The 121896-nt window shown below is 66.7% G+C and overlaps 18 protein-coding genes across 35 annotated transcripts; 7 read left to right on the forward strand and 11 right to left on the reverse strand.

Moving 5' to 3' along the window:
- Nucleotides 1-8649: 8649 nt before the first annotated feature.
- On the reverse strand, nucleotides 8650-10929 carry TOR4A (torsin family 4 member A). The gene is made up of 2 exons (XM_080669046.1): nucleotides 10748-10929; nucleotides 8650-10019 (listed from the first exon to the last, which is right to left on the reverse strand). The coding sequence occupies exon 2, from the start codon at nucleotides 9980-9982 to the stop codon at nucleotides 8723-8725; it is 1260 nt and encodes a 419-aa protein (XP_080525172.1). The 5' UTR covers nucleotides 9983-10019; nucleotides 10748-10929; the 3' UTR covers nucleotides 8650-8722.
- Nucleotides 10930-12351: 1422 nt separating this feature from the next.
- Nucleotides 12352-21880, reverse strand: NELFB (negative elongation factor complex member B). The gene is made up of 13 exons (XM_080670823.1): nucleotides 21643-21880; nucleotides 21164-21327; nucleotides 20907-21006; nucleotides 19814-20044; nucleotides 18163-18348; nucleotides 17465-17577; nucleotides 16948-17050; nucleotides 16728-16823; nucleotides 16494-16636; nucleotides 16300-16406; nucleotides 13333-13474; nucleotides 13118-13226; nucleotides 12352-13045 (listed from the first exon to the last, which is right to left on the reverse strand). The coding sequence occupies exons 3-13, from the start codon at nucleotides 20955-20957 to the stop codon at nucleotides 12899-12901; spliced, it is 1428 nt and encodes a 475-aa protein (XP_080526949.1). The 5' UTR covers nucleotides 20958-21006; nucleotides 21164-21327; nucleotides 21643-21880; the 3' UTR covers nucleotides 12352-12898.
- Nucleotides 21881-26600: 4720 nt separating this feature from the next.
- On the reverse strand, nucleotides 26601-28154 carry STPG3 (sperm-tail PG-rich repeat containing 3; the record flags this gene model as incomplete). The annotated part of the gene is made up of 5 exons (XM_080668647.1): nucleotides 26601-26734; nucleotides 26844-27141; nucleotides 27623-27711; nucleotides 27811-27945; nucleotides 28052-28154. The coding sequence occupies 5 exons, from the start codon at nucleotides 28152-28154 to the stop codon at nucleotides 26601-26603; spliced, it is 759 nt and encodes a 252-aa protein (XP_080524773.1).
- Nucleotides 28155-30604: 2450 nt separating this feature from the next.
- Nucleotides 30605-33247, forward strand: CIMIP2A (ciliary microtubule inner protein 2A; the record flags this gene model as incomplete). The annotated part of the gene is made up of 7 exons (XM_080667501.1): nucleotides 30605-30660; nucleotides 31533-31747; nucleotides 31825-32084; nucleotides 32174-32300; nucleotides 32487-32581; nucleotides 32803-32920; nucleotides 33159-33247. The coding sequence occupies 7 exons, from the start codon at nucleotides 30605-30607 to the stop codon at nucleotides 33245-33247; spliced, it is 960 nt and encodes a 319-aa protein (XP_080523627.1).
- On the reverse strand, nucleotides 33240-35682 carry TUBB4B (tubulin beta 4B class IVb). The gene is made up of 4 exons (XM_080667500.1): nucleotides 35533-35682; nucleotides 35132-35240; nucleotides 34939-35049; nucleotides 33240-34439 (listed from the first exon to the last, which is right to left on the reverse strand). The coding sequence occupies exons 1-4, from the start codon at nucleotides 35587-35589 to the stop codon at nucleotides 33379-33381; spliced, it is 1338 nt and encodes a 445-aa protein (XP_080523626.1). The 5' UTR covers nucleotides 35590-35682; the 3' UTR covers nucleotides 33240-33378.
- A 5410-nt stretch (nucleotides 35683-41092) lies between these two features.
- Nucleotides 41093-46160, reverse strand: SLC34A3 (solute carrier family 34 member 3). 3 transcript variants are annotated; one of them, XM_080669479.1, is made up of 14 exons: nucleotides 46082-46160; nucleotides 45585-45673; nucleotides 45347-45470; nucleotides 45046-45135; nucleotides 44551-44679; nucleotides 44327-44470; nucleotides 44143-44254; nucleotides 43868-44063; nucleotides 43661-43750; nucleotides 43477-43564; nucleotides 43203-43370; nucleotides 42995-43111; nucleotides 42791-42915; nucleotides 41093-41686 (listed from the first exon to the last, which is right to left on the reverse strand). In XM_080669479.1, the coding sequence occupies exons 3-14, from the start codon at nucleotides 45429-45431 to the stop codon at nucleotides 41222-41224; spliced, it is 1809 nt and encodes a 602-aa protein (XP_080525605.1). In that variant the 5' UTR covers nucleotides 45432-45470; nucleotides 45585-45673; nucleotides 46082-46160; the 3' UTR covers nucleotides 41093-41221. The 3 variants fall into 3 exon arrangements, with proteins under 3 accessions (XP_080525605.1, XP_080525606.1, XP_080525607.1); XM_080669480.1 differs by lacking the exon at nucleotides 45585-45673 and having other exon boundaries at nucleotides 46082-46100; XM_080669481.1 differs by lacking the exons at nucleotides 44327-44470; nucleotides 45585-45673 and having other exon boundaries at nucleotides 46082-46106.
- Nucleotides 46161-47748: 1588 nt separating this feature from the next.
- RNF224 (ring finger protein 224) lies at nucleotides 47749-48222 on the reverse strand (the record flags this gene model as incomplete). The annotated part of the gene is made up of 1 exon (XM_080669346.1): nucleotides 47749-48222. One exon carries the CDS (start codon nucleotides 48220-48222, stop codon nucleotides 47749-47751), a length of 474 nt encoding a protein of 157 aa, XP_080525472.1.
- Nucleotides 48223-50209: 1987 nt separating this feature from the next.
- On the reverse strand, nucleotides 50210-51369 carry CYSRT1 (cysteine rich tail 1). The gene is made up of 2 exons (XM_080669388.1): nucleotides 51163-51369; nucleotides 50210-50907 (listed from the first exon to the last, which is right to left on the reverse strand). The coding sequence occupies exons 1-2, from the start codon at nucleotides 51257-51259 to the stop codon at nucleotides 50465-50467; spliced, it is 540 nt and encodes a 179-aa protein (XP_080525514.1). The 5' UTR covers nucleotides 51260-51369; the 3' UTR covers nucleotides 50210-50464.
- Nucleotides 51370-53756: 2387 nt separating this feature from the next.
- On the forward strand, nucleotides 53757-55916 carry RNF208 (ring finger protein 208). The gene is made up of 2 exons (XM_080669389.1): nucleotides 53757-54216; nucleotides 54424-55916. Exons 1-2 carry the CDS (start codon nucleotides 53810-53812, stop codon nucleotides 55751-55753), a joined length of 1737 nt encoding a protein of 578 aa, XP_080525515.1. The 5' UTR covers nucleotides 53757-53809; the 3' UTR covers nucleotides 55754-55916.
- A 539-nt stretch (nucleotides 55917-56455) lies between these two features.
- On the reverse strand, nucleotides 56456-58167 carry LOC308249694 (ring finger protein-like). The gene is made up of 2 exons (XM_080671426.1): nucleotides 58096-58167; nucleotides 56456-57593 (listed from the first exon to the last, which is right to left on the reverse strand). Exon 2 carries the CDS (start codon nucleotides 57582-57584, stop codon nucleotides 57219-57221), a length of 366 nt encoding a protein of 121 aa, XP_080527552.1. The 5' UTR covers nucleotides 57585-57593; nucleotides 58096-58167; the 3' UTR covers nucleotides 56456-57218.
- Nucleotides 58168-58708: 541 nt separating this feature from the next.
- Nucleotides 58709-67436, reverse strand: NDOR1 (NADPH dependent diflavin oxidoreductase 1; the record flags this gene model as incomplete). 2 transcript variants are annotated; one of them, XM_080671423.1, is made up of 14 exons in its annotated part: nucleotides 58709-59256; nucleotides 59484-59578; nucleotides 59655-59773; nucleotides 59856-60002; nucleotides 60088-60202; nucleotides 60440-60547; nucleotides 60632-60852; nucleotides 61001-61122; nucleotides 61315-61524; nucleotides 61631-61732; nucleotides 61806-61904; nucleotides 62707-62804; nucleotides 66604-66632; nucleotides 67157-67436. In XM_080671423.1, the coding sequence occupies 14 exons, from the start codon at nucleotides 67434-67436 to the stop codon at nucleotides 59112-59114; spliced, it is 1890 nt and encodes a 629-aa protein (XP_080527549.1). In that variant the 3' UTR covers nucleotides 58709-59111. The 2 variants fall into 2 exon arrangements, with proteins under 2 accessions (XP_080527549.1, XP_080527550.1); XM_080671424.1 differs by having other exon boundaries at nucleotides 66604-66681; nucleotides 67157-67361.
- A 217-nt stretch (nucleotides 67437-67653) lies between these two features.
- TMEM203 (transmembrane protein 203) lies at nucleotides 67654-69052 on the forward strand (the record flags this gene model as incomplete). The annotated part of the gene is made up of 1 exon (XM_080671425.1): nucleotides 67654-69052. The coding sequence occupies one exon, from the start codon at nucleotides 67654-67656 to the stop codon at nucleotides 68062-68064; it is 411 nt and encodes a 136-aa protein (XP_080527551.1). The 3' UTR covers nucleotides 68065-69052.
- A 2344-nt stretch (nucleotides 69053-71396) lies between these two features.
- TPRN (taperin) lies at nucleotides 71397-78744 on the forward strand. The gene is made up of 4 exons (XM_080671099.1): nucleotides 71397-73237; nucleotides 77771-78014; nucleotides 78108-78214; nucleotides 78305-78744. The coding sequence occupies exons 1-4, from the start codon at nucleotides 71444-71446 to the stop codon at nucleotides 78365-78367; spliced, it is 2208 nt and encodes a 735-aa protein (XP_080527225.1). The 5' UTR covers nucleotides 71397-71443; the 3' UTR covers nucleotides 78368-78744.
- A 1007-nt stretch (nucleotides 78745-79751) lies between these two features.
- Nucleotides 79752-81395, reverse strand: SSNA1 (SS nuclear autoantigen 1). The gene is made up of 3 exons (XM_080671032.1): nucleotides 81242-81395; nucleotides 80607-80806; nucleotides 79752-80250 (listed from the first exon to the last, which is right to left on the reverse strand). The coding sequence occupies exons 1-3, from the start codon at nucleotides 81291-81293 to the stop codon at nucleotides 80143-80145; spliced, it is 360 nt and encodes a 119-aa protein (XP_080527158.1). The 5' UTR covers nucleotides 81294-81395; the 3' UTR covers nucleotides 79752-80142.
- A 40-nt stretch (nucleotides 81396-81435) lies between these two features.
- Nucleotides 81436-89683, forward strand: ANAPC2 (anaphase promoting complex subunit 2). The gene is made up of 13 exons (XM_080671028.1): nucleotides 81436-81580; nucleotides 81867-82489; nucleotides 83442-83574; nucleotides 84455-84629; nucleotides 85017-85136; nucleotides 85386-85503; nucleotides 85953-86134; nucleotides 86354-86495; nucleotides 86648-86723; nucleotides 86800-87003; nucleotides 88751-88880; nucleotides 89004-89239; nucleotides 89309-89683. The coding sequence occupies exons 1-13, from the start codon at nucleotides 81476-81478 to the stop codon at nucleotides 89519-89521; spliced, it is 2457 nt and encodes an 818-aa protein (XP_080527154.1). The 5' UTR covers nucleotides 81436-81475; the 3' UTR covers nucleotides 89522-89683.
- TMEM210 (transmembrane protein 210) lies at nucleotides 89675-92666 on the forward strand. Of its 3 annotated transcripts, XM_080671029.1 has the most exons (5): nucleotides 89675-90811; nucleotides 91414-91487; nucleotides 91916-92051; nucleotides 92249-92278; nucleotides 92367-92666. In XM_080671029.1, the coding sequence occupies exons 1-5, from the start codon at nucleotides 90729-90731 to the stop codon at nucleotides 92527-92529; spliced, it is 486 nt and encodes a 161-aa protein (XP_080527155.1). In that variant the 5' UTR covers nucleotides 89675-90728; the 3' UTR covers nucleotides 92530-92666. The 3 variants fall into 3 exon arrangements, with proteins under 3 accessions (XP_080527155.1, XP_080527156.1, XP_080527157.1); XM_080671030.1 differs by lacking the exon at nucleotides 91414-91487 and having other exon boundaries at nucleotides 90664-90811; XM_080671031.1 differs by lacking the exons at nucleotides 89675-90811; nucleotides 91414-91487 and adding an exon at nucleotides 91533-91752.
- A 794-nt stretch (nucleotides 92667-93460) lies between these two features.
- On the forward strand, nucleotides 93461-94610 carry LRRC26 (leucine rich repeat containing 26; the record flags this gene model as incomplete). The annotated part of the gene is made up of 2 exons (XM_080668933.1): nucleotides 93461-94139; nucleotides 94222-94610. The coding sequence occupies 2 exons, from the start codon at nucleotides 93461-93463 to the stop codon at nucleotides 94533-94535; spliced, it is 993 nt and encodes a 330-aa protein (XP_080525059.1). The 3' UTR covers nucleotides 94536-94610.
- Nucleotides 94611-94619: 9 nt separating this feature from the next.
- GRIN1 (glutamate ionotropic receptor NMDA type subunit 1) lies at nucleotides 94620-121567 on the reverse strand. Of its 13 annotated transcripts, none has more exons than XM_080668907.1 (22): nucleotides 121174-121567; nucleotides 118376-118510; nucleotides 114889-115065; nucleotides 112911-112973; nucleotides 112047-112147; nucleotides 107479-107600; nucleotides 107221-107395; nucleotides 105628-105772; nucleotides 105447-105530; nucleotides 101955-102096; nucleotides 101747-101874; nucleotides 101099-101263; nucleotides 100907-101025; nucleotides 100683-100795; nucleotides 100431-100579; nucleotides 100176-100333; nucleotides 99535-99696; nucleotides 99297-99406; nucleotides 99044-99189; nucleotides 98754-98971; nucleotides 97748-97858; nucleotides 94620-95458 (listed from the first exon to the last, which is right to left on the reverse strand). In XM_080668907.1, the coding sequence occupies exons 1-22, from the start codon at nucleotides 121429-121431 to the stop codon at nucleotides 95359-95361; spliced, it is 3081 nt and encodes a 1026-aa protein (XP_080525033.1). In that variant the 5' UTR covers nucleotides 121432-121567; the 3' UTR covers nucleotides 94620-95358. The 13 variants fall into 13 exon arrangements, with proteins under 13 accessions (XP_080525033.1, XP_080525027.1, XP_080525032.1 ...); XM_080668901.1 differs by having other exon boundaries at nucleotides 94620-95820; XM_080668906.1 differs by lacking the exon at nucleotides 112911-112973 and having other exon boundaries at nucleotides 94620-95820.
- Nucleotides 121568-121896: the final 329 nt, after the last annotated feature.

Raw genomic sequence — 121896 nt, forward strand, 5'->3', positions numbered from 1 at the left:
GAGGGGATGTTACAGAGAGTCCATTAGAGGAGACGGGTCTGGGAATGCAGTGGCTTTTCATTGGCTGAGCTGTTGCCAGGCTAAGAGAAAATCTTCCTGGGGCAGGGGGAGGGGGGCTGGTAACTTAGAAAACGTCTGTTGGAGCCCTGGCCGGTGTGGCTCAGTGGATAGAGCGTCGGCCTGCGGACTGAAGGGTCCCAGGTTCGATTCCGGTCAAGGGCATGTACCTTGGTTGCGGGCACATCCCCAGTAGGTAGTGTGCAGGAGGCAGCTGATCGATGTTTCTCTCTCATCGATGTTTCTAGCTCTCTATCCCTCTCCCTTCCTCTCTGTAAAATAATCAATAAAATATTTTTTTAAAAAAAGAAAACGTCTGTTGGAGATGCAGGTGTCTGCTGTTTGGGGTGGTTGACCATCAGCGGTAAGTCCGGGACGCTCCCCCGGTAGGACCTTCCGACTACAATAAAAATGAGACCTCTGTTTATGACACTTCACTTACTTGGTCAACACTCTGCCAGCTTGAAATGGGCTCGCAGAAGGGCTGGCGGGGCGGGGGCGGGGGTGAGTCCGTGCCTGCCATATGGGAATAAAAACCAGGCTCTCCAGGCTGTGTGCTGGGCCCTCTCCTTCCCGCTGGCAATGCCCACAGCACTCCAGCAGCGGAGGTTTGTGTGAAGAACTTTCTAAGAACTGAAACGGTGCTGTTGTTGGGCAAGGACAAACACTAACCCTAACCCTAACCCCAAACCAATAACCAATAGCCCTGGATTTAATTCTAACCATAAGCCTAGCCCTAACCCATAACCCCTAACCCTAAACCTGACCCCTAGCCCTAGCCCTAACCCTAACCAAAACTCTATTCCAAACCCTAAACCTATCAGCGGTCGGCAAACCCATTAGTCAACAGAGCCAAATATCAACAGTACAACGATGGAAATTTGAGAGCCAAATTTTTTAAACTTAAACTTCTTCTAACGCCACTTCTTCAAAATAGACTCACCCAGGCCATGGTATTTTGTGGAAGAGCCACACTCAAGGGGCCAAAGAGCCGCATGTGGCTTGCGAGCCGCAGTTTGCCGACCACGGGCCTAACCCATCTTTATCCCTAACCACAACCCTAACCCTAAACCTATCACTAACCATAAAACAAACCAAAACCCTATCCTTACCAATAACGCTAACACTACCCTTATCCCTAACCCTAACCAAAACCCTAACCCTAACCAAAATCCTAACCCTATCCTTAACCCTAACACTAACCCTAAAACTATCCCTAACCCTAACCCTAACCCCAACGGTAACCCTAAAACTATCCTTATTCCTAACTCCAAACAACCCTTACCCTGAACCCTAACCCTATTCTTGTCCCTAGCCCTAGCCCTAGCCCTGACCTGACCCTAATAAGAATTGAAACTGCTCAGTATTTGCAAGGTCGTCTGTCCCCACCCCGCTCCGCCCAGCAGTGGAGCAGCCGAAGGAAAGACTGAGCCCTCCCGGCCGGCAGAGCGCCCGGCTCAGCTGGCGGGGCACACAGTGCAGTCCTGACCCCCGGGCACCGGGGCAGCCCCAGGGGGCCCCGAGGCGGGGTCTACCCCTAACACTACCCCTAACCTAACCCTGTGGCCCTGAGATTGTGCCAGGATGCACGATGGGCGCAGCTCGGCCCGCCCTGTGCCGCTCTGGGCTCCACGGCAAACACTGTCCCGACCGGGACCGGCCCCGTGCTCGTGCCCTTCCTGCCTAGCAGCCCCGGCAGTGCCCAGCCGGCGCCTGTGCCCGGCGTGCGGGCAGAGGGCATGCGAGAAGCTCCGCCCCCAGCGGCCCGCCTGGACCCTCCCCTGATCTCCGGGGGAGTAATAAGTAACCAGCACTTGGAATTCCCAAGGTCCCGGGGTCAATAAAACGCTCCTTGTCACGGCTCCTTTTTATTTTAACCGAGGCCGGGAGATCGTTGGCCTTATCGTGTGTATTTCTCAAAATCCGTTTATTGTGGGACCGTTTCCAGATAATAAAACGCTGGCAGCCTCTTAGGGTGTGGTCCGTGTTGACAGATGTTTACGCCCGGGTAACTAACGCCACCACCACAATACAGGACACCCCAGCCACCCCCCCACACCCCACCTGGCCCGGCCCCGAGTCTGATTTCCATTGGAGCAATGGCCCTGCACTAGAACCATCCAGAAAAGGATGCGTGTGGGGTGTGCTCTCCACCACAGAGCTTGTGGGGTTCACCCGTGCTGTTGCATGTTCAGGGGGAGGGGCGGGGAGGTCTTTCTTTTCTTCTTTCTGCTGTTTTCGTTAGAAAAATCCGGCCAAACACACAGGGTTGTCTTCATCGGTAGTTTCTCTGTCAACAGAATTACTGTCCTCAGTAAAAGTTCTTTTTTTAAAAAAAAATATTCGTATTGACTTAGGAGAGGAAGGGAGAGGGAGAGAGAGCGAAACATCAGTGATGGGAGAGAATCACGCCCCACACTGCGTGTGCCCTGACCAGGCATCGAACCGCCACCTCCTGGTTCAGAGGTCGACGCTCGGCCACGGAGTCACACATGGACCAGGCGGCCAGCCACGGCGAGGGAAGAGAGTGTGGAGCGCAGACAGAGGTCCAATTAGTGTCTACACCTGGAATTCATAGAATCGTATTAACCAACGTTACCTCAATTTAAAAATTAAAAAAAAAAAAAAAAAGGTTAACAAGTTCCTGGGATTATGGCTCATTAAAAGAAGAAGGGAGGAGGAGGAGGAGGAGGAGGGGGAGGCGGAGGAGGGGGAGGAGGAGGAGGAGGAGAAGATGGAGGAGGAGGAGGAGGAGGAGGAGGAGGAGGAGGAGGAGGAGGAGGAGGGGGAGGAGGAGGAGGAGGAGAAGATGGAGGAGGAGGAGGAGGAGGAGGAGGAGGAGGAGGAGGAGGGGGAGGAAGAGGAGGAGGGGGAAGAGGAGTTTCATCGGTAGTTTCTCTGTCAACAGAATTATTGTTCTCAGTAAAAGTTCTTTTTTTAAAAAAATATTCGTATTGACTTTGGAGAGGAAGAGAGAGGGAGAGAGAGCAAAACATCAATGATGAGAGAGAATCACTCCCCACACTGCGTGTGCCCTGACCAGGAATCGAACCGCCACCTCCTGGTTCAGAGGTCGACGCTCGGCCACGGAGTCACACTGGCCTGGCTGGGCGACAAGATGGTTGTTGTCTTTTTGTTTTGTTTTTAAATATATTTTATTGATTTTTCTCACAGAGAGGAAGGGAGAAGAATAGAGAGCCAGAAACATCAATGAGAGAGAAACACCGATCAGCTGCCTCCTGCACACCTCCCACTGGGGATGTGCCCGCAACCAAGGTACATGCCCTTGACCGGAATCGAACCCGGGACCTTTGAGTCCGCAGGCCGACGCTCTATCCACTGAGCCAAACCAGTTAGGGCGACAAGATGGTTTTAAATGTTCATTTGGAAAGACAAATGACAAAAAAAAAAAAAAAATGTCTTGAAAATAAAGCACGAAGTGAGAGGAATTCAAAGACTTCAAGACTTACCGCAGTAATCAAGACCAAAACTGACCAACGACGACGCTTGGCCGCGTGGATCCGCGAGAGACGCCAGACTGCGGACCAGCCTCCCTCCCGCACGCACGGCTGACCGACCTCAGCAAGTGCACGTGGCAAAGCAGCTCTCCCACAAACGGTCCGTCGCCAACATCCCCACGACGCATCCCTTCGCGAACTGAATTCAAGGTGGTCAGGGACCTGGACGTCAATGCGCAACGCCACTCACTCATGGGGACACAGAGAGCAGCTCGCGGCCCCGGGCAGCGTGCTTCTCACAGAAGATGCGATGCCCTTGACCGGAAGCAAACGGGTTTGTTCCAAAACCAGAAAGAATCGCAGCTCGGGGGTGCGGCCTCGTGCCGGACAGCGGCCGGCGTGGCTCGGTGGCTGAGCGGGGCGTGCAGGAGGCAGCCGGCCGATGATTCTCACATCATTGACGTTTCTCTCTCTCTCCCTCTCTCTCCCCCTTCCTCTCTGAGGTCAGTAAAAATATTTTAAAAGTAAAATAAAACCAGCCAAACAGCACAGACGTGTTGCAGGGCCTGCGCGGAAAGCTGGGTCCCGGGTCCGCGGGGCCTTGGCGAGAAGCCCCCGGCGGGATCACCTCCTCCGACAGATGGCCGGCTGTGTCGGGGCTGCAGCGGTCTGCAGGGGGACGTTCAGTCGGCAGGACGCGCCACAGACCGCGATGGGACGCTTCTACCCAGGAAACCCGCCACCCACCCGCCCAAGGTCGCGAGGCCGTCAGACACACCCAGGCCCCGGGGCTGCACTCAGCATGGTGGTGGACAGTGCGCTCCCAGCCCCGTCACCATCTCCCCCAACGGCCGGCCGACTCTGCCGTCTCCCGCGGGGCTCGAGGGCTCGGTGCCTGTCCGGTATCAGGAGCGGGGCCTCCGTCCGGCAGCAGGGTTACTAGGCTGAACCGGAGCTTCTTGAATCAAACCGGCCACTGCGGGGTCTCCCGTTTCCCTTCCCTGCCTCTCTGGATGGCGTTGCTAAGTTACCAGCGCGATCAACATCCCCTGGACCAGGGCAGGGCCGTGGCCGCGCTGGCCCCCGAGGGGCACTCCCTGGGGAAGGTGACGCTCCCCGCAGAGGGTGGCTATGGCACTGCTTTCCTTGGCACCGGGTCAAGCGTGGAAAGCGCTGGGACCTTTTTCCAATCCTCTCCCGAAGACACGCCTTTACTGATTCGAGAGAGAGACGGGGAGAGAGAGAGAGACGTCGATTGGCTGCTTCCCGTGGGCACCCGACCGGCCGCGCCGTCCGTCCGTCCTCCCAGCGGAACTGGGGCGGGACCGGCACCCTTTGGTAAACACGAGAGGTCGGGGAGCCAATGTCAGCAACAGCCGAGCGCCCCTAAAGCCTCTCCACGGACGCCAGCCTGGGCCCTGGCGATGCTCAGGATGCCGGGGGGGGCCCGTGGTCCAGGGCCAGCCTGGTTCTGACATCCGACGCCGAAATATGGAACCCAGGTTTGGGCAAGCTGCCCCTCTCCCGGGAACCCCAGGCCCCGCAGAGGCGAAGAGCTTTGCGAGTGGCCACCTCGCCCCGGGCGGAGGCAGCCAGGCCGACGTCTCCGTCTCCTCCGTCTCCGGGAGGCTCTGTGCTCCCGCTCCAGCCCAGGACGCGTGAGAATCGGAGGGCCCTCATGAAACCGCGGCCGTGTCCCGGTGACTCATTTCCTTCCCACGGGAAGGCACCGGCATCCGTGTCGCGGGCCGGGACCTGCAGAAGGCGCGTGAGTCAGTTCCAAGAAAGACTCCCGTCCAGCTGGGACGAGGCCAGGGGCGCGGGCCAGGAACAGGGTGTCCGGGAGGTGTTGCCGTGTCACCGGGGAAGCCGCGTTACCGGAACAGGTGCTGGGCCCCCCCGTGCCCGCGTCGGGTGACCTCGGCGGTGGGTGCGGACCCTGGCGGCCTCCGAGGAGACAGCACGTCTGGAAGGGGCTCCGAGTCCTGTTGGAATCTGAACAGGAGGTGGGAGGGTGCTGCCGAGTCCGCTGCAGACGGGAAAGTAAGAATTTTAGCTGCTTCTCTCTCTCTCTCTCTCTCTTTTTTTTTTTTAATATATTTTATTGATTTTTTACAGTGAGGAAGGGAGAGGGATACAGAGTTAGAAACATCGATGAGAGAGAAACATCCATCAGCTGCCTCCTGCACACCTCCCACTGGGGATGTGCCCGCAACCAAGGTACATGCCCTTGACCGGAATCGAACCTGGGACCCTTCCGTCCGCAGGCCGACGCTCTATCCACTGGGCCACACCGGTTAGGGCAAGCTGCTTCTCTTGAGAAACATCATCGTGAGAAACATGGGTGGTTGCCTCTGGTATGTGCCCCGACCAGGGATTGAACCCACCACCTCGCTGCGTGCCCTGACCAGGGTTTGAACACGCCACCCTCTTGGTGTACGGACGACGCTCCAGCCGAGAGGACCCGGCTTCCCACTCCGTCCTGGTCTTTTGAGAGAAAGGACCGGTCTGTCAGCCCCTTCACACACAGGCCCCCCACAGGGGGTCACAGCCAGCGTGCTCCTTACAGACCGGCGGAGGTGGCCCGGCCGTGCGGCTCAGGGGTTGAGCATCGACCTATGAACCAGGAGGTCAGGGTTCCATTCCCGGTCGGGGCACATGCCCGGGTTGTGGGCTTGATCCCCAGTGGGAGGCAGCCCATCGATGATTCTCATCACTCATGTTTCTCTCTCTCCCTCTCTGAAATCAATAATAATAATAATAATAATAATAATAATAATAAAAGTACATAGAAAAGAAAAAATTATTTAGAAGAAAATAAACCGTCTGAGGCCGATGATAAGAGCCTCGCACGGGCGCAGCGGCTCCGGCAGAAGTCAGAACTCAGCTCCATCAAAGAATAAACTCAGCCCTGGCTGGTGTGGCTCAGTGGATAGAGCGTCGGCCTGCAGACGGAAGGGTCCCGGGTTCGATTCCGGTCAAGGGCATGTACCTTGGTTGCGGGCACATCCCCGGTGGGAGGTGTGCAGGAGGCAGCTGATGGATGTTTCTCATCAATGGTTCTAACTCTCTCTCCCTCTCCCTTCCTCTCTGTAAAAAATCAATAAAATATATTTAAAAAGAAAAAAGAAATGAAACCAGAGTGGTTAGGGTTAGACAGCCGGGTGGTTAGAGTGCGAAGAAAACAAGGTCATTATCTTGAAAGTTGGGGAGCTGTTGGCTGGGGGTTGGGGGGGGGCCAGTGAGCAGAGGACGGAGGGGGGGACCGGGGGGAGGAGGGCGTCTTGTTTCTTAAGTGGAGGGTGCGCACGTGCGCTTGCTCTGCGGTAAAATCTGAACATAGTTTGCGTTGAACTCTTTGCTCTGCGTGTCAAACCTTCACCGTCGCCCTTCACACCAACCCAAACCCCATGGACCCGGGAATAACCGTCAAGGAGCGCGCAGGCTGGTCTGCAGGGAATGCCCCGGCTCCATCCATGCCATCGGCCTCAGCCAGATGGGTCCCCGGTCCATCTGTAGGCATGGCGGGTGCAGTGACCCCGAACACTTTCCCAAAGAGGGTGACAAACCCAGTTCCAAGGAAAACCCAGAGCCAAACGGCCCCCGAGAGACGCGGGGTCGTCTATGGACAAGGAGGCCCCAGGGTGCGTGACCTGCAGGGGAGGGCGGGCGGGGAGCTGCAGGAGCTCCGGGTGTAACTGCCCAGCCGCTAAGGAGCAAAGGGAAACACCGCTTTGGGGGGACCACCGCCCCGCAAAAAGCAAGAAATAAGAAAAAAAAGCACAGGAAAAGTAGGACTGAAAGGCCCAACATAAAGTCACGCGCGCATGCGCGAACCCCCCCAGCAACGCGACCCGGCGGCAGGGGCTGGACAGGTCGGCTCCGTGTCCGGGTTTGGCCTCAGAGGCTGGACTCTTCCCCCAGCGGCCCAGCCAGTGGGTTTGGGGTGGACAGAGCTGAGGCTGACACAGTCCTGGGGCTCCCAGACCTGGCCACTCCCCAGCCCCCCAGCCCTCGCCGGAGGGAGCAGCTCACCCCGTTCCTTCCCTGAGCTCGGGGGCTGCGTGCCCCTCGCCCCCGCCCCCGCCCGCGGCTCTCCTCTGCGCTGGGCGCCCGGACCTAATCCCCTCCCCTCCCCTCGGCCACACCTCGGCCCAGGTCCGCTGATGGGCGGAGAGGAGGGAGCCGGCCCGCGAGTGGCTGGAGGGACACCAAGGGTGGGGGTCGGGCTGAGGTCAGAGGTGACAGGGCGCACCACCTCTCTCCAGGCACCCTTGGCACCTGCTGGAGAACCGAGCACCTCCCGCTTCTCCTGGCGGCGCCCCCACCTCGACGGCTCCCTCCTTCCCCGCCCCCCCCCCAGCTGATGTCATGCGTGTCCTCTATGCACCTGTCTTCCCGGGAGGCCAGGGGTCCCTCTCCGGTGGGCGGTGCACGCCATCAGGGCGGCGGGGAGATGCGGGACCCGCCCCTGCAGCCCAGTGCGGCCACCAGGCGGCAGCAATGAGCCGCCCTGGGGCTGCGGGAAGCGCCCGCAGAGCAGCAAGGGGGGCGGGCGGGGGTGCTGCTGGGTGACTGGGGGGGGGGGTCCCCCTGCCCGCTGGGTGGGCTCCCCCGGGCCTGGGGCGGGGGACCAGGGCTCTGCGTACTCAGAGGCCTCCCCCAGTCAGGGCTCTGGAGCAGGTTGGTGGCGGACAGGGAACCCGGGGGTCAGGTCCCCCGCTTAGGCCACCTCCTGCCTGTCACCCTGAGAGCGCCCCCCTTCTCCAGCCTCCGGGCCATTCCACTGGAGCAGCTCACTGCGTGGACACGCACCCCAGGGGCCTGCCTCCTGGGCCGGGCTGACATCCAGGCTTCCCCCAGGATACCCGAGGCCAGAGAGGGCTCCAGACCAGGGGTCCCCGGAGTGGGCAGGCGTGTGCGTGGAGGGAGTGGCTGCCACAGCACCCGGGGCCAGGGTCACACACAGCTCTACAGGCAGCCAACCTGCTGTGTGAGGCCGGGAGCCGCTCACCCTGAGACCATCTGCCCCGGGTCATGGGGACACGGCGCCCATCTCCCGGTGCCTGTGACGTGGGCACATAGTGGGCGCAGAGGAATGTGGCCGAATCAAGAACCCGGAGGGGGGCAGACGGGAGGTCTGGGAAGTTGGATTTATTAGGGGCCTCGGGCGTTCCCGCCAGTGTCCGCTGCGTCGGGCGCCTGCGCTACAGGAGGTTCACCCGGGCCACCACCTGCTTGCAGCCGGTGACGGCAAACTCACGGCCGGCCACGCGGTAGTAGCTGAGCTGCGCGGCCAGGAGCTCGGCGCGGGCCTGCTCGGGGAAGAAGCCCTCCCCGGCCATCTCGTCCCGGAAACAGTTGACCACGTCCTGCTTGTCCAGCAGCAGGAAGGGCACCACGGCCGCTGCCTGCCACAGCGGATGCCCGCGCACCAGGAGCGCCTTCAGGCCGGCGCGCAGCTCCTCCTCGGCGCGGGCCCGATGCGCGCGGTCTGCGTGTGGGGCCGGCGTGCGGGACGCGTTCTGCAGCACGAAGCGCGTCACCTCCGCGCCGCCCGCGCTGCTGAGCAGCACGTAGACGGCGTTGTGGAAGCGGTGCGGGCGCTGCGGCTGCAGGAGGCCGTGCAGCTCGTCCAGCAGCGCCGGCGGCATCAGCTCCACCTCGTCCAGCACCAGGAGCGGCGTCTTCTCCTCCGCCTCGGCCCGCGCCACCACGTCGGCCACGTGGCGCGCCAGCTCCTCGCGGCAGTCCTGCGGGGCGCGCGCCGAGGGGCAGTGGTGCCGCACGTGGTACTGCACCACCAGCGCGCTGTCCTCCAGCACCGCGCGGAAGTGGCGCGCCAGCAGGCGGCCCACGTGGCTCTTGCCCACGCCGCTGGGCCCGTGCAGCGCCAGGAGCAGCGGGCGGCTGTGCACGTGCGTGGACAGGTAGTCCCGCAGCAGCGCCACGAGGCGCCCCACGGCCGCCGGCTGGCCGAACACAGCGCGCTGCAGCGCCTTCTCCAGCCCGTCCAGGTCGTAGCGCAGCGCGTTGTCGTCCAGGTTCTCGATGGCGTTGAGCACCTGGAAGCCCACGATGGCCACGAGCAGCAGCAGGCAGCTCTGCGCGCGGCTGTGGTGCTCGGCGCGCGGCCGGGACCTGCGCGCGTTGTCGGGGTAGAGCACCACGCGGCTGCGCCGTCGCTTCTTGCGCGGCGTCCTCGAGGCCAGCTCCGCGGGGCCGTCGAAGGTGAAGAACTGCGGCTGGTCCGCGTGCGCGCGAGGCGCCGGGGCCCCCGAGTCCAGCCCCGCGCCGGGCGTCAGCGGGCGCCGCTTGCGCAGGAGGCACACGCGGCGGCGCAGGCGGACCACGGCTCGCAGCGGCGCCATCACGCTCGGGCCGGGGGCGCGGGGAGCCGCGGCCACGGGCTCCGAGACCATGGGCTCCGAGACCACGGGCTCCGCGCTGGGCTGGCCGCGGTCCATGGTGCGGGGGCGGCGCTCCGCATGCAGGTCGCCCTCCCTGCAACGGGAAGACAGGAGGGTCTCCAGACTTCCGCCCGGAGACCCGGACCCTTTCCCCTAGAGAGCTCACCCCATGGGCGGCCCGGCTGCGGCCGGGGCTGCCCCACAGCCCGGGCCTGCTGGGCCGGAGGGTCGCCCCTTTGCACCAGGAAGCAGCTCCCCGCGGGGCCCCATTCAAATCCCTTGCGTCCTCCCGTAAACAGCCGCGGGCCCAGAGGAAGTGGCTGGGGGTGGGGGAGGGGACGCCACTACGGGCAGCTTATCCGGCAGCCCCCCGGCTTCCTGGAGGAGGAGTCCGGGCCGGCCAGGCGCCGCCGATTAGGGGTGAAGATGGGTCATGGCCCGACTCCGCCCCCACCCGCCGCTCCGACTGCCAGGCGCCGAGGGCCCTCTGAGTACGAAGAGGAGCCACTGGAAGCACTGGCCCAGCAGCCCCTGGAGCTGGGACGCCCCACACACTTGGGGGGAGGGTGGGTCTGGCCAGAACTTCTGCTTTCGGAGAATGGGCCCCAGCCCTGTTCCCAGGCTGAGCCCGGCCTCCCAGCCCCCCACCCTCCAACATCCTCCCAACACCCCTCCGTTGAACACTGATGGAGGAGCAGCCGGGAGCCCCCAGAGACGGTGGAGATGGACAGAAAGACAGGAGCAGGAGGAAAGGGAAGAGTCCCTGAGGAGGTAGCTGGAGAGATGCGGGTGCAAACGCCTGCCCCCCAAACCACCTCATACCTGCAGCTGCGTCAGGCTAGGCTCCTGCTGGACCCCAGCCCCCCAGGGCAGCCCCTGCCTGCGCCAGACACAGGCTGCGACTCAGGAAGCAGGAAGGGCCGGCTTCCCTGGAGTCGGGTCAGGGGCCTGGGGCCAGCTCAGGCCGGAGGGCAGTGGCACCTGCGGGTCCCCAGGGAGTGTCCAGCGCGGAGGAAGCCGGGGAAAGTTTCCGCTTCTACGCAAAGGAAGTGAGTCAGGGGTGTGTCCAGGGCGGGACTTGGGCTGGACGGAGGCGCCAGGCGGGGAGGCCTGGCTGGCTCGTCCTGGTCCCCTGACCAGTGGATCACAACTCCCCTTAGCCCTGAGGGCCCTGGGCATGGCCTCCACTGGGACCCCGTGGGCCCTTGCACCTCCATCTGCCTCCACAGACACGGAGCACCCCCAGGGACATCTCCTCTGGCATCTGACCCTCACCCGGCCCCCTGTGGGGGGAGGGGCATGCACACATCCCTCCCTATTCTCCCCCCACCCCTTCCTTCCCCTTCCCTGACCCCAATCTGGGGTCCCCAGAGTAGGGCTCATTTCCTTGTCTCCCTCCCTCTCTGCTCAGGTCACTGCCCTCTCCGCCTCTTAAGGTGCTGACCTGCTCAGCTGGCTGCTCCCTGCACTAGCACCCCAGTCCCACCATCCACCTCGGGGTCCCAGTGCCACCCACCCACCCATAGGATGGGGCCTTCCATTCCTTCATCTGGGCTGGAGGAGCCCAGCTTCATTGATGTTTGTCCATCCTGACCTTGAGCCTCAGGGCACCCAGGGGTCCAGTCTGCTCACCGACACCTCCCATAGCTGGGTTCCCTCCCTCCCTCTCCTGGGCCCACCTCCCCGTCCAGGTCCTGGCTCAGATTCCGATTCCCAGAGATGGAAGCAGCCGGAGGGAGCCTGAGAGCCTGCCCCTCCAGAGCTGCCTCCCCAGAGAGCTTCCGGCTCCCACAGGCCTGCCTGCGCCCCGGCCCCACCCGCTTGGCCACTCTGACATAGCTGGCCACTTCTCCCACTGGGTCCCTCCATCAGCGTACAAACATGTATTTAGTGTTTTTTTCATTGCAGAGAGGAAGGGAGAGGGAGCGAGAAACATGTGATGACAGTCACTGATCGGCTGGCTGCCTCCTGCTTGCCCCCTACTGAGGATCGAGCCCGCAACCCAGGCATGCGCCCTGACCAGGAATCGAACTGTGACCTCCTGGTTCATAGATTGATGCTCAACCACTGAGCCACACCGGCCGGGCTAAATATGTGTTTCTTCCATCTTAAGCCACACGTGGCAAGCTCCTCCTGACCCGCCCCATATGCCTTTGCCGCCCTTGGCCCTCAGGGGGTGCCCCCGTCCCCCCGCACCCGCAGAGCTGCACCCGTCAAGGCCACGGACTTCCATGGAGCAGGACCCTCAGCGTGTCACTGCTGGGGGGGGGGGGGAGTGTCCCATCTGGTGGCCTCTAGCAGCCTGGACAAGACAGCCACGCCCAGAGCTTCCCGGCGACAGTGGCCCAGAGACGGACACGCCGGGAAGGCCTGACCCCGCGTGGCAGCGACCCCCACCCCTCGGCACAGAAACACGCACCCGCTTTTACCAAAACGCTTTTATTGACACGGGAGTCACCGCGATGAGCTGACCCTCACCTGCTCAGAGTGCAGCCGAGCAGGGAGCACACCTCCCCCAGGGTAAACGGAGGCAGCAGGTGGGGCCTGGGCAGGGCCCCCGCTGCCTGGGGTCCCAGTGCAGTGCACTGTCCACTGTCAGACACACACGTCCTCAGAGGGCCAGGCTGACCAGCAACGCTGCCAACCTGTGCCCCACGCCAGCCGCCCGCTCCCGTGGCGAGCAGGGGGCTCTCCCCCATGCACCCGCAGGCCCCGCACTGCACACGTGAGGCGGAGCTCACGGCCGGAACGGTCCCGCGCCCACGCACACGCCTGTCAGGTCAGGGTGGGGCTGAGGCGTGGAGGAGGCAGCTGCCCAGGGGACCACCCTGGGTCTCAGCTCAGCCACCACCCACCCACGAGCGCCGCTCTGCCTCCAGGAGACACGGGTCCCGACAATCCCAGGTCAGGGGCTCCTGGCCGCCGGGCATGTGCTCCCAGGGCCCTGTCCACTCCCCAGCAAGGTGGGACGTGTCAGAGGCCGGCCGGGGCAGGCACGGCGGGGAGGGGCAGCTCCAGGGCCGGGGGCTCGGCGGCCGGGGCCGGGCTGGGCTTGCGATGGTCCATCTGCTCCAGCTTCTCGCTGAGCTGGGCGTAGAGCTCCTTCACCGCCTCCCCGCTCTGTGGAAGCGCAGGGTGTGGGCAGGCCCGGGCGGTCGGGGAGCCCCCGGGTGCGGGCAGGGCAGCACTCACCTGGCCGCTGGGCTCCAGCACCTTCTGCAGGGCCTGCAACCTGGTGGGCGCCACGCGGTGGTGCAGGTGGAGGAGGAGCCGCAGCACGTGCCGCTGCACGTTCTCCTTCCTGCGCGAGGCCAGGGCGTGGGCTGCAGGCTGCCCGCCCCGCCCCGTCCTGGCAGCCCTCACCCTGCCCGGCGGCGCCGCCCCCAGCCCGTACCCCCAGCCCGTACCTCGGGGAGGCGGTGAGCAGGAAGCCGTCGAAGAGGCTGCTGCAGAAGTCCTCCAGGGCAAACTCCTCGGCCAGCAGCGCCAGGTTCCCCGTGAGCAGGTGCAGGAAGATGTCGCCGAAGGCCAGGTCGCTGAAGGTCTCCACTGCGGGCAGAGCGGGGTCAGCCGGCTCTCGCCCACCTGGCTGGGCCGGCCCCCCCCCCCAGCAGCAACCCCTGGGGGGCAGCAGAGCAGCACGTCTGAGAGCGGGTGCCCCCTGGTCCTGGGAGCCAGACGGGGGCCTGGACAGGCTGGGGGGCGGGCCTCAGCAATGAGGCGTGTCTGCAGGGAGAGCCAGGAGGGGTGGAGGCCCCGGGCTTGGGAGTAAGTGGATCCTGGGAGTCAGAGAAGAAACAGAATGTGGGCGCTGAGGGAGCAGCACGAGGAAGCCACAGACATCAAAACCCGAGGGGACGCAGAAGCCGCGCCCGACTCCCAGCGACAACGGGCTCCAGTGCCTCGCTGGCATCCCGACGTGGCCCGGCCGGGGTGGCTCCGTGGTTGGGCATCGACCTCTGACCCAGGAGGTCACGGCTAGATTCCTGGTCAGGGCACATGCCAGGTTATGGGCTCGGTCCCCAGTAGGAGGCATGCAGGAGGCAGCTGATCCGTGATTCTCCCTCATCACTGACGTTTCTAACTCGCTCGCTCGCCCCCTCTCCTTTCCTCTCTGAAATCCATAAAAATACATTTGAAAAAAAAGAAAAAATCTGAACAAAATGTGTGACGATCAGAAACGCGGGCCCGGCCAGGCCGTGTGGTTTTTCATGCTTTTCTTTCCTCGGCACGACCCCACGCCGCCCACAGCTGGGCCCTGCACTGTGGGCCTCAGCGCTGACCTCCAAGGGGACGGGGCCACACGCAGACCCCCATGGAGGTGGGTGGTGGCCACGTATGTGGCTTCAATTCCCACGATAAAAAGAAACAGAGGGAGCTGGTAAAACGGACGTCCATCCTCCCCAGAACCACGGTGCCAGGAATAGCGTGTCCCTGCGGCCGTGACTGAGACCCACCCCCCAAGAGCAGCAGGACGTCCCGTCTCCAGCCAGGATCCAGCCAAACCAAAGCACAGGCGTGGCAGAGGACGAGCCGCGTGCAGCCCTGCTCCTGGGCGTCCAAATGGGCACAACAGCCTCCGGGGACACGTCCCGCGTCCCAGGAGCTCAGGGCCTGCACGTCCTGCGCGGCGCTCAGACGAGGGTCAACCCTGCACAACCAGGGGGGCCCAGCGCCGTCACAGGCTCCTGCTGAGGGGGAGGCAGTGCAGGAGGGCCCGAGTCAGAGACAGACAGGACGGGGGCACGGGGCACGGGGCGGACAGACGGCCGCGCCTCCCCTTTAGCCCCGGGACTCTGACCTCCCAACAGGAAGAGTGGGTTTGAGGTGCTGGGTTAGCCGGTGGCTGCGGGTACCTATCCCCACAGAGACCGCTTCCCCCACACAGAGTCGCCGGGAGACAACACGCTTCCTCCTCAGAAACGTCAGGACCTGCAAGCACCCTTGGCGAGAACGTGCAAACCTTCAGAGAAGCTCACGGCTGGCGAGGCCCTGAGCCAGTGAGGCCGTGGGTGAGGCCCTGAGCCAGTGAGGCTGTGGGTGAGGCCCTGAGCCAGTGAGGCCGTGGGTGAGGCCGTGGGCGAGGCCCTGAGCCAGTGAGGCCGTGGGCGAGGCTGTGGGCGAGGCCCTGAGCCAGTGAGGCCGTGGGTGAGGCCGTGGGCGAGGCCCTGAGCCAGTGAGGCCGTGGGTGAGGCCGTGGGTGAGGCCCTGAGCCAGTGAGGCCGTGGGTGAGGCTGTGGGCGAGGCCCTGAGCCAGTGAGGCCGTGGGCGAGGCCGTGGGCCAGTGAGGCCGTGGGTGAGGCCGTGGGCCACGCAGTGGGAAGGCTGATGCTCCCAGAAGCCCCTTCTCCCTGACTCATCCTGAACTTGCTCAGGGTCCACTGGAAGGGGTCCACTCAGACCGCGCGCTCTTCTTCCCGCTCGCACCCCACCCCCACCCATCCTCCCAGGGACGCGGCCTCCTCACCCTCAGGGGCTCCTGATGTCTGGGACCTGAGAGGCTGCACCCCCTTCCTGAGGGTTAAGGCGCCTCCCACCACCTGGGGAGGACTCTGACAACAGGCAACACGAGCAGAGGGTCTGAGAGCACAGAGCTGAGCTCCTCGCCTTCTACCCCGACTTCCAGGAGGTGGGGAGGGGGCGGTCACAACAGGAAGGGGAGAGGGGGAGGGGGCGGTCACGGGGGGGGGGGGGGCAAGGGGAGAGGGAGAGGGAGAGGGGGAGGTCACGGGGGGGGGGGGGCCGAGGGGAGGGGATGGTCACAGAGGGGAGGAGAGGGGTAGGGCAGGGAGGGAAGGGGGCGGTTACGGGGGGAGGGGGGTCAGTCACGGGGGGGGGGGCGAGGGGAGGCGATGGTCACAGCAGGGGGAGGGGAGGGGAGGGGATGGTCACGGGGGGAGGGTCACGGGGGGAGGGGGTCGGTCACAGGGGGAGGGGTTCAGTCATGGGGGGGGGCGAGGGGAGGGGATGGTCAGGGGGGGAGGGGGCGGTCACAGCAGGGAGGGGAGGGACGGGGAGGGGAGGGGAGGGACGGGGAGGGGAGGGATGGGGAGGGATGGGGAGGGGAGGGATGGGGAGGGATGGGGAGGGATAGGGAGGGATGGGGAGGGGAGGGATGGGGAGGGGAGGGATGGGGAGGGATGGGGAGGGGAGGGATGGGGAGGGGAGGGATGGGGAGGGATGGGGAGGGGAGGGATGGGGAGGGGAGGGATGGGGAGGGGAGGGCAGGGCAGGGCAGTGACAGCGGCGGGGGGGAGGGGGTGGTCACAGCAGGGAGGGGAGGGGAGGGACGGGGAGGGGAGGGGAGGGGAGGGATGGGGAGGGACGGGCAGGGCAGTGACAGTGACAGCGACAGCGGCGGCGGCCCCCCTCACCGAGCCCGGGCAGCAGGCGGAGGAGCGCGTTCTTGTTCCTCTGCTTGGTGATGTGCAGCACGTAGTACAGCCCCACCTCGCAGGCCATGCGCTGCTCCTGCAGGAACCTGCGGCGAGCGGCGCCCTGAGCAGCGCCCTACGCACAGCCCTGGCCCAGGGTGCCCCCCTCTCCCCCCCCCCCGGCCCCGCAGTACTTGGTGAAGCTCTCGGGCAGCGTGCTCGGGTAGGTGGCCGGGGCCCGCTCCTCGGCCGGGAGCTTCTGGTCCACGTTGAAGGCGTGGTCGTCCACCACGAAGGACATGAGCGTCGGCAGGAACCTGGTGATGAGCTCCACCTCCTGGGGGGGCCGGGAGCTCAGCCGGGCACAGCCCCGCCCCCGCCCCGCCCCCGCCCCGCCCCCGCAGGAAAGCGTGGCCAGGCCCCATTACCATCCTCGGCTCCTTGAAGACCTGGCTGTCGATCATGTCCCAGGCCCCCTGGCCCAGCGCCAGCAGCCTGAGCAGCAGCAGCAGATCAGGGCTGTCCTGCGGAGAACAGGCCTCAGCGCCCGCTCCCGGCGCCTCCCTCGTCGCTCAGTGGGGTGATGGCCACTCCCACATGCCCTGCCCTGGCACCGAAGGCCGCACGTGGCCAGCCAAGCGCACTCACCCTGGGCAGCGTCTCCTGGCCGACCAGCTCCTGCAGGTGCCTGACGGTGCTCAGGGACAGCGTGTTGATGGCGAAGGGGTCACACAGGATCATGGACAGGTCCCTGCAAAGCAGCGGCATTCACGCAGAAGCTGCGGCCCACGAGGGCGGCCACGCCGGGCTGCCTCCCCCTGACCCTGGAGACGGCCCTCCCCCCAGAGCGAGCCCACCCCCTCGGCACTCGTCCCCAAAGGCTCACAGTTTGAAACGTGCACCCAACTCAGTCAAAACACTGAGGAGTTAAAAAGCTCTCCAGGAAATTAAGGCACGTTTGGTTCTGGGGACCTGACCCCGACTCCACCTCTCAGCCGCGTCCCAGGGCGGAGCAGGCACGGCAGCAGGGCGGCCCTCACCACCCAGCACGCGGCCCACAGTTGTGCCTCACCGTGGGGCAGGGTGCCCGGCCCCCCTCGGACACCCTGGAATCCCCACCGCGGACAGGACCGGGGGACTGGGCTCCAGAAAAGCCAAGCCTCACCCCAGCACTTGCTCCTGACCCTTCTTCACTCCGTCGAGAAACCCCTGCAGCTCGCGCGCCCGCTTGCTGTCCACGAAGCGCTCCCGGATGCAGGCGTCCAGGCACCAGGTGAACTGCGGGAGCAAGTCAGGGCGTGAGGAGGCCCTGCTCGCCCTCGGCTCTCGCGGCCCAGGCCTTGGCGGGTCAGGGCCCCCGCGTCACCTCGCCAAGACCCAGCTCGGGGCCAGGACCTGTCCCAGGAGCAGGACGCACAGAGGCCAACAGGACTGGGTCCCCACCCATCTGCCGTGTGTGAGAGACCGTGTTTGAGTTTGTTCTAAAGAAGCCCCCTCTCTGGGGCCTCAAAGTGACACCATCTCGGCTGCACAGCATCCGAGGGGACGAGGGCAGTGCGGAGCCCAGGTCCCAGAGCAGCCGGCGGCTCGAGGGGAGGGCCAGGGCCCGGAAAACCCGGGGAGGGGCAGAGGCCTCCAGGAGGGGCGCCCGCAGCTCCGGAGGGAGTGACGGAACGGGCAGGTGAGGAGACGTGGCCGGGACGCCCCTCCCAGTGGATTCAGCGGCGGTGGCAGCAGGGCTGTGCAGACCTGGTGGTCAGGTGGGGGCAGCCGAGCCCAAGTGCCAGGACCTGGCAGCCACCAGGGAGGGGAGAGAGACGCCAGAGAGACCAGAGGGAAGGGGCTGGCGGGCAGGCGGGGCACCTTGTGGCACGGGTCCACCGAGCAGATGTCGCCCACGTCCAGGTCGTGCAGGGACATGAGCAGCTCGGCGCGCAGCGTGCAGTAGTGCACGTTCCGCGTGCGCAGGAAGAGGGTCCGCAGGAACTGCAGCACCATGTCGTACAGCTTCACGTTCTTCCCCACCATCTGCGTCAGCTTCTGCACCACCTGGCGGGCGAGACCCCGGGCCGCGGTGTCACACACGGCCGCGGTGTCACACACGGCCATGGCGGCACACAGGACCGCGGCATCACACAGGACACACGGCCGCAGCGGCACACAGGACATGGCAGCACACAGGACACACGGCGACATGAACGGCCATGGCCCTGCCCGCTCCCCTGCCACGCACCCTCCTTCTTTGGGCTGAAAGTCTCCTCTCACCGGACCCTGACCCGTGTTGGGTGGCGATGTTTCTGGTTCGAAGGAGGTGAGGCCCATGCCAGGCCCACAGGGTCCCTGAAAGGCCACCGGCCTGTGACCTCAGCTCCACCCAAGGCCCCAGGTCCGCCCCGCCCACCCAGCCAGGGACGCGGGGAGACTTGGGCCGTCGAGGACGCGGTCCTCGGTGGGCGGGCAGAGCTTTGCTGCTGTCCTCTCCGGTCCGGGGCCACGACCTGAGTCCCTGCACCACGTTCTGGGCCTCCGATGCCCCGGGCCAGCCCTGACCCTGGTTCCGCCCAGCCTCACCCTCGAAAAGGGGGCACAGCGTGTGCCACCACCAGGGCCGCGAGGCACACAACCAGGGCGCTCAGGGCTGAGCCCCACCCGGGGGCCCCGGGGCAGCAGTGGAGGCCGCAGGAGGGGACCTGCCGTGGAGGGGAGCGAGGAGGAGGGACAGGAGGCCACGGCAGACACAGCCTAAGGCCCAGCTTCCCCAGGACGGGCGGGAGGCAGAGGACGGCAGAGACCCTGCTCGGCTCGGCAGGAAGCAGTGTGCCCACCGGCCAGGCGTTTGGGAGGACCCTCAGGCCACACCCCAGCCCCCACCAAACACACAGACTCCAGGTGAACGCGGACGGGAGAGGGTGCCACAGAACGCCAAGCACCACTCCGCCAGCCTCCAACCCTCCCCCATCCCCCACATGCCCCGGGCTCTGGCCACACGGCCTCCGTCGCCCTCAGCAAGCCCAGCCTGCCCTCCGCCAGGCCCCTGCTCACACCTCCCCCCGCCTCCCATCGTCACAGCCCTCGCCCACCCGCCCAGCCCTCGGTGACCAACATGTGACATTTCCTGCATAGTGTCTGCTCCCCCATGAGACTTGGAGTGCCCCACGCAAGCGCCCCCAAACCCCAGGGCTGCTGAAGGGTCCAGGCACCTAGGGCAGGCCGGCGGCACTCAAGAAATGTCTGTCAAAGCAACTGATGAACCCGACATAAGAGCAGAGAAATCGCCCCAGAGCTGAAGGAAGACACGCTGAGCTTAAGCGACAGGACTGGCCAAGGTGCAGGGTCAAGTCCCTGACACCGAAAGGCCTGCCCTGGGCCCAGTGATGCCAGCCCCGTGGCCAGCCCCGTGTACAAGCCCACCCTTCCAGGAGCAAACACCCCACACGTTCGGGAGGGCTGGGGAGCGGCTGGCCAGGGCCCTCAGTCACCCCACCCCGCCCGGCCTGCCGCCCGCCCGCCTCACCTCGCCTTGGCGCCGCGTCCTGGGGGAAGGGCTGAAGAAGTTGTGCAGGACGGAGAGCTCCGTGCTGAAGAGCGCGCGCTCCTTCTCCAGGATGTACTGCTTCAGCAGAGGGGACACCTCATCCCCAAAGAGCGCCTGGTTGTCCTGCCAGATCTGCCGCTTCACCTCCACAGCGCAGGCCCGGTACAGCTCCTTGTCAGCCATGACCAGCTTCAGCTTCTTCTCAGGGACCTACACCACCACACCGGTGCCTGTGAGCAGCACCTGGGCCCCAGGGTCTGCTTCCAGACAGGGAATGGGGCCCGGCCGGCGTGGCTCAGTGGTTGAGCATCGACCCATGAACCAGGAGGTCACAGTTCGATTCCCAGTCGGGGCACATGCCAGGGTTGCAGGCTCGATCCCCAGGGAGGGGATGTGCAGGAGGCAGCGATCAATGATTCTCTCGCATCAGGGACGTTCCTATCTTTCTCTCCCTCTTCCTTCTACTCTGAAATCAATAAAAATACTCGAGGCCCGCTGCATGAAGGTTCATGTAAGAATAGGCCTTCCTTCCCCTCCCTGGCTGCTGGCACCCGGGACCCAGGCCTTCACTCCGGCCCGGAGCCGCCTTCCACCTTCGCGCACTGCCCAGAGGCCCGGAGCATCCCAGCCACTGCCATCTTTGTCATGTCAATTTGCATATTCCCTTCTTATTGGCTGTGGGTGCTGCCATCTTTGTTGCAATGTGATGGTCAATTTGCATATTCCTTATTAGATAGATTTTAAAAAAAAAAAAAAGAGCGCCTGGTTGTCCTGCCAGATCTGCCGCTTCACTTCCTTCACTGGGCCTCAGCACCACGCCCCTAGGCAGAGACACCTCAAACCCAGCCCCAACTGAAAACACCTGTGGCTACCCCGGCCCCGAAGGTGCAGGCAGCCATGCTAAACACACACAGCTCTTTCCCAGAAAGGGGCCCACACCCCCAGCTCTGGTCTCCGGTGGCTCGTAGGGAGAAGCCAGCCCGGAGGACACACTCCCAGTCACCCACCCACGGGGGCAGGCGGCTCAGGAACCCTCCCGGGCCACACTGCTGTGCTGACCTGCAGCTCTCACCTTGGGCAAGTGTTTCATGACGCACATCACCACCGGCTGCAGCGACGGCATCTTCACCAAGGAAAAGCTCTTCTCCAGCAGGTCCTCCAGCTTCTTGTACCTGGGAAGACGCGGGTGGCTGAGAAGTGGCACGGGACCAAGTCGGCTGAAGGGGCGAGGGTCCACAGGCGGGCCACTTGGGGGAGAGGCGTCACCAAGGGGACAGGAGGTCTGCGAAGCCAGTCCCCATCCTGAGAGGGGCCTGCACTGCCGCCTACCTCTCCTCAGCCTTCCCCTCCGAGGCGATGGCCGACACGCGCTCCAGCAGCTTTTCCCGCAGCTCGTCGAACACGGACTGGTGGAACTCCAGCCGCGGCGTCCCGTGCAGGTCCAAGAAGGGCAAGGCCGACTGCAGGGAGGGCAGCAGCACGCCATTCTCGGTCTGGGGAAGCAGAGGGCCAGGGGGGTCGATTCTGCTTACTCGGGGGCAACAGCAGCAAGCACAGTGGCAGCCACGTCTGGCTAGGCACCGCGGGAGCGCAGGGCAGAGAGGAGGCAGCTGCAAGGGTGTTCCCGGCGGCGCTGGTCTGAACTACAGAGCCACCCAGAGGTCCGTCCACGGGCACTAGCTCGGGACACCCGGTCCCTCCATCCGGGGAACAGATCAAAGGGAGCAAAATCCGCCCACTTTCCCACGCGCCCCAGCCCGCACGCCGTGGCCTCCCGCGCCCACGGCCCGGCCTCCATGCCCACCCACCTGGAACTGCTCGATCGCCTTGAGCGGTTCCGTGCAGTTGGTGAGCGTCTCCTTCAGGTCCTCGCCATTGGCCACGCCCAGGTCCTGCAGCCCCGCGAACAGGGCCGAGGCCCCGGTCCCAGGCCGGCTCGGCGCCCCATCCCCACCGCGCTCCGCCGGCGCCGCCGCGGCCGCCGCAGGCCCCCCGGCAGCCCGCTCGCTCGGGCCGCGGGGGCCGCCTGAGCTCCTCTCCCCGGCGCCCTCCAGCTCGGCCAGGTCCCTCCGCAGCGCGGCGCCGCTGGGACCAAAACCGCCCACTTCCGCCCCGCCCCGCGGGTCCCGGGCTAAGCAGCCCCGGCCGGAAACGCCAGCGCCGCGCGGAGGTTCCTAGCAGAGGAGCCGGCCGGACCCCGCCCTCCGCCGGTCCTCGGGCTCCGCTTCCCCCGCCCCGCCGCAGGGTCCGCCCAACGGGGTTGCCGCCCGCCCTCTGGCCTCGTCCTCCCGTCTGGGGCCCCGGGGGCAGGGGTGTGGAGGGCGCGGTGTGCGGGGCACCGCGGCGGGGGCGGGGGCGGGCACGGGAGGGGGGCCGTTTCTATGAACTGCAGAACTGACATTTTTTTGCCGAAAAGGTTTTTTATTATGAAAAACCTTGTGGCCGACCTCACAGCCAGCCTCGTGACGTTGAGAAATGATCATATTAAGGACAGCGACCTGGAATGGATCGGGAAGGCCTGTGGGAGGAGCTCTCGGGATGGCGTCATCGCGAGAGCCCTAGGGTGGCGTCAGCTCCGAGTGTCGCACCAGCCCTTCCCCAACTTCCGCTTCCGGTCGTACCTCGGCGGGGGCTCTGCTCGCTCTGGGCTCGGCCCTCTCCCGGGGCCCCGCTCCGCGTTGTGTTCCGGGGCTCCCAGGCTTCCCTCCGGAACTGTCCAGCGGTTTCTTTTCTTTTTCTTAATATATTTTATTGATATTTTACAGAGAGGAAGGGAGAGGGATAGAGAGCTAGAAACATCGATGAGAGAGAAACATCGATCAGCCGCCTCCTGCACACCTCCCACTGGGGATGTGCCCGCAACCAAGGTCCATGCCCTTGACCGGAATCGAACCCGGGACCCTTCAGTCCGCAGGCCGACGCTCTATCCACTGAGCCACACTGGTTTTGGCAGGTCCCGCGGTTTCTTATTAGAGCCCCTTGCTTGTCCATCTGCCTCTGATCTCTCGATTCCATGAGTCCTCCTGTTTCCTTGGGGATCAGGCTGTTTTGCGACGGGCTCGCCGCTGGCCCATGCTTTTTGGAATAGGGGGTGTCTGGACTGAAACCCGCAGCCTTGGTTCCGGCCCCGGACTGGACTGTCTCATTGAAAGCGTCCAGCGGTTGGCCGGCCCTCCGGACAACAGGCTGCCTCCTCCAGCGGGCTGCTTGCCTTGGGCCGGCCCCTCCTGTGACCAGGCGGCCTGGAATCTGACCTGCCGCTGCCGGAGAGATTGCCCCTGGCCCTTGCTCTAGAGAACTCTCTGAAAAGTGGGGTCTCCGTTATTTAAATATTTTAAGGCCGCCCCTCTAGGAACTCAGGTTTGAAAGATGAGGTCACGCTTCATGGGCGTATTTCACTAAATGGACAGATCTGACCAAAAGTGATTCAGAATGTCCGTGGCCACTGTGGGGAACCTTGGAGATTTCCAAACTTTTTTTTTTCTTAATTGATTCTACAAAGAGGAAGGGGTAGAGAGAGAGAGAGAGAGAGAAACATCAATTGGCTGCTTCGCCAACTGGGGATCAAACCCGCAACCTAGGTATGTGCCCTGACTGCGAATCGAACCTGTCACCTTTTTGGCATACAGGACAATGCTCCACATGGGCCAGAGCCAGACTTACTTTCTTAAAACCGAATAGGACAGTAACAGCGCTGAAACTGGCGAAGATGAACGGAATGCCTATTTCCAGTGGCATTTTGAGGCTTACAAACATCACCTAGAATCTTACGTTGCCTCTTTACAAAATAAAGTTTCAGCATTAACAGGGGCTGTTGAACTTTTCGGGGGGGGTGGGCATGGAAACAGACAATAGGCTGGTGAAGGCTTGAGGCAAGGGGTGAGGGGGAGATCTAGAAAGGGTCAATGGAGAAAAGAGGGGTTGTACGTAATACTTTCAACAATAAAGATTTTTTAAAATTGAAGTTACTGCCCTAGCTGGTGTGGCTCAGTGCATAGAGCGTTGGCCTGTGGACTGAAGGGTCCCAGGTTCCATTCCGATGTTGCAGACTCGATCCCCAGTAGGGGGCCCGCAGGAGGCGGCCATCAACGATTCTCTCATCATTGATATTTCTATCTCTCTCCCTTCCTCTCTGAAATCAATAAAATATATATATATATTTTAAACTCACTTAAGGAGGTTGGGGGGACAATAGGGGAATAAGGACACATATGTAATACCTTAATCAATAAAGAAATTAAAAACACACACACACTTAAGCCCTAGTCCAGTGGTTCTCAACCTTTCTAATGCCGCGACCCTTTAATACAGTTCCTCATGTGGTGGTGACCCCCAACCATAAAATTATTTTTTCTTTTTTTTTAATATATTTTATTGATTTTTTTTTTTTACAGAGAGGAAGGGAGAGGGATAGAGAGAAACATCAATCAGCTGCCTCCTGCACACCCCCCACCGGGGATGTGCCCGCAACCAAGGTACATGCCCTTGACCGGAATCGAACCTGGGACCCTTCAGTCCACAGGCCGACGCTCTATCCACTGAGCCAAACCTGTCAGGGCCATAAAATTATTTTCGTTGCTACTTCATAGCTGTAATTTTGCTACTGTTATGAATCGTCATGTACGTATCTGTGTTTTCCGATGGTCTTAGGCTCTGCAGCAGCGACCCACAGGTTGAGAACGGCTAGCAGGGTCGTCTCAACCCCCAGTAGGGGGCGTGCAGGAGGCAGCCGATCAATGATGCTCTCTCATCACTGATGTTGCTCTCTCTCCCTCTCCCTTCCTCTCTGACTCAATAAGAATATATTACAAAAACACAAACAAAAAGGACCAGGATGGAGTGGGAAACCATGTCCACCACAGATTTCTTTGCCAAGATGAGGCGCCTGAAGGGAAAAACCGTTAAAACTCCTCCTTCTCAGTCCAGCCAATGAAGGGCCCTATCCAAAACCCCAACCCCCGAGTTTCTACTGTGATTGCAAAGAGCCCAAACACTGGAAAAGGGACTTACAAACGTGCGCGCTTCGGGCACCCTCAGCCCCCCAGCCAACCTCCTCCTCCCCAATTCCTGGTGACGGGCCTCAAACACCACAGGCCTCTTCTCGCCCCGCCCCCTGCATCAGCTCAGAGAAACCACTCAGAGCCCCACACGAAGGAGCGTCACAACAGGGCGCACCCTGACTTCCCCGGCCCTCGACAGGGACGCCATCTCTCCCCCATTCCGCGTGCTCGCCACGCCCGCACTCACCCCAGTGCGCCCTTTCCCGTTCCTGAACAAACCCCGCTTGGTGACGGGACACCCCGTCGATTCTGCTTGTGGCCCACAGAACGCTGTCGCCTGAGGAAACGGAGGCTCCGGGTCCCGCCAGGTGCACGCCGTCCTCGCCTGCCTGCGCTCCCCGTGGGGGCGCCACAGACCTGGGCTGGCAGTGGGCGTGGGCACGGGAGGGCTGTCCGCTACCACCACGGGCATCGACCCCAGGGTGGCAGGCCCTGTGGCCGAGGCTGTGCTGTGAGTCCTGCGATGCCAGAAGCTCTCAGGGCCTGTGGGCACTGCCCGCTCTGCCCCCCTCGCTGGGTTCCCTGCTGCTAATAGGCCGGGCCCTGACCCAGCACCTGCAGCCCTTCCAACCCCTTCTGGTGAACCACCAGCCCCCCAGCCCCCCCAGCCCAGTCCCCAAGCTTCGCTCCGCTAGACACCCCTTCCTGCTGCCCAGCACACTCTCGCTCATTCCCCCCTTCCTCCCCAGGAAGCCCTCCGCAGCCCAGCCCGAGGGGCCAGCGACCCATCCTTCCTGCATCCCACTTCTGGCTTTGAGCCCCCGGGTTTGCTGGTGGGGCAGCTATGGGTGGGGCTCCCGGTCCCCCCAACCCTGGGCCAAGCTGGTCAGGCCCAGCAACAACCAACTGCAGGCCCACTGATTCCCCGGGGGCGCTGGGACTCAACTGGATCCCCAGCTGGTTCGCCCCTAAGCAGTCACAGGTGAATGCGGGAGGACCCCCTGGGCCTTGGCCTCCCTGCAGAAGCATTCATGGACCCCATAGCAATGCTGTTGCCGCCCGCCATGGGGCCACCCCTAGGTAGGAGGGCAGGCTGATAACCCAATGGCTAAGCTACTGCAACAGGACAGGCCCTAACCGGGGAGTCTGGTGGCTGTGGCTTGGCCTGCGGGGCCCTGGGCGAGCTGGCCGGGTCTGTGGGCAGGGGCTGGGGTCCGTGGGGCCAGGCCCTGCCGAGGTGGTTCTCTGGGCCCTCCCTAGTGGCTGTGCAGCTGACCTCACGCCAAGATGGCAGTTCAGGGAAGTCTGGTCCCCCGTCTGGCAGTTTCTCAGCTCAGCAAGCAGCCTGGCTCTTGGGTAGACGGGTAGTCTGCAGGGCCCCCTGAATGGGGGTGCCCTGCACTCCCCAGAGGGACCCCTCCCATACTGTCTCGGGCCAGGAAGTCTCAAGCTGCCACCCACGGCCCTAGAGGAGAGAGCAGGAAGCAGCAGGAGACCGCTGCCAGGGAAAGACCCCTCAGGACCGCTCCCCGCGAGGGACGGCCGCCAGCGCAGGACCAAGTCCGTAAGAACCAACAGCATGTCTATGTAGCTTGGTGGGCAGCGGGGGGCTTTGGCCCTCCTTGTCCACAGCACACAGGAGGGCTGGCCGGCCAGGAAGGTGGGTCAGAGGTGCCCAGAGGGTGAGAAGCCCAGGCTGGGGCCCCGGGTTTCAGAGGGAGGCGGGTCCATGTGGTAACTGGCCGGCCAGCTGTGTCCAGGGGGCGCTACAGCGTGCAGAAGGGGCCTGTGTCATGGCGCTTGGGCCTTCGCACGCCCTGGATGACCACGCCGGGCGCCGCGGGGAAGCGCGCGTTATAGCAATCCTCCACATGGTAAGCGGCGGGGCCGGGGCTGCGGGCTGCAGAGGGAGAAGGCAGGAGCCCCATGCGGCTGCGCGCCGGCCACTGCCCAGGCCCCACCGCCCCAGGCCTCCGCGCAGCCTGGCCCCCGCTCCGAGGTCTCCTTACAGGAGTTAACCCAGGAGGCGAACGCGCGCGAGCGGCTCATGGAGAAGGCGGGCGGGCGCAGGCTCTGCAGGCGGCACCCGGGAACGACGTCATAGGTGTTGGGGCTGGGGCGCTTCTCGCCCGGGGGCTGCAGAGGGTCCTGCCACGGGGGCCGGGCACTGCGACCTGCACCCCTGGCCCGCAGCAGCCCCAGAGGCGCGCGCGACTGGGCTGCCTTCGGGACAGGGCGGCGGCCCTCGAAGCTGATGGCTGGGAAGGCGTGACCGCTGAGCTGACAGTAGTCGGCAAGCGAAGGCAACTGTGGGCAAGGAGGCGGCTGAAGCCCCGCCCACCGACCCACAGGCCCCGCCCCCACAGGCCCCTCCTGCCCCGTCCCTCACAGCCCCGCCCCTTTCCCCCAAGGCCCCCCCCACTCCGGCCTCACAGGCCCCGCCCCTCCCACAGGCCCCTCCTGTCCCGTCCCTCACAGCCCCGCCCCTTTCCCAAGGCCCCTCCCACTCCGGCCTCACAGGCCCCGCCCCCACAGGCCCCTTCTGCCCCGCCCCTTTCCCCCAAGGCCCTCACAGGCCCCTCCCCTCCCACAGGCCCCTCCTGCCCCGTCCCTCACAGCCCCGCCCCTTTCCCCCAAGGCCCCCCCCACTCCGGCCTCACAGGCCCCGCCCCTCCCACAGGCCCCTCCTGTCCCGTCCCTCACAGCCCCGCCCCTTTCCCCCAAGGCCCCTCCCCCTCCGGCCGCACAGGCCCCGCCCCCCGCAGAACCTCCTGGGCCCGCGCCCCACCTTCTGCTCGCGCCTGAAGTCGGCCTTCTGCCTGAAGGGTCTCTCACTCTGGAACCACACTGTCTGCCACGCCCCGCGGCCAGCGGCCTCTGCAGGGGGGCAGTGTCACTGGGGAGGGCAGGCTGGGGGTGCGGGCCCACGTCCAGGACCCGAGCGGCGGTGGGGAGCGCGCAGGGAGGGGCACGCACCGCGGGCGGGGTGCTTGCGGCGGATGCTGAAGTGGGGGTGCGGGGAGGATTCGCGCACTGAAGCATCGGGCACCTGGTACGTGGTGGGGCCGGGGTAGTCCAGGTCGATCAGGATGGGGGGGCGTTGCTCCAGCCCTGGCAGGAAGCAAGCTCTGGGCCTGGGTCCTCCCAGCAGGCCCCTCCCGCCCCCGCCCCGTCCCCTAAGACCAGGCTGCCCTCCCCCCCGCCCCGCGGCACTCACACAGCTTCTTCCGGTTCCCGGGGCAGACCCGCCAGGGCTCCCGGAGGGGACCCAGGTTTATCCTGAGGCCCTCTGGGAACTCCTGCACCGCTGGGGGCCGCATCTTCCCGCAGGCCCAGGGGCAGGGCCCCCACCATACAGCCTTGGGCCTGCAACAGAGGGCAGCCTCCGTCCACCCAGACTGCCGGCCGCCCCATCCCCGCAGCTGCCCCCGCCCGCCCCGCTCCGCTCCGCCCCCCAGCCTTCGCCCTCGAAGTTACTGGATCGGCATTAAGGACTCCCGTCTCAGGGGGCCGTGGGTCCAGTGTTTGCCGCCATTGGTGTAAAAGTTTGCCAGGAATTTCACAGCCTTCTGGTCAAAATTCATTTGTCAGTGTCTCTGGCTGCCTTCCTTGGGGACACCACCAGGCTCTGTGACCTCAATGGCCTGTCATGCCCAGGCCCCCCCCCCACCCCCACCCCTGTTGCCGGGAATTCCAGGTCCAGCCCTGGAGGGGCTGTGGCCATAGGATCCCTCTACTGACCTGCCAGGGGGGTCACCCTGGGCCACCTTGGCGAGGAGGATCCCTGGCCTGCCTTAGTCCCCTCCCCCCGCCTTCCGCCCCCCCTTCCTTGTCCCAACCCTTCTCTTTTCTGGACTTTGGGGGTCCACTCTAGCGGAGGTTCTGGGAGGACTGACACCGGCAGTAGGCAGAAAAGGGTGTGGGTGCTATGCAATGCCCCGCTGTACAGGGCCAGCTGGAAGGAAGCATGAGGGTGGGATGGGAGGTCCAGGGAGCCCCCTCAGAAAGGCCGGGCAAGGCCCACGGGCCTGAGGGGACTGTGCTGACCCCGGAGGCAGTCCTGGCCCTGGTCACCTGGGGTCCCTGGCAGGGCTGAGGTGTGGGAGCCTGCATTCTGCCTGGGGCACGGAGGCCAGAAAGTGTTACAGACGATGGGGGCCGCCCAGGCCGAAGTGCCAACGAATGAGGACCCCGATGGAGCGGGAGCCCATCCGGGCACCACGGCCCTCCAAGTGCCCTCGGAAGTTGGCCCGCTTGCCAGCCCCAGCCCTGGCCTTGGCCTCACCCACCGGCAGGACCTGGCCAAGCACATCTCCTCCCCTGGGCCCGGCCTGGCCGTGGGAGGCATCCGGATGGAGACTCGCTGAGGAAAGGGGATTTATCGGGGCGAGGGCTCAGCCAGGGCTCTGGGCCTTGGGGTGTACAAAGTTCTCTGAGGGCAGAATTGGCAGAGACCACAGATGTGTTTGTGAGCAGAGCCCTATCATTGGACATTTGGGCTGGCTCCGATTTCTCTCCGACAGACACTGCCACGGTGGCGACTGTCCACGGTGGGTGACGTTGCGTGCGCGACTTCGGCTAACTGCCTCTCATTCCCTAGGAGCGGTTCCCAGGAGCGGAGGCAATGGGCCACGGTGTGTAACAGCGTGTGTGGAGCGAGCTGTGTTCCCGAACTGCTTTCCAGACGGCACCCACGCGAGGAGCGCCATTCCCGCTGTCACCCGCGGCAAGGAGCCCCAGAAACGGCTCTTGTCAGCACTGACCTGATTCACCTCAACCTTCTGTCTCTAGTCTAGACGGTTATGGACTGCTTTTCCCCGGAAGATGCTCGGGTTCTGTGTGCATTCTTCTGTTGGGGCGGTACTTCTCCATAGCCCTGTCACGTAAGGGCTTTTTATGCTGATAGCCTATCTGTTTGTAACACTTGTTACACGTTTCCCCCGGTTTGCAGCCGCCTCTTGACATGTACTTGAACCTGCTAATCTTTCCTGTTATGATATTGTGTTTGTATGGTTAGAAGGTCCTTCCTTACAAAAAGAAAGAAGTCGGGATTTGTTTAAAATGGAAAGTAGCGCCCTGACCGGCGTGGCTCAGTGGATAGAGCATCGGCCTGTGGACTCAAGGGTCCCAGGTTCGATTCCGGTCAAGGGCATGCACCTTGGTTGCGGGCACATCCCCAGTAGGGAGTGTGCAGGAGGCAGCTGATCGATGTTTCTCTCTCATCAATGTTTCTAACTCTCTATCCCTCTCCCTTCCTCTCTGTAAAAAAAAAAAAAAAAAAAAAAAAAATCAATAAAATATATTTTTAATAAAAAAATAAAAAATAAAATGGGAAGTAGCGCCAGCTCCAGGGAAGATGGCCCCCCTCGCTGCGGGGGCTTGTCACCATGCCCCTGGAGCTTCCGGGCCTCTGGTCTAAGAAGGGGACTTGGGGTGCACGGGGGTTCTCTTAGCCTCACCCTGGGGGCCGCGGGCCTCCTGAGGGTAACCCTGGCCCCAGGCTCCAGCAGGGCCAACTTGGGACCTGGCTGCAGCGATAGGCACCATTTCCTGGACCCTGAGGTCCTCGGCATCACACCTCCCACCGGCTGCTGTAGGCCTTGGTGTCCCACCTGTGAAATGGGCACTCGCAGGGCTAAGGACAGGCCTGGCCAGGGGGTGCCCAGCAATGGGGCTTCCTCACAATGGTTGTCAAGCAACAGGGACGCCTCCCAGGGGAAGCAGCCAGACAAGAGGAGGGACCACACAGCAAAGGTGCAGTTGAGGCAAGATGACAGCTACCCAGAAACACTACCTCTTCACACCGGAGCCGCACTATGTCCCGGGGTAAGCGCGGGGCTGCAGGGACGGGGAGCGGCTCAGGCCCGTGGAGAGGGAACCCCAGAGCTGGTCTTCAGGGACGGGCAGGGCCCAGGCCTCCCCTCCCTGCTGGTGGTGTGAGTGCCACAGCGGGAAGCCGGGGACAGCCAGCAGCTGGCGGGGAAATGCCCGACGCTCACACCACAGTGCCCCACACTCTCAAGACACCCGAGTAAAGTGACCAGCAGATGCCAGGCCGCCTCACTGGGCAGCGCCCTGTACACCCTGACCACGCCCTCCACGAGGGTGCACACCCACACACCACACCGCGCCTGTGAGCGAGGAAAAAGGCGGCCAGGAACCAGACCTCACTTCCCAGGAGTTCCGGGGGCCAAGGTGGGGCAGGGAGAGCCTGAGGAGGGAGGGCCCCCCCAGATGTGCCCACAGCACCTCCCACGTGGATGTGTCCCTCAGCTCCGCCCTCACGTCTTCCAGCAGCCCTCCCGCCTGCCTCCCAAATCCTGGTCCTGTTCACGGACTCCTGGCCTCCTGGGTGGCAGAGGTCTGAGCCAGCCCCCCCCCTTCCCACGGCGCCACCGTGCTGTGGACAGCAGGCCTCCAGGCGCCTGGGCCGGACCCCGTCGCCGTCCCTGTAAATGCTCCCAGGCGTTCCGTTCCGCCGCCTCTGCCACCTGGAAGCCCTTTGCTGCGGCCCACGTGGTGGTGACACGGCGGGGTCAGTGCTTGGCACGTGCTGCCCCTTCGGCCTCCACAGCCCCGGCAGCCCCGTCGCTGTGCCCTCCACCCTGAGGTCCAGGTGGAAGTCGGGGACCGGGCGGGCTGGCTCCTGCCCTCGCCCACTGGCGCTGCCTCCTCCTTCCTTCTCTCCCCACCCCCAGCTACGCCGGCTTCTACCCACAGCTGCGCTACCAGGTGGGCAACACCTACGGGCGGACCACGGCGCAGCTGCTCAGAGACCCCAGCGTGCAGAAGAGCCCCTGCTCTGTGCTGTCCCCCATCTCCAAGCCCAAGTTCATCGAGGACTTCAGCAAGTCCAAGCCGCCCGCGATGCCCTGCCGGGACCTGGCCGAGCCCTACATCCCCCACTACACGGGTGAGCCGAGGCCCCGCCGCCTGCCCGCCTGCCCCCTGCGCCCCCCGCCCCGCTGCTCACGCTGCCCGTCCACACAGGTCTGAAGCCCTTCAAGAACTTCGAGGTCCTGGGCCCGTTCTTCCCGCAGGAGGCGGAGGCTGATGGACCACCGGGGGCAGAGAGCGCATCCTGGCAGGTCCCACTGCCTGCGGGCTTCATGCCCTACCCACCCTACCCCCCGTGCCCACCAGGCAGGAAGATGGTCTCCAGGGGCCTCGGGCACCCGGGCCTGCGGCTGGCATATGGGGAGGAGGCCTGGAAGCCCACCCGCCTGCGAGAGGCCCCTGGGCGGTACCAGGTAACTGGGAGACACTGGGCCCGGCCTCACCCCAGGGAGACCCGGGTGGGGGTGGGGGTGGGGGTGGTGACCTGCCCCTCCCGTCCCAGCTGTACCACTGCAGGAGGGATGAGTACCCCAGCCCAGGCCACCAGCAGGAGACCCTCGACGTAGCCAGGTTCCAGAGGATGCCCCAGCTGGACCACCCCAACCTGATTCAACGCAAGGCCATCTCAGGTGGGTGCCGGGAGGAGGGGGAGAGCAAGGGCTGCCCACGTTTCTGCGAGGCTGGAAGCACACCCCCATCTGGCCCCAACATGGAGTGCCCACGTTTATGGAAGGAGCCGGGACGGGCTTCCCTGGCACTAGGAGCAGTGGGCGGTGAAGGGGACCCGAGGTGGCACCAGACCTCTCCCTCCCCAGGCTACGCTGGCTTCATCCCCCGGTACGCCTGGGTGATGGGCATGAATTACCGCAACGGGGTCACACAGGCCATGGACGAGTTTGACAAAAGCCAGGTACGAGGACAGCAGGCCTGGGCCCACCCCCTGGGACTGGCGGGCACAGCTGGGGGCAAGGAGCCAGAGCTGGGCAGCCAGGAGAGGCTGCTCCCCGGCCCCTGGGGGAGGGGTGACAAGACCCCTAAGCATTAACCATTCAAACGTCAGCCCCGCCCCGGGCCCTTGCGGCTAAATACCTGGTAGGGGCAGCCTGCCAATCACACTTGCCCTTTCCCCAGTTCCTGTCTAGAAATCCCATCTGTGCCCTGGGCAAGAGGCTGCCCCACACGTACTGGCCCAGCAACACCATCTACAACAGCCAGGGCCTGATCCCCTTCTACATGGGGTTCATCCCGCGTGAGTGCGGTGCACGGGGCGGGGCCGGTGGGTGGGGCCCTTCCCCCGCTGCTGCACAGGCACGGGGCCAGCGGCATGTCCCTGGGGTTCTCCAGGCAGGATGGCCCAGCTCCCCAGCGAGGGCCCCTTGTGCAGTCACAGACAGACCAGCTGCCTCAGGTTCCCGGTGCCCAGGGGACCCACCCTTGCCCCCCCCGCCCCCCCCCTGCCGGGCGGCTCAGTGTGGCCCTCCCCACAGACATGCAGGACCACTACGGGATGACCTTCGGCAACAGCACGCGCCAGGCCTACCGGAAGGAACGGGAGCGGAAGCACCGGGCACTATGAAAATGCTTTAATGGTGTCTGTACAACTCAGATGGCAGGAAGGAGAGCAGTGCACACAGTGAGACAGGGTCAGGAGGACAGACAGAGTGAATAAAGAGTTCTCACGCTTCCACGCTTCCAGTGGCAGGAGCTCTAGGCCACCTCCTCCTCGGCCTCCTCCTCAAACTCGCCCTCCTCCTCGGCCGTGGCGTCCTGGTACTGCTGGTACTCGGACACCAGGTCGTTCATGTTGCTCTCGGCCTCGGTGAACTCCATCTCGTCCATGCCCTCGCCCGTGTACCAGTGCAGGAAGGCCTTGCGCCGGAACATGGCCGTGAACTGCTCCGAGATGCGCTTGAACAGCTCCTGGATGGCCGTGCTGTTGCCGATGAAGGTGGCGGACATCTTCAGCCCCCGGGGCGGGATGTCGCACACGGCCGTTTTCACGTTGTTGGGGATCCACTCCACGAAGTAGCTGCTGTTCTTGTTCTGGACGTTGAGCATCTGCTCGTCCACCTCCTTCATGGACATGCGGCCCCGGAACACGGCAGCCACCGTCAGGTAGCGGCCGTGGCGGGGGTCGCAGGCGGCCATCATGTTCTTGGCGTCGAACATCTGCTGGGTGAGCTCGGGCACGGTCAGGGCCCGGTACTGCTGGCTGCCCCGGCTGGTGAGGGGGGCGAAGCCGGGCATGAAGAAGTGCAGGCGGGGGAAGGGCACCATGTTCACCGCCAGCTTGCGCAGGTCAGCGTTGAGCTGGCCGGGGAAGCGGAGGCAGGTGGTGACCCCGCTCATGGTGGCCGACACCAGGTGGTTCAGATCGCCGTAGGTGGGCGTGGTCAGCTTGAGGGTGCGGAAGCAGATGTCGTAGAGGGCCTCGTTGTCGATGCAGTAGGTTTCATCTGTGTTCTCCACCAGCTGGTGGACCGAGAGGGTGGCGTTGTAGGGCTCCACCACCGTGTCCGACACCTTGGGCGAGGGCACCACGCTGAAGGTGTTCATGATGCGGTCGGGGTACTCCTCCCGGATCTTGCTGATGAGGAGGGTGCCCATCCCAGACCCGGTGCCCCCGCCCAGCGAGTGGGTCAGCTGGAAGCCCTGCAGGCAGTCACAGCTCTCGGCCTCCTTCCGCACCACGTCCAGCACCGAGTCGACCAGCTCGGCGCCCTCCGTGTAGTGCCCCTTGGCCCAGTTGTTCCCGGCACCACTCTGACCTGCAGGAGAGGGCAGCAGGTCACTCGGCGGCCGGGCATGTGTCACCGGTCATCACTGGGCCAGAAAGGCCATCCACCTGGTGTTGTGAGGTGACACGGAGCTCACCCTACAGGTAAAGCAGGTAGACCCCACAGAGGGCAGCAACCTGCCTCGTTAAAAATTAACTTCGGAGCTGGGCTGAAATGACTTAACAATAAGCCGGCCCCTCCCACTCGGCCCGTGCCAATTCCCAAGGACAGATGAGCCGCCTCTGCGCTCTCGCCGCCGGGAGATTACATCGGCCCTCGGCCCCGCCCGGACAGCTGGGCCTTCCTCCCAGAGCGGCTTTGGGCGAGGGATTGAGTGACGCGCAGGGGCGGGGGGGAGGGTGTCCAGCCGGGGGCCCCAGCTCCTGCGCGAGGTACAGTGTGGATCGGACCTCGCTCTCTGCGGTTCCGAGGGCGGTGACCTTGGGCACCTCTTGACCTTTCGGCCCTCCTGGCTACACAGGCGGCTCACCAAAGACGAAGTTGTCCGGCCGGAAGATCTGCCCGAAGGGCCCCGAGCGCACCGAGTCCATGGTGCCCGGCTCCAGGTCCACGAGCACAGCGCGGGGCACATACTTGCCACCTGGGGGGGCGGGAGGGCGTCGGTGAGGACCTGGCCGCGGGGGCGGCAGGAGGGGGCGGGCAAGGGACCTGCGAGGTCTCACCGGTGGCTTCGTTGTAGTAGACATTGATCCGCTCCAGCTGCAGGTCGCTGTCCCCGTGGTACGTGCCCGTAGGGTCGATGCCATGCTCATCGCTTATCACTTCCCAGAACTGCGAGACGCGGGCGGGCCGGGCTGAGTCACGCCGGCGCAGCCCGGGACCGGGACCGGCCCCGCCCCGGACGGGCGCGGCCTTTCCCTCCCCTCCCCTCCCCTCCCCCTGAGACCCCCCACTCCCCGCTGCCGGGCGGGTCCCCGGGGGGCCCGCGCCGGCGCCCCCGCCCGAACTCCGGCTCCGCACGGGGCCGCAATGCGGGGGCGCCGCCCGCCCGCCGCCATCTTTCCTGTCCGCCCGGCCCGTCTGGGAGGTCCGCCGCGCTAGGCCCCCGGCGCCCGTCCCTCACCTTAGCGCCAATCTGGTTGCCGCACTGGCCGGCCTGCAGGTGCACGATCTCCCTCATGGTGGCGGCGGCGCGGATGGAAAAACAGAACCAAGAGCCGAGCAGCGGGAGCGCAGAATGCTACAACCGACGCTCCGCCGCCGTTTATATACCCATAGCGCCCGCCTCCTCCAGCTTCCTATTGGGCTGCCAGGGCGAGGCTGGCCAGCGGCCTCGTTTGATAGACTGCGGCCCCGTCAATCGAGCCGCCTAACGCCCGCCTTCTCAACTCCGTCGCTGTTCATTGGCTAGGCGAGGCCCCTGCTCTCGCTCTAGAGGGACCCCCCATCGCGCTGCGGCGCTCAGCCCATTGGGTGTTTCAAATGATTGATTTGTCCCCTCATTGGCTGGCTCCGGAGAGCACGCCGCCAGGCCGGCGCTATTGGCCACGCGGGGCCAGCGTCCTGGTAACCGCCGCAGTGCCGCGGGCGCGCGCGGGCTGGAGGGCGCGCGCGGGCTCCGGGCCGGCGGGGCCGAGGGTGAAGGCGGGTGCGGACGCGGGCGGGAGTCTGGGGAAGTACCGACGGGGTGGCGGCCCGGAAGCTCGGGTGGGCGAGCGCCTCCGGAGGGCCGCTGCCTGGGGCCGCCGCGCAACGAGGACGTGCGTGGCCGGCGCCGACCCGCGGGGTTCGGAGCCATCCACGGACGAGACGAACAGGGCTCGGGGGCCTGGGGCAGCGGCTCCGCTCCAGGACGGGCTGCGGGTGGAGTAGGGCCTCCCCCAGAGCCGCTGAGGGCTCGGGCTCTGCGCCCCTCCGCGCGCCCTGCGCCCCTCCTTGGGCCATTTGCCCGCTCGGGTGGCGGTCAGGTGAGGGAGCACGTGGGCCCCCGCGCGGGGGCGGGGCGGGGAGGGGGGCGCAGGGCGGGTCCGTCCGCAGCCCGGAGCTTGTTGTGGAGACTGCGCTGGCGCGGCTCCCGTCGCCTTGGTGCCTGGGCCCAACGCTACGCTTGCTCCTTGGAGACTAGGGCGGTGCCCAGACCTCCCTGGGCGCTGGCGGGACTGCAGGCTCCGGCTCTGTTGCCCGAGCGGTGCTAGGCACCTGGACGGGGCAGGAGCTCCCCAGGCAGAGAACTCGGGTGCCTGGCAACGGGCGGGACTGGGAAAACAAGGGCCTTCCCCCCCCACCCCCCCACCCCCGGGAACCTTGCCGCCTGTAGCAAATCGCCGTCCCGCTGTGCAGGCCCTTCCCCGACCTCCCCCGGCCCCGCACCCCCCACCCCCCGCACGCTGCTAGTCCTGCGGCGGAACCCCCGCTAAAGGGAAACAAGCGAGAATATCCGTAAGCATTGAGCCCCCAGGACGATGAGGTGCTGACTTGGAGCAAATGCATCCAGGCCGCACGTGGGCTTCCGCTCCAGGCCCAGCAAAGCAGCAAAACCAGAACCAGCTGCATTGGCTAAGGACCCCCTGGCCACACGGGTGCATGGAGGACACACCTGGAGAGCTGAGGAATATCCATCCTCTCAGGACCCCCACGCCCAGCCTTCCGGAACCCCCATCCTTCAAACAAGTCCCTTCCGCCGCCGAGGGCTCCGCCTGCGTCTTACCCTTCTCCCTCTGCTGCCACCCCCCCCTTCCCTTCACCTCCCTCCCCCCTGAGCCCCAGAGCCCTTTGGCCTGGTTTCCTGAGCGCATTTCCTCCACGCTCCCGCCCACCCCTGTGGCTTTGTAAATAAACTTTCCCCTTATAGGCTGAGTCTTGCTGCTGCATTCGTTAGCCAGAACTCAGATGCGGAGGCTGCTGAGTCAAGGTGTGACCTGACTCCAATCCCCAGTAACGTTCTGGCGCCATTTCTGACACCACACAGCCAAGGTTTGCCATGCCCTGCCAACAAGTGCCTTTTATCTGCTTGTGTTGGGGTGGCGGGGAGCCCACCTTAGGAAGGAAAAACGTTAAACCCGTGGTTGCGCCTTTGCAGTATGGCCTTAGCAGCGGTACGCTGGTGTCATATTTAACGTTTACAGAAGGAACGGGTAGATCACACCCTTAGGTGGGCCCTGCACGGCTTTCCGGGCGGGGGGGGGGGGGGTGGCCACTGGGCCTCTGGATTGTGGTTTGTTTTGTTTTTTTAATATCTTTATTGATTTCAGAGAGGAGAGAGAGAAATATCAGTGATGACAGAGAATCATGGATCGGCTGCCTCCTGCATTCCTACTAAGGATGGAGCCCACATCCCAGGCATGTGCCCTTGACCGGAATCGAACCTGGGACCCTTCAGTCCACAGACTGATGCTCTGTCCACTGGACCACACCGGCTAGGGCTGTTTTTGTTTTGTTTTTTAATATATTTTTTATTGATTTCAGAGAGGAAGGGATATAGAGAGGAACATCACTGATGAGAGAGAATCATGGATCGCTGTCTCCTACACGGCCCCCCACTGAGGATGGAGCCCGCCACCCACGCCTGTGCCTTGACCAAGAATCCAACCCTGACCTCCTGGTTCATTGGTGGATGCTCAACCCCTGAGCCACACCGGCCGGGCTGTTTTTTGTTCGTTTTTTTTTTTTGTTCTTTTTTTTTTTTTTTCCCCCCAGTAAACTTGTTGCCCTCCTTTGTCCCCCACGGGAGGATGTCTGGGGCAAAGCCTTGCCACTCCTCTCGCTGGAGGGCACGCGCTCTCGGCCTGCGCGGCACACACCAGGCAGGAAGTCGTGGCACACTGCGTTCCCTGCAGCAACTTCCTCTGTGGGGAGGCCGTTGGACAGGCAGCCCATGGGACATCACCCCGTGCGTCCCCGGGGAGGGTCTGCAGCTGGCTCCCCAGAGAAGCAGCAAAACCGGCTACTGATGCCCTAGCGACGCCAGGACGGGTTGCATTGACTGATGACCCCCCGAGACCACGACCCGGAGGGGGCGCACCTGGAAAGCTGATGAACCTCCTGCTGGGATTCACCCCTGTCAAAGGGCAGTCAGGCCCACGCGGGGCCCTGGGACCAGGCCTGTCCCCCACAAACAGGCCAGGAAGGTGGGCTGGGCTTCTGCTGACCACAAGCCATGGCATGGGAGGTATGCAGGGTCACTGCCTGGCATCCTGGGTCCTCGCAGTGCCCTGCAAAGTAGCTAGCTTAACTCCCAGCAGCCGTGGCCCTGGCTGTGCAGCAGAGACTTGCCACAAATCATTGAGAAAGGGAGCAGCTCAGATTTCCCCCCCAGGGAGCTGGGCAAAGCCCTCCCCAGGCAGTGTGGCCTGAGACCTCACTGGGTGCCCACAGGGCTGGCAGCTCAGCATGGCATCCCCACTTTAGGGGAACAAGGAAGTGGCCCGTCCAGGGGTGAGCCCCAAGCTCTTCGTGGCACCAGGTTGCTGGCCTTGCCCCTCCCATTGCCCCCAGGACAGTGGGACCCTCCCTGTGGCCCTTATGCCTAAGCCTGAGGACTCGGGCTGCTGCTGCGGTGGCACCAGGCTGGGTGGGCCCTGCAGGTCCCCACCGTTGGCCAAGGGTGCTCCTGCCACAGTGCGGAGCATTGAGCCGGTGGGGGCCTGTGGCCAGGTGGGAGGCTGGCCGTGCGGGCCCAGGGGGTCCAGGCAGGGCCGTGGGAGTGCGGGGCGCCTGGCCTCCGGCAGCCAGCAGCTGTCCAGAGACGCCACAGGGGTGGCTTTGTTTACTGGTGGCCATGGTCCCAGTGGGAGGGTGCGTTACCTCTTGGCGGGGCAGCAGGCAGACAGGCATTTGTGGCCTCAAAGGACCTGGCGGTCAGCCTTTGTGGGTGGCCTCACCTGCCCCGGAAGGAGAGGTGCACGGGGCACTCTCTTCCCTCCCACCGCCTCCCCATCGCCCCAGGGAGCTGGCCAGGCCTGCCTCTCCCCAGGGGACTTCCATCAGAGGGACCGTGAGGCTAAGACCAGACCCAAAGGCGTGTCCTGGGGTCACAGAAGTGGGGGGAAGCCAAACTGGGGTGCACAAGCCTGCTCCAGGGGTCTTACTCCCACCAGGCCCCCCATGGCTTCCACCGGCTACTTCCCTTGGGATGAACCCAGGCTCATGGGGCCCAGGAGCTTGTTGGGGGAGGGGACTGGGGTCCATGGAACGGGGTGAGGGACAGAGGGCCTGGGGGACATGGGGGCGGTGCTGAGGGAACCTGAGGGGTACACAAAGGACTGGACCGTAAGTAACAATGGCTGGCCCTGGCCGGGAGCTCAGCGTGGTCCCCATACACCACGGTTTGGGGTTTGATCCTGGTCGGGGCACACACAGGAGTAACCAATGAGCCCTGTCCGGTGTGGCTCAGTGGATAGAGCATCGGCCTGTGGACTGAAGGGTCCCGGGTTCGATTCCGGTCAAGGGCATGTACCTTGGTTGCGGGCACACCCCCAGTAGGGGGTATGCAGGAGGCAGCTGATCGATGTTTCTAACTCTCTATCCTTCTCCCTTCCGCTCTGTAAAAATCAATAAAATATATTTTAAAAAAAAGAAGTAACCAATGAATGCATCAGTAAGCGGAACAACAAATCTATGTTTGTCCCCTCCCCCTCCCAAATCAATAAATTATAGTGACAAAAAGTAACAACAGGCCTGGGCTATCACCCTCCCCCATCTTCCTGAGCATGCCCACCTCTCCCAGTCCTAGCAGCACCCCTAGACTGGGAGCGGGGACCCCGCAGCAGCTGGCCCTGACCCGCCGCCGGCCCCCTCTCAGTGCAAGAGCGAGATCGAGGGACAGACGCCTCGAAACTTCCTTTTCCGCCGGTGGCTGGGGTCAGGCTGAGTTGTGGGCAGCCCCGGGCGGAGGGGCAGGAGGCCCAGGCGCTTCCCTGGTGTCTGGTTACCAGCTGCCCGCAGACAAACCTTCCTGTGTGGCAACCGGACGCGCCCCGCGGGGAGGGGCAGGGAGCCCCGGAGGGCACAGCCCGCCCTGCAGGTGCCCGCCCCCCCAGGTGAGGGGCGCAGCGCCGGCCTCCCGCCCGGGGGAGAGGCGGGCTCGCACGTGCGGGTGGAGCCTGGGTGGGTGCACCACCTGCTTCTTGTAGGTCTCGGGCTGAGCCACGCCGCGACCCGCAAGGCCGTCCCGGGGGCCCGGAAACGAAGCGCCCCCTGATCCCTCTCAGCCCCGCGCCCCGCCCCGCCTAGAGAGAGAAAAGCAGAACCGGGGGGGGAGGGACAGGACGCCTCGGGGTCACCGGTCCCCACCTCACTGCCCTGCACACCTGCGGGGCTGGGCGGCACGTGGGGCTGGACGGCGGAGGGCTGCCTGCGCCCCTCCCTGCGCGCATCCTCCAGGCGGCGGGCGTGGGAACCGGCCGCCCCTCCCCGCACCCGCCAGGCAGGGCCCAGCCTCCCCGGACCTCAGATTTCCCCCGGACCCCGGGAAGCCTTCCCGCTCCCCACCGCTCCTTGGTGTCTGCTGTCCCCCGCGGCCGCGAGAGGAGGGGTCCCAGCCCGGGGCTGGGGGTCATCGGCGCGTCCACACCGGCTCCTCCGCGGACTGGCCGCTAGGGGGCAGCCAAGGCGCCGCTCCCGCCCCAGGGCGGGGGCAGGGGGACCCCCGGCCATGCCGTCGGGGAGAGAAGACCACCCACATTCGGGTCCCAGCCGCGTTTATTTGCTGAGAAGGCGAGCCCGCTGACTCCAAAGTCCGCAGCTACTGGGACCCCCCCAGGGCGCCCAGAGCTCAGTGCAGGGCGGGGGCGGGGGGGGGGGGCGCCCACCCCTCACAACCGCTGGGAGGCCAGGACCTCGGGGTTCTCGTAGCAGTGCGCCTCCTTGGCGGCGGCGGGCGGGGGGCTGCAGGCCCGGCAGGGGCAGCAGCGCCCCACGAGGCGGTCCCACGGCTCCAAGGAGCGCAGCCAGCGGGGCAGCCAGGCCCAGGAGCGCAGGGCGCGGGGCAGCCAGGCCGGCCGCCGCCGCTGCAGCACGTGGATCAGGGCGACCAGGAGCAGCAGCGCCACCCCCGGCCCCGCGACCCCGGCCAGCACCGCGGGCCCCGCCAGCGAGAGCCCGAAGGTGGCCAGCGGCAGCAGCAGGAAGCTGAGCAGCAGGTAGGCCACCGCCACCCAGCGGTAGCGGGCCGTCAGGTCCCCGAAGTGCTTGGCCAGCGGGATGGGCAGCCGCAGGGGGGGCACCACGTACCACAGCAGAATGCCAGCCGCGTTGAAGAAGAAGTGGATGAGGGCCACCTGGGGCGGGAGGGCAGGCGGGGCCGTGACGCAGGTCCCCTGGCCCCCCCCTCCAGGCTGCCTCTCCCCCCCCCCCCCCGCCCCTGCAGAAATGGTGCTGAGTCCCAAGTTTCTGGGCTGAGACGGGCCACCTGGGAGGCCAGGTTCCAGCCAGGTGTGGGCGTGCGCCTCCTGCACTGTCCCCGCATTTGGGGGGCCACCTGCAGGGCTCCCACTCCCTCCCCCCGCCCCTGCTGCTCCTCATCCCTCAGTGGGCTTGGCCACCCAGCCCTGGGGCTCTGGCCTGGCTGCTGTGGGGTGGGGGGGGGACGGGCAGGGCCCCACGTGCAGGTCACCCCCTCCACCCCCCATCCAGGGGCTGTTGGACTGAGGAGCCAAGCTGGTGGGCGCCGTCTGGAGGGCTCCCTGGAGGGAGGTGGAGCAGGCCCCGCACTGGGGGGTCCGAGTGGACAGGTGGGAGGTGTTGGGGGCTTCTCTCTTCCTGTAGGCAGTAGCCCAGCAAGACAGGACATTGGGGAGCTGCCTGTCTGGGCCCCCAGGTGGAGGCAGAGGCGGAGGGACACTCGGCCGGAGCAGTGGACCCTGAGAGTAAGCCGGACTGGATGGGGCGGGGTACAGGGCAGAGCCGGGGCCAGGGGGTGCTTCCTGGAGGCATGCGTGCCCAGCCCAGGTGGGGCGCGCCTCTGCAGGAGCACAGCGTGTTATCCGAGGGCACGGTTGGGTTTAGGTGACGGGGGCGGGCGCATCTGGAGGTGGTGGACTAGAGGGGCTCCAGGCCACGCAGGGCCAGGAGGCCTGGAAGGAACAGAGCCAGGGACCAGGGTGCGGAGGGGGCAGGACAGAGAGAAAAAGGTGCAGAGGGCACCCCAGGACTGCACAAGGTAGCAGGGGAGGAGAAGCGGGACTGGGGGGGGGTCCCCGAGATGCCCACTGGGTCCCTGGGGCCCAAGGAGATGGGCAGCTGGCCTGGGCAGGCAGTTGGAGGTGGGTCCCCGGAGAGCTTGAGCCGTGGCCAGCCTGGGGGGGCAGGCCTCAGCTTCCGGTGTGCAGGGCTGGCTGCGGGGGACTGGGTGGCGGGAGCGGGGAGGACAGGGAGGGCAGTACCTGGAGAGCGCTGGGCAGCATTTTCGGGGGGCTGGCCAGGGCGGCCAGCAGAGCCGTGGTGGTGGTGCCAATGTTGGAGCCCAGTAAGAGGGGGTAGGCCCGCTCCAGGCTGATCACCCCGACGCCTGGAGGAGCAGGAGGTCAGGGCGGCGCCCTGAGCCTGCGCCCCACGCCCCTCACCCTGAGTGCCTGCCCGCCACTCACCCATGAGCGGCACAATCGCGGCTGTGAAGACGCTGCTGCTCTGCAGCACGAAGGTCATGCCGGCGCCCACCAGGATGGCCAGGTAGCCGCTGAGCCAGCCAAACGGGAAGGGAAAGTCTGGGGGGGGGGGGCGGGCAGCGAGGTCACCCCCGGCCCGGCCTCTCCGCCCCGCCCTGCCTTGGGCCCTTGTCCGGTCCCGCGCACCCACCGGCGTTGAGGACGGTCCGCACGGCCTGGGCGATGCGGCCACGCAGCACGGAGCTGAGCAGCTTGACGATGAGCACCAGGCAGGAGCAGAGGGCGAGCAGGGAGCCGGCCAGCAGGATCAGGCCCACGGCCAGGTCCGAGAGCGCCGAGCCCGAGAACAGGTGGTGGCCTGGCGGCGGGGCAAGGGGTGAGCGGGGGGGGGGGGGGGGGGGCCGGAGGGGGGGGCGCCGAGGCCCTGGCGGGGCGGTGGGGGCTGGGGCGGGGCCAGGCCTCACAGGGCAGCTGCTCCGCGGTGGTTGAGCCACTGGTCTCAGGGCAGGGGCCTGAGGTCGCCGCCCCGCAGTCGCTGCTGTTTCCTGGGACCTGGGGGGACAGGCAGGGTGGGCTCAGGGCGGGCTCGGAGCCGGGCCGGGGGGCCGGGCCGCTCCGCGGTCGGAGGGCAGGGCAGAGGCACCTCACCGTGGGCTCCCTGGCGCCACACCAGCGCTTGATGAGGCTGCCGTTGGTGGCGTTGTGCGTGGCGCTGTTGGCAATCGCGTCAGCGTCCAGCTGCAGACAGAGGGCGGTCGCGACCCTGAGCTGGACTCTCAGCAATTTGCCTGGAGCTCACACCATTGCAGGGCCCAGACCCCCCTCCTCTGTCCCCTCCGCCCAGGCCGTCCGCACCTGCACGATGAGGTGGGTGAGCGGCTGCGTCAGCACCTTGAGGATGTCGGGCGCCTGCGTCCCGGGCTGCAGGCTGGCGGCCCGCAGGGCCAGCTCGCTGAGCCTCTCCAGCGGGGCCGCGGCGCTCTCCAGCGGCAGCAGGGTCAGCACCGTGAGCCAGTTGAAGATGCCGTGCACCGCGGAGCCGCCGAAGGCCCTGCCGCCGTCGTGGGGGCCGAGGGGTCAGCTGAGGGTGGCTCCAGGGCAGCCCCGGCCCCGCCCGCCCGGCCACTCACCTCCGGAACTCATCCCGGTCCCCCGACTGCGCCATGGAGACCAGGGTGCTGGTGATGGATGTGCCCACGTTGACCCCCATGACGATGGGCACAGATTCCCGGACGTGCAGCACTGTGGCGGGGGGGGGGCCATGTCAGCCTTCTGTGCGCCCCCCCACCCCCCCCAGGACAGGAGGGCACTCACAGTTGGAGGCCACCATGCTGACCACGATGGAGGAGGACGTGCTGGAGCTCTGGACCAGCACCGTGACCAGCACTCCGATGACCAGGCCGGCCACGGGGTTGGACAGCACCACGTTGTCCTTGAAGATGTCCCCAGCCACCTTGCCTGCGCCCGGGAGAGAGGGCCGCTGAGGCCCAGGCCTGGCGGCCGCCCCGCCCCCGGCCGCCCCGCCCCCGGCCACTCACTGCCCAGCAGCTGGAAGGCAGAGCTGAGGATGTCCAGGGAGCAGACGAAGAGGTAGAGGCTGCCCAGGAGCCCGCAGGCCTTGAGGAGGCCGAGCAGCGCCCGTCGGACCCTGCCGGCCGCGCTGAGCTCTGCGGACACGGGGCAGAGTTCGGCAGCCAGCCCCGTCCGCCCTCCTGCCAGTCCACCTCCTCGTCCCCACCCCCCCACCCCGGGCAGGGCTGGGCATCCCCCCTCTGTTCCTTTGCAGAACGGCCACGCAGACAGCCCCGGGGCCTCCCGGCACCTAACTGCCAGCAAGAGGGGGAGAGGGTGCCTCACTGGGCAGGCAGGCAGCTGAGGGCAGCGACGAGGGTCCCCAGGGTGGTGGTCTGCGGGCGGGTTCCCTGTTGGGCAAGCCCCCTCTCTCCTTGCTCTCTCCCCCCAGGGCCCTCCCCGTGCTCAAACCCTGGGAGTACAGCCCCGCCTGACCAGTTCCCTGGCATCTCCTGACCTACCTTGCCAGGACTGGCTCGTGTCCTTCAGCTGGGGGAGGGCCCAGGGGTCCGCGGCCCCCTCCTCCACAGCGGGGGCAGGGCTGGAGGTCCCTGCAGGGGCAGGGGCAGGGGCAGGTCGAGCCAGGGACCGAGCTGTGTCCTGGACACCCCCAGGTGGGGCGGGTGGGGGTGGGGAAGGCCATGCACAGGGGCCCGGGGTGAGGGACAGGGGCAGGAAGTGGGAGGGAAGAGGGCCCTGACCAGGGTGGTCCTGAGCCCCTCCCGCCTCCCCGAGCCGTGGGTCCAGGGCTGGGCCTGATACCTGCATTTCCTAGACTCCGGTCTACCAGGCCAACCGAGTCCAGGGTCGGGGGGCTGACCTGGCCACCGGGGAGAGAGCTCGGCATGGATTTCAGGCAAGGACAGACCCAGGCCCAAGCCCGGATCTGCGGGGGGAAGGCAGGTCAGACCCCCTCTTCCCTCTGCGTCCCCCAGGCCCCTGGGTCCTGCTGGCCTGGGTGACCCCCCAGTCCCCCCCCCCCCACAATAGCTATAGTGACCTCAGGCGGCTGTCCGGCAAGCCCAGTCCAGTGTCGGGGGCAGAGGTGAGCTCTGCTGCCGGCTCCCTCACTGTCGGCTGGAAGCAGGCCTGGTGGGTGGCCCAGGGCAGCGGGTGCTGAGGCTCGGCCAGAAGTGGCTGGGAGCTTGGCACCCAGGACCTCCTGGGTCAGGGCGCACCGGGGCCATGGCAGATGACTTAGACTTTGGCATTTGGTACCAAATGGTGCCGTCTCCTCTCAATAAGGGCCCCACCCCCACGGGGGAGGGCGGGCAGGGCAGGGAGCGGAGGTGCCCGCTCCGCCTCGGGCTCCCCCTCAGCCCGCGGGGTCTGGGGCCCCCACCCAGCTCTGCCTCAACTCTCCTGTCCCCCAGGCCCGGTCCTGGGGGGGCTCTGACACCCTCCCTCCTGCTGGCCCACAGGCCGGTCTCTGTCCTGGAGGCCCCCCAGCCCTGGCCCCAGTGTTCCTGGACCCCTCCTGGTACTCAAAGCTCCTACCTGTGTGGGTAGTGAGGGGGCACCCGCGGGGAGGAGACACAGGGCGGGCGCAGCGCAGGTCAAAGATCCGCTGGGCGCACACATGACCTGCCGTGGGCTGAGCCCCATTAATGTTTACCCAGGAGCGAGGCCCCCGGGGGTACCCCGCAGAGCCCCAGGCACCTGCCTTGCCCGGGTCCCACTGTCACCCTGGGCAGGCGCTCCAGGCCCCGAGCCAGGCCCAGGGCCTCGTGTGGTCAGGCCGTGGCCCTCCGTGCTGGCCCTCCACAAGCCGGTGCCCGTGGGACACTGTGATGGGGGACACTGCCCGCCCAGGACGGAGCCGTGTGCTGGGCGCTGGCTGGGGGGGCCGGGGGCCTGAGGAGGTCTGCCTGAGCCCCCAGAACGTATCTGGGTCGGCCTGTCCCTGCCTGGCAGATGGCGGGAGGGAAGCCCTTTGTACTGGTCAGGCGGGGAGGGCCGGCCCGAGGTCATCCGGTTCAGACCTGGCTTGGGGCCGGGCTGGGCAGAGCTCTCTGCAGGCTGGGTCCGGGGTGGCCAGCAACGGTTAGGGTGTCAGGTCCCCAACTGCAAGTGGAGGGAGCGGGGAAGGGCACCCCCCAAGGCCATGCTCTGGCCCAGCTCTCCACCCAACCCCACATGGACCCGGAGGCCTGGCCCAAGCCTCTCTCCACAGCTGAGCCCTGACAGGCCTCACTCATCGCTTGTGGGGTGCCTCCCCTTGGGGTCACTCCCCTTCCTGATCCCGGGATGCTGGGACCAGCCCCCCTCCGGCGGGGTCTCCCCAGGGGCCTGCTGACCCGCACCCTGCCCTGCCCACCAGTCCCGGAGCTGGGGGACTTTGCCCCGGGAACGGAGCTGGTTTCTGAGTGTTCTCAGCAGATTTCCGCGTCCCGCCCCTGCCTGCCACCCAGCACCCAGGGCGCCTGGCGTCCCTCCCAGGGGCTCCGAGCACAGGTCCTCCCGGGCGGGGTTGTGGGAATATTGTAGGCCAGCCTGGGGGGGTCTGGGCCCAAAGCCGCCAGCAGCTGCTGTGGCCCCTCCACAGGGTCTGTGAGGCCACTGGGGGGCAGAAGGCAGCTAAGGGCCAAGCAAGGCCTGGGTGGGCATGGGCCTGCCGAGCCGTGTGACCTTGGGCAGGTCCCCACCCTCTCTGGGCCTAGAGCTGACCCTGTCCTCGGACACCTGTCCCGGCAGTGACTTCATGCCTGCAGGGACTCCCCTCACGGAACACACACGGCTGGGTTTCAGTGAGCTTTGTTCAGTGAGCTTTTGGGCCAGAGAAGCAGGAGGCAGCCCTCCCTCCACGCCCGCTGGGACCCTGGGAAGGGTCAGGGAGGAGAGGCCGCTCAGCAGGGCCAGGCATGGGTGGCCCCGGGCTGCCCAGCGGACCCCCCTCCGAGCTGAGTTAGGTCTGGGCGGGGTTTACAGACTCCGACAGCGGCCCCCACCCCTGCACCCAGGCCAGCTTGGGGCCCGGGACCCCTGCAGAGCCTCGCAGTACCGAGGCCACAGCCCCCGCCTTAGGCTGTGGCCCAGGCGTCCGTGGGGGGGCGGCACCCGGGACCTTGAGTCCCCAGGCTGTTCTGGGCGGGCTGTGCCCCAGCAGAGGTTCCGAGGCCAGCGTCCTGCAAGCAGCCGCCACCCTGTCCCGCTGTGGCCAGAGCTCAGACCCCGGGGCTGCCCGGGGGGGCCCAGCAGAGGTGGCCGCAGCCCCAGCAGCAGCAGCAGTGGGGCTGGGGGAAGCGAGGCTGGGGGCGCAGGGCTGGGCAGAGCACCGCGGGCTGCTGAGTAACCGCGGGGCCGCCTTTGAGGGGCGCAGGGGGCCGGGGCTCCGTGCGGGCAGGCTCCCGCTCGGCCTTGATGGCCAAGAAGGCGGCCAGGTCGAGGTCCAGCATGGCCACCCCTCCGCGGGGCGTGGGGGTGCTCTGGCGGCACTGCGGGCAGGGGATCCAGCGCTGCTCGTGGGCGGGCGCGTCCAGCCTTCGCACGCACGCCTGGCAGAAGGTGTGGCCGCAGTACAGGCGGCGGGGCAGGTGCCCGGCCAGGTCGTAGGCCGAGTAGCAGATGATGCAGTCGCCTCGCCGGATCCCAGCGGCTGTCCCCTCCTCCGAGGCCGGGGGACCCTCGGGCTGCAGCATCCTGGGGGAGGCGTGTGGGGAGCTAACAGCCACGCTGCCTGCCTCTGCCCCCCGTCCTGCCCGGTCAGGGCCCCGGCCCAGGGGACAGGAGCTCAGGCCGCTGCAGACGCCGGGGTCGGGCCGCAGCCAGGGTCCCTGGGGCCAGCGTCTGGTCCAGCTGCCTGGCCCTTTCCCGTGGCCCTCCTGCCGGGCCCCGGCCCCCACCCACCCCGCCTGCCCGGGCCCCAGGCCTCCTACCTGCATTCGCTCTGCGGGGCGACTGCGCCGGCCAGAGGGTGGCCGGGGGTGGGGGGACCCAGGGCACCCTGCGGCTCCCTCCCTGGGGCTCACGTTACTGGCCGAGCCCGAGTCAGCAGGGAGGCAGGTGGTGGCTGCAGGCGGGCAGGCGGGCTCCCCTTTCAGCCACAAAGCACTTGCAACTGGATCCACCCGTGCCCCCCCACTCCGCCCCGCCCCCACCCCCCTCGTGGCCAGACCCAGCTCCAGGAACCCCCAACCCAGGCCTGGCTTTGCCACTCCCCCAGGCTCATCTTCCCGCCTGCCCACCCAGACCCCCCTTCCGGCCCCCATCCTCACGCTCTCCCTCAGACTCCCCTCCCAGCTTAGAGCAGCTTCTGGTCTTAACCTGCTGGGGCCTGTTCATCTCAGCTCATGCATCGCCTCCTCCCGGAAGCCCGCCCGGACCCCACCGGCCCAGAGCCCTGAGGGCCCTGCTCCGCCCAGTTCAATCACAGTGTGAGGTGCGCGTTGATCGGGCCAGCGTTTTCATCCCGGCCCTCGTCCTGGGGGGGTGGCCCATCCCGAAAGGCCCCCAGGGGGTCCTCACACAGACACACGGACCACCCAGAGGCAGCCCTGGACACCCCCATCAGAGCCCCTGCCGCGGGGGCCCCAGGGACTGGGACACAGACACGGCAGAATGGGGTGAGTAGAGAAGGGTTGAGACAAGGTCAGGATCCCCAAGACCCGTGCACCTCGATGGGAGGAAGCCCAAGGCCAGAGGCCCCCTGACTCCCGTCGCTGGCTGTGTGCAGCCTCTTGGACTGATCGGACAGGTTTCTGGGGCTGGCCTGGGTGGGGGCCGGCCGTGGGGCAGGGGGCCAGGAGGAGTCTGGCACCCCGAGTTCCCGCACAGTCAGGCCAGTGACATGTCTGTCCACACCCATGTGGCCAGTCACCACGGGTCAGGGAGGGCCGGCACAGGACCTGTCTGTCCTGCGGGGCCAGCTCGTCTTCCTCCCTCAGCTCTTGGCCCAGCCCCGGAAACACGGGGTGCTCGGTGCTGGCCTCCGCTGACTCCTCGCCCCGGCATCCTGGCCTCTCCCCGCAGTGAGGCAATGCCGGGCCTCGCCGCGGAGCTGCCCGCACGCCCTCCGAGAGGCATGCCGTGCTGCATGCACACAGGGGGTGGGGGTGGGGGTGGGGGTGGAACAAGGGCTCCACGGGGCCTCCCCCAGCCAGCACCTTCGCTGCCCGCCTCCTCCAGGAAGCCCAGGCCCTGGAGTCTGGACAGGGCGGAGGGGCATGGCCCGGCCTCCCAGGGCAGGTGCAGGAATTCGAAGTTTGGTGGGAAGAATGCCTGGCGGAGGTAGGGCCGTGACTCACAGTGGGAGCAGGGCTCGGTCCTGGCTGCCTGAGCTCCCACTCCCAGAACCTGCCAGCACCAGTCCCACCCACTCCTTCCCTCCAGCCGGGTCCTCCTCCTGGGGGCCTTTCTTGGGGCTCCGCTCCCAGATTCCATGCATGGCCTCCTGTCGGACCCACAGACTGAGTGAGGTGTCTCCTAGCTTGAAGCCAGGCCTGGCCAGGGCCGGGGACACATTCCGGCCCCTCCTGCCCAGCCTCAGGGCAGACCCGAGACCTGCAGTGCAGCAGGTTAGAGAATCGGACGCCGGACGCCGTGGCTTCCCTGCCCCCAAATGTCCCACGGCCGCGAGGGGCCTGTGTGCCTTCCAGCCTGGGTCCCCTCGCAAAGGAGTCGCCTGAGGAAGCTCACGCTGCTTTATTACCAGGCTCGGGCCTTGAGGGAGGGGGTCGAGGGTACCCGCTGCCACACGCCAGCGCCCCGCGCCCCTTTTCCAGAGGCCCGAGCTGAGCTGTTGGCCTTTGTGGCACGCAGGGGTCCCTGCCTAGGGTGGGAGGTGGCTGGCACCCATGTCGATGGCCCAGCGGGTGCCTCCAATGTCCACGCGCTGCCACGGCTCCTGAGCAGAGTCCGGCCCGCCGCCCGGGAGGGGCCGGGCTAGGAGACGACGCAGCAGCAGCTGTGGCAGCGGCAGCAGCGCGGGCAGTGGCAGCAGGGGCAGCAGGGGCAGCAGCAGCAGTGGTGGGCGATGTCGTCGCCGCGTCCGATGGGCGGCCGGCCAGTGTAGGTCAGTCCCGCCGGGCGCTGCCCGCTGCAGTAGGGGTTGCCAGGGTGCTGCCAGGACGGCTGGCCCTGGACAGGGGCGGCCCCCTTCGCCCCCTTGGCGCCCTTTGCCCCCTGGAACCCCGTGGTCACCTCGATGGGCTGCAGGAGGCGGGTGGGCTCCAGGGCGCAGGCCTCCCCAGACAGGGGCTGCAGCTCTGAGAGGCAGGAAGCTGCCTCCAGCTGCTGCTCCAGGTCCGGTCGCAGGTGAGCCCGGGGGATGCTGATGTGGGTGTACGGGTTCTTGACCATCATCTCATGGGGGTCCATGGCCCGGCCTGGCGGTGGGGAGAGCAGAGGTTGGCTCAGTGGAGGGAAGGTGCCCACCCCAGGGAAAGCCAGGCTGTGGAGCTGCCCGGGTGCCAGGCTGCGTGCCAGGGTGCGCGTGCCTGGGCTGCTCCAGGTGTGAGGGCCGGTCTCCAGCTGCCCCGAGTGGCAGTCCTCTGGGGGAGCTGGGATGGGTGGGGGGTCTGGAGGCACAGCAGAGCTGGCCTTACTGGGGAGCCCCAGTGCAGGGAGAGCCCAGGACCCACCTGGAGTGGCAACGCAGTCTGTCCTCTGGTCCTCCCAGTGCCTGTGAGCCGAGCGACTGGCAGCTCCCTTTTCCCTCCTGGGGAGGGGTGGGGCCATGGGCGGGCCTCAGAAATGGGGTTCCCAAGTTCCCAGGAGGCTCTAGCTCCTCCAGCATAGCGGGCACCCACCCTTCCTCTCGGGTGGGCGGTGGCCATGGCCCGGGCTCGGAGGGGCACGGCCAGCCAGGGTGACTCAGCCTCGACACATGCCAGGCACATCCTGGGCCCGGGAGGGAGGCCAGGAGGGGAGCTGGGGTCAGTCCTCAGACCCCAGTGGCAGGGGGTCTGGGGTCTCTGGCCCTCACTCGCGCCCCCTCAGAGCCCCTGCTTTTCGGCAGAGGGCGGAGGTCCGCACTGCAGCCACAGCCTCCGCCCCAGACCAGACCAGAGCTATTTGAGGCGTGGGCTCCTGAGCGCAGGGGTGGGGAACGTCAGGCCCGTGGGCCGTAGGAGGCGGGCGAAGCCATTCCGTCTGGCCCTGCCAAGGCATTAGGGGGAGTTAATGACATGTGTGAGCGAACAGAGCAGGCTGGTTCTGAAGCTGCTCATTTGTGTGGCCCTCGCAAGAGGTTATTAATAGCAAATGGCTCCTGCAGGAACAAGGTGCCCGCCCTGACTCAGAGGCTTGCCTTTTATTTTACCTGATAAAAAAAAATTGATTTACACACTTTTGCTGATAAAACTTATCTGACAACTGGCGACACGCGCTTCCTACACCCAGTGACAGCCTAGCTCCCTTCCGAAGCCAGCGTCCCTCTGCTGGGAGGGGGCCGCGAGTCTCCCCTCCAGCGCCCCCGCCTGGGCCCTCGAACCCCTCCCACCTTCGTTTGGAAGGGGGCACTTTGCACTTGCCATACAGGGTGGCTGTGTGCAGGGGTGACAACAGATGTAAACACTTGTGCACCCTGGAACTGGCGAGCTCCCCCCCTGGGGCGACCCGGCGCAGTAGGGTGCGGCCAGGACCCACTCCCCCAGTCCTTGGTGGCCGGGGGAACCCCCAGGAAGGGCGGGATCAAAGCAGACGTGGCCCAGAGGCCAGGGTGACCCGGTGGCCTGCGTTGGGGCCGGTCTGACCGGTCCGGATACGAGCTCTACCGATGCAGCATCCGATTCCACGGGGACCAGGCCCGCGGCCTTGAACTTCCCAGGCCCCGAGCGGAGGCCTTGTGCGCAGGCGCCGTGAGTCCCGCCCACCGCTCCTGCAGACTCCGCCCCTCGCGGCGAGGCGGCCATGCCGCATGCGCGAAAACAGGCCTGAGGCGGCCTGTGGGAACTTTATTCCCCAGAAGCCTCCGCGCTCGAGGGTTTCCTTAAAGACCCGGTTCGGGGACTAACTGCTGGCCCCGGACCGTTCCGAACCCGCCTTGGGCCGCCCCAGCTCTGAATGGCGGAGCTTGCGAGGCGCGGGGGCTTGAACGGGGCGGGGCCTCGCTCCTGGGGGCGGGGCCTCGGGCGGGGGCGGGGCCTGGTGGCTGGTGCGCACCCAGCGGGTCTGGAGGGGAGATGCGAGGAGTCCGAGGCTGAGGCTGAGGCTCCCACGTGTCCACTGGCCCGCGTGCCTCCCTTGCTCCCGCCTCATGCTAGAGCCCCTTGAGGCCGTCCCTGCCCCTCCCACCAGGCGCTGCGCACCTCTCACACCTGCTCCTGCGGCTTGACCGGAAACCGAGGCCTAGACACTGGCCGGAGGTCACACAGGCCGGCCGCCAAGTCCGGCCCCAGGGGCCAGGGGCGCTCCTCCAGCCTGATGTGCCCACGTGGCTCCCTCTCCAGGAGCACCGACCTCTGGGCTCCGTGGCCCTGAAGGACCTGGGCACACGGGTGCAGCCTGGCCCAGGCGGAGGAGACGGGGCTGAAGGGGCTGGGGCTGTCCAGGTCAGAGGCAGGGCCCTGCACTGCCACAGGACTGCAAGCGCCTACGTGCCCTGGTTCCCTGCCCTGTGGTTGCCACCATGTCCTCTGTCCTCGCTGTCACCCGAGGGAGGGCCCCCCCATAAGCCCAAGGGAACAGGGAAGCCTGGCCTGAGGAGGAAGCAGAAAGGAATGGGGCTTCCTGCTGGGTGGGGTCAGGTGAGCACTCAGCTGTGACAGCCGGCACGTGCTGCCTGGGGGATGCCGGCAGGCCACCCCACCCTGGGTAGGTGTGTGTTGTCTATCCAGCTGTTTGACCTTCCACATACCCCTCACCCCACCCACCTGTCCAGCCGTCCTGGTCCGGGGAGACTTCTCCCAACTGGCCCTCTCTCGGTCCACTCCTCTGGTATCTATCTGCCCACCCTGCTCCCCCTCTATGGCCACACTGCCCTCAGCCTGCAGCGCTGGGCGCACCGGGAGCTGGAGCACCCCAGAGGCGCTCACGCTGGGCCTGAGTGGAAGGACAGGCAGAGACCCTGACTCTCCGGGGCGGGGGCACAGGCGGTCCCAGGGCTGAGCCCGGGAACCAGCTTTCCAGGGATCACCTCTGGGCTCCGCTCCTTTCCCTCTGGCACTGCGGCTTCGGGCTGAGAAAAGATTTCCCTTCCCGAATGGGGGTCGGGGGTGGGGGGAGAGGCTTGGCTAGGACTCCGGGTCCGCCAGGCGGGGACGCCGTGGGGGAACTGGAGGAGGGGCGATGCAGGACTGGCAGCCGCACGCGGACCGCGGGCGATGGGTGACCCCGGGAGCGGGCGCCGGGCCCTCTGCGAATCGAGGGGCAGCCGAGAGCCTGGCTGGCCCCGCCCCGCGGACCCCGCGCGGGTTCCCAGACGGGGGGTGGCGCTGCGGGCGCAGGCGGGCGCCGCGCGCACTGCGGTCCCCGCGCCTCCGCCGCAGAGCGCGCCACGCTTCGCACGCACCTGCCGCCGCCGCCGCCGCGCCGCGCCGAGCCCGCTCCCCGCGCCCCCGGGAGCCGCCGCGGCCGCGCCATCGCCCCAGGTCGCCGCCGGAGCCGCCGGGCCAAGGCGCGGGCGCCGCATCCGGGCCTGCCTTTGAGACAACCTCTGCGGCGGCGCGCGGCTCGGGGACGCCAGGCTGGGGCAGGTGAGAGCGGGCACGGCGGGCGGCCTCGGGCGCGACTCGCTTCCCCCCCCGCCCCCCGCACGGCCGGGGTCGGGCCTCGGGGGCGGGGACTGGGGAGGGGGCTGGGCTGCGCGCCCACAGAGGGTCAGGGTCAGAGGTCGGGCGCCCGGTCTTTTGTGCCGAGCGAGGGTGGGCCGGCGCTGCGCTCACGCTGTCTCTCACCTGCAGCTCGGGCCTGGTCCAGGCCTCCTCCCTGCTCCCGCCACCGCCGAGCCTGCGGCCCGGGTCCGCCCACAGTCAGGCCTCCGGCTACCTGCCTTCCCTGGGCACCCTGCCCTGGAGCCATGGGGCCCACCTAGCCCCCGCCTGCCCGGATGGCCCAGCCCGGGCACTGCTGACCTCGGCTGCACGGAGAGCCCACCCCAAACCCCCTCGCCAGCCTCCGCAGCCGGAGACCCTGGGTGAGGCCCTGGGCCGGACCTGCAGCCCCAGGCAGCCTCCCGCACCCCTCTGCCCCTGCCTGCCTCCCACCCCCCCACCCCTTCCTCCTCCTCCTCGGACTGGACCAGAGAAGCCACTGTGGCCACCGGGAGGGGCCCTGCCCCCCCAGCTCTCGCCAGTCGCCCCCAAGAGTCCTCGGGGAGGCTGGGGTCCCCACCAGGCCTGGCGGGACCAGGATGCTGCCCCTGCTCCTCCCCCCCGGCCCCACCCAACGCCCCCTCCCACCTTAACACCCTGTCTGACTGGAGACAGCCGGATGCCGGCTGACCCTGGGCCCGAGGCGGGCAGCGGCTGGCCGGGCCTCCTCATGTCCTGCCTGAAGGGCCCCCATGTCATCCTCAAGATGGAGGCCATGAAGATCGTCCACCCCGAGAAGTTCCCTGAGCTGCAGGCGGCCGCCCCCTGCTTTCCACCTGCGCCCCGGCCCACCCCAGCTCTGGCACCCAAGCGTGCCTGGCCCTCAGACACGGAGATCATCGTCAACCAGGCATGTGGGGGGGACATGCCTGCCTTGGAGGGGGCGTCCCGCACCCCACCCCTGCCACGCCGGCCCCGCAAGGGCAGCGCAGAGCTGGGCTTCCCCCGCGTGGCGCCCGTGGACGAGGTCATCGTCAATCAGTATGTGATGCGGGCGCCCGGCCCCGCGGCCTCGGGGCCCCCCGCAGTGCCATCGCCCGCCGCCGGGGAGCCCCTGGAGTGTCCCACCTGCGGGCACACCTACAACGTCACCCAGCGGCGGCCCCGCGTGCTCTCCTGCCTGCACTCCGTGTGCGAGCAGTGCCTGCAGATCCTCTACGAGTCCTGCCCCAAGTACAAGTTCATCTCCTGCCCCACCTGCCGCCGCGAGACTGTGCTCTTCACCGACTACGGCTTGGCCGCGCTGGCCGTCAACACGTCCATCTTAAGCCGCCTGCCGCCCGAGGCGCTGACCGCCCCGTCTGGTGGCCAGTGGGGGGGTGAGCCCGAGGGCAGCTGCTACCAGACCTTCCGGCAGTACTGTGGGGCCGCCTGCACCTGCCACGTGCGGAACCCGCTGTCCGCCTGCTCCATCATGTAGCGCCCGCCCGCCGTCCCTGCCACCGCCTGCGGCCGGTCCTCGCGCTGCTGCTTCAGGGACCCGGCCCTGCCCCGTGCCCCCGACCCCTCACCCATCACAGCTTCTGGCCCCCACCTGTGTGGCATTGTCGCTGCAACAACTTTGCCATTAAAACTCTGCCAAAGTTTGCATCTTGTCCCTGGCCTGCAGCCACTGCTGTGGCCTACACGCTGGGCCGGGGTGGGCACCGGGACTGCAGCCCAGACGGGGCGGCCAGGGGTGTCAGCCTGCTCCACTCCCTGGCTGAGCTGGGCCGGGAATGCCGCTCAGGTGACTGGGCCTGGCTGTGAGCGTGCGCACACGTGTGCATACGTGTGACCGTCTCACACACCTGTGCAGAGCCAGCTGCCTGCGCGCGCCAGGCAGGGATGTGCAGGCAGGTGTGCAGAATGGGCCCAGCTGGGCAGAGAGGACCCACGGGGGCAGGAGCCACCGGACATGGGGTGGCTGGGTGGGGGACTGCCTGACCCTGAGGTCGTGTGGGAAGGGCTCTGGGTCAGTCTGACGGGGGTTGGCACTTCTGGCCGAGATGGTGGACGGGAACAAGGACCTAGGAGCCGCCTGTCTGGCCCTGGCACGACCTGGGCCTGGGAAGGACGCGTGGCGGGCGGAGCAGGGCCGCCGGACGGGACAAGGGCACAGGGAGGACGGCACTGGCAGTGGTTCCAGCGGCTGCTGCTGTTTATTGAGACGCGTCTCCGGGGCCGGCACAGCACGTCGCCAGCCCGTGAGGCGGTGCCGGGACCGGCTGGGTCCGTCCTTCAGGTGAAGGCCCCGGCTCGATGACACGGGCTGCCGCAGGCGGGGGCTCAGCTCCGCGCTCCAGCACCAAGGCCTGGCTGGCCTCTGTCCCTTGTAGCTCGGGGGCATGTGCCCGCCCTGGCCACGCGTGGCGCCCCTCGGGTCCTGGGCTGGCTGGCGAGGAGGCCCTTCGTGGGCTGGGTTCGCAGGGCAAGGGCCTCTCCTCTCGGCTGCCCTGACCTTCAGGGACACACGTGGGACAGGGGCAGGAGAGGGTGGGGAGGCCGGCAGCCCCTGCCCGGCCGCTGTTCGCTGTGTCCTCTGAGCCTCTCATGGACACGCCGGGTGCGGTGGGGGAGGCCGGCAGGGTGGTGCCTGTCCCCGAGGGGAGCTTGGGCCCTGGCCACGAACCTTCCAGCCCTGTCCTTGGGCGCCGCGGGCCAATGTCCGGACAGCCGGTGGTTTGGAGTCAGGGGCTGCACAGAGGCTCCTGGGTGAGCCTGGGCCCAGGCTTGGGTCTCGATTGAAGGCGAGGCCCGGTCAGCCCTGGTCACCAGGCTCAGGGCAAGGTGTTCCTCCAGGCGAGGCCCCGCGCACCAGGCCTGCAGGACGTGGCCAGTCGGCGCCTCCCGGCGGGGTGCGGGGTGCGGGGCAGGGGCAGGGGCACAGGCCCACTCACGGCCGCTCAGTGGCCGGCGCGGTCCAGCAGCACGAAGAGCAGCCCCAGCAGCAGGAGTGGCGTGAAGACGAGCAGCAGCCCCAGCAGCTCGAGGCCCAGCAGGCCCAGCAGCACCAGGCGGCGGGCGCAGGGCCCCCGTTCCCGCAGCGCCCAGAGCCGGGCGCCCAGGCAGGGCGGGCAGGGCAGGAAGGGCGGGCAGCCCTGGACGCCCGCAGGCCCCGCCAGGAAGCGCAGTTGGTAGCGGTGCTCCAGGGAGGCCCAGGGCCCCGGGCCCCGGCGGGGTGGTGCAGGGGGCACCGGGCTCGGGGGCCGCGGGGGCCCGTCGGCCTGCAGCAGCTCCTCTTGCAGCCGGCAGATCTCCCACTCCAGCATGGGCGTCTTCTGGCGACACAGCGGGCAGCGCACACGGCCCAGGTCGGCGCTGGGGGCCGAGCCCAGCAGCTGGTGCAAGCAGCCTGAGCACAGGCTGTGGCCACAGTTCAGCAGGGCCAGGCGGTGCCCAGCAGCCCCGTAGGGCTCTGTACAGATGGGGCACTCCTCCTCCTCCTCCTCCCCCTCCTCCCCTGTGGGCCCAGCCCAGGGGTGGGCTGCCGCTGTGGTCCCCAGCAGGGGCTCGCTGTCCAGAGACCTGGCACCGCCAGGGTTCCCAAGGGCCTGTCCGTCCAACGTTTCCTCTGCCAGCACTTGGCACAGTGGGTCCAGGTGCTCAGGACCCGGGCAGGCTGAAGGCAGACTGGCGAGCCCCAAGCTAAGGTCAGCGGGGCCATGAGTAGGGGCCCCGGGGCAGGAGTGAGGATGGGGGGAACGGGACCCCAGGGCGGCAGTGGGTGGTGGGGCTGTGAAGGTCACTGGCCCTCGGGCCGGGGCAGCGTCTGGCACTGACCTTGCAGCAGCCACTGCCTCCTTCGGCTCCTCGCCCCGACTGGAAGTGAACTCCCTGGGGCCTCAGCACCGTGCCAGCTTCAGCCGCTCCTGGGCCCACACAGGCTGTCCCCACTGGGTCCGCCCGAGCTCGGCACAGCCACCACCGACCCGTGACAGCACCTGACTTAGACGATGGGCCCCAGGCCCGCAGTGTGGGGAGGCCGGCCTGCCCAACTGCCCCAACAGGAATTTCCTTGGCCCGGAAGGCCCATCCCAGGTGGTGACAGTGCCTGCTGCCCGCCCCCTCCTGGCTTAGGCCACACCCCCTTCCTCCTGGGCCTTAGGCTGCTGCTCCCTGGGCTGAAGGAATGGGCTTTACCCGCCTAGCCGGGCACTCCCCACATCCTTCCTTTCGGGGTCTTCTCCAGACTGCCCCCACCCCTTGTATAAGAGCCAGGGCGGACTTGTACAAGGTGGGCCAACAGCCACACCCGCCAGGCAAGAGTCAGACACCAAAGTGTTGCAGCCACGGTGCTGAGCCATGGCCGCGTCCCCACCAGGGGCGCTGTCCCCGTCCCGGGAGCTGTGGGCCCACCCCGACCTGAGGCATTGGAACAGCATGAGAACGAACAGGTCAGAAGCAGCACCTCAGCCCGGCGTTTATTGCTGGGTCTTCCGGCAACCAGGCAAGGATGGTGACCTAGTCCCACGGGCCCGGGAACCTGGGGGGGGCTGGTGTGCCACCAGGCAGAGGAGGGGGAACTCAGCCCTCCCAGGAGCCCTGCACCCCCAGGTTCCTGTGCTGTTTGGAATCTGGTGTCTGGGGGCGCTCCCTGATGCCCATCAGGCGAGGGTGCCTTCCTGGGTCACCCCTGAGCAGGACCTCACTTGGGGCCAGTGGGCAAGGCCAGCTGGAGCCAGGGACGGGGCAGCTGAGTGTGGGCCCCGGCCGCACGCGGCCCACAGGGGACCTGGCCGTCGCCCACCTGGGGTCAGGCGGGGCCAGCCTGGGGGGCCCGGCCGGCAGGCAGCTCCTCAGGCCCATGTCTCGGTCTGAAAGCGCAGGGTCCGCTGCAGCTGGGCCAGGTAGGCGGCTGCCTCGGGGCCCGAGAGCCCCCCCTCCTCCCGGAAGACAGATTCCAGGGCTTCAGACACCTCTGCTGGCATGTGCTTGGCGTTGCTGGGGCGACAGGCAGATGGGGCTCAGTGCCGCCTGGTGCCCGGCCCCACACCCGGGCTCACCCCGCACCCGGGCTCACCCCGCACCCGGGCTCACCCCGCACCCGGGCTCACCCCGCACCCGGGCTCACCCGCACCCTGGCTCACCCGCACCCGGGCTCACCCGCACCCGGGCTCACCCCGCACCCGGGCTCACCCGCACCCGGGCTCACCCGCACCCGGGCTCACCCCGCCAGGTAGAAGCAGGCGCCTTGGCGGTCCAGCAGCTCCCACACCAGCGGCCCTCGCTCCCGGAGCCGGTGCTGCACGTACATCTTCCGCTCCTGCCGGACACAGGACGGGTGGGTGAGCGCACCCCCGCCCCGCCCCGCCCCGCCCCCTCCCTCCACGCACACCCACCTGCTCCCGGGAGAAGGCTGTGACCAGGGTCAGGCAGCCCTTCTTCTCCAGCTCCCGCCACTCGGCCTCCCAGTAGAAGTCCTGGTCCCGCCAGCGGCAGCCGAAGAACAGGAGGTTCCCTGGGGAGGCGTAGGGGCCTCGAGCCTGGACTTGCCGCAGGCTCAGCCCGGCCCCGCCTGGCCCTGCACCCTGTTCACTCACCTGTCTGGCCCTGGGCCACTCGTTCCTGGACGGCTGCTCGGAAGGGGGCCACGCCAGTGCCAGGCCCCACCATGATCACAGGCGTGTCTGGTGCTTGTGGGAAGCTCAGGCCCCCAGGCCTCACCCACAGGGGCACCCGGACAGGGCCTACGGCAGGAGGGTGGCATGAAGAGGCCTGGAGGGCCAGGGCCCTAGCCCAGACCCAGCCCTCCTGCTGGAGAGCAGAGATCACCTTGCCCAGGGTCCAGAGATGCCAGCCAAGAGGAGCAGAGGCCCCGGCGGGGCTCCTTGAGGCGAGTCTGGTACTGCACCACGGCCACCAGCACCTGCAGCCTCGTGGGGTGAGCCTGGGGGAGAGGCGGTGTGGGATGGTGAGGGCAGGATGGTGGGGGCATGGGATGGTGGGGGCGGGATGGGGGGGCAGGATGGAGGGGGCGGGACGGTGGGGGCAGGATGGGGGCACCTGCCCACCATGAGAACCTAGCCTCGGAGGGTGAGCCTGGGGGATGGGATGGTGGGCGCCTGCCCACATGGCTACCCGGCATGCCCCCAGCCCCAGAGGCCCAGCCCCAGCGGACACTCACCAGCAGGGAGGAGGCAATGGAGAAGGCGCGCGGCCGGATCGGGGGGATGAGGTCCAACAGGTAGTCCGGGGGGATGGCTGCCGCCGTGTGCGGGAAGTCACACAGCACCTGCAGGGACACGGCCTCAGCAGGGCGGTAGCCACGGCCACGGGTGGCTCAGGCCCCCACGGCCCCCACGCCTGCCGCCCGCACCTCCAGGGTGGTCCTGCGGGGCCGGCTGCAGTAGTCGTGCAGGGCCTCCTGGCCGGCGGCCGAGCTGAACTCCAGCAGCTTCTCCCGCTCCAGCGCGTGGGGGGACAGGCAGGCCAGGAGCTCGAAGAAGGAGCGCCGCGGCACGCAGGCGACGTCCAGGTGCTGGGACACGAGGTGCCGCACGGAGCAGGGCTGGGGCAGCCGCTCGGGGCAGGCGACATCTGAGGCAGCGAGAGGAGGTGGTGGGCCAGGGACTTGGGCGAGGGTGGGAGGAGGTGGGAGTGGGGGTGGGGGTGAGGGTGGGAGTGAGGGTGGGGGTGGGGGTGAGGGTGAGGGTGGGGGTGGGGGTGGCAGCCGGCCCCCACTCACTTGGCTCCCGCGGCTGCAGCGTGAAGTGCTGGTCAGGGTCCAGGCCCAGCAGCTGGCAGAAAAGCTGGACGTGCCGGGCCGTGTTCTCGGGCTGGATCAGCACCACATCGCCGGCCACAAAGCTGGTGGGAACCATGGAGGGTGTGGGCGGGGGCTGGGGACTCGGGGTGGAGGCGCCCCAGAAGACGAAGGCCAGTGTCCAGGGCGGGCCGGGCCCTGGGACTGAGGTGTCCGCCTGCCGGCCGAGGCTCTGGGAGAGGACCGTGCCCCTCACCACGGCCTGCCCCCCGCGTGCCTGGGGCCGGACGCCTCACCTGATGCCCGAGTCCGCGATGTCGAACTCAATGAGACGCACGTCCTGGAAGTGGGAGGGGCCGGTGACCCGCTGGTTGGTGACCATGCGCGCCAGGAAGGGCCGCAGCTCTGAAGGGGGGCTCGGGGGGTCTGCCTGGGCCACGTGTTGCTCCGAAGGGCACGGCCCAGGGGCCTCCTGAAGGAACCGCAGGGTGAACTTGGAAGGCAAGCTGTGGAGGGGTGCCCGTCAGACCCGCAGGCCCGGGAGGCCCCGGCGAGGCGGTGGCCAGGCCGCTCTGGTGCACCCGCGGGCCCCACACCAAAGCCCACACTCACGGGACTCCAGGGGGGATCACGCCGAGGCCAGGGGGCACGGGGTACAGCCCCAGCACCTTCTCCCACAGCGAGTGCAGCCAGGGGTCGATGGCGCCATCGGGCCTGGAGGGGGCACGGCGCTGTGAGGGCGCTGCTCAGGGCTGGCCCGGGGGCGCTCGCTCCCCGCCACACTCACCCCAGCTCGTGCTGGTCGTCGCCCAGGCAGACCGGCAGCAGCGCGGCGCCCCCCAGCTGCAGCAGCCGCCGGTGCAGCTTCTTGGCCACGAAGTTGAACCTGTCAGAGAGGGAGGCTGCTGTGGGCGGGCGCCTGGTGGGAGGTGAGGAAGCGGCCCAGCCAGTCATGCAGGCCAGAGGGCAGAGGGCAGAGGGCAGAGGGCAGAGGGCAGCGCTGTCCGAGACACTGAGTCCCTGGGCCCTGGAGGGCGGCGGGGGCAGCCCCACGTCTCCCCATCTCCCAGGGTCGTCTGGCCGGCGCAGCTCCCGAAGGAGCCATCCCGGGGACACTGAGCACGAGGGTCCGTCACCACGTCCTCTCCTTTCCTCCAGGGAGCGTGCCCTCCTCTCACGGGGCCCAGCTTTGAGGCGTGGGACCCCAGAGCCCTGACCCTGCTGGACGGTTAGGGTTCTGACGTCCGTGACCTGATGCAGCCCACGGCCCCCTGCTCGGCCCCAGGTGTGCCGTGAAGACGCGGAGGAAAACCGGAGGGGCTGCGCTGCTGGCCGGGGAAGTGGCGGCCACGGGGCTCCTGGGCCTGGGGCCCTTTGCGCCCACGGCCCATCCCCCGCGCAGGCCTCTGCACTGTTTGAAACAACCGAACATCCACGACACGTGTTTCTACAGAAGTGGGGCAAGAGCTGGGCTGTCCTGTCGCCGGCTGGCGTCAGCCCAGGAAGTCCCCTGGGGTGCCGGGCCTGGGCCTGGGCTCCCGTTTTGCACCCTGCCCACCCACAAAGGCACCCACTGGGGAGCCCTGGTGGGGCGAGGGCCCTGGAGGCTGGGGCGCCTGTCCCTCCCCCAGGACCCCTCGCCAGCCCCGAGGACGGCCCACCGGCCAGCAGCCTGGCGCCCCACTCACTTGGCGTAGGAGGAGTCCCCGAGGCCCACGACGGCGAAGTCCACCTGGCAGAGGGAGGCGGGCGGCAGGTTCTTCCGGAACAGGAACCTCCAGAAGCTCTGCCCCAGAGACCCGAGTCAGGGGCCTGCTCCGCACCGAGCCCGGGGTGGGCGGGAGGGCTGGTCCCCGCCTTCCCAGGGCCCGCTCTCCTGCCCCCGGCTGCTAACAGACTGGCTTCCCTTCCATCGCGAAGGCGAGGCATTCGGAAGAGGAAGGCTGCCCCAGAGCCACTGCCGGGGAATGGGGGGCGGGGAGGCTGGCACGGAGGGAGGGCCACCAGGCCTCACTGGGCGGGCACTGCGGCCGACCCCCAACTCCCCCCAGGTTGGAGGAAGGGCCTGCTCCTCCCTGGGAGACTTCTCGTCTCTTCACACCAAGAGTCCCTCGTCCCTGGGTCCCTCCGGGGCGGGGGGGGGCCTGGGCCTCCACAGAGCAGCTCTGGGCTGAGCCCGTCCTCACCTCGCCCCCCTCGGCAGCACCTTCCTTCCTCTGGGGCCCCTCCTGGTGGCTGAGCCGTGCGGGAGCTGCGCGGGCGAGGACCAGGGTCTGCAGAGCTGCCTCTGAGGCTCAGCCTGCCAGCACCTCCGGCTGTGCTGACCCGGCCCTGCCACACGGACCTCTGCCTGGTCCAGGCCTCACCTGCGCCCCCTTCGGTGTCACGCCTCCCCCACCTGAGGCCACGGGGCGGACCAACCCTGGCCCTGTCGAGGCACAGCTTTGCCTGCTGGCCCTGGACCACCTATCCCCCCCTTCTCAGGGACTTGGCTGCCTGGGCCCCGCGGGGGACCCTGTCTGCGCAGCCTCCGAGGTGAGGCGATGGTTTCTCCCAGCGCACTTCCTGGGAGACCCAGGGGAGGTGACGCTCCACTGCCTTCTCCCCACCCTGACCGCCTACTGGGAGAATTTGGGTTGAAATCCCTCCCCCACCCCCCCCACCCCCCCACCCCCGCCGCCAGAACCCGAACTTTGTTCTAAGCGGGTCGGGTCCCTGCTGAGCTGGTGTCCCTCAGCCCTGCTGTCCCCACAGCTGACCCCCTCGAGGACGTGCGCTGGTCGGGAGGCCTTGCGCGCCCCGTCGGCCCTTCCTGGCACCCGAGGGCCTGAGGCCGGAGGCCTGTCCCCAGCCTGGGACAGGGTGTAACTTCCCTTGACGCCTTCCCTCCCACCTTCTCATCCTGAGGCTCCGGGAACGAACTGAGTTTTCACACCGCTCTTACGTTTTCTTCCTTTTGGAAGAATGTCTCATCTTTATCTTTTCCAATCGCCCTGGCGTTATTTCCTAGCGCGTGTGTGTCCCCCGTGCTGGCCGTGGGGCCGAGTTTCCCTTTGCGGGGAGCACGCCGGCTGCTCTTCGCGGCCCTTGGGCCGTCTCCCACGGGGCCTTCCCTGCCGTGGGCGCTGGCTCTGTGGTCGGTTTGTACTTAAGAAGCTGACGGAGCCCTGACCGGTGTGTCTCAGTGGCTAGAGCAGCCTTGGGCAAACTACGGCCCGCGGGCCGGATCCGGCTGTTCTAGCCGGTTCTCTTGCTCTCCCCTCCGCTCCTTTACTTTGAATTTATATTAGTTCACACAAACACTCCATCCATGCTTTTGTTCCGGCCCTCCGGTCCAGTTTAAGAACCCATTGTGGCCCTCGAGTCAAAAAGTTTGCCCACCCCTGGGCTAGAGCATTGGCCTGCAGACTGAGGGGTCCCAGGTTCAATTCCAGTCAAGGGCATGTACCTTGGCTGCGGGCTCATCCCCAGTAGGGGGCGTGCAGGAGGCAGCTGATGGATGTTTCTCTCTCATCGATGTTTCTAACTCTCTATCCCTCTCCCTTCCTCCCTGTAAAAAGTCAATAAAAATATATTAAAAAAAAAAAAAAAGCTGACAGAAAAGTGTGAGCCTGGGCCTGCCTCCCGGCGATGCCAGGGCTGGGAGATGGGGTGGGGACCGCGCTGCCTGGCCTTCTAGAGTGCTCCTCCCGCCGGCTGCCTGGGGCACACCTCAGAGGACGGCACGGAGGCTGGTGTCTTCCTGCGTAGCACACAGCTGCTCGCTGCGCCTGGTTCTCGGCCGGCGCCATGCCCCTGCCTCCACGTCCCGAGGCCTCCAGTCCCTGCTGTGGTTGGGGAGGCCCCCTCCGTGGGGGCTGCAGAGCCCTGCACTGGGCCTGCCTCACCCACCCTCGTCCCAGCGGGCCCATCACCCTCGTGCTCTTGGCTTCCGACGCTGAGCCTGCGCCTCTGCCCTGACCGCCCAGCGGGCTGATGGAGGGCCTTGCATCTCCCACACCTCCTGCTTTTGATCCCCGCCAACCTGCCTTCTCTCCTGTCTGAGGAGACCCTGTGCTGGGGTCCTGGAGACCCCCTGAGTCTCCCACACCATCCCCACCCCAGCTTGTTCTTTAGTCTTCAGCCATTGTCCCCCACCAGCATGTCCACTGGCCCGGGTCTCTCCCATCGTATACATTCCTTCCTTTTAACCCCTCAGCCCCATGCACAGTCAGAAGCCTTTCTGGGTTAACGCAGATGTTCCTAAAAGACTCCCTCCCGCCCTCTCTCGTTAGTTGCCTGTGACCCTCTTATCCAGCCTCTCTCCCCGAGAGTCTCTGAAAGGGCTCCCCCTAAGGTCACCCGTCCCTTTGCTGATAAGCCCCAGGGATGCCTCCAGCCTTATCTCACTTCATTTCCCTGCATCTCGAGCAAACACCTTCCTCTGAAGGCACCTCCCTCCCCTGGGCGTGGAGACGATGCATTCCCTCTTCTTGCTGCCGGGGGCACTGTCCTGCCGCCACAGCCTGTCCTGGGGGGCCGGGAGGGGGGGTGGCTTCCTTCCTCAGCTTCCTCCTGTGGCCTCTCCAACACCTGCCTCCACCCAGGACCCTGGTTGGAGCTCCAGAGCCATCTCACATCTCCACCTGGACGGTCCCAGGCACGGGGCCCTCGCTGGTCTATTTCCCTGCGTGCGACTACCGTCCATCCTGGTACCTGAGCCTGAATCCCTGTCTTGATCCCACCACCTTCTTCCTCATCTTTGAAACCCATTTGATTCTGCGTCCTGTCGAGTCTTCCTTACCGTCTCTGGGACGCATCCACTTTTAGTCTCTTGCCTGCGCTGGGTACCCCCACCCCCGCACTGTCCTTGCTCTCCTACAGCCTGCACGCCCCCCCCCCCCCCGACAAGTGGTGGTTTCGCTAGAACGTGAATGTGACTGTCACCCTGTGAGGCCCGCAGCCCTTCACTTCACGTGCCCCTGCCTTACCGTGGCAGCAGGCTTCTCGGACGGGCCTCGCTTCCTCACTCCACTCCCTCCACCCCCCAACACATGCCTTGGCTCTGTCATCGGGCTGCTCGCTCTCTCCTGGGGCCTGGGTAGCCCCCCTTATCCTCAGGACTTCGCCCACAGCCCACATCATCTGGCACGCTCCCCAGTGCCATGTACTTCTCGGCACTGTCCCTGCCTGTGAAACCCGATACTTCTGCTTTCTGGTGGGCTCCGTGAGGGGAGAAACGTGGCCACTGGCTCCACAGCTCAATTCCTAGCCCTGGATCATGCTTGAACGATAACGTGTGCCCAAATGACGGTTAAAGAACTGAGGATGTTCCCGGAGAGTCAAACAGTTTTGAAATACACGTAAGACCCAGACGAGAGTCATACACGGCCCGGAACAGCAGGAGAGGGAACAATGGTGCGCTGGGAAGAGTTTATGTGGGAGGAAACCAGAACCCCCAGCTCCTCTCACATCCACAGCTGCCGCCGCCTCGCAGCATTGCCAAAGGGCAAGGACTCATTGTGCTTCTGCACTGACAAGGGGGTGAGGGTCCAGGGCAGGGATCTTCTGCCCTGAGCACAAGCAGCCGCCCCTGGCAGCCTTACCTTCATGTTGTCAGGGGGGTCTCCTTGGCCTGTGGTTGCACAAACAAATACCACCAGGGGCTCGTTAATCAGATCCACCTCAACAAAAAGACACACGTGTAAAGCCTCGGGCTGTGATGACCAGGCATCCCTCCCCGCCCGGGTTGGGACAGACAGCCCTTCCTACTGCTCCCACTCCATCCGGCTCTTTCCCCGGCGGCATGTACGTCCTGGCACTGTCCCTGCCTGTGAAACCTGTTGCTTCTGCTTTGCGGTTGGCCCCGTGAGGGTGGAAATGTGGTCACTGGCTTCATAGCTCAATTCCTAGCCCCGATCATGCCCTGGAGGCAGGGCACAGGAACTCAGGGAGACCCGCGGGCCGCCGGCCTCCCTTCTCCCTCGGGCTCCTCGGACCCCTCCTCCACACGCCGCTGTTACCACGCTTTCCCGTCCCCCAAATCCTCCATAATAGGAGGGTCCTCTCAGACCAAACGCGGCGCCCTGGGGCCGAGGGCTCGGGGGGCCGGCGCCCAGGCAGCCCCGGTCTCCCCGCCGAGGCCCAGGGAGCCCTCACCACCGGGTAGGAATCCAGGGCTTGCACCCGGCAATCGAGACGCCGACGCCGGGCCTCGCGGCCCAGCCGCTCCGCCACATCCTCGGCCGTGCCCGTCTGGCTGCCGAACAGCACCAGGAGCCGTGGGCTCGGCATCGGGTGTGGGGGGGAGCGGCGTGAGGGCGCCCGGGAACCCGACCCACAAGTTGCCCTGAGAGCCCAGGCGGCCGGGAAGGACTCTGACTTCCGGCTTCCGGTGTCGCCCGGAAGTGACGCCCTGGGGCTGCGTCCAGCGGGGCATGGCGTCCGAGCGAGCGGGGCGTCCGCTGGCGGCCTGTGCTGGGTTCCGGGCTGGGGTCGGGGGATCGGCGGCGCGCCGGGGCAGAGGAACGGGGCAGGCGGGCCGCTCGTTGCCTGTCGTTCGCAGCGGCGGTCGCCGGCGAGGCCCGTGGGGAGAAGAGGCGCGGCCCGGCGGGTGAGACGCTCGGTTGGGCCCGGGCCCGCGCTCCGCCGGCGCGATGCTCTTCTCGCTCCGGGAGCTGGTGCAGTGGCTGGGCTTCGCCACCTTCGAGATCTTCGTGCACCTGCTGGCCCTGCTGGTGTTCTCCGTGCTCCTGGCGCTGCGTGTGGACGGCCTGGCCCCCGGCCTCTCCTGGTGGAACGTGTTCGTGCCCTTCTTCGCCGCCGACGGGCTCAGCACCTACTTCACCACCATCGTGTCGGTGCGTCTCTTCCAGGACGGAGAGAAGCGGCTGGCCGTGCTCCGCCTCTTCTGGATCCTCACGGTTCTCAGCCTCAAGTTCGTGTTCGAGATGTTGTTGTGCCAGAAGCTGGTGGAGCAGACTCGGGAGCTCTGGTTCGGCCTGATCACGTCTCCCGTCTTCATTCTCCTGCAACTGCTCATGATCCGCGCCTGCCGGGTCAACTAGCCTCGCAGAGGGGCCGGAAAGGGAGCTCTCCACAGCTAGAATGCTGGACCCAAAGCTGAGGACCACCCCGGAAGTGTGAGGTTGCAGTCTCCCACCGCACCGGAGGAGAAGTCTGGGTCTGAAAGCGACTTCAACGTGTACCCTGCAGAGTGCTCAGTTTTCTCCATGCCGGTCATGTCTGAAACTGTTCCCTCGGCAGGGCTGAAAACAGCAGCCTTGACCCTTACAATCTATTTCCTGTTATTTCATGCTTGGAATAGCGCATCCGAGTTGAGATCTGGAGAAGGACCCACGCGTGACAGGCCTGAACTCCTCTGGCAGTTGGAAGCTGCATATAAGCAAAATGTCCTAGTGCAGTGGTCGGCAAACTGCGGCTCGCGAGCCACATGCGGTTTGCCGCTCTGTTGACTTAATGAGTTTGCCGACCACTGTGGGCTCAGTATTCTCATGGATCCTGGGAAAGTACCCTTTATGCCCAGGCTGCAAAGTCGGCCAGCATCACTGACCTCAGAGCTCATTGTCCCATTCACCCAGACAAGAAGACTTCCTTCGAGGTGTGAGCTCTAAGAAGTGTAAAGCAGCTTGTATCTCCTCCCCTTGCCCCTGGGGAAAGGATGGCCCTTTCTTCATTCCAGCCAAGGCACCCAGGAGGGTGTCGAATAAGCATGATCAGGACCCTGTCTGGAGACCTGTCACCTGCGAAAAGAACTTGGCGTTCAAGGCTCTGCTTGGCTTGCTGTCCCAGCAGGTTGTGGTGTCACGACTTTTCCGCCACCTGGTGGCCAGCACTGGTAGCGCCCCTGAGATGATTTAGGCCTCACTGAGGGACCGGAAAGGGGCAGAGGTGCTCTGATGGACCTGCGAGCCGGGAAGCTTGCAGATGGTCTCAGCTCACCTTCGTTGGCCTGAGGGCTTGGGTTTGGTACCAGTCAGGTGCCAGATGAGAACATTTGCTGAGATAAAAATAAAATAGAATGTTTTGCTGAAACGCAGTGGTTGCCTGACCCACGGGGAGTGAAACCAGATGAGTGCTGAGACGCTCCCTCCTGTGCGCGGCAGTTGGTGGCAGAGCTGAGGTGGTAGGAGGGCTGGAACCTGCGGGAGCTTCATGGGTGGAGGGGGAGGGTTTCCCTCGGAGAACTCCTACTTCCTGCCTTGGGAGCCGCATGAAGACAGGGGGTAGGCCCATGCTGAGATCCTAGTGAGTAGTTTGTGTGACATCAGAGCCTTGGCATCCTGCCAGTGTGTGGTCTTTGTGGACTTTGCTGACACTGTAGAGCAGGGGCCAGCAGGTTATGGCCTGAGGCCTGTTTTTGGTACCCTAATCTTGAAAGGGGTGTGGAAACAGAAGAATGTTTGACAGGAAGCAAATGTGCCTGCCGTGTGCAGGGTCTCCGTTTGGGCACTGCTGGTCTTCTGGGTAAGATCCTTCTTTGTTCCAGGAGGGCTCTCCTGAGCAGTGGAGACTGTGTAGCAGCATCCCTGGCCTTGACTCTCTAGATGCCAGGGGCATCTCTCATTTTGTGACAACCAAAAGTGTGTCCAGACATTGCCAAGTCTCCTGGGAGAAAAAAAAAAATGCCCCTGGTGAGGACCCGTGGGTTAAAATATTTACTGTCTGGCCTTTTACAGAACAGGTTTGTGGACCCTCGTTCTCGCGCAGCAGATTTGTGACCTTTTGCTGAGGCCGTATGTATGCTGCATGGCCACTGAGATGCTTGAGCTGGATGGAGACTGGTCTGGTCTGGTCTGGTCTGAACCACAGCCACAGAAATGTTTCCTACCCAGGCATGGCGTAACTTGTGCCAAAGCCAAATACAAGCTGAACGTTTGGAGTGAGTTTCCTTGTTTGTTTGTTAATCCTCACCTGCGGATATTTTTCCATTGATTTTTAGGGAGAGAGAGAGAGAGAGAGACACATCGATTGGTTGCCTTCGCACACGCCCCCACCAAGGCAGGGGATCCAGCCGGCAGCCGAAGTACATGCCCTTGACCGGAATTGAACCCGGGACCCTTCGGTCCCCAGGCCGACGCTCTTTCCACTGAGACAAACCACCTAGGGCTGGAGTGCGTTTCCGATTAACGTTATTTTTAGGTTGCCTCTTTTGTTGTTCCCCTGTTTTATTTTGTTAGTTCAGAACTAGGGAGTTCCGTTGCTGTAGAAGTGACGAGAATAAGAAGGTTCACTTTCCTTTGGAAGGTGATTTACCGCCACGGCATCAGAAGCGGAGAAGGGCCCCCTCAGGCTGAAGCCCGCCCCGGTGCCCCCGGAGCTCCTTCCCTGAAAGACGGGTGCTGTGGGAGGCAGTGTCACTGCAGGCGGCATCTGTGCCAGTGCTCCCCATTTCCCGCTTCTCCCCTGAGTCCAGTGGGAGAATCAGCCCACAGGGGAATCAGCTTTCTCATGGCACGAGGGCAGGGAAGCTGTGTCTTCAGCGTTGGTGGGACCCCAGCAGCCTTGGGATGAGGGAAGTTCAGTGGTAGCTTGGGGAGGTAACAGGGCGGGACACACGGCCTGGCTTTTGTGGCCCTTTGGGCGTTGGAGAGCTTGGGCCTGCTTGTGTACGGGAGCGGGAGGTGGGGGGCGGGGGAGTCTCCTTTCAGCTTTGGTGCCTCCTCGAAGCTTCCACACTCCTGGATGGCCAAGTGTGGGATAGAGCTCCCGCTTGTCTGAGCAACACAGTCAAGTTCTGGGGCCCGGCAAAGCCAGGGGTTCCTGAGAAACACTGGTGGGGTCCCCGCATCGGCATCTCCGCTAAGTCCCGCGGGGACTGAGGGCCGCAGGTGGGCAGGCATGGACCAGGAGGGACTGGAGCGCAGCCTGAGCATCGCCCACAGGAGCGGGGACAGCCTACCGGTCCTGGGCGGGTCCTCCCTCCACCGCGCTCTCAGTGCGGGAATAGGCGGGCTGGGTTGGGCGCTGGCACCAAGAGGAAGTTACCCGGCCGGGCCAAGGTCATCCGCGACACGGGGCGCTGGGGTCCATCCACCGCGGCCCGCCAGGACCCCGCCCCCGCCAGGCTCCGCCCCCAGAGCATCCAATGGGCGGGGCGCAGAGGCGGAAGTGAGGGCCGCCAATGAGCAGCGCGAGGTGTCAGGGGCGTGTTCAAAGGGGCCTTCTCAATGGAAGCCGGCGGAGGCGGCGGACGCTATCCAATGAGGTCCTTGGGGAGGCGGGGTCAGGGAGAGCTTTCTCCAATCCGCTCGGCTAGCCATCCTATCCTGTCATAGGTGGGGCTGCCGGGCGTGGGGCGGGTCTCAGAGCGCCTTGCCCAATGGGCAGCGGTCGCGGGAGTGGGCGTGGGCGCTGCGCGAGGGCAACCGGCGGGCGGCTGCCGCAGTTCCCAGCGCGCGCCGGCTTGGGCGGCCGCTCCGCAGCATGGCCGGCCTGGGGCGGCCGGGCCCGGGGCCCCGCGCCGGGATGCCCGCCTGGAAGCGGGAGATCCTGGAGCGGAAGCGGGCCAAGCTGGCGGCCCTGACCGGGGGCTCGGCGCCGGGGACCGGGGCGGACGCTGCGGGACCCGCGGAGCCGGCGGGCGAGCGGCTCGTGCTGGCCGATAGCCTGGGCCCGCTGTGCGAGAACCCGTTCATGCGGCTCGAGTCGGAGCGGCGGCGCGGAGCGCGGCGCGGCGGGGGCGCGGAGCGCGGTGCCGCGGGGGCGCGGCCGGTGCAGCAGCTCCTGGAGCTGTACCGCCGGGTGCCGGGCGTGCGGACCATCCGGGCCGACAACATCCTCATCATCGAGTCGGTGCCCGGCTTCCCGCCCGCCGCTCCCGACCCCGCCACCGGCCTGGCTGCCCGCATCCGCGCCGCCGAGGTGCTCGTGTACGAGGCGCCGCCGTCGCCCGGCCGCGTCAGCCGCCTGCTCCAGAAGTTCGACCCGCCGTCCGCGCCGCGCCGTCGCGGGAGCCCGGAGCGCAGTCGTCCCCTGCCGCCGCCGCCCCAGCAGCCTGTCCTCGGCCCGGCCGCCCCGCGCGTGGGCGAGCGCGCCGCCTGCTTGGAGCCCGAGAGGCGCGGCACAGGGCCCGGCGCCCGGCGCAGCGACTTCTTGCAGAAGACCAGCAACAACTCGTTCACCGTCCACCCTCGGGGCCTGCACCGCGGGGCGGGCGGTCGCCCGCTCCCCAACGGGCCCGCGGCCCCGGAGTCCCCGGCCGGCGCTGCCAACGGCATCGCGGGCTCCGGCCTTGGGCCGGGCGAGTACAAGCCAAAGGTGGAGTCGGGGGAGCCCCCCACCCACCCGCCCCCCAGCCCCGGGACCCGCAGTGCCACTCCAGCCTCGCCCCCGGCCTTGCCCAGGCCCAGCCCTGCCAGTGCCACTCCCAGCCAGCGCCACTGGGTCTCCTCGGCCACCAGCGCCAACGACTCCTTCGAGATACGGCCGGCCTCCAAGCCAGATATGGACACGATTCCCGCGGGGGACCTGCAGGCCCGGGCCCTGGCCAGTCTCCGTGTGAACTCCCGCAACTCCTTCGTGTTCATCCCCAAGCGCAAGGCCACCGGGGCCCCTCTGCCCCAAGGGAGGCAGCCTGTGAGGCTGCCAGAGGGAGAGGCTGCCTGGGCCTCCCAGCGCCCGCCGCGTGGAGCCCAGCTGGCGTCTGGAGCTGACGGTGCACCTGTCCAAGAGAGGAGCCCCTGGAGGGCCCAGGAGGGGGCCTGCCCCAGGCCAGCCACTGCCCTTGTGGACCAGGCTGTGAGGTGGCAGCGGCCATCCTCGCCGCCCCCATCCCTCCCGGCTGCCGCCGAAGCCGAGCCTTCCCAGGGCTTTGGGGTTTCCAGCTTGGCCAAGAATGGCGGGGAGCCTGGAAGGCCAGGGCTGCCCGTCACCTTCATCGATGAGGTGGACTCGGAGGATGAGGTCCCCCAAGAAGCCAAACTGCCCTGCTCGGGGGCCAGCGTGCCTCCCCAGTACCGCCCATCAGAGCGCCTGCACCCAGGTGGCAACACCTTCACGGTGGTGCCCAAGAGGAAGCCAGGGGTGCTGCAGGCCAATGGGGAGCCTGGGCCCCTGGAGGCTGAGGAAGTGGAGGTGGACCGCCTGTCGGAGCCCCCTGCTGTCCTGGGGGCCGCGCTGAAGAAGCGCTACCCCACCGTGCACGAGATCGAGGTGATCGGCGGCTACCTGGCCCTGCAGAAGTCCTGCCTCACCAAGGCCGGCTCCTCGAGGAAGAAGGTGCGTGGTGGGGCAGGGTCACCAGCCAGGAGGACACCTGGCCTGGGAGGGGGCTGCTTCGATGGAGACCACAGGAGAGCTGAGGCTGGGGGTCCCTGACCTGGGCCCCCGCAGAGCCCTGGTAAACCAGGGGCTGTGGGCACCGCTCGCTACTCGGCCTGGAAAGGCTGGTGTGGAGGGCCGGTCCGGCCAGCACCTGTGTTGGCTTTGGAGGCTTTGCCTGGAATTGGCAGGGCTGTCTCCCTGAGGTCGTTTGGAGAGAAGTGTGAGCCTGTGGCTCCACCTGGCCACCAGGTAACAGCGGGGTGGCCCTGGCATGACCGGGACTCCCCGCCGATTCAGGCAGTAAGTGCCAGGACGGCAGTGGGAAGGGGCAGGGGGCTGATTTGCGAGGGCTTGGAACCCTGCCTCCCCGGTAATGAGGGGGCTCTCAGCTCCCCAGAAGGCACCCCAGCCCACGCTCAGTCGGACCTGGTCTTGTGAGAGTGTGTCTGGAGCTCCTTGTGTGCCAGGCTTAGTTTGAAGCTGGGGTGTGATGCTGGGGAAAGATGAGGACACCCCACCTTGTTGGGGGAAGGGGCTGAGGGCAGAGACCCTGGTACAGGGCGGGGAGCCTCAATCCCTAAGCCTTGCCCTGCCTGGTGGCCTGGAACCTTCTGGGCACAGGACTACGTTCCTCAGATTCTTCTGGTCACTCTATCGCCTGCATCGGCCGGAGGCAAATTCCAGGCCAGCTCCCGTGACCCTCTGGCAGGCAGCGGGCAGGTGCCCTTCCTGTGGAACCGCTGGCGCAGTGATGGCTCCGGCCGGCCTCTCCCTTAGCTGCTGGGGTCTAGGGCCCGTGAGGCCACCTCTGCTCCAGCCTCAGTTTCCCGGACATGTTTGCTTCCTTTGGACTTCCTGCCTCGGCATGGCCTTGGCACCGCCTCTCCTCCTGGTGCCATCCTCCCCTCCCCTGGTGAGGGCATCTGTGCTCCTGCCAGCTCCCACTGCTGGGTCAGGCACCCACGCCTGGCTCCCCAAGTGCCCCTGCCGGGCCTGGCCTGGCCTTGTCTTTGGGGCCACAGGCCATGATGCGCCCCCCTCCTCCTTCCCCTTCCCCTCCCTGCTCTTCTCCTTCCAGTTGCCCGGGATCCACCCAGTAGCCATGGCCACCAGCCCCACCCCAGACTTTCAGGCCCTAATCTGCCCCTCCCTCTCGCTTTCTGACCCTTGATCTCCACTCCTCGTGAGGCCCGAGAACTGGAAGTGATAACACTCTGTAGATGACAGTGAGGTCATGGAGCTCATGGGGTGGTCCCTGTCCCCAGAGCTGGGCGGAGCCTGGCTCCTGCCTGGGCCGGGGAGGCTGCAACCTAGAACCTGTTCAGCCCACCCCCGGCGGGTACAGAGCTGCGGGGTCAGCCGTGGGTGGAGAAGGGCAAGGCCGGGGCCTAGGGCCAGCAGGGCAGGAAGGAGTGATCAGAGGAAGCAAATCTGGGCTCCGTGCCATCCTGAGGGGTCCTGGGTCCAGAAGGATGACGCCTGGCATGACCGAGTGGCCTGGCTGGGGCCCTGCCAGAGCAGCGCAACCTGCTGGCAGCAACTTCCTGCCCGGGATGCACCAGCTGCCCTGCCCGGGAAGGGCCAGACCCGTGGAGGGCGGGGCGGGCGGGGGTGGGGCTGCCAGCCCTTTAGAGCCCCGTCCTGTCTCTTCTGTCTGTGGTCCCTGGGAGCCCCTCCAGGCCCTGGGCCACTGGCCTTGTCCTCACCCCGACCACTCCAGGCAGCCTGTGGTTTGATCACTGCCCTGCTCCCTCACCCCCTGCCGGGGACACAGTGGGCTGCAGGCCCGGAGGACCTGGGGGCTGACCACGCGCACTCTGACCCCCGAGTGGCTGCTGACCTGGGCAGTGGAGGGAGGTGGTGGTACCTTTTCCAGGGCAGGTTCGGGGAGCCTGCCCTGGCTGGCACCTCCCGGGAGGGTGCTGTGCCCTTGTGTGGCTTCCGAGGGCTCCAGCTCTGCCCTGGGTGGTGGGGGCACCCAGCCCGCCTGTGCACCGGGAGGCCTGCCTGGCGGGCACACGTCTCATTTAGTTATCTCTGCAGAATCACAGACGCTCTCCCCGGGGGACAAGGGGTGGCTGCTGCGGCCTTGATCCCTCACCCCTGCCCGGCCCCAGGCCACTGGGTGGGGCCTCCCCTGGGATCCCGCTGGGCCTCCCCTTTGTGAGGGGCCGAGGCCCGGCTCCTGCCTGTCTGGTGGCTCCTTTCCCTCCTCTTCGCTCTCTTGTCTCCCCACCTGCTGGTCCTCTGCCTCACCTCATGCTGGTGACCACCGCCCCACTCCCAACCCCCAACCCCCTGGCATGGCCCGAGGCACCACTGCCACCACCTCCCTGCATGTGGGGTGGGATACCAGGTGCCTGCCCCCCCCCCACCCAGCTTCCTGCAGGTGCCCCCTGAGGTGGCTCTAGAACCCAGACCCCGGGGCAGGTCTGGACCCTGCTCTGCTCAGCTCCCTCCCCCGCCCCCCCCCCCCCGTTCCCGCCCCTGCCCCGCCCGCAGGGGGTCTGCCTGGGGGGTCAGAGCTTGGGCTGGTTGGGGGATGGGGGCCAACAGGTGTGTGGAGTGAGGGTGGGGCCCTCATCCCAGCTGGGGCTGGTTGAGCCCAGTCAGCCCAGAGTCCAGGGTGGCCTTGTGTGGGTGGGCGGGGCCAGGGGCACAAAGGCCCAGTGAGAGTGGGAGGGGGGTGAGCCGGGACCCACCTGCTGGCTGGGCATCGGGCAAAGTCCCCCGAGACAGGTGACTGGGTGTGTGCAAGTGCCAGCCCCTCTCCGCCCGCCTGCCTGCCTGGTGTCGGGGGGTGGCCCCCCAGTACGAGTCACGGGGCATCCTGTGACCTGAAGACAGGCACCCACAGAGGGGGGCTGGTGAGGATCCTGGGGATGGGAGGGGCCTGTGAGCACTGCCCCGCCCCCACTGCCCAGGCTGTGCCAGGCTCGGTGCGGCATGCGCCCAGCCCCCCGCCTCCCGCTAGGAGCCGGTCATGTGGGCTAATGAGGGCGGCTAATCCGGCCTGGCCTGGCCTGGCACTGGCCCTCCCGTGTCTTCCGCAGGGGGATGGGCTGGAGGACTCAGGGTCTTCAGAGACAGCGCCGTGTTCCTGGGGGTGACGGAGCCCTGTTCGCTGTGGGGCTGTGGGGGAGGGGGAGCCCTGGCCTAACAGCTCCATCCTGCCTGGGCTCCTGGGGGATGTGTCTCGGAGGGCTAGCGGCTCCATCCCCAAGCCGACTGGCCGTAGGTGGACATCTGTGGACTCTGCTGATCACCCCTGTGCCAGGCCCTGCCCTTGGCGCCCAGGGGCGGCAGCTGCCCCTGCCCCTGCCCCGTGCCTGAGGGTGGCTGGGGCGAGGGACAGTGGGCCAGGCCTGGTCTTGCCCCCAGGTGTCGGTGTGAGCCGGGCTGAGGTGGGGAGCCCAGAGCTGGGTGGGCGGGTGGGGTGCCAGCTGAGCAGGGCTACGAGGGAGGGGGGGGCGGCCCGAGTGTGTGCCCTGTTCATGAACGCTGGTGGTCCTGCCTGTGTCCCTGCGCCCCACGGCTCTGTGCTGGGGGCCGGCTCCGGCTCCGGCTCCGGCTCCTTCCAGGGGAGGAGGAGGAACCTGAGCTGGCTGCCGGTGTCCTGTGCCCGGGAGTTTAATATTTCGAGCTCCAGCAGGGCTGCTTCCATCTGCTGCGGGCGCGTGGCCGAGTATTCATTACCGCCGGGCGGCCGGGCCCACCCTGCCCACAGGCCCGGGGCCTTTCAGCTCTGGAGTCTGAAGGGGCAGGGAGGACGAGGGCCGGCGGGCAGCGGGGAGGACAGGGTCACTGACCCTGCGTTTGGTGCAGCCTTGACTGGCGCCTCCTCAGTCTGTAAAATGGGGTGACGGCACTTGGGGCTGCTTTCCTGTGCTGGCATGTGGCAGCCACCTGGGGACCTGGCCTTGGGCTCGCCGGCCCTTGCCCAGCAGGGGTGGTCCCTGCCGAGTTGGGTGGGCAGCACCGTCCAGGTGCCCAGCAAGCTGGACGTGATGAACCTGGCTCTGGAGAGAGGCCCCAGCTAACAGCAGCAGCTTTTCTAGGAGCTGGGGGGGGGGGGGGGGGTCATGGAGGTGGGGCCCCAGTGCAGCCTGACCTGGACTCTGCTCCTGTGCGGAGCCAGCAAGTGGGAGGAGGTGTGGCCGGCGCTCTGCTCCCTGAGGAGGTTCCCTCTGACCCTTTGAGCTGCCTCAGAGGCTTCTGGAGACCCTGAGGGTGCTGGCTGGGCCTGGTCCCTGGGGGTGGGGGGGCACTTGGGGTGATGTGACCCGGGGCCTTGGGGGCCTGCGGAGTTCAGGTGGAGGGTCTTCTCTGAGCAAAGGCAGCCCCCCCTCTGCCTCTGCCCAGCTCAGGTCTGACAGCCCCCACTGTCTCCTGGGGGTCACAGTGCCACTGGGTCCAGCGGGAGGACCCTGGTGGCCGGGCATCGTGGTGGCTGGCGCAGGCCCTGGCTGATGTGCCTTCTGCCCCCAGATGAAGATCTCCTTCAATGACAAGAGCCTGCACACCACGTTTGAGTACCCATCCGAGAGCTCCCTGGTGCAGGAGGCCCAGGCGGAGGCCGAGGGCGAGGAGGCGGAGGAGGAGGACGAGGAGGAGGAGGGGGGCTCTGGCTTGAACGGGGCGGCGGAGAAGCCCTTTGCGCTCTTCCTGCCCCGAGCCACCTTCGTGAACAGCGTGGCGCCCGACAGCCCTCGCCTGCCAGACGGCAGCTCAGGTGAGTGCCCGCCTGTCCAGATGGACAGCCCAGTTGGTAGCCTGGGCCGCATGTGCACGTGTTCACATGTCCACGTGTGCCCTTGGCCTGCAGGCCTGTCCAGCTACACTCCAAAGCACTCCATGGCCTTCAGCAAGTGGCAGGAGCAGCCTTTGGCACAGGCCCCAGGGAAGGTGGAGCCCTCACCGAAGGAGGTCATGGTGAGTGGGGCAGGGAGGGCGCCCAGCACTGGGTGGAGGCAGGTTTCTAAGGCCTGGGTACCCCCCACTGACCGCCTTCTTACTCCTCAGCTCACCCCCGCCAGCCACAACGACCTTTCGGACTTCCGCAGTGAGCCAGCCCTGTATTTCTGACGCCAGTCCCACCAGGATGGCCAGGCTCCACCCTCATTCTGCATACCCCCTTCTGCCCTGCCCCCCCAAAGCCCACCCCTTTCCTGGGGCCTCAGAACCATGCTGCTGCTCCAGGCTTGAGCCTGGGCCACCAGGGGCCACTCCTTCCCTGGGGGTCTCGCTCGGCAGCCATGATTTGGGGGCAGGGTCCTGCTGGCAGCCATGCCCAGTGACTGTTGGGTGTGTCCAGGGCGAAGGACTGACTCAGCTGCCTGTTCCCTGCAGGACTGCAGGCCCCCTCAGCCCCCTGTACCCCCGTGTCTGAGCTCAGCCTCCTTTGTGATGAACGGAAGCCTGTTCTTACCTCTGATGGATTCAATAAACAGCATTGGACCAGCCGCCTCCTCGCCTGGCCCTTCGCCTAAGCAGGGTGCGCAGGGCTCCAGTGAGGTGCTGGCAGCGGAGGAGCCGCATTAGGGTGTGATGGGGCCCAGCTTGGACCTCTGCCTGGGGGCGGGGAGACACCCCCACGCCTTGCAGTGCTGCTTCTCACTCCCCACAGCCACCCCCTTGCCCAGGAGAGGGACCCCTGTGCATGCCTCATCCTGGGGCAGCGCCCCCCACCAGCACTGGCACAGTGGGCTGGGACTGCGCCCAGGGGCCTGGACGGCATGCAGCAGGGTGGGTGCTGTGGATGTTGGGGATGAAGTGGTTTCCCTGAAGGGACCGAGGGCAGGGCAGGGGATGGAGCCTTGGGGCTCCCGTGGGGTTGGTGCTAGCAGCTGGCAGGGGAACCCAGCGGATCCTGGGAGGTGAGGGAGACGCAGCGCTGCCTGCCCAGCTGTGTCCTGGGGCCAGGGCCACTTGCAGGCCACACCTGGACTGGAAGGCTGTCCCCGGGAGCCCAGGCTCGGGAGGGAGGAGTGTTTTCCTGGGAGGGGTAGGCCTGTGTCTGGACTCTCAACCTACCTACTTGCCAACCTCCCCCTCCCCCGAAGCAGCTGCGGGACCTGACGGGCTGACAGGTGGACCTAGAGGAAGAGGGCATGCCTGGTGGGTGGCAGGGAAGGTGGAGGCAGTGATGCTGTCAGGCTGAGTGGGATCTGGAGTCACGGAGTGAGGCACAGCCCTTGCTGGGCGACTGGAACCCAGGACCTCTCCCTGGGTCAGGCGTGTGGACAGCAGGGGTGGCCGGGACCAGCCCCAGCAGGCAGAGCCCGCAGGGAGGACAGGCTGGTGCGCTGGAGTCAGGTGAAGGGCCAGGAATGAGGAGAGGGTGGGGGGGTGAGGGTCACAGGAGATGCTCAGGGACACCCTCAGCTCTGTCTCCCAGGGCAGAGGCCCTCCCCACCCCCACCCCACAGAGGAGCCCGTCCTGACGGGACACAGGCAGCAGGGAGGCACGGATCTTTATCAGACAACCTTTATTGACAGTCACAGGCCGCTCGGGCAAGCTCTGAGGTGGGGGAGGCCCCTGCCGTTGGCCTAGCCTGGGCACCTGCTGGCTGAGGAGCGCGAGGGACTCCCGTACCGTGAGGCGGAGACTAGAAGCAGGGCTGTCCTGCAGTCCAGGGGGGTATGGGGCTTCAGACAGGCCCCGAGCAGAGCTGACCCAGAGCCCGCACCCCCACTGCCTGGGGGAGTGCATGGACAGGACCCCACCTGGGAGGCTGCACCCCGGGGCAGTGGAGGCGGGGCTCCAGCGGAAGGCAGCTGCTGCCTTGTTCACGGCAGACACACTCGCCGGGGATGGGCCTGTGGAGGAAGCAGGGGAGGCGTCCTGCCACCCGCAGCCGTCAGCTGTCCTTGCCGGCACTGCTCTTCTGCTCCGAGGCCGTGGCCTTGGTCAGGTTCCCCGCCTCCCTCTTCAGGACACTAAGCAGAGTCTGCGAGCTCTCCAGGATCTGGGGACAGACACACGGTGGTCCTGTTGGAAGGTCCCACAGCCAAGTCCCCCAGGGCCAGCCAGGGGCTGTGGGGCAGGAGCAGCCAAGAGGAAGCCCTGGAGGGGACAAGCAGAAGGGTGGGCAGCCCCTCCACCTCCCACCCCAGTCTAGCCCGAAGCCCCTTCCTCACACCCAGGAAAGTGGGTTAGCTCTGGCCCCTGCTGCCACTCCGCTGCTCAAGGACCGAGCACACGCTCAGAACGGAACCTGGGACACACCAGGCTCCACCGCGGGCCTGGCCATGCCACAGTCCTGTCACTTCTGCTTGGGGACGCCCAGGCCAGAAACCCTGGGCACACAGGCCCGAGCCCCACCTTGAGATAGGCGGCCTCCGTCTCCGCGATGGTCCGATCAAACTCATTCCGAGAGGCGATCTTGCGCGCCAGGTTCTCATTGACTCTGGCCAGCTTCTCGGTCAGCTGCCTCACCTCATTCTGCAGTCGCTGCTTCTCTTCCTCTTCCTGCTGGATCTGCCGGCACAGCTCCTCCCGCTTCTGGCACAGCTCCTCGATGCCTGGGGCGCGAGGGGCAGGCTGTGGGCGCGGCAGGGGGAGCACATCCCACCCACTCTGGACCCCACCGCTTCGTAGGACACAAGGGTGGTGGGGGGCCCGGTGCGGCTGGGCCACCTGCCACGAACCACGCCAGTGTCCTACCTCCCAGGGACTCGGGGTTCAAGAAGGCACCGCACGGACCACCGGGCACGAGGCCTGGAGGCAGGACGCGCTCGAGCCATTCGTTTGGGCTCACTCCGCAGACGCCCAGCGGCGCGCCATACCATGGCGGTGCGCGGACCAGGTCCAACGGCCCCCGCGCCACCCGGGCCGGCCACCGCCGCACCGACAGGACCACAAACTCGGCCGTGCGCTGCGGGCCGCTGCCGCCCGGGCCTGCGAGCCGGCCAGCCCGCGCCCTCCCGCCTGCCCCGGGGCGACGCGCGGCCGCTCACACTTGACCAGCTCGTTGTTGTAGTTCTGCAGCGCCGCGCCCTGCTGGGTCATGTCGCTGCCGCCGGCCACCGGCCGCCGCCCCAACCGCCGCGCCGCCTCGCGCCCACGCCTGCGCGCCGCCCGGCGCCCGCCTTCTACGTCATCGCCGCGCGCCTCCGTGTGCGTCATCGCCGCGCGCGCATGCGTCATCGCCGTGCGCGGCGCCGGGCGGCTCTGGGAGGCAGTGGGCGTAGATGGCGGCCGCGGCGGCGGAGGGGCTCCCCGGGCCGGCCCAGGAGCTGCGCGGGGCCTGGAACACCGTGAGCACCGGGCTGGTGCCGCCGGCCGCGCTGGGGCTGGTAAGGCCGCGCGGGTTCCCGGTCCCTGCGCGCTGCATTGGGCCTGCGCCCTCGGGCTGCTAGGGCAGCGTCCGTCGCCCGCCTCGGTCCTGGCTCGTTCCTCCACAGTCCCGCCCGGTTGGGTTCCCCCAGCGGCCCTTGCCGCGGGCGAGGGCAGCGAAGTGGGGCTTCCGCAGCCTCTCCTCCGCCGTGTCCTGCCCCCACCTGTCACCGCCCTCCTCACCTGTACGCTGTGTTCACTCTGTGTTCACTCTGTGTTCACTCTGTCACGTCCTCTGCCTTCCAGGGGTCCTCCCGGACCAGCGGCGCCGTCCCGCCGAAGGAGGAGGAGCTGCGGGCGGCGGTGGAGGTGCTGAGGGCCCACGGCCTGCACTCGGTCCTGGAGGAGTGGTTCATCGAGGTGCTGCAGAATGACCTGCAGGCCAGCATCTCCCTGGAGTTTTGGAACGCCGTCTCCCAGCGCGAGGGCTGCGCGGACGAGCCGCAGTGCCTCCTGCTGCTGCTGGACGCGTTCGGGCTGCTGGAGAGCCGCCTGGACCCCTACCTGCGCAGCCTGGAGCTCCTGGAGAAGTGGACCCGCCTGGGCTTGCTGATGGGCACCGGCGCTCAGGGGCTGCGGGACAAGGTCCACACCACGCTGCGGGGCGTCCTGTTCTTCTCCACGCCCAGAACCTTCCAGGAGATGGTCCAGCGCCTCTACGGGCGCTTCCTGAGAGTCTACATGCAGAGTAAGAGGAAAGGAGAAGGGGGCACGGACCCTGAACTGGAGGGGGACTTGGACAGCAGGTATGCCCGCCGCCGGTACTACCGGCTCCTGCAGAGCCCCCTGTGCGCGGGGTGCGGCAGTGACAAGCAGCAGTGCTGGTGCCGCCAGGCCCTGGAGCAGTTCCACCAGCTCAGCCAGGTCCTGTGAGTACTCGCGCTCCCCCCCCCCCCCCCCCGTTTCTCCTGACTCCTGCTTGGTTCCCCGGGTCCCGCTGGCCTCAGCAGAGAGCTGGCGAGCTGGCCGGGGTCTGTGCCCTCTGTCCTGATAGCCATGGCCACGGCTGAGGGAGGGCTGCCAGGATCCCTGTGCTGTGAATATAACATCTTTTGCCCTGGGCAAGGGCGTATCTCTCGGTCGTTCACACTAGCCCGGGCTGCCCGCGTTGCTTGATGGAGTCTGCAGGATTCCAGGTGCCCTGCGGAGCCCAGCTCTGCCGTTCGTAGGCTCCGGGGGAGGGAGGTGTGCATCCTCCCTGTAGTTGCGAGAGGTTGGCTTGCTGCTGCTTCTCTGTAGCACAAGCTGGGAGTTAGGCCGGCGGGCTGGCCAAGCAGGTGCCTCTCCACTCCTCGGAGGAGGGAAGGACTTGGTGTTGGAGCCAGGTCCTGTTATATGGCCGCCATCCTCTGGCCACTCAGGACGGTTTCGTCCCGTTGGATGAGGTGGCAGCAGGGTGGCGTGAGGCAGGGTCTTGGAGCGGGACCTAGGGCGCGCCCTGTGCCGGCAGGTGTCGGGGGCCCTGAGGGCTTCGTCCCAGGTGACGTTACCCAGAAGCAGTCCTTCTCATCTCTTCACGGGTCCCTTTGCCGTCACGGACCAGGCTTTGGGCTAAAGGCCATCAGCAGTGGCATCTGTCCGTGGCCATGGTGGCTGTTTCTGGGAGATGAGGTTTTGACCCTGAGAGCCACACGTGCTGTTGGCACGGGAGGGTCAGTGTCCCAGCATCTCCGGGCACAGGAGGGTCGTGCCCTGCCAGGAGGGCCGTGGGGAGGCGTGCGCTGGGGGGTGGGGGCGTGTGCGTGCGTGTGCATGTGCGTGCGTGTGCGTGCGTGTGCGTGTGCGTGCTCGGCATGCTCCACAGGCAGGGCTCTCCTCCAGGCACAGGCTCAGTCTGCTGGAGCGGGTCAGTGCCGAGGCTGTGACCATCACGCTGCACCAGGTGACCCGGGAGAGGATGGAGGACCGCTGCCGGGGCGAGTACGAGCGCTCCTTCCTGCGCGAGTTCCACAAGGTGATGCCCCCCCCCCCGCCCGGCAGGTCCCCGGGGCAGGAGAAGGGGTTTCTGGCAAACCCGGCCCGCTGCCGGAACGTGGGGACCTGATGGGCCGGCCTCGCCTGAGCTGTCCGGTGCCAGGTGGAGGCGTCCTCACGGGCTCCATGGCGACAGCGTGTGCAGCAGGTCGGTGTGAGTCGCGTGGCTGGAGGCAGTGCCCGGGCCTGGTGTGTCCCCGTGAGGGGCCTCCGGGCGCCCACACTGTTGGGGTGTGGTCCTGGGCTCTGCTCTGGGTTTCGTGGAGGAGCTGGGACCAACCGTGAGGTCACCCAGCCGCTCCCACTTCCTAGATGTCCTCCCCACCGTGTCCTAGTGTCACCGCTGCGGGTGCCGATTAGCTGCGGTGGGGGGGGGGCGGGGGGTAGAAGCAGGTGTCCCCGCCGCAGTGGTCTGAGTGGGCGTGGCCTGGGGCCTGGCTCAGGAAGCCGTGCTGCCCCAGGTGCAGTGTCGGCGGTCCTCTCGGGGTGGGGCGTCTGTGGGGATGGGGTGTGTGTCCCGGGTCGTGTGGCGGGCTCTCTGGCATGTGTACTGCTCATGCTCAGAAACGCTCGCTGCGCCTTGAGCGGCTGCACGTGGGGGCTGGCTGTGTGTGGGCCCGGTGGGCCTGCGTCTGTCCTCCCAGGTGGGGGTGAGCCGTGCTCTGCGCCCTCGTCCGGCCGCTGTTGCGCGTGGAAGGGGCAGGGGGTGCGTTGATGGCGGGCCTGCGCCGCCCCTTGGAGCCGTCCCCCTGCTGATCTCGATGTGCTTCTGGGCCCAGGGCCCGGCCGACAGGGCGCTATTGGCGCAGCCTGTCCGCCTCTGCCCCGGCCCCCCCGGCCCACACGTGCTCTCCCAACAGTGGATCGAGAGGGTGGTCGGCTGGCTGGGCAAGGTGTTCCTGCAGGACGGCCCCGCCCGGCCCGCGTCCCCCGAGGCCGGCCCCACGCTGCGCCGCTGGCGCTGCCACGCGCAGAGGTTCTTCTACCGCACCTACGCGGGCCTGCGCATCGAGGAGCTCTTCAGCATCATCCGAGGTCGGCCGCCCGCCACCCTCCGCTCCTGAGCCTCCTGGGGGTGGGGAGGGCACCTGGGCTGCATCGTCTGGAGCAGAGCTGCCCCCGCGGCTCCCCGCTCCGGGGTGGACTCCCCAGCCAGGGTGGGGTGGGGGTGGGGGTGGGGGACGGTGCCTCCAGTGGCCACCCCTGCCCCCTTGGCCTCACAGCCCTGCTCCGGCCCAGCTCTCCGGTGCCCCGGCGGTCTGCCCAGGGCAGCTGCAGTCACACCTGTGGGCAGTGAAGGCGTAAGGGAGCACAGTGTCCAGTGGGTGTTCCTCATCTCAGGCGTGGGCGTGGCCGCTCACCCTCCAGGCCCTGCCGCCTGGGCGTGTGTCTGTGGGTACGAGGGCCGGCCTCTCCCTGCAGACTTCCCCGACTCCCGGCCGGCCGTGGAGGACCTCAAGTACTGCCTGGAGAGGACGGACCAGCGGCAGCAGCTGCTCGTGTCCCTCAAGGCCGCCCTGGAGACGCGGCTTCTCCACCCAGGTGTGGGCCGATCCCCCATTGACCTCAGGGTCCAGAACCGGAGGCTGAGTCCAGTCTCCTGGCCACCTGCAGGGCCTGGGGGGAGGTGGGTCAGGAGCAGTTTGGGGGCACCCTTGGGGGTGCTGGCTTGGTGGTGGGGTGGTCACAAGCCCCTGGCACAGACTGCTTGCTGGTGGGCGGCTCATTCTGGGGAGTGCAGTCACCACCCCGGGTGCTGCCCTCACTGTCAGCCTCCTCTCCCGGCTGTAGGCGTCAACACGTGTGACATCATCACCCTCTACATCTCGGCCATCAAGGCGCTGCGCGTGCTGGACCCCTCGATGGTCATCCTGGAGGTGGCCTGCGAGCCCGTCCGCCGCTACCTGAGGTGAGCGCTGGGGCTCCCCCGGCTCCTCCCCCAGCTCCCGGGGGCCCTGATGCTCGGGGTCACCAGGCTCCGCCCCACCCGGTTCCAGTGCAGAGAGGCGCCTCCTCTGACCAGGCCCCAGGCTGACGGGCGGAGCCGGGCCGCAGCGGGGGACAGACTCAGGAGGGGCCTGAGCGGGGCTGGGCTGGGGCTGCGGGTGCCTGCAGCTGCCCTGACTCGCGCCTGCGGCCTCGGCCGGGAAGGCTGGCCCTGGTCTCCTGGTCGTCTCACTCCTGCGCTCCCACAGTCATTGTCTGTCTTACTTTACCTTGTTTTATTTTTTTGAGCAGAGGCTGACGCTTGTCTTTTACCTGCGGGCGGGACTGGCTGCGGGGCGGGGGGGGGGGGGGGGAGCACCGCGGGGTCAGGTGGAGGTGGAGGCTTCTGAGGGCCCGTGCGCACCCTGGCAGGACTCGGGAGGACACGGTGCGGCAGATCGTGGCCGGGCTGACGGGGGACTCGGACGGGACCGGGGACTTGGCCGTCGAGCTGTCCAAGACGGACCCGGCGAGCCTGGAGACTGGCCAGGACAGCGAGGACGACTCCGGGGAGCCCGAGGACTGGGTGCCCGACCCTGTGGACGCTGACCCAGGTCCGCACCCCAGCCCACCGGCTCTGCGTGGGGGAGGCCCTGCGTGCGGGAGGGTCCGGCTGGGTGGCTGCTCTGGTTTCCAGGTCGTTGCCACGTGGCCCTGAGGCTTGAGGGGTCAGAGGTCAGTGGCCTCTCAGCCTGGCACCGTCCCGCCTCACCGGCTCGGCGGTGGGCCTGCCGTCCCCGAGGTGCCGGCGGTGACCCTCCCGGCGTCTGCAGGGAAGTCCAGCTCCAAGCGGCGCTCCTCGGACATCATCAGCCTGCTGGTCAGCATCTACGGCAGCAAGGACCTGTTCATCAACGAGTACCGCTCGCTGCTGGCCGACCGCTTGCTGCACCAGTTCAGCTTCAGCCCCGAGCGGTGAGGCGCCAGGCGCTGCGGGCGCAGGACCCTCGGTCGGGCCCCGCGTGTGGCCATGCGGACCTGGGTCCCCGGCCAGGGCTGCCCCGGGAGGCCTGGGAGTGGCCCCGCGGTGGGGGCGTCGAGCGCCGCCCTGAGCCGCGTCCTCCTAGGGAGATCCGCAACGTGGAGCTGCTGAAGCTGCGGTTCGGCGAGGCCCCCATGCACTTCTGCGAGGTCATGCTGAAGGTGGGCGCCGTGCCCACCCCTGCCTCCCCTCCCCGCCCCCCTGGCCTTTGGTGAGACCCCCACCGCCCCCCCCCAGGACATGGCCGACTCGCGCCGCATCAACGCCAACATCCGCGAGGAGGACGAGAAGCGGCCCCTGGAGGAGCAGCCGCCGTTCGGGGTCTATGCCGTCATCCTGTCCAGCGAGTTCTGGCCCCCCTTCAAGGACGAGAAGCTGGAGGTGCCCGAGGACATCCGGGAGGCCCTGGAGGGCTACTGCAGGAAGTACGAGAAGCTGAAGGTACGCCCGCTGCCCGCTCCGCCGCGGGGGTGGTGGAGGGACGTGGAGCAGCGCTCGGCCCAGCGCCGCTGTCCTGGCGTCCGGGGCAGCCCCACCACCACCAAAGATGGGGCCTCAGAACAACAGGATTCTTGCCTGAGTTCTGGCTCCTGAGGGTCCAGAACCAGGGCCCACGACGGGCCCTCCTGCCTCTCCCAGCTTCTGGCACCCGGTGCAGGCGCCGCCCTCCAGCCTGTGCTGTCACCCAGGGCTTCTCCCGGCCCGGGGCCCACATCGCCCTCCGAGGACACCAGTCACTGCTGAGTATGACACCCTGATTGCGTCTCTAATGACCCCATTTCCAAGTGCGGTCGCCTCCTGAGGCACAGGGGTCAGGACGTCACATCTCAGGGATCCCAGTTCCGCCCATAAGTGTCTACCCTTTGGGCCCCTACATGCGTGCCTCTCTCACGTGCAGCACCCCCCAAAGTCTCACCTCCTCCAGCTCCCACTCTGAGTTCAAAACCTCATCCAACACCAGCTCCGAGTCCCACTCTCAGCATCACCTTTCACCTGAGGCAGGTGAAGCCGAGCCTGGGCCCGTTCCTCTTCCGCAACAGCCCTGCCCGGACAGGAGCGGCCTGCCCCGCGCCCCGTGGGGAAGGGTGGGCACCGGCCCTTGTGCCGACGGAGGAGCATGGCTGACGCCTGGCTCTGAGGCTCAAGGCGAGTGGCGGGGTGCCGTCCTCGGCTCGCGGGGGGCCCTGGCTCTGCCCGCCGAGCACTGGTCTGCTGTCTCCCCTTCAGTCCAGGCAGCCTTTCCCCAGGGAGCAAATTCTCAGGACCTGTTGGCGCCACACAGGGCGTCCACGCCAGAGGCGGCGCCCTCACGTCTGGCTGGTGGCTTCCACCCGCACGGCCCAGCTCTGGGCCCCGCTCTGGCTCTGTCTGCAGCTCACAGGAGTGCCCTGCCCGCGGCACCCAGTGCCAGCTGCTTCCCCTCTTACACGAGAGGCCAGGCTGTACCTCCCGCCCTCGGCCCGGGCGTCACAGCTCAGCCTCCAAGCTCAGCACCTGCAGGCCTGCTCCCACCCAGTGCCACCAGCCAGGTCCCGCCACCTCTCCGTGCTGCACAGCGTGTCCCACGTCCCCACAGGCTCACGGCGGCCTTCACTGTCCGTGTGCCTGGCAGCTGTCCCTTCAGGCAGTCCACGCAGCATGGAAGTCCATCGCTCCCCACCCCCTCCGTGGCCACGCCCCGTGTCAGCATTTGTTAGAGCAGCACCCCTTCCCGGACCCTAACCTATCCCCGTGGCTGCCACGGCAAAGCCCCAGACCAGGGGGCCCACAGCAGGGGGTGGTCTGGAGGCCGGGTGACCCCGAGCGTCAGGGCCCTGGGAGTTGTGCCGGCCAGCCCTGGGGCTTCCTGGCTTGTGGCCACGTCACTGACTTTCACGTGGCTTTTTCCCGTCTGTCTTGTGTGTCCTCCCTCTTACGAGGACACTGGTCATGTCACATGAGGGCCCAGGGTCCCAAGATGAGCTCGTCTTAGCCAGTTGCACCTGCAGCGGCCTGTGTCTGAGTTGGATCCTGGGGTGAAGCCACCCGAGACCCAGCTCGGCCTCCAGCAGTGTCCTTAGCGGGTGCTCACTTAGGGGACGGACCCAGAGCCCTTCCTGCCTGCGCTCCCTGCCTGGCAGGCTGCCTGGGGGCGGGCGCAGGTCAGGCCTCTGCGCGCTGGTCCAGGTGCTCACCCCGCCCTCCGCAGGCCATGCGCACCCTCAGCTGGAAACACACCCTGGGCCTGGTGACCATGGACGTGGAGCTGGCCGACCGCACGCTGTCCGTGGCCGTGACCCCCGTGCAGGCCGTGGTCTTGTTGTACTTCCAGGACCAAGGTGAGCGGCCGCACCTCAGGCCGGGGCCCTGCCGCTGTCGGGAGGGTGAGCGGGGCCTGGGGGTGACAGGCAGAGGAGGGGTCCGGCCCCGCCCGCCCACCGTGCCTGGCCGCCCGCCCTCAGCCAGCTGGACCCTGGAGGCGCTGAGCAAGGCGGTGAAGATGCCGGTGGCGCTGCTGCGCAGGCGGATGGCGGTGTGGCTGCAGCAGGGCGTGCTGCGCGAGGAGCCCGCCGGCACCTTCTCGGTGGTGGAGGAGGAGCGGCCGCAGGACCGCGACAACATGGTGCTCATCGACAGCGACGACGAGAGCGACTCGGGCATGGCCTCGCAGGCCGACCAGAAGGAGGAGGAGCTGCTGGTGCGTGGGCGGCGGGCGGGCCGAGGGCGGCAGCCGAGGTGGCCCGGCTGACCCCGCGCTGTCCCCCAGCTCTTCTGGACGTACATCCAGGCCATGCTGACCAACCTGGAGAGCCTGTCGCTGGAGCGCATCTACAGCATGCTGCGCATGTTCGTGGTCACCGGCCCCGCGCTGGCTGAGATCGACCTGCAGGAGCTGCAGGCCTTCCTGCAGAAGAAGGTGCGCGACCAGCAGCTGGTCTTTGCCGCGGGCGTCTACCGCCTGCCCAAGAGCTGCAGCTGACGCCCCGGCCCCGGCCCTGCCACGGCCTCAGGATGGACAGCGGCCCCCTGCCCAGCCCCCACGCCCCTGTGACTGGTCCCTCCCCCCACCCTGTGACTTGTCCCCTGGCCACCCCCTGCCCGGTCCCCAGAGTACAGAGTAAAGCAGCTGGTTCTTCATCCCTTCCCTGTGCCGCTGGCTTTGTGGGCCCCTCGTGACCTTCTGGACGCTTCTCCACTCCACTCGGCAGGCCCAGCTCCCGGGGCGGGGGAGGGAGGGAGCCCCTGAGAGGCCGGGTGCACCCCTGCATTTGGGCTCTGCCTGCAGGCGTTCTTGCCCGTGGCCATGCCTGAGGCCCTCAGCCAGGCGGAGGGAGCACGCCCAGCTCGGGGCCCTCAGCCACCCCCACCCACAGGCCTCCAGCTCCAGCCGCACTCCTCTGGCCTTGGGGAGGGGCCTGCAGTGCCTCCCTCCGCCCGGCCTGAGGGTCCAACCCCGAGCACTGTGCCAAGAGTCCCAGGGCCACTGCGGGACTCGCGGACCATTGGGCGGACAGGTGGCCACGCATCCCGGCCGAGACGGGCCCTTCCTGCATCCCCAGCGGGAGGGGCTGCCTGGGACGTGCCCTCCAGGCGAGAGGGGCAGCCTGTGTCCCCGTCCCGCCCTCAAGGCCAGCGGCGCCCTGGGCCCAGCGCACAGCACCACACAGGAGCCCGGGTGCAGACAGGCCAGGCCCGGCCTCAGCTGCTCTGGGCGCACAGCCTCCGGTGCCAAGACCTCTGGCAGGACCCGCTGCTCTGGGCGGACAGCCAAGACCTCAGGCAGGACCCGCTCGAGCCTGGCACTGCCCCACAGGCAACAAAGCCCCTTCAGAACAAGTGTGTCCACCGTCCCGGCCTGGAGCCGCTGCTGCCCAGACAGCCGTGGGTCCCACAGGCCCCTTCCCAGCGCCCTCCCCGCCTCTGCACACGGCCGGCTTCGCACGGGGCCCAGTGGCATTTCCAGCTCCAGACCCCCCTCCTCTGAGGACTCTGCCCGCCACAGGCTCCCGGGGCAGGGTGGGGTTGGGCTCAGAGCTCTAGCCTTGGAGGCTGTCACACGGCTGCCTTGCCCGTGCGTGCGGAGCTGTGGTCAGCAGAGGGCTTTCCGCTCCGAGGCCCAGTGGCCCCGAGTCTCCCAACCACATCTGCTTGGCACGGAGCTGGGTGCCTTTGTCATCCTAACCAGGATGCAAACCTGCCGGACCAGCCTGGCCGGTGGCAGTGCCAGCCCCGGGCATGGGCCACCTGCACACCTGCCCTGCGTCTGTTGGTGAGTGCGGTGTGACCCTGTGTCACAGGTCACAGCGTCGCTCAGCAGGTGTAGAGGTGTCAGGAGCTGCCAGGAGGTCCCCAAGGGCCCCGCCAGAGGGGCAGTGCCTGTGTCGGGTCAGGGAGGTCCCAAATGACCTGGGGCCAGCTGGGGCCCAGCCATGCCTCCCCAGCCCATGGGTCCGCTGTGGGGCGGGCACTTCCTCATGCTGTCTGGGTGTTGGCAGAGGGGCCAGTGCAGGCGGGTGGGGAGGAGGCCAAGGTGAACCCCGACCGTGCCAGCCTGCAGGCAAATCCCCCGGGCAGTGCCCGCCTGGGCTGCAGGGGGCTGGCGGGGACCAGACCCTCCAAGGGGTGGGCAGGCAGCCCCAAGGGGTTTAAGCCTGAGCCAGGACACTGCCCGTATCCATTTCTGAGCTGCCCGCCTTTAGAGGAGGGTGGCCTGTGGGCAGGGCCTCCCACCTCCTCTGGGTGATTGGGGGCCCTCCAAACCTGGGCATCACTGGGGTATGGGCCGGACCCCCCTCAACAGCCAGTGCGAGGGCAGTGGGCACAGGGCCACTCCCTGGCCATCCTCGGCCCCTGCTCCTGCTGCCCTGGCAGGAGGGCGGGGACAGCGGTCACCAGGCCACACCTGAGCGGGAAGCACCTGGGAGCGCCGTGGAGCCGGAGCCTCGGTGAGCTGCCCGGGTCTGGGGCACCGTCTCCACCGCAGGGCCTGCCCCAACACCCACACCCAAGGGCAAGTGAGGCTCAGGCTGGGCCCTGCCCCCACCCTCCCTGCCTCAGGGCCCACTGTGAGGTCAGCGCCTGCCCTGAGTTCCGTCCAGAGGTGTGTGGTCAGCTGGAGGCTGGACATGGCCTCCTGGCCGCAGCCCGACGCCGTCCTGCTCGGCAGCCCCCTGGGCCTGATATGTTTGTCCCTTTTGATCCCGGCTGCAGGTGCCTGCTCCTGCCCCAGCGCCACCCTCGCCAGGGCCCCTCCTCGTCCAGGCGGGCCCGGCAGGGGCCCATGTCCTAGTCGGTGGCCACCGGGGTTGGGGGTGGCCGGGGTCCTCAACGGGGGGCTGACGACGGCCCTGCCGCCCGGCCCCTGTCTCTGCAGCTGGAAACCACTGTGACTGCAGCCTGGGCCTCAGCCGGGAGGCCCTCATCGCGCTGCTGGTGGTGCTGGTGGGCATCAGTGCCAGCTGCTTCTTCGCCCTGGTCATCGTGGTGGTCGGCGTCATCCGAGCCAAGGGGTGTGTGGGCCCCACGGCCGGGGTGGGGGAGGGCCCCCTGCCTGCCCTGGGCCCTGGGTCCCGCCCGGAGAGGGGCCTCCTGCCCCCAGGACGGGATGTCACAGGGGTTGGGGCTGGCGGAGGCGTGGGGGGCACCCGGGCTCCTGGAATCCAGCCTGTTCTAGGAATCACACCCGCCTTTGTCCCCCCCCCCCCAGTGAGACATGCGCCGGAACCATGGAAAGCAGGTGAGTGATGCTGGGGGTACCCCTGGGTGAGCGTGCCCCTGCTCCCTGCTCCCTGCTCGGGGGGCACTGACCAGCCCCTGTTGCGCAGTTTGCTGCAGGAGGACCACCTGGACATGCAGACGGTGCACATGGAGTCCCACCTCATGGACTCCAACCTGGAGCTCTCCGCGGAGGACCAGGGCCTGGTCACCATTCCCATGGACCCCGCCCAGGACCTGGAGCAGCCGCTCTGCCCACCACTGCCCGAGTAGGCGGTGGCCGCGGGGGAGGGAAATGAAATCCTATTTACTGTTCTGCACTGTCTTCTTCACGCCCCGTGGGAGCGCCTCTGTCCCCTCCTCTGTGATGGGGGTGGGCCGCATAACTCCAGGCACCTGCGAGTCCACCCCTCCCCCCTTGGGCTGGGAGCCACACCCTGGTCCTCTACTTCCCCCAGCCGAGCCTCAGCCCAACCCTGAAGCTGGAGGGCCCTGGGCCCCGCCCATCCCTCAGAAAACCCAGGGCAGGCCATTCTGGAGGGAGCGCCATCAGCTACGATCATTCGCCGTGTCCCTGCCTGACCCACACTGTCTCCTTGAAATTCCAGGAGAGTCCTTGGGGTGGGGTGGGGTGGGCAGGCCTGTCTCCCCAGCCTCAGGTGAGCACCCTCCCTCCACCGCTGGGCCTGTCCCCCAGGCTCAGCACCTCCCAGCTCCCCCCGCCCCCTCATGTGCTCCTGCAATACCGGTCATGCACTTTGGGGAAGAAACACCCCCCTTGGGGGCGGGACTGTGTATCTGCACAAGGGTCACTTCACTGAGCCCCGAACTGGGAGAGACCCGGGTGAGGAGCAGGGCGCCCTCGGTCCCATTGCCATTCGGGGCGTCGCCTCCACGGTGGGTGTTGTGTGTGGGGTCCAGCTGCTCGGAGGAGCTCGGGGTGTTGGGCGACTCGGGGCGGGGACACCTCGCCTGCGCCGCTTCTGGCTCGGGGCCAAGAGGAGCCGGCAGCTCCGGGACAGGTGGCCGGCAGCGCGGGGCCCTGGCCATGTGCCTAGCGCCCGCCCTAGGCCGGCCCGGCCCTGGGACAGGAACTGCCGGCGTTGGGGCGGGAGAGTCAATATTTGTGCCGCGCAGAAGGAACGGACGGGCTCCAGGAACAGAGCGGAGCGGCGCCCCCACCGCAGGTCCCACGGCTGCCCCCATGCCGAGCCCCTCCTTTTTCTCTTGGCCGCCGCTGTGGCTGCTGCTGCTGTCGCCGTGGCCAGTCCGGGCTCCAGCACCTGCAGCGGCCACCCCGACGGGGACCCAGATGGGAACCCCAGGCTCCGGAGCCTGCCCGGAGGCGTGCGCGTGCGCACCGGGCGGCCAGGTCAACTGCTCGGGGCGCGCGCTGTCCGAGGTGCCCGACGGCCTGAGCCCCCGCGCACGCGACCTGCTGCTGGACCGCAACCGCGTGCACGCGCTGCCGCCCGGAGCCTTCGTGGGCGCGGGTGCGCTGCTGCGCCTGGACCTGCGCGAGAACGGGCTGCGCTGGGTGCACGCGCGCGCCTTCTGGGGCCTGGGCGCGCTGCAGCAGCTGGACCTCGGCGCCAACCAGCTGGAGGCGCTGGCGCCCGGCACCTTCACGGCGCTGCGCGCGCTGCGCAACCTCTCGCTGGCGGGCAACCGACTGACGCGCCTGGAGCCCGCTGCGCTGGGCGCGCTCCCGCTGCTGCGCGCGCTCAGCCTGCGGGACAACGAGCTGTCCGCGCTCGCGCCCGGGCTGCTGGCCGGCCTGCCCGCCCTCCGCGCGCTGCGCCTGCGTGGCAACCCCTGGGCCTGCGGCTGCGCGCTGCGCCCGCTCTGCGCCTGGCTGCGCGGTCACCCGCGGCCCGCGCCAGGTGAGCCCGGCGGGCGCTGGCGGGACGGGGCGGTCACCGCTGCTGCCCGGCCACTGCGTAACGCCGTGCCCGTGTCCCGCAGAGGCCGAGACGCTGCTCTGCGTGTCGCCGGGGCGCCTGACACTCAGCCCCTTGACTGCCTTCCCCGACGCCGCCTTCAGCCATTGCGCGCAGCCGCTCGCCCCGCGGGACCTGGTGGTGATCTACGTGCTCGGGCCCCTCTCCTTCCTCGCCAGCCTGGCCGCCTGCCTGGCGCTGGGCTTGGTGGTCACCGCCTGCCACGCGCGCCGCCAACGCGCCGCCGCCCGCGCCCCGCGGAGGAGACCTCAGAACCCCAGCCCGCGCGGGGCCCCGCCTGCGGACCCTGGGAGCCCCGCCGTCGCCGCCGGGATCTGAGTGGGCGCGGCTGCCCTCAACCTTCCCCCACCCCTCGCCCTCCTCACGCTCCTTCCAGGCGTCAACAAGCAACACAGACCGAGCTGTTCGTACATTCTTTTAGGCATCACCACTGCACACACTGGTCGGGGGAGCGGTGCGCTGCGCTCCGGACTCTGGGGGAGGGTCAGCGCGCATCCGCGCACAGGCTGCGGGGGAAGGCACGCACGCACGCACTGGGACACAGGTGGCTGGGCCTGTACAGGTGGCGGGCAGGGCTGAGGGCAGCCCCGAGCCGGCGATGGGAAGCCGTCCTGGGCTGCGTGCCGGAGGCGGCGAAGGGAGGCGCAGTCAGTCTGGAGGAGCAGGTCGGAGGCAGCGGGAACCCCAGGGAGCCCCTGGGAAGGGCTGCCAGCTGGGGAGTCAGGGTCTGCAGTCAGGGAAGGGCAGGGCCGATTGGCAAAAGGGGGTCAAGAGGAGAAGGGGGAGGTCAGAAGAGGAGAGGGTGGAGCCGAGGCTGCTAGGAGCCCGCCAGGGGCCACAGGCCCCCACTGGGGCTCTGGGCGTGGCCGGGGAAGGGGGCTCAGTCTCTGCTCCCAGTTTCTCTGCCTGGGCCAGGTTCGCCCCTCTCCCTGCTCAGAGACCCCAGCCCTGCCTCTGCCGGAGCACCCCGCGGCCCTGCCCAGCCAGCTTAGCTCTGGCGCGTCTGGGTCCAGCAGGGCTGGCTGCCTGCCAGGCAGCAGGGCAGACGAACGGGCAGGAGGCCCAGGGTGGGCAGTCTCGGGTGGGTGGGCTTCCCTCAGGCCTTCCCGAGCAGCAGGACCCATCAGTGTCCTTGGCCGGGCTAACTGGGCAGGTGGGCGCCTCCGGGGGCCTCACACCACGGTGCTGACCGAGGGATCTGAGAGGTTGAGCGGGCCCGTGATATCAGTGGGATGGTACTGCTGCAAAATAGAAATACACAGACAAGGCGGCCCATTAGCCCGACGCTCGGGGGCACGCGCGGGGCCTGGACGGGTGGACCAGCCAGCCGGCCGGCGGGCAGGCGGGCGCGGCCTGGGGGAGGCTGAGGGTGCTCCTCCCCCTGACCCCGTAGTGCTCCGGGACTCTGCGTGGGCCAGGCCGCGGTCCCGTCCATCTGTCTGTCTGTCTGCGGGGGAGGGGGGCAGAGGAGGGCGGGCAGGGCGTCTCAGCTCTCCCTATGACGGGCACACATCTGCAGCTGGCCCTCCTCCCTCTCAATAGCGCGTCGCGGCAGCACTGTGTCTTTTTGGTTTTGCAAAGCGCCGCGTCCACCCCCGGTGCTCTATAAATAAGAACCAACAATCAATACCCGCTGGCCCCGCGGCCACCAGGGACCCCAGCCCTGAGCGCCCAGTGCCACCCTGGCCCGGACCGGCCACAAGACAGGGGCAGAGGATCTCAGCAGCCGGACCGACCCCCCCATCCCAACAGAGCCCCCCCACCCAGGCCTCCCTCCGAGCAGGTGCCCAGCCCCGAAGCCGAGTGGGAGCTGGGCTGCCCTCCCCCGCCCCGTCTCCCCCAGTCACCCCTGCAGGGAAGGGCCAGGCCCAGATGCCACAGGGAGCCAGAGCTGGCCTGGGGCGGGGGGTGGTCCCTGGTGCCCAGGGAGGCTCGGGCGAGGCCTCCAATGGGGTGTGTCCAGAAAGGCCCTGTGAGTCTCTGAGCTGCACCTGGACCAGGTAGGGGCGAGCCTGCCTGCTCTGGGGGGCGGCCCTCAGTGACACCGCCAGAAGCAGCCTCGCCTGTGGGACTGGGTGCTCCTTGGGGCTGCCTTCTCCAAGTGCTGTCTGGGGGGGACACCTGCGCCCCTGGACTGCCCACCCCCACCACTCTGTGGGCCTGTGCACCCCCTCCTCTGCCTGCCTGCCTGGTGATACCCCTGGCTTGTGCCCTGCCCCCTTTCCCGGGCCTGGGCAGCCCAGCCTGTGCTCCAGCCCCACCAACTCACTGTGTACCCACCAGCCCTGCACCCAGCCCCTGAGGAAGAGGGGCAGACGGGCCTCATGGAGGGGGGGGACAGGGGGGGCTTGGTGCCCTCTGGTGGCTTCACCTTGAATTCACATTGTGCCAAGCCCTGGCTGTGTCCTGGGGGCCTGCCCCTTCTCCTGTGCACGGGGCAGGGTGCCAACCCACTGCTACCTTGCAGCAAGGTCCTGTGGGCTCAGTCCCTGCACGGCCCCCTTCCCACCTGGGACCAGGGCGTGCCTAGCAAGACTGAGTCCGTTTGGGAAGCTTTTGGTCCAAATGCGCACAGATTTTGCGGGGACAAGATGCCCAAGGCAGGAGGGCAGGGAGCCCTGGGCTCAGGCAGAAGGCCTGGCTCTGACGTGGCCTGTGGGTCAGGAGCTGAAGTGCTGGTCTCCTCCAGGGAGGCCTTCCCTTCCTGGCCCTCTGTCTGGGGGCCTCTGTGCCCCACGCTCTGGAGGCCCCCCCTACACCCATCCTCAGACCCTCTCAGGGCAGCCGGTGCGCCTCCTGCGGGGCCCCTGCTCCGCCTGGGGTGGGAGCTGCCCCCTCTGGTCCAAGCCACTACCTGCCTGAGGGTCCCCTGTGGCTGGGGGCCTGTGCCAACTCCAGGCCCCAACCGTCCACCCCGAGGGAGCCAGGCCCGGCCCCCAGCCCGGCCCACACAGAGACCACATGGAGGGGATGCAACAGGCATGGCTCTGGTGAGACAGGTGACACAGGCGTCTGGGGGGGCAGGGCCGGCGGCCGGACAGATGGACGGATGGGACGTCACAGCCACCCCCTCCACGGAAGTCGAGGGCAGCGTGCCCCCGGGAGAGACCGAGCAACCGGTGTGACAGTGAGGTGGTGCGGCCACCTGAGGTGTGAGGAGCCCGGGACCAGGCGGCTCCGGGCTCCCGGGGCCCCGGGCGCGGCCCCGAGGCGGTGAGGCCGACTGTCTGACCGACAACATGACACAGCTTCAAGATGGCGTGTGGCTCATGGCATGGGGGGGACTAACGCAGAGACACATGGGGACGAGGACCCGTGGGGGCCGGCCGGAGGGGGGCCCAGAGATCAGAGAGAGAGAGAGAGAGACCTAGTGCGCTGAGTGAGTCGAGATGAGGGCAGAGGCCACAGCGGTTGGGATGGGGTGGGTGGGGTGGGATGAGAGGGAGGGGGAGGGCACGCCTGATGCACGGGACACAGACACGCAGGGCGAGAGAAGAGTCGGAGACGGGGACGGGCGCTCTTCCCCTTACCGTGTCTTTGGAGGACCTACGTCTCTTGAAGCTGGAAGCCAGGGTGGAGGTGATAGCCCTAAAAGTGGCTTTCTTTTTAGGGTCGGGCTCTGCTCTACCACTCTTTCTATCCTAAAATGAATATGTATAAGTGATTAGACAGCTAGGGGGGACGGCCACACCTGCCCTCGCCTGCTTCTCGGGGGCCGCTGGCCGGCCGCTCAGGCCCTGGCTCCTGCCTGCCTCCCTGCGCCGGGCCGATGGGCCCAGAGCCGCCCCCGCGCAGGCGGCCTCAGCTCCTGCCCGGCTTGGGCCTGACCTTCCTCGTGCTGGGGCTAGACTTGGGGGGGTCCCGTCTGGCTCTCTTCCTGGGAGGTCGCCTGGCTCCCTGGCTCTCAGGTGTCCCAGGAGGGGGGCCCCTCGGGCTCTCCAGCCGTCCTGACCCTGAGGGGGCCCCGCAAGATTCAGGAAGGGGCCGCGGGGCCAAAGGTGGGCGTCCGGATGAATTGGAGCGATAGACAGAGGCACTCCCGGGACCCTGGCCTCGGGTCTGATGGCCAGGCTGGCCCTGTGCCCGCCAGTAAGAGCAGCGACCGGGTCCTAAGAGCAAGAGGGGGCAGATGAGAGGTGGGGGGGCTCCAGCAACCATCCCCCCAAGGCCCTCCCTCTCTGCTCTGCCAGCTTCACCCAAGGACACAGACTCTGGAGGGGCACCCAGAGAAAGAGAAAGAGATGCACAGACTGACCTTGGGCCGTGGGCAGGAGCCACGGCCTCTGCCAGCCCCACTGCCTGCCCCGCCCCAGGTGGGCACGGCTGCCCCTCATGCAGCCTGCCCCCTGCTGGCAGCAAATTCCCAGCGACGCGGCCTGGGCGACAGGCAGGGCCAGCTGGACCCCATGGAGCACAGGACAGAGCAGGCAGCCAGGAAGGAGGCCCGGGGCACTGAGGAGGGGTGCGGGCGGCAAGGGCGGAGAGGCAGATGCGTCTTAGACTCACGTGCTACACCCAGGTGGGTCCCTGTCTTACCCTGCCTCAGTCTGCCTTCCTATGGAATGGGCGCCGGCGGGCGACTCTGGAGACAGAGAGGCAGGCAGAGGCTCGGAGCAGGGCACGTGGCCTCCCTCGGCCTGGCTGGGCCGTGGGCAGCCACCTGCAGGTGGCCCCCTACCGTCGCTGCCCCTGGCTGTGGCTCCTAGCTCCAGTCCTGCTCCCGCGGCTCCGGGAGCCAGGGCCAGCGCTCCGGCCTGTGGGGATGGAGGAGGGCTGGGGCCAGGCTGGGCCGTGGGCACCAGGCCTCAGGGGGTGGCCTGCCCTACCTGCAGGTTCTTCCTCCACACGTTCACCGCGGCGAAGGCCAGCTGCATCTGCTTCCGGCGCGCATCCTTGTGCCGCTTGTACGCGATTTCGATGAAGATCAGGAAGATGCCAGCCACGATGCCCCCGGCCACAAGCATGAAGACCCCTGCAGGCCAGGCCCTGCGCCTCAGTGTTGGCTGGCGGGGGCTGCAGGCCCCGGGGAGGCCCCATCCAGTGTCTTCAGGGGCGTTAAGCGGGAGCGGGGAGACCCACCTGCCATGTTCTCGAAGGTGAGAGTAGCAGGGGCATTGCTGCGCGAGTCACACTCCTGGTACCGCACCCACGTCTTGTCCAGGTCTTCCATGAAGCCGTTCTCGTGGGACCTGGTGGGGCGGGGCAGCAGTGGGGGTGGGGCCGGGGCGGCTGGGCGGGGCCGCCCCTGCTCCGGACCCAGACCGGGAGGCTCTCCGAGGGCGAGGGCGAGGCGGGGCGGCAGGCGGGGCCGACTCACTTGAGGATGGACAGGGAGACGTTCTGCTTCCAGGGGCTGTCCTTGCGCATCCCGATGCCGAAGCCGGAGCGGAAGAACAGCTCGCCCGTGGTCACCAGGTCGCACTTCTGCGAGGCCTCGAACTCCAGCACCGCCGAGTCCCAGATGAAGGCGTGCAGTTTGCTGCAGGCAGGGGCGGGGGTCACGGGAGCCCCCGCACAGCCGGGCTACCCTCGCCCCGCACGATCGCATGCTGTCCTGCCAGCCGGAGCCTCCTCTCTGTCTCCACCCCATGGTTCCCATCCAGCTGGGACCCGCGCTTTTCCTTTAAGGGTGGATGCCTGCTCGTCCAGTCCGCCCCTCGCTTGTCCCGCACGGCCCCGCCCCCTCACTTGTCCCGCACGGCCCCGCCCCCTCACTTGTCCGCACGGCCCCGCCCCCTCACTTGTCCCGCACGGCCCCTTCCCCCTCACTTGTCCCGCACGGCCCCGCCCCCTCACTTGTCCCGCACGGCCCCTCCCCCTCACTTGTCCCGCACGGCCCCGCCCCCTCACTTGTCCCGCACGGCCCCGCCCCCTCACTTGTCCCGCACGGCCCCGCCCCCTCACTTGTCCCGCACGGCCCCGCCCCCTCACTTGTCCCGCACGGCCCCGCCCCCTCACTTGTCCCGCACGGCCTGGATGGCCTCGGCCGCGCTCTCGTAGTTGTGCTTCTCCATGTGCCGGTACATGGTGCTCAGCTCCACCTGCCGCCGGAAGTAGATGTCCACCGAGCTCTGCTTCACCGTCGCGTAGATGAACTTGTCCGAGGGGTTCCTCAGCTGCGGGGTCAGAGGCGGGCTCGCGGCTGCTCCCCAGCCCCGCTCGAGGAGACCCCCGCAGACCTCCCGCCTCCGCCCCGGGAGGGCCAGTTCTCACCCGCGGGTCGTTGATGCCTGTGATGCGCTCCTCGGGCCGGTCCAGGACCAGGAAGGCCGCCAGGTTGGCGGTATAGGAGGCCACGATGATCATGGCGAAGCCGGCCCACACCATGCCCAGGATGCGCGCGGAGAAACTTCGGGGGGCGCCTGTGGACGGAGACCGACCGTCAGCTCCGCGCGGGGCGGGCGGGCGGCGGCGCAGGACCGGGCGGGGCGGGGCGGGGCGGGGCGGAGCCTGACACAGCCTCACCTTCTCCGATGCCCGAGTTGAGCAGGACACCCCAGGAGAACCACATGGCGGAAGACAGGGTCAGCGCGTCCTCCTCCTCCTCCTCGCTGTTCACCTTGAACCGTCCGAAGGGACTGCGGGGCGCAGAGGGCGGGCGGGAGAGGGCGGGAGAGGCAGCCCCGCCCCGCCCTCGCCCGCTCCGCCCGCCCCGCAGGTGGAGGTGTCCGGCCCCCGGCCGCGCTCACCTGAAGCGGTCCAGCAGGTACAGCATGACGGCCACCACGTGCACCGACAGCCCCACCAGCAGCCACAGCGTGCTCTGGAAGGGCTGCATGAACGAGTCCAGCGTGCTCCGCGGGATCTCCTGCGGGCGGGGGCGCGTCAGCGTCGCCGGGGCCCTCCCAGGACCGCCCCTCCTGCCCGGGGCCCCTGCCTACCTTCTTGACCAGAATGGTCAGGCCCTGGTACTTGAAGGGCTTGGAGAACTCGATGTACTGTGCGCGCTCATTGTTGATGGTCAGTGGGGCCACGATCATGTCCGCCTGACCGCTGAGCAGCTCGCCCATCATCCCGTTCCACTCCTTCTTGTTGCTGTTGTTCACCTGTGGGGGACACAGCCGGCCGGTGGGGGTGCGGACACCACTGGCCCCACTCCCGAGTCAGGCTCCCGCCCTAGTGCACCTCAGGGGTCGCCCGCTCCAGACTCCGCCAATCTGAAGGCCCCCCTCGCTCAAGACTCCGCCCAACAGGGAGGTCCCGCCCACTCCAACTCCGCCCAATAGAAAGGTCCCGCTCACTCCAGACCCCGCCCAACAGGGAGGTCCCGCCCACTCCAACTCCGCCCAACAGGGAGGTTCCGCCCACTCCCGACTCCGCCCAACAGGAGGTCCCGCCCAATAGAGAGGTCCCGCCCACTCCAACTCCTCCCAACAGGGAGGTCCCGCCCACTCCAGACCCCGCCCCATAGGAAGCATCTGTCTACTGACTCCGCCCAGACTGAAGGCCCCGCCCACTCACGACCCTACGCGGTAGCAACCCCTTCCACGTGGAAGGTCCTGCGCGGGATCCCCGCGACCCCCGCGTACCCGCTCCTGCGTGCCAAACTTGCCGTCGGCCACCAGGTGCACCTCGTAGGTGAAGTTCATGGTCCGCGCCAGCTTGATGAGCAGGTCGATGCAGAAGCCGTAGCAGCACTGAGGCACCGTGTGACGCGCTGCGGGGAGGAAGGGGAGGTGACCACCGGGCTCCGCTCCGAGCGGCCCGGCCCCTGTGCCCGCCCCGGCCCCCACTCACGGCTGCCCGGCGAGGTGTCATTGGGCCCCGTGCAGATCACTTTCTTGACAGGGTCCCCGTTGACTGTGGACTCCTCCTTGCACGTGCCATCGCTCAGCGTGGGTTTGACATACACGAAGGGCTCCTGGTGGATTGTCACGATCTGGGGGGAGGCGGAGACCAGGTCTGGACCACATGCCCTCGGCCGCGGGGGGTGGAGGGTGGGGAGTGGGGAGTGGGGGGGGCGGGGTCGGTGCTGTCCTCTTCTCAGCGCCCAGAGCCCCTCCAAATCCCACATCCGGACGTTTCCCCTCCTGCTGCTCTCTGGGGCCTCCCCTCCCCAGCCACCAGCACCGCTGTCAGCATCACCTCCCTGCTGCCCCCAGGAGGGGCCCAGACCCAGCACGCAGGAGGCACGTGGCCTCCTACGACATTGCCCTTCCCTTGCCCTTTGGTTCTTGGCTCACACCTCACTCCCTCCATAGGAAGCCCTGGAATGGCCAGTCTGTCCCGGGCACCTTCTCTGACGTCTCAGGGATGAGGAACTCCTTGTCCCAGCCCAGAGCCTGCCCCATGAGGACAGGGCCATGTCCCCTGACATCCCTCAGAGCCTGCACCCGATCCAGGGCCCGCAGTTCCCTTGTCTGATTGCTCAGCCTCCCCAGCAGCGGGTCCTTGTCTGGCCATCCGTCCTTCCTTCCTGTGTCCCCTGTGGCGCCACGCTCCCTCCCATGCGGGGGCTCGTTGGGGCTCCTGCTGGGCTCTCAACTCCCCTTCCTTCAGGGGCTTGTAGGCTGGGGGTGGGGAGGACAGATCCCGGCAGAGGGGTGGCAGAGGGGTGACGGGGGCAAAGGGAGGTGATATTGAAGCTGAGCTGTGGTGAGCAGGGATCATCGGCCTGCAGCCGGGACCGCCTAGCCTCAGTGGGGGCCAGGCCTAGCCTCAGTGGGGGCCAGGCCTAGCCTCAGTGGGGGCCAGGCCTAGCCTCAGTGGGGGCCAGGCCTAGCCTCAGTGGGGGCCAGGCCTAGCCTCAGTGGGGGCCAGGCCTAGCCTCAGTGCGGGGCCAGGCCTAGCCTCAGTGCGGGGCCAGGCCTAGCCTCAGTGGGGGCCAGGCCTAGCCTCAGTGGGGGCCAGGCCTAGCCTCAGTGGGGGCCAGGCCTAGCCTCAGTGGGGGCCAGGCCTAGCCTCAGTGGGGGCCAGGCCTAGCCTCAGTGGGGGGCAGGCCTAGCCTCAGTGGGGGGCAGGCCTAGCCTCAGTGGGGGGCAGGCCTAGCCTCAGTGGGGGGCAGGCCTAGCCTCAGTGCGGGGCCAGGCCTAGCCTCAGTGGGGGCCAGGCCTAGCCTCAGTGGGGGCCAGGCCTAGCCTCAGTGCGGGGCCAGGCCTAGCCTCAGTGGGGGGCAGGCCTAGCCTCAGTGGGGGGCAGGCCTAGCCTCAGTGGGGGCCAGGCCTAGCCTCAGTGGGGGCCAGGCCTAGCCTCAGTGGGGGCCAGGCCTAGCCTCAGTGGGGGCCAGGCCTAGCCTCAGTGGGGGCCAGGCCTAGCCTCAGTGGGGGCCAGGCCTAGCCTCAGTGGGGGACCGGCCTAGCCTCAGTGGGGGACCGGCCTAGCCTCAGTGGGGGACCGGCCTAGCCTCAGTGGGGGACCGGCCTAGCCTCAGTGGGGGACAGGCCTAGCCTCAGTGGGGACAGGCCCAGCCTCAGTGGGGACAGGCCTAGCCTCAGTGGGGGACCGGCCTAGCCTCAGTGGGGGACAGGCCTAGCCTCAGTGGGGGACCGGCCTAGCCTCAGTGGGGGACAGGCCTAGCCTCAGGGCAGGGGCAGCATTTGGCTTTCCCCCTGGGGATGGGGAGTCCCTGGAGGAGCTTGGTGAGTTTTTAAACGTTCACCGTGTTTTTCTCTTAAACAACAACACATGTTTGTGCTTTTTAAAAGCCAGTGAGGCCCTGGCAGGTGTGGCTCCGTTGGTCCCATGCACCGGAATGCCGCCAATTCAATTCCGGGTGAGGGCACACCCAGGTTGGAGGCTCAGTCCTGGGTCGGGGTGCACACAGGAGGCAACTGACTGATGTTTCTCCCTCTCTCTCTCCCTTCCTGTCTCTCTAAAACGACTAAGAACATATTTAAAATAAATAAATGAAAGTCAGTGGGGCTCTGACCGGTGTGGCTCAGTGGATAGAGCGTCGGCCTGCGGACTGAAGGGTCCCAGGTTCGATTCCGGTCAAGGACATGTACCTTGGTTGCGGGCACATCCCCAGTGGGAGGTGTGCAGGAGGCAGCTGATCGATGTTTCTCTCTCATCGATGTTTCTAACTCTCTCTCTCTTCCTCTCTGTAAAAAAATCAATAAAAATATTTAAAAAAATAAAAAGTAAAAAGCTTGCAGCCCAGATGGGACCATCTGACCATTGGTGTTTTCACTTTTCAACACGTGGTGCCTGAGCCTCAGGGAAAGCCCACTCGGCCTGTTGAGGAGGGTGGTGACCCTCAGGCAGGTGCTGGTCAAGGGCTCTGGTGAGAGGCCCGGCGGGTGGAACCAGGACACAGGCAGGGCCGAGAGGCAGGGCCTGGGGCACTGGGAGGAGGTGGTTGGTGATCGAAAACACTGGCCTGGCCCTAGCTGGTCTGGCTCAGTGGAGAGAGCGTCGGCCTGCTGCTGAAGGGTCTTGGGTTCGATTTCAGTCAAGGGCACATGCCCGGGTTGCAGGCTTGATCCCCTGTAGGGGCGTGCAGGAGGCAGCCGATCCATGATTCTCTTCTCATTATCCGTGTTTCTATCTCTCTCCCTCTCCCTTCCTCTCTGAACTCAATAAAAACATATTTTAAAAAGGGACACTGAGGGGGGTCATGGGGGAATAAGGACACATATGTAATACCTTAATCCATAAATAAATTTTTTTAAAAAAGGGACACTGGCTTGGTGTGGGTCAGCAAGGGGAGGGGCCCAGGAAGGAGCCCGAAGTCTCTGGGGAGCGTCAGGCCAAGGAAGAGCAGCTGTGTGGTTTGAGGCCGTGGGGAGGGAGCCGCCAGAGGCCCAGGGAGAGCCCAGGAGGGAGTGGCCCCCGCAGGGAATGCGGGAGGCCAGGGTGGAGAGGACAGTGTCATGGCAGGAAGCTGGGCTGGGGCTGGCTGGGGTGTCCCACAGGAGAGATGAGCAGTGTGGAGGGGGCAGCTCTGGGACCAGAACTCGGACAGAGAGCTGAGGCTGCAGCCCACAGGGTGTCCATCCCTCAGGGAAGTCCTGTCCCTCTCAGCGTCCCCGGATTTAAGTGGGGCTGGGTCAGCAGGAGGGCCCTGGAGAGAGCCACGGGATGGGGCTGCAGCTCCCCCCCCCCCCGCCCCCCCCCCCCGCCTCCCGCCTTCCTGTGCGGAGCCAGGTGTGTGCTGGCAGCCAGGTGCTGTCCAGTCCCCGCTTCCTTCGGGCACTTTCATTGGCGGCGCTGGGCCCTCCCGGGGGTCTGAGGGGTGGGAGGGAGTGTCCAGGGTGAGGGTGCTGGCCAGGGCGGGGCGGCGGGCCCCACCTTCAGCCTGGTGGACATCTGGTACCCTCGGGGTTTCTCTGTCTCTCCGCCCGGCCAGATGATCTTCCGGTCGTTGGGGATGACCTGGGGGTGGGAGTATGAGATGGAGGGTGGCCACGCAGGGGTCTTGGCCCCAGGACCCTAAGGCCCCAGCCCCCACCCCCTCATGACCCCCACCTACATGGGTGCCGTTGTAGATGCCCACTTGCACCAGCTTGCGGTTCTGCAGGTTCATGATGCTGTAGTTGGCGAACTTCCGGTCGCCGTCCTCATTGAACTCCACGCGGCCGGTCACCCCTTCCGCGTACTTGGAAGACATCAGCACCCTGGGGAGGCAGCGTGGGTCCCACGTGACTTCTCAGGGCCTCCGCCCCTGGCCTTCCCTCCCGAGGGGCCTGACCCCGCCTCCCGAGGAGCCTGACCCCGCCTCCCGCACAACCTGACCCCGCCTCCCGAGGGGCCTGACCCCACCTCCCACGTGGCCTGACCCTGCCTTCGAGGGGCCTGACCCCCGCCTCCGAGGGGCCTGACCCCGCCTCCCGCGCCGCCTGAACCTGGCCTTCTGCCCCAGTCCTGGCAGCCCCTGGAGCTGTGAATCTGGCGGGTGGGGCGCAGGTCTGTCTGCACCTGGTGGACAGCACACCCACGGCCGCAGAGCAGCTCCTGGAGCCAGCCCGGTGCTGGGGCTCTCTGTGGGCTGGGACATTCTATCCGCATAGCCCTGTCCTCGCTTTACTGCCCAGGAGGCAGACACGCCAGAAAGGACAGTGACCCGTTTGCCATGGGGAAGGCAGGGTGAGGTCCTGTCTGTCTGCGTGTGCACATCACGCGTGTGCATGTGGCATACCCATTGGGACCATCTGTGTGCACACGCGATTCTTGGTACGCAACCCCATGCACATACATGTGGCATGTGTGTGCTTCAGGTCTCTCTGAGGCTGTGCACATGTGTACATACGCCCTACATTTGCAGCTGTGTATGCTCCTGCTGTGGACACGGTGGGCTGTGGCTCTGCATGTGCAACTCAGTGCTTGCTACGCAGCTGGGGGTGGGACCTAGTGATGGGCTGGGCCTGCCCACCTGAGGGCTGCGAGTTAACGCCTGCCCCACGGTGGCTCGCTCCTTGGGTCTGTGGCCCACCTGGCTCTCTCTCTACAGGTTCGGGTGCCATCCCAGGATTCCTTGTCTGAACGCCTGGGTCCCTGGGAGCGCCCAGTCCCCGCGCGCAGCAGGCTGTCAGCCACCTGGGGAGTGGGGTGGGGTTTCAGGATTGGTTGCAGTGTTAAAAGCTGGGGGCAGGAGCTGTGGAGGCAGCGCAGGGCCTTGGTGTGTGTTGGAAATGGGGAGGTGTGATTATAAAACTGGAGCAGGGGGTGGAGGGGAGGAGTAGGGAGAGGAGGGACCTGGGGTAGGTGACTGTGTCTGTAGTTTGTGGGCAGCCGGCTGAGCTGGACCAGCTGAAGAGCGGTTACTTCCACCTCCTAAGAGCCCTGTCCATCTCAAGAGCGGCCCCGCCCACCTCTTGAAGAGCTGACCACCCACACTGAGAGGCCACGCCCACTCCTAGAGAGGCCACGCCCACCTCTTGAAGAACTGAGCCACCCACACTGAGAGGCCCCGCCCACTCCTAGAGCGGCCCCGCCCACCTCTTGAAGAGCTGACCACCCACACTGAGAGGCCCCACCCACTCCTAGAGCTGCCCCGCCCACCTCTTGAAGAGCTGACCCACCCACACTGAGAGGCCCCGCCCACTCCCAGAGCGGCCCCGCCCACCTCTTGAAGAGCGGCCCGGTTTTCCAGATGTTGGTGTTGCCCACGCAGCCCCGCGGCGGGTCGGTGATGTTCTCCTTCTCCAGGAGCTCGTGCACAGCCTGGGCCACCACGCCCACCGCGTCGCTGATGTGGGCGGACTCGTTCTTGCCGTTGATGAGCTGCAGCCCGATGATGCCTGGGGCGAGCGAGGGTTCAGAGCCGTGGGGAACCCCGTGTGGGGAACCCCGCCCGCCGGGACCAGAGAGGCCCAGCACTCACCGTCCGGGGCGTAGCGCAGGGCGTTCCCGGAGATCTCGCGCTCCCCCACCAGCCACACGTACCCTGAACCCGTCATGTTGAGCATCGCGGCAGCACGGTACACGGTGGCAGCGTCGTCCTCGCTGTGGGGCAGAGGGGGGTGACGGGCCGGGACTCCCGCCCTCCCCTACCCGAGGCTGGCGGGCGGCTACTCTTGGCTACTCTCAATTCCTAGGTCCTCCTCCTGTCCCTGCCTCTCCCCCAGCCCCTCCCCTGGAGGGGGGCCTGGAAGCACCGCAGGGTGATGGGGCCAGCCCTGCCCCCAGCCCATATCTGGGCCAGGGGACCCCACAGAGGTGAGGCGGGGTGCGGCCCAGACCTAGAGCTTCCCAGGCCTCTCTTGCTGGCCCCCTGCCCTTGCCCAGCAGGTAGCCCGGGATGGGCGATGGCCATGGATCATTTTCTATGGATCCCTCTGTTCTGAGTGCTGCATAGGGGGCAGGCGTTGGTACTACCCCTGTGTCAGGAGGGGAAACAGGGGCACCCAGGTCACGTGAGTGGTGATGAGGGGCTGAGTCAGGCCTGGGCCTGAGCCATTCACTCCGGCGCCCCTGCTCCTGTGAGCTCCTGAACCAGCCACACGAGCTCCGGCTCCCACGGCCGCGTTGGAGTGAGGGGCTGGGGGCTCTCCAGGTTGGTCGGGTGCTGGTGGGACCCAGGGCCTGGGAACTGCCCTGAGGATCGCAGCAGAAGCCACAGCGAACAGGAGGGCTGCTGCTCTCCCGGCCGGAGTCTGTGCAAGCAGCCACGCCCTGCCTGCCACCCGGGGCCGGGACCGCTGGCCCGACAGAGCACAGGCCACCCTTGGGCACACACGTGCTTCTGAGACCTTGGAGCGCCCTCATCCCCATGGACCAGGGCTTGGGCCGTCTGGTCAGGACAAGGACCCTGGGCTGGTGGGGCTGCGGGGCCACTGGGAGCCCTGCCAGGCTGGGCCTGGCCCCACATGGACCTGGCCGGTGCATGCGCTGTGCATGGGCAGCGGGTGCAAAGGGGATGGACGGATGCCCGAGGGCTGAGCTGTGGTCACAGTGGCTGACCCTGTAAACCAAGGTGGCCCTGAGCTGCCTAAGGGGTCTGCCCCGAATGTTTTCCAGGATTAGCCGGTGGAGATATAAAAGCCTTCGCTCTAAATGGCAATGGTAGCGCCGGATGTGAGCGACGCCGAGCAGGGCAGCGGCACGCTGTTGGCCTAAACGAGAGCAATTCCGCCACCATCGCCCGCAAAACCAAACTGTGCGCGTAGGGGCCCAGCGTGCCCACAAAGGCTGGCAGGGCCCGCGACGTGGTCAGGTGGGATGACACAGACCTAAGCTTGTGTTGTGTGGATGGGCACATCAGTAAAACAGCTGTAGACAGAAGGCTGGCCAAGCCATCAAACTGGTGCATGGAGATAGCTGACTGCAGCAAACATCCCAGGAAGAGAAAAAGGAAGTGTTTGGAAATGAATTCTCTGCACTTGGTAGAAAATTGGTAAAAAATAAAATAATAATAATAAGATTGGCTTGATGGGGTTTCTCTACAGAATGCATGAAGCAGGAGCCAAAATGTGCCAGTTCGGAGTGCCAGGGTCAAGGAGGCTGGTGCTGGCACTCCCAGGGGGCAGTCGAGGACAGCCTGGCCGCAGGGCTTCTGGGGCTGAGGGCGCTGGGGCTGGTCTGCCCTCTGCGGTGGGACTGGCCTCTGCTTCAAGGAGGCCAGCGTGTGAGGGGCGGGAGCCTGCCAGCCCAGAGGCCTTGCATGGGTGGATTCAAGAGGGTGCTGGTGGGTGGTGGTGGCTGTGAGTGCTGAGCCTTGGTGGGCAGTGTACCTACCTGTGCGGGATGTATGCATATAGGTAGCATAGGTGGTATGGTGTATGTGATTATGCACACGGCATGCACACACATGTGTGCCGTGTGTGACAATGGAGTACATGCATGTACTTGCATATAAGTGTGTACACGACGGTGTGTATATGTATTCATTTGTGTGTGTGATGTGCCTGCTTATGCACACATGCAATATCTTGTGTGCACATGTGTATGGTGTCTATATGGTGCCTGTGTGTAAGCATGTGCACACATTATATATGATGTGTATATTGTACATACACATGTCTATAGGTGTGTGTGCACATGTATACACTATGTGCATGCTGTGCATTCATGTGTGTGTGCGTGTGTTTGGTGTGTATTGTGTATGTGGTGTCTGCATGTGTGTGGTGTGTGAGATAACACATGGCATGCATGTGTGTGACAATGGTGTGAATATGCTGTGCACACGTGCACACATGCATGTATGGTGTGTGCACATGGGTGTGCATGTGTGGTGTGCATATAATGTGTGTGCATGTGGTGTATAGGGTGTGTGCTTGTGTGCGTGTGGCGTGCACCTAGTTCCTGTGAGTGTCTCTGTCTGCTGTGACCAGGCCCCCTTCTCTGGGCCGACCTTTACCTTTCTTTGGAGCCACATCTGGCAAACTGGTCCTTGACCCGGGGCTAGTGACACAGGACAGGACCCTCCCAAGGCGTGCCTGGGGCCTTCCCCTTCCATGCCTGCAGCGCGTGGTGCAGGTGCCAGGGAGCAGAGGGAAACGGTGGAGACATGCCCCACCTCCCCCCGCGCCGGGACCTGGGGTGGTGGGGTCCCAGGTTGGCTTTACGTGCGGCTCTCTGGCTCGTGTCCTGGTGGCCACTCCGATTACAGTGTGTGGATGGGCAGGCCTAGGTTGGCGCGACCTTGGCCTTTGCAAATGTGCACCACAGTTGAACAGCTGTGTTTGGGGTCACGGCTTCCTCGGTGTGCTCTGTCCTGGATGAAGGGCCTGATCTAGCCTCCTGTCCACTGGCCTGTCTGCCCATTAGTGCACCCACCAGCCACCCTCCACCACCACAGCCTCCCAGTCTCCCTCCAGCCCTATGACCCGTGAGAGTGTAACCAATAGGGAAATAAAGGAGGGGGTCTAGGCGGGGCTTATCCTGGGCGGGGCTTTCTCTGGGCGGGGTTTACTCTGGGCGGGGCTTGTCCTGGGCAGAGCTTTCTCTGGGCGGGGCTTGTCCTGGGCGGGGCTTGTCCTGGGCGGGGCTTGTCCTGGGCAGGGCTTGTCCTGGACGGGGCTTGTCCTGGGCGGAGCTTTCTCTGGGCAGGTTTACTCTGGGCGGGGCTTGTCCTGGGCAGAGCTTTCTCTGGGCAGGGCTTGTCCTGGGCAGAGCTTTCTCTGGGCGGGGCTTGTCCTGGGCAGAGCTTTCTCTGGGCGGGGCTTGTCCTGGGCGGGGCTTGTCCTGGGCAGGGCTTGTCCTGGGCAGGGCTTGTCCTGGACGGGGCTTGTCCTGGGCGGAGCTTTCTCTGGGCAGGTTTACTCTGGGCGGGGCTTGTCCTGGGCAGAGCTTTCTCTGGGCGGGGCTTGTCCTGGGCAGAGCTTTCTCTGGGCAGGGTTTACTCTGGGCGGAGCTTTCTCTGGGCGGGGCTTGTCCTGGGCAGAGCTTTCTCTGGGCAGGGTTTACTCTGGGCGGAGCTTTCTCTGGGCGGGGCTTGTCCTGGGCGGGGCTTTCTCTGGGCGGGGCTTTCTCTGGGCAGGGCTTGTCCTGGGTGGGGCTTTCTCTGGGTGGCACTAGGTCCAGGCTGGGCTTGCTCTGGGCGGGGTTTTTCTCAGGGAGGGGCCGTGTGCCCTCCTGACTTTGCCTGGGCGGGGCTTTAAACCCTTCTCTGAAGCCCTCCCCATGGGGCCTAGAGTTGGATGGTCAGCGTGGGGAGGTCACTCGTGATTCTGAGACCCCTGTTCGCCACTGCAAGGGGCACCTAGCTCTGTGCCCGAGGTTTGCTGACGGAACGTGCAAACGGTCCCCGCCTGGGACTCAGCATGCTGCCGCCCACTCGCCTGCAGGGCAGCAGCTCTGGGCCGGGTGGTCCTGCTGTTTCTCTGCCCTCGACCGGAGCCCAGTGGGGCTTCCGCGTGGCGCAGGCAGCGGTGGGCCCACCGCACGCTCCTGGCGGGCCTCTTCTGGGTGCTATTCTGGGGGCCCGGACCTTCCCTTCCCAGGAGGCCCAGCCACTGGCAAAGGGCGATTTTTACTGTCGCTGGTCCCTGAGGGGGGAGGTGTGGGGCCGGGCCCTGCCAAGGACAGCCTGGGTCCACTGTCCCTGAGTGTTCCCCTCCCCGGCTGCCTCCTCCCACCGCTCCAGGCCTGTCCCTGCCTCAAGCCTTCCCGCCGGACACGCCATCCTCAGGGCCCCTCCCTGAGTCCAGTCCCAGCGTGCCGTGTCACCCCACCTGCCTTCCTAAGGGCAGGAACTTGTCCAGACCCAACCCAAGCCCAGCTCAGGGCAAGGGGCGTGGTGACTGTGGCAGGGAAAAGCCAGGGAGGGTGGGCAGAGAGGCGTCCCACCTGCCAGGTTGCCAGGCCCCCAGGTCCCCGTGGAGGGCTCTCTGTGGCAAGGGCACGCGGGACGCTGAAGAACAATGCTGCTCTCAGCCCTGGCCCAGGTGGTGGGCTTCTGGCCCAGGTGCAGCCCTGGGTGCAGTGGGGGCGGGCCCCGCCCAGCCTCACCTGGCGGAGAGGATGATGACCCGGGCCTCCAGCTCCCTTGCCTCCATCAGCAGGGCCGTCACGTTCTTGGTCCCCGGGTCAAACTGCAGCACCTTCTCCGCCTGTGGTGTGAGCAGGAGCGTTAGCCGGTGTCCGGGCCGGGGACACAGCGCCTCAGGGGCGAGAGTTGGGCCGCAGCCACTAGGAGTGCCGAGGCAGCGCCGCTACGGCTGCCTGGGCCTGCACCTGCCACCTGGCCCTGTCCACTTGCCTTCCTGGCGCCTGGCCTGGCCTGACCTCGCTCGTCCTTCCTGCGCCTGCTCGCTGGCCTGCGCTGCGCCTGCTCTCGGACCTCTCTCTCCACCTGTCACTGTGGTCCTCTGTGCGCTGAGCATGCAACCGATGGGCCGAGACGCAGAGAGCGTGCAGCGGACTGAGACTGGACGAGGTTTGGAATGCAACTGGGAGCAGAGATGGGGCGGACTTTGCCCAAACCACGGGAGATCCTCTGAGGCCCGACTCCGCAGGCCCCCGCAGAGCGGCCCGGACCCCATCAGGCAGGCGGGCGGGCGGCTGGACGGGCGGGCTCCCTCCTGGGTTCCACGAGGAAACCCGGGGGTCCCAGAGATTCGCATGCACTTCCCGAGAGCGGCTCCTCCTGCAGCGTGCCTGCTCTCACGCGGGCCCCGGCCACGTGATGGACCGGCCGTGGGGGACCCACGCGGCCTCTCCTGCCCGCTCCTGCCTGCGGCTGCCTGCTCCTGACCTCGCTTCTCCTCACTGCTCGGCCTGCGCTCGCCCGGGGCCTGGGCCGGAAGACGGCCTCGAGGCCAGGCGCCGGCCAAGCCCCTGCCGGTGGGTGGCGTGCAGTCCATGCATATATACCTTGGGTCCGCGCTTGTTGTCATAGGACAGTTGGTCGAGGTTGTCATAGTTCCTTTTTTTACTCTGATGAATAATGTGCACAGAGAAAATATGCAGACACAGAAGAAGATTATAAACGGTTGAAAATGACGGCGCTAAAGCAATCACACCACCTCCTCGGCACGTCTGCAGATGGCACGTACCTGGAGCTCGCAAACACCTGGGCCCGGGGCGGGGCGGGGCCGGGGCGGTGCTGGGGGCGGGGCCCAGGGGCCACGGAGCTGTCTCTCGAATCAGTCATACTTGGGAGAAAGGCGCCCCTGTTCCCGCCCATGCCACACGGATCCCTTTGGGGCCCCCCTGCCACCCTACCCGCCATGCACCTGCTGTGCCCCATGTCAGTCCTGAATGGGGGTGAGCAGCCTCTCCCGGGCCCTGCCCTGACATCCCGCCTCCCCGCACCCTCCCGGGGCCTTTCTAAGGGGTCCGTGTTCTGTCCTCGCTGACGGGGGTGCACACACCCATTGGCCTCTGGAGAGCGAGAGGGGTTTGTGTGCACACGTGTGCACAGGGGTGGCAGGCACGTGCCTGGGAGCGTTAGCCTACGTAAGCCACAGGGCGGGTGTGAGGGCCAGTGTGTGTGTGTGTGTGTGTGTGTGTACAGGCACATGTGTGTGAGCTGGTGAGGGAGCGTGTCTATGGGCCACACGCCTGTGCCCGAGTGCCCGGCGGCCTGCAGGAAGGGTCTGGGGGCAGGTGTAGAGTGACCATAAGGGTATGCACGCATGGCTGGTGTGGGGGGGTGTCTGGTGAGTGTGAATGTGCACTGGGCATGTGCATGTGTGTGGCCCGGGGTGGGTTCGCCCGGAGGACCTGCCTGCCTGGTGTGGGGGTGCTGTCTCGGGGGTTCCCCAAGGCGCTGGCAGCCAGCCCTCCCTCCCAGCCTCAGCCGATCCCCACAATAGGAACCCCCAGGCCCTCTGGGTCTGCTCTCAGGTTTCACCCCCCCCCAACCAGCACCCACTATTCCTTCGTGGTCTATGGCACCCGGGGCCCGGGGTTGGCACTAAACCTGCTGATGCCCCGCTGACACCCAGAGAACATGCTCCCCGCCCTGGCCTGCCTCCCCCCATCTCTGCCTCCCCCCCTTTCTGCCTCCCTCCCTCTCTGCCTCCCTCCCTCTCTGCCTCCCCCCCTCTCTGCCTCCCCCCCTCTCTGCCTCCCTCCCTCTCTGCCCAGCTTGGCCTCCACCCCCCGGGGCCGGGGCCCAGCGCTGAGGGCCAGGCTCTGGGCTGGGACAGCCTCTCCCTGGGCCTCTGGTAAGCACCAGCTGGCAGTGGGCGGGCAGTGAAGAGGGGGGGTCACCTGGACCCCCAGAGATTGCCGTTCTTGTCTCTCGGCAGCCCTACAGCGTGGGGGCGGGGCTGGGAGGGGTCAGTGTATCCCAGAAGCAGGTGTCACATGGTCTCCAGGCGGAGCCAGCCCTGTGGTGAGAGGTGAGAGTGATGGGGGCAGAATCCAGGTGGGGGTTGGGGTGGCTCATGCCCGGGGACAGTGGTCAGGGGAGGGTGACTGGCGCTGTGAGGTGGAGGCTGCGCGCGTGGAGGGAGGGGCCATTGAATGGGTGGCCGCAGGGAGGTAGCCGGGCCCTTTGGGAGGGGCGTGGCCCACGAGGCCATCCCTGTGCAGGGCGCCCTGTGGGGGGGCCGCTGGGGAGGGGCAGGAGCACCCCGAGTTCAGAGAGTGGCTGGTGGGGGGGCTGCAGGGGCAGGAAGGAGGCCCAGCGGCGGGACATGGACCCGGAGGGGCGGGCGGGCGGGTGTTTGCCGAGCTCCAGGTGGTCCTGCCTCGCCCGCAGGGACGGACACAAAGGAGATTTGGACTAAATGGCAAAAGCGAGTGAAATGAGCCGAGGACAGGCCGGGGCAGGCGCCGGACGAGGTGTGCTGGCCATGCAGGATGGAGAGAGAGACGGCGGGCAGCGCCCGCCCGCGCCCACCTTGGACTCGCGCTCCTCCAGCAGCGTCTCCAGCCGCTTCTGCGCCGCGCGGCCCTCGTGGTCGTCGCTGACCAGCAGGATGATGTGGTTCCAGCTGTAGACGCGCATCATCTCGAACCAGACGCTGGACTGGTGGGAGTAGGGCGGCACGGTGCGCAGGAAGCTCAGGTGGATGCTCTGCGGGCGGACAGGCGGACAGGCGGGCGGGCGGGCGGCTGAGGGCACCAGGCTCCCCGGCTCCTCCCTCCTCCCGCACCGCCGCACGTGCCCACAGCCAACCAGCGGCTGCTGCTGGACAACCTGGGCTCAGAAAGTGCTCCCCAAGCCTGACTCCGGTGGGTGTGGCTCAGGGGTTGAGCATCGACCTAGGAACCAGGAGGTCAGGGTTCGATTCCCGGTCAGGGCACGTGCCCGGGTTGCGGGTTTGATCCCCAGTCGGGGGCTTGCAGGAGGCAGCTGATCCATGATTCTCTCTCATCATGGATGTTTCTCCCTCTCCCTTCCTCTCCCTTCCTCTCCGACATCAATGATATCCTATATAATAAAAGGCTAATATGCAGATCAACCGAACGGCAGATCGGCCAGTCGCTAAGATGCACGCTGACCACCAGGGGGCAGACGCTCAACACAGGAGCTGCCCCCTGGTGGTCAGTGCGCTCCCACAGGGGGAGCCCGCTCAGCCAGAAGCCGGGCTCGTGGCTGCCTCTCCCTCCTCCGTGGCCGTTGGACATCCCCCAAGGGCTCCCGGACTGCGAGAGGGTGCAGGCTGAGCTGAGGGCCCCACCCCAGTGCACGAATTTCGTGTGCTGGGCCTCTAGTATCTACACTAATACAAGAGAAGTATGCAAATTGACCGTGCCTCTGCGACACCCACCAGCCAATCAGGCGTGCGTATGCAAATTAACCCAACAAAGATGGTGGGTTAATTTGCATACACAGGTGTGGAGCGGCTGGGTGGGGCGGGATGCCTGCTATGAGGGGGAGGGCGGGGGGTGCAGAGGGAGCCACAGGAGCGGCACTCCGGCCGGGAGCAAAGACTTGCAAAGGCTCCTGGACGGCGGCTGGGAGCGAAGCCAGCAGAAGGAAGGCCTATTCTTGCACGAATCTCCCTGACATCCGGCCTCTCGGAGGTCCCCACTGGGCTTCCCCCAGGTCCTTCCCAACATCAGGTGGCTGGGATTTGTCCGGGAGGCTCAGCATCTCCAGGGAGGGAAGGGGGAAGGGGCTCCACCTTCCCAGCCAGTCCCCAGTCTGTCCAGGCAGCACTGGCAGCCCCACTGGTGTCTCTGCGACCCCCGATCTTGTGGTCCTGAGAGCTCCAGATTGTGGCCTGGGGCAGTGCCTTGGAGCCTCAGTGCAGGATGCTGCTTCAGCCCTGGCTGGTCTTCCCAGTGGTTAGAGCATCGGCCCACAGACCCAGGGGTCCTGGGTTCGATTCCCGGTCAGGGTACATGCCCTGGTTGTGGGCTCGATCCTCAGTGCAGGAAGCAGCTGATCAATGATCCTCTCTCCTCATGGATGTCTCTCTCTCCTTCTCCCTCTCCCTTCCTTTCTGAAATCAATAAAAATATACTTTAAAAAACAAGAATGGCCCTTTGGCCCTCGCTGGTTTGGCCAACTGCTTAGAGCTTGGCCCACGGATCAAAGGGCCTTGGGTTCAACCATCAGTCAAGGGCACGTGCCTCACTGCAGGGTCCCCGCCCCGGTAGAGAGGGGTGCGGGAGGCAACCAAGCAGCGTGTCGCTCTCATGTGGCGATTTCCCTCTCTCCCCTTCCTCTCTCCCTTCTACTCTCTCTAGACATCAGTGGGGGAGGGGGGTCCTCGAGGGAGGGTTAGAAAAGAGAAATTAGAGCGCCGTTGCCTCTGTCCGTCATGCACCAGCCGCAGGGCTGCACGGTGGCAGCTGGGGGCTCGGGGGGCTGAGCCAGGCCTTCCAGTCCGTGCTGGGCACCGCTTGGCTGTGGATTGGGACCAGGAGTGGGGTCGGGACAGCTGGAGGTGTGGCCACGACGCTTGTCCTCATGCTGGACCAGAGAGTTGGCCACGGTTTGGATCTGGCCCCTCCTCCCAGCCTCTCCCCCTCCTCCCAGCCTCTCCCCCTCCTCCCAGCCTCTTCCCTGCCTCCCAGCCTCTCCCCCTCCTCCCAGCCTCTTCCCTGCCTCCCAGCCTCTCCCCCTCCTCCCAACCTCTCCCCCTCCTCCCAGCCTCTCCCCCTCCTCCCAGCCTCTCCCCCTCCTCCCAGCCTCTTCCCTGCCTCCCAGCCTCTCCCCCGCCTCCCAGATCTCCCCCTCCTCCCAGCCTCTCCCCCGCCTCCCAGATCTCCCCCGCCTCCCCGAGAGATGTTTCTCCTCTTTGGAGCTGAGGAGGCTGGTGCCCGGGGGCCAGGAGGCAGGAAAGGAGCCCCCACCCCCCACAGTCCAGGGACCTCTGCTTCCGGGCTATGGTGCCTGACCCTCTCAGCGGGCCTTCCGCCGGGTGTGTGAGTGTGAATGTGTGAGCATGTGCTGGTGTGAGCATGTGTGTGGATGTGTGTGAGCATGTGCTGGTGTGAGCATGAATGTATGAGCATGTGTGCATGTGTGAGCATGTGCTGGTGTGAGTGTGTGTGTATGAGTGTATGAACATGTACTGGGGTGAGAGTGTGAGTGTGAGTATATGAGCATGTGCTGGTGTGAGTGTGAGTGTGTGAGCATGTGCTGGTGTGAGTGTGTGTGTGAGTGTGAGTGTATGAACATGTGCTGGTGTGAGTGTGAGTGTGTGAGCATGTGTGCATGTATGAGCATGTGCTGGTGTAAGTGTGTGTGTGAGTGTGTGCTGTGTGCATTGCTGTGCATGTGTGTGTGTGTGATAGACGGAGTGTGTGTGGGTGTGAGTGTGATAGACGGAGTGTGTGTGGGTGTGAGTGTGTGTGTGATAGACTGAGTGTGTGTGGGTGTGAGTGTGTGTGTGATAGACGGAGTGTGTGTGGGTGTGAGTGTGTGTGTGACAGACTGAGTGTGTGTGGGTGTGGGTGTGAGTGTGATAGACAGAGTGTGTGTGGGTGTGAGTGTGTGTGTGATAGACGGAGTGTGTGTGGGTGTGAGTGTGTGTGTGATAGACGGAGTGTGTGTGGGTGTGAGTGTGTGTGTGATAGACGGAGTGTGTGTGGGTGTGAGTGTGTGTGTGATAGACGGAGTGTGTGTGGGTGTGAGTGTGTGTGTGACAGACTGAGTGTGTGTGGGTGTGGGTGTGAGTGTGATAGACGGAGTGTGTGTGGGTGTGAGTGTGTGTGTGACAGACGGAGTGTGTGTGGGTGTGAGTGTGTGTGTGATAGACGGAGTGTGTGTGGGTGTGAGTGTGTGAGCTTGCACAGCTGCGTTCCTTGAGCCCAGGCCCCTGGTCTGAGCACCTGCCCGTGTGCCCCGCAGGCAGCGGCCATGGCCCTGGGTGGGCACCGTGGGGCTCAGCGCGGGGCCGGGCCCCGGGGCGGCCAGGGCTCAGGCTCACCTTGTCTGAGTAGATGGACATGCGGGTGGTGAGCCCCAGCACGGGGATGCGGTAGAAGCCGGCGGTGTAGGAGACGGGGGTGGGGGTGAAGTGCTCATTGGGAGTCGGGGGGTGGCTGACGAGGATGGCGTAGACCTGTGGACGAGGGACAGCGTCAGCGTGAGTGTGGGCGGGCCGTGCCCTGAGCCGGGCCATGGCCGGCAGGGGGGCGGGCAGGGGACGCCATCTGTGCGCACACAGCACAGGGCGCACACCCGCAGGCAGGACCCAGAACCGCCCTCTGAGTATCAACAAACCGCAGGGCGAGTCAGAGGCAGAGCCAGGCTGGGGTGGCGCTGAAGACACACAGGGAGGCCACGGGCCCTGGCTCACGCCGCCCCCTCCCCAGGCCTCTGGCCGCCCTCACGCTGCGGGGGCTGCCTCCAGTGTGCACTGAGAGCGAGGGTGGAGGCCCGTCCCCGGCCGTACAAGTCACCCCAGAGTGCGCTGGGAGGAGGCTGGTCCTGGACCGAGCGGACAGCCACACCCACACCCTGTCCCTCATCCGCTCAGGGCTGTCGCTCCAGAGGCCGAGCGCCAGCGAGAGGCTGGGTGAGGAGCTCCCCACGGCCTCCAGGGGCAGCGGGGCTCCCTCAGTTCGAAGGAGACCCAGTGCCCAGGCTCAGGGGTGGGGTGGGGGGGAGCAGACAGCTGGGCGGCTCGACGCTGTCCTCACATGAGAAAGACTGGTGACGCCCAGCGGGTGTGGCTCAGTGGTTGAGCAACGACCTATGAACCAGGAGGTCGAGGTTCGATTCCTGGTCAGGGCACATGCCTGGGTCATGGGCTAGATCCTCCCTGGGGGCATGCAGGAGGCAGCAGATCGATGATTCTCTCTCATCATTGATGTTTCTCTCTCTCTCCCTCCCCCTTCCTCTCTGAAATATCCTATATAATAAAGAGGTAATATGCAAATTGACTGTCACGCCATCACAAGATGGTGGTACCCACAGCGGGAGCAGGGCCGGCTACTCTGCTCCTGCCACCGGAGTCCCCTCAGCCCCGCCAGGGGCCTCGGGTCCTCCTGCACCCCCCACTGACTGAGGCTCAGGCAAGCAGGGCTGGCTGAGGCTTCCGCTGCCGGCAGTGGCAACAGCAGAGGTGTGATGGGGGCATCGCCTTCCCCTGATCGCCCGGTCGTCTCCCACCCCTGAGGGCTCCCTGACTGTGAGAGGTGGCAGGCCGGGCTGAGGGACATCCCCCTCCAGTGCATGAGTTTTCATGCCCCGGGCCTCTAGTAAATACATACATACATACATACATACATACATACATACATACATACATGAAGGACCTGTGCCTGCCCAGCTCTGCCTTCCTCTCTCTGAGCCACACAGACACCCTGCCTCTGTGAACCGAAGGGTGCTGTGCACTGGCCTCCATGCAGGCAGCGACGGCCGTGCCGCTCAGCCTGGCCCACGGGGCGGGCTCAGCGAGGTTCAGAGATGCTGTCACCTCGGCCCATGGGGCTGCCTATTCCCTGGGGAGACAGTTGCCCAGACAGCAAAATTGTGAGCTGGAGTGGTGACCCCCAGAAAGGGCCCACCTGGACCCCTGACTGCTCCTCCCCCTCCCACACAGCGTGTGACGGGAGGAACACCCCCGGGCGGGCGTGGGCGCGGCTGGTGAGGGAGGGAGGGAGGGAGGGAGGGAGGGAGGGAGGGAGGGAGGTTTCTGAGCAATGCTCTGGCCTGGCTTCGGCCGGTGAGCTGCTGGGACTGGTCTCCCGTCCCTGGCCCTCCCTCACCCGCCCCCCTCCCCCCGTTGCACCAGAGGTGCCCGGTCCGTGTGGGCATCGGCGTGTGTGTGTGCGTGTGACATGAGGGCGTTTGGGAGCGTTGGCCAGGGATGCGTGTGCACACGGTACCCCAATACGTCTGTGTTTTACGTACATTTGGAGGGACCCTGAGCCTGGCGTGTGTGAGCAGGTGTTGGATGTGCCCTGCGTGTGCCAAACAGTGTGTGGCACATGCGTGCATGTGTCCGTGGCTTTGCGTGGGGGGGGGGCAGGGGGTGCGAGTGTGCAATTGAGTGTGCACTGCGATGTGAGCTGGCGCGAGGCCCCGCCCCCTGCACAGACAGGGGTGTGTAGGGGGCAGGGTCTAGGGGCGGACACGCTCTTCTTACATAAACGGCTGCAATGCGGCCATCCCACAGCCTCATTGGCATGCAGGGCCCGTGCCCGGCGGATGGCTCCCAGCGCGTGCCACCCTGAGTCCTGTCCTCCCCCGCAGCCCGGCTGCCTAGCTCCCCTGCTGTGCCCGCCGCCTCCCCCCCCCCCCCGCCCCCAGCCCTGCTCCTGCCCTCCAGCGCCTGGCATTTCCCAAAACAGGCAGACCTGTGGTCTAGGCGGGGGAGGAAGGGAAGGAGGACTAGAAGCCGGAACAATGATGCCCCGGGCGCCATCCTGCTTAAAGCCCTGCTTCTCGTGACTGGGACAGGCACCTCTGCTGTGACCGGGAGCCCCCCCCCCCGCACACACACACACATGCCAAACGCCTGAAACACGTCTGCACACACTGCTCAGGGCCTGGAGCCCTTCTGAGGGGTCACTGGCCACAGTGGTAGGTGACCAGTCTGGGGGCCCAGATGGACGCTGGCTGCTCCTGAATCCAGCCCTCTCTAGCCCGAGGCAGCTGGTGGGGGGGGTCCTTTCCGTGGGAAGGCGGATGGAGCTGGGACGCGCGAGGTGGTGGAGGGGAGGTGGGAGGTGGGAGATGGGAGGGAGGGGGGAGCTGGCGGCGGGGTGGGGGGCGCACCTGGCTGGAGATGAGGTCCTCGCACACCGACAGGGCCATCTGGATGGCGTTGGGCTTGTGCGTGACGGAGGTGGCGTTGAGCTGGATCTTCCAGGCGCCGTGCCGCTTGTTGGCCTGGTTCACGGCCTCGCGAAACACCTGCTCGTGCTTCCGCGTGCTCAGCACCGCGCCGATGTTCACGATCTTGGGGTCGCAGGCGGCGCGGGCGAAGGAGCAGGAGAAGAGCAGGGCGAGCGTCAGCAGGCGCATCTTGCTCATCGGCGGGCGGCTCGGGCGCGGGGCCCTTGGCGCATCCCCGGCCCCAGCGGGGCGCCCCGGCCGGCCTGCGCGCACCCGATCCCGCGGGCGGGGGGCGCCAGGTCCCCGGGAGCCTCACGCCCCAGGACGTCTTCGGGAGGGAAGGGGGATCCGGAGCCCTCGGCCGGAGGGGACCGTCCCGGGCGCTCGCGGGTTCAGGCACCGAGCGGCGGGCGCTGTCCGCGGTGCTGACGCGGGTCCCGGCGTGGCTCCCGCCGCCTCGCGCCGAGGCCGGTGCGGGTCCTGACGCTGCGGCGACTGCGGCAGCTGCAGAGCCTGGAGCGGGACCCACGTCTCCTGCCCCCTCCCGCCGCCCCCGCTTCCTAACACGGAGCCGAGGGGGCGCCTCCAGCGCCGGAGCGAGCGCTGCGTCTGCGAGCCTTTGCCAGCGCGGGGCGCGCGGGGGAGCCAGGCGGCGCGGGTGCG

This window comes from Plecotus auritus, assembly GCF_963455305.1.
Source record: "Plecotus auritus genome assembly, chromosome: 5".
Taxonomy (NCBI): domain Eukaryota; kingdom Metazoa; phylum Chordata; class Mammalia; order Chiroptera; family Vespertilionidae; genus Plecotus; species Plecotus auritus.

Bases quoted from the DNA above. Each gene is read 5' to 3' on its own strand.
- ANAPC2 (XM_080671028.1), top strand. From the start codon at position 81,476: ATGGCGGCCGCGGCGGCGGAGGGGCTCCCCGGGCCGGCCCAGGAGCTG. The intron at 86,724-86,799 runs GTGGGCGCCGTG...GCCCCCCCCCAG, and splicing joins TCTGCGAGGTCATGCTGAAG to GACATGGCCGACTCGCGCCG. The intron at 88,881-89,003 runs GTGAGCGGCCGC...GCCCGCCCTCAG, and splicing joins GTTGTACTTCCAGGACCAAG to CCAGCTGGACCCTGGAGGCG.
- GRIN1 (XM_080668901.1), bottom strand. From the start codon at position 121,431: ATGAGCAAGATGCGCCTGCTGACGCTCGCCCTGCTCTTCTCCTGCTCC. The intron at 100,796-100,906 runs GTGAGCGCGGCC...TGCGCCCCGCAG, and splicing joins TACCTGCTGGACCGCTTCAG to TCCCTTCGGACGGTTCAAGG. The intron at 99,190-99,296 runs GTGGGTCTCCCC...CCTGGCCTGCAG, and splicing joins CACCTTCGAGAACATGGCAG to GGGTCTTCATGCTTGTGGCC.
- RNF208 (XM_080669389.1), top strand. From the start codon at position 53,810: ATGCAGGACTGGCAGCCGCACGCGGACCGCGGGCGATGGGTGACCCCG. The intron at 54,217-54,423 runs GTGAGAGCGGGC...TCTCACCTGCAG, and splicing joins GGGACGCCAGGCTGGGGCAG to CTCGGGCCTGGTCCAGGCCT.
- SSNA1 (XM_080671032.1), bottom strand. From the start codon at position 81,293: ATGACCCAGCAGGGCGCGGCGCTGCAGAACTACAACAACGAGCTGGTC. The intron at 80,807-81,241 runs GTGAGCGGCCGC...CTCGCGCCCCAG, and splicing joins CAACAACGAGCTGGTCAAGT to GCATCGAGGAGCTGTGCCAG. The intron at 80,251-80,606 runs GTGGGGCTCGGG...GTCTGTCCCCAG, and splicing joins CGGAGGCCGCCTATCTCAAG to ATCCTGGAGAGCTCGCAGAC.
- SLC34A3 (XM_080669479.1), bottom strand. From the start codon at position 45,431: ATGCCGAGCTCTCTCCCCGGTGGCCAGGTCAGCCCCCCGACCCTGGAC. The intron at 45,136-45,346 runs GTATCAGGCCCA...CTGCCCCTGCAG, and splicing joins CCGGAGTCTAGGAAATGCAG to GGACCTCCAGCCCTGCCCCC. The intron at 43,565-43,660 runs GTGAGGTGCCTC...CTGTCCCCCCAG, and splicing joins GTGGCGCCAGGGAGCCCACG to GTCCCAGGAAACAGCAGCGA.
- NELFB (XM_080670823.1), bottom strand. From the start codon at position 20,957: ATGCCGTCGCTGCAGCCGGTGGTGATGTGCGTCATGAAACACTTGCCC. The intron at 13,475-16,299 runs GTGAGGGGGGCC...CTCTGCCCGCAG, and splicing joins CCGCCTGCTGCCCGGGCTCG to TGGAGACCTTCAGCGACCTG. The intron at 13,227-13,332 runs GTACGGGCTGGG...GGCCTCGCGCAG, and splicing joins CTGCTCACCGCCTCCCCGAG to GAAGGAGAACGTGCAGCGGC.
- TOR4A (XM_080669046.1), bottom strand. From the start codon at position 9,982: ATGGACCGCGGCCAGCCCAGCGCGGAGCCCGTGGTCTCGGAGCCCATG.
- TUBB4B (XM_080667500.1), bottom strand. From the start codon at position 35,589: ATGAGGGAGATCGTGCACCTGCAGGCCGGCCAGTGCGGCAACCAGATT. The intron at 35,241-35,532 runs GTGAGGGACGGG...CGCGTCTCGCAG, and splicing joins GCAACCAGATTGGCGCTAAG to TTCTGGGAAGTGATAAGCGA. The intron at 34,440-34,938 runs GTGAGCCGCCTG...CCTCTCCTGCAG, and splicing joins GCCGGACAACTTCGTCTTTG to GTCAGAGTGGTGCCGGGAAC.
- CYSRT1 (XM_080669388.1), bottom strand. From the start codon at position 51,259: ATGGCCCCACCCCTCCCCAGGAGGGAAAAGGGAGCTGCCAGTCGCTCG. The intron at 50,908-51,162 runs GTGGGTCCTGGG...CCCCACCGCCAG, and splicing joins AGACTGCGTTGCCACTCCAG to GCCGGGCCATGGACCCCCAT.
- TPRN (XM_080671099.1), top strand. From the start codon at position 71,444: ATGGCCGGCCTGGGGCGGCCGGGCCCGGGGCCCCGCGCCGGGATGCCC. The intron at 73,238-77,770 runs GTGCGTGGTGGG...TTCTGCCCCCAG, and splicing joins CCGGCTCCTCGAGGAAGAAG to ATGAAGATCTCCTTCAATGA. The intron at 78,015-78,107 runs GTGAGTGCCCGC...CTTGGCCTGCAG, and splicing joins CCTGCCAGACGGCAGCTCAG to GCCTGTCCAGCTACACTCCA.
- TMEM210 (XM_080671029.1), top strand. From the start codon at position 90,729: ATGCAAACCTGCCGGACCAGCCTGGCCGGTGGCAGTGCCAGCCCCGGG. The intron at 91,488-91,915 runs GTGAGCTGCCCG...CTGTCTCTGCAG, and splicing joins GCCGTGGAGCCGGAGCCTCG to CTGGAAACCACTGTGACTGC. The intron at 92,279-92,366 runs GTGAGTGATGCT...CCTGTTGCGCAG, and splicing joins GCCGGAACCATGGAAAGCAG to TTTGCTGCAGGAGGACCACC.
- LOC308249694 (XM_080671426.1), bottom strand. From the start codon at position 57,584: ATGCTGGAGTGGGAGATCTGCCGGCTGCAAGAGGAGCTGCTGCAGGCC.